This window comes from Ictalurus furcatus, chromosome 12, assembly GCF_023375685.1.
Source record: "Ictalurus furcatus strain D&B chromosome 12, Billie_1.0, whole genome shotgun sequence".
NCBI lineage: Eukaryota > Metazoa > Chordata > Actinopteri > Siluriformes > Ictaluridae > Ictalurus > Ictalurus furcatus.
Window position 1 is genome coordinate 29180287 of NC_071266.1, and position 144179 is coordinate 29324465.

General features: G+C 40.1%; 7 protein-coding genes and 2 non-coding genes across 12 annotated transcripts; 2 read left to right on the plus strand and 7 right to left on the minus strand.

The window, feature by feature from the left end:
- Positions 1 to 5437: 5437 nt before the first annotated feature.
- On the minus strand, positions 5438 to 19158 carry LOC128615563 (zinc finger protein 850-like). The gene is made up of 2 exons (XM_053637759.1): positions 18939 to 19158; positions 5438 to 8080 (listed from the first exon to the last, which is right to left on the minus strand). The coding sequence occupies exons 1-2, from the start codon at positions 19005 to 19007 to the stop codon at positions 6311 to 6313; spliced, it is 1839 nt and encodes a 612-aa protein (XP_053493734.1). The 5' UTR covers positions 19008 to 19158; the 3' UTR covers positions 5438 to 6310.
- A 127-nt stretch (positions 19159 to 19285) lies between these two features.
- Positions 19286 to 31654, plus strand: LOC128615595 (zinc finger protein 239-like). The gene is made up of 3 exons (XM_053637813.1): positions 19286 to 19458; positions 19549 to 19643; positions 29276 to 31654. Exons 2-3 carry the CDS (start codon positions 19575 to 19577, stop codon positions 30212 to 30214), a joined length of 1008 nt encoding a protein of 335 aa, XP_053493788.1. The 5' UTR covers positions 19286 to 19458; positions 19549 to 19574; the 3' UTR covers positions 30215 to 31654.
- Positions 31655 to 35614: 3960 nt separating this feature from the next.
- Positions 35615 to 84230, minus strand: LOC128615629 (zinc finger protein 850-like). The gene is made up of 13 exons (XM_053637856.1): positions 84068 to 84230; positions 79111 to 79177; positions 77952 to 78099; positions 77311 to 77418; positions 77101 to 77211; positions 75777 to 76048; positions 75063 to 75130; positions 74744 to 74934; positions 71746 to 72819; positions 63747 to 63751; positions 52766 to 53363; positions 45299 to 45954; positions 35615 to 38085 (listed from the first exon to the last, which is right to left on the minus strand). Exons 2-13 carry the CDS (start codon positions 79165 to 79167, stop codon positions 37120 to 37122), a joined length of 4254 nt encoding a protein of 1417 aa, XP_053493831.1. The 5' UTR covers positions 79168 to 79177; positions 84068 to 84230; the 3' UTR covers positions 35615 to 37119.
- LOC128615587 (zinc finger protein 664-like) lies at positions 58066 to 63017 on the plus strand. 2 transcript variants are annotated; one of them, XM_053637799.1, is made up of 5 exons: positions 58066 to 58370; positions 58750 to 58844; positions 59159 to 59285; positions 60138 to 60400; positions 62013 to 63017. In XM_053637799.1, exons 2-5 carry the CDS (start codon positions 58776 to 58778, stop codon positions 62742 to 62744), a joined length of 1191 nt encoding a protein of 396 aa, XP_053493774.1. In that variant the 5' UTR covers positions 58066 to 58370; positions 58750 to 58775; the 3' UTR covers positions 62745 to 63017. The 2 variants fall into 2 exon arrangements, with proteins under 2 accessions (XP_053493774.1, XP_053493773.1); XM_053637798.1 differs by having other exon boundaries at positions 58069 to 58370; positions 60138 to 60403.
- Positions 84231 to 84314: 84 nt separating the features above from the next.
- Positions 84315 to 117779, minus strand: LOC128616295 (uncharacterized). Its single transcript, XM_053638870.1, is given in 21 exon segments — positions 84315 to 88192; positions 91502 to 91692; positions 91821 to 91888; positions 92539 to 92810; positions 94200 to 94310; positions 94410 to 94517; positions 94622 to 94769; positions 98491 to 98557; positions 99100 to 99165; positions 100150 to 100157; positions 101353 to 102944; positions 105760 to 105950; positions 106079 to 106146; positions 108608 to 108879; positions 109435 to 109545; positions 109660 to 109767; positions 109893 to 110000; positions 110128 to 110235; positions 110895 to 111042; positions 113289 to 113355; positions 115905 to 117779. Coding segments are annotated over 20 exon segments (5247 nt in total). The 5' UTR covers positions 113346 to 113355; positions 115905 to 117779; the 3' UTR covers positions 84315 to 86747.
- Positions 117780 to 120832: 3053 nt separating this feature from the next.
- On the minus strand, positions 120833 to 120914 carry trnas-uga (transfer RNA serine (anticodon UGA)). Its single transcript has one exon. It is a non-coding gene; the product is annotated as a tRNA-Ser (tRNA).
- Positions 120915 to 123750: 2836 nt separating this feature from the next.
- LOC128615577 (uncharacterized) lies at positions 123751 to 132402 on the minus strand. 3 transcript variants are annotated; one of them, XM_053637777.1, is made up of 8 exons: positions 131811 to 132402; positions 130676 to 130742; positions 130511 to 130552; positions 128477 to 128606; positions 127980 to 128099; positions 127496 to 127864; positions 125639 to 125795; positions 123751 to 125370 (listed from the first exon to the last, which is right to left on the minus strand). In XM_053637777.1, exons 2-8 carry the CDS (start codon positions 130730 to 130732, stop codon positions 124866 to 124868), a joined length of 1380 nt encoding a protein of 459 aa, XP_053493752.1. In that variant the 5' UTR covers positions 130733 to 130742; positions 131811 to 132402; the 3' UTR covers positions 123751 to 124865. The 3 variants fall into 3 exon arrangements, with proteins under 3 accessions (XP_053493752.1, XP_053493753.1, XP_053493754.1); XM_053637778.1 differs by having other exon boundaries at positions 127992 to 128099; positions 131811 to 132397; XM_053637779.1 differs by lacking the exon at positions 130511 to 130552 and having other exon boundaries at positions 131811 to 132401.
- A 2330-nt stretch (positions 132403 to 134732) lies between these two features.
- Positions 134733 to 134814, minus strand: trnas-cga (transfer RNA serine (anticodon CGA)). Its single transcript has one exon. It is a non-coding gene; the product is annotated as a tRNA-Ser (tRNA).
- A 4486-nt stretch (positions 134815 to 139300) lies between these two features.
- Positions 139301 to 144003, minus strand: ddx47 (DEAD (Asp-Glu-Ala-Asp) box polypeptide 47). Its single transcript, XM_053637776.1, has 12 exons — positions 143826 to 144003; positions 143645 to 143738; positions 142346 to 142534; positions 142052 to 142123; positions 141846 to 141964; positions 141681 to 141752; positions 141374 to 141490; positions 140940 to 141086; positions 140540 to 140677; positions 140330 to 140400; positions 139738 to 139867; positions 139301 to 139537 (listed from the first exon to the last, which is right to left on the minus strand). Exons 1-12 carry the CDS (start codon positions 143940 to 143942, stop codon positions 139394 to 139396), a joined length of 1410 nt encoding a protein of 469 aa, XP_053493751.1. The 5' UTR covers positions 143943 to 144003; the 3' UTR covers positions 139301 to 139393.
- Between the last annotated feature and the right edge of the window lie 176 nt (positions 144004 to 144179).

Below are 144179 nucleotides of genomic sequence, written 5' to 3' on the forward strand. Positions count from 1 at the left end.
TTCTGACTTCTGAGGCCTTAGCAGCCTTTGTAGGTATTAAAAATGCTGTAATGACCACGCCCGCATTAGTGAACCCAGATTACAGCAACCCTTTTCATCTTTATGTCTCCGAAAGAAAGGGATATGTGTCGGCTGTCTTCACCCAACACCAACAGGGCATGGGTAAACAAGCAATAGCGTATTACAGTACGGCGCTCGATAATGTAGAAAATGGGACATCCGGTTATACTGTACACTAAGCACGCTGTGAATGTGCTTTTGACAAACCAAACGTTCGTGATAACTAACTCTCGTCGTACGGGGTATGATTCTATTCTATCGGCCACAGAACTAACTGTTGAACGCCGTACAATGGCTGTATAAAACGGGGGGCAAAGAAAAAACAGGAACAGGGCGTAGTATAGCTGGGTTGTGCGTGACCCCAGCAAGCTTTCTCCGGCAGTTAATAAATGAAGCCCATGGTTTAGATCATACTAACAGAACAGAAACAATCTGAAAGATCCATAAAGAGTAGTGGTCGCTGTATCTGGCCAGTGCGGTGGACCACGCTCTCAGTAACTGTGAAACGTGCATTGGGAATAATGTCCGGGAAAGACATTAGAATGTCTTGCGGTGGCCCTCAGTGGTCTCATTCTCATCTTGGCCCTTCTTGTGGTGAGGCGTCACCGCCTCATGGGGGGAGGAGGATGCCAGTGATCACGGGTACGAAGAAATAACCAGAGCCACCTCCGGGATAAGAGGAACTGATGCACAGTGTTCTGAAACAGTATTTGAATTGTTTTATTGGTTTGGTTATTTTATTTATTGTTTTTGATTTATCGGAAGTGTGTTATTGTTATTGATTTGTCATCCTTAGGCCCTGAAATGCAAGGTAGTGGTCTGTATGACCTATTCGAGAATAAGACAGGGCCGACAAAGGGATATCAGTGTTAAACATGGCAATATACAGTGAGGGAAAAAAGTATTTGATCCCCTGCTGATTTTGTATGTTTACCCACTGACAAAGAAATGATCAGTCTATAACTTTAATGGTAGATTTATTTGAACAGTGAGAGACAGAATAACAACAAAAAAATCCAGAAAAACGCACATCAAAAATGTTATAAATTGATTTGCATTTTAATGAGGGAAATAAGTATTTGACCCCTCTGCAAAACATGACTTAGTACTTGGTTTAAAAACCCTTGTTGGCAATCACAGAGGTCAGACGTTTCTTGTAGTTGGCCACCAGGTTTGCACACATCTCAGGAGGGATTTTGTCCCACTCCTCTTTGCAGATCTTCTCCAAATCATTAAGGTTTCGAGGCTGACGTTTGGCAACTCGAACCTTCAGCTCTCTCCACAGATTTTCTATGGGATTAAGGTCTGGAGACTGGCTAGGCCACTCCAGGACCTTAATGTGCTTCTTCTTGAGCCACTCCTTTGTTGCCTTGGCCATGTGTTTTGGGTCATTGTCATGCTGGAATATCCATCCACGACCCATTTTCAATGCCCTGTCTGAGGGAAGGAGGTTTTCACCCAAGATTTGACGGTACATGGCCCTGTCCATCGTCCCTTTGATGCGGTGAAGTTGTCCTGTCCCCTTAGCAGAAAAAAAACCCCAAAGCATAATGTTTCCACCTCCATGTTTGACGGTGGGGATGGTGTTCCAGGGGTCATAGGCAGCATTCCTCCTCCTCCAAACACGGCGAGTTGAGTTGATGCCAAAGAGCTCCATTTTGGTCTCATCTGACCTCAATGCTTTCACCCAGTTGTCCTCAGAATCATTCAGATGTTCATTGGCAAACTTCAGACGGGGATGTATATGTGTTTTCTTGAGCAGCGGACCTTGCGCGCGCTGCAGGATTTCAGTCCTTCACGGCGTAGTGTGTTACCAATTGTTTTCTTGGTGACTATGGTCCCAGCTGCCTTGAGATCACTGACAAGATCCTCCCGTGTAGTTCTGGGCTGATTCCTCACTGTTCTCATGATCAATGCAACTCCACGAGGTGAGATCTTGCATGGAGCCCCAGGCCGAGGGAGATTGACAGTTCTTTTGTGCTTCTTCCATTTGCGAATAATCGCACCAACTGTTGTCCCCTTCTCACCAAGCTGCTTGGCAATGGTCTTGTAGCCCATTCCAGACTTGTGTAGGTCTACAGTCTTGTCCCTGACATCCTTGGAGAGCTCTTTGGTCTTGGCCATGGTGGAGAGTTTGGAATATGACTGATTGATTGCTTCTGTGGACAGGTGTCTTTTATACAGGTAACAAACTGATATTAGGAGCACTCCCTTTAAGAGTGTGCTCCTAATCTCAGCTCGTTACCTGTATAAAAGACACCTGGGAGCCAGAAATCTTTCTGATTGAGAGGGGGTCAAATACTTTTTTCCCTCATTAAAATGCAAATTAATTTATAAAATTTTTGACATGCGTTTTTCTGGATTTTTTTGTTGTTATTCTGTCTCTCACTGTTCAAATACAACTACCATTAAAATTATAGACTGATCATTTCTTTGTCAGTGGGCAAACGTACAAAATCAGCAGAGGATCAAATACTTTTTTCCCTCACTGTACAGGTATGTGAGTTGAGTGCAGCCAGATAACAGATCTTTATGTCCAGCCTGCTGTAACTAAATATAAGTAATCCAATCAACATGTATCGATATGAGTAAGGGTGGGAGTTAGTGAAGCCAGGTTTTGATTCAGCTATGATTACCATGTCATGTGGGTTATGCTTAGTGTTTGCTTGAATGCGCATGTGTGTTCAAGAAAGTGAAGAAGAAGTGATGAGCCATGCCCTGGGTGTTTTGCTAGCGTAACATCTCCCCAAGGGCAGCCCTCTACGGTATGTAAAGTGCCTGGGCCAAAGACAACCAGCATACTGAAGGACACTGCCGAATGGAGGAGAATGGACTTTGATTTGTTGAAACATAAACCGTTTAATTGAGTTGTTATGAACTGTTTATGACGATACATGCAACGTGTAAAGAATTGTAAATGCAAACAGGCACAGGAAAAGGTAAAGGGGTGCTGTCGAGCAAAGGGTGCTGGCAGGGTGGGAATTTTTCCTCAGAGAGGTTTTATCGCCCACCCCTGGGTGCGTAAAGTACAAATTGTGAAAAGCATTCACGGTCAAATTTTTTTAAAAATGCACCTGTATGTGAACCTCTAGGATTATCAGTTATTTTGAAGGTGAAATTAGAGCTCATCAGGCTGGAAAAAGGTTACAAAACCATCTCGAAAGAGTTTGCACTCCACAAATCCACAGTCAGACAGATTGTGTACAAATGGAGGAAATTCAAGACCATTATTACCCTCCCCAAGAGTGGAGACCAATAAAGATCACTCTTTATGGTTTAAATTAGAAGCGTTATGTTTGGAGAAAGGAAAACATTGCATTTCAGCATAAGAACCTTACCCCATCTGTGAAGCATACCACATCATCTGTCAAACGTGGAGGAGGTGTTATGGCATTGGCATGCATGGCTCCCAATGGAACTGGGTAACTGGTGTTTTTTGATAATGTGACTTCTGATAGAAGTGGCGGGATGAATTCTGAAGTGTATAGAGCTCTATTTTCTACTCAGATTCAGTCAAACTCTGCAAAACTGATAAGACTGCACTTCACAGTACTGATAGATTTAGACCTAAAACATACTGTGAACCCAAGGACGTAAGACAAGGAAGTTAAATGTCCAATGTCCTCAAACCAACTGAGCTGCTTTTCTCTTACTGAACACAAAATTAAAGGAAGGAAGACCCACAAACAATCAACAATAGAAAGCAGCTGCAGTAAAGGCCTGACGAAGCATCTCAATGGAGGAAACTCAGCATTTGGTGATGCCTATGGCTTCCAGACTTCAGACAGTCATCGACTGCAAAGGATTTGCATCTGAGTATTAAAAACAATCCTAATATTTATGATTGTTACTTTGTGCAATTAGTTTTGAGCCTGTGAAAATGGAAGCACTTTGTTAAAATAAAAAGCTGTAATTCTAAAATGGTTAATGCAATATTTTTTTTAAACCTCTTGAATTAAAGCTGCAATTTTACAATACACTTCATTTAAAATCCATTAGAATACTTATGGACCTGATTGGATATGTACAGTTCAGAAATACATTTCACTATAATACACGTTTATTGTAAGCAAACAACCAGGAACTTTTTGCCCCATTTGGAACCCAACTTGATCTACACACTACATCCCCATCTCTACACTGTATGTGGTGCATTGCCTCTCTGAAATTTAGTTCATTACCCAGGTCTAAGGATAAGAATGACTATGGTGAAATTCTGGGTAAGATACCCACCTCATCGAAATTCCACACACCAAATCCCAATCTCACCATGTATTACAGAACAGCCAGTCAGTATACTGACGAATTAACTCTGTTGGTTGCCAACCCATTAACCATCTTTGGCGGTATTCACTGGTCACAGCAGCTTTTCTGTCACTGATGCGGCTAATGGTTTCTGGTCTGTTCAACTACACGCTGAAAGACAACCTTGACTTGCATTCACAGTGGGGGATGTGCAGTTTCAGTGGATTAAATTACCAGGTTTCTTAACAGCCCGAACATTTAATCAGCAGACAGTTACAAAACATCAGATCATTCGATTCATTCTATGTACATCTATTTAGTGAGGATTAGAAGACACACGAGAAAGACTGAAAGGCATGGTTAAATTTCTTGGTGAGTAAAGATCACAAAAGCTCAACAATGTTTCAGGACTCTGGACCATTTGCATGTATTAAATTTAACATTCTTTATGACAGTTTTATATCTAGAGCTGTCTCTGAGTATGTTCTATATTTTATTCATTGCCTTTTTTTTTCGGAACAGTGGGTCTTTTTCACTGAACAAACCAAGGTCAGAGATAATAACATTCCCTGGCTCAGACTTCCTTCTTATCTATTTCCCCTCCCTTCTCTTTTATGTCCTCTCTACAATAAGCAAGGCCTTCCCACTCTGTAGAACAGACTGGTGTAGACATTTTGTTATTTCTGTTGGTGCTGTAAAGACACTCAAAGTGAACAATAAAGAGATTGTATGAAGATCAATCCAATCTCCCGATCATCTTTGCTGAACATCTAACATGGCAACACAGAATCAGTGTTTTGCAGTGGTTTATCTCTGTCTCCATATTTAAATACTATCAAAATACTTTGGTCTGAATTAAACCTAAGAATATGGCAATGCTATGAGGAAGTGTGTCAGATTTATTCTGCGATATCTGAAATATTTAACCTGTAATACTAGAGTACCTTTGGTGGACTTTTGTCCACCATCTAATAGCATCATTACAGATCTATTGATGATTAAAGTGGTAGTAATGTAATTTGACTAACTCATTAAAAATCCCACAGGTAAACTTGAATCAAGTTTGATGAAGTATGATTAATATGATGAGCTTACCCGTGAATGTCAAAGCAAAACATCTGAAGATTTATACATGTAATATTTCAGATTTTTAAAAAGATATTACACAACTATGAGAAAACCTGTTTATGATTTGCATTATGGAGAATTTTTGTTGATTAATAAGGAAAGTATAAATTTGGTGCATTATTAAACGTGTGATTTATCAAAGTGAAGCGGTCATCAAACACAGACCCCTGGTAATGTACTCTCTCAATGCTCCATTCACTGTATATCCACAATTGTGATAGTGATCCTGCATAAAAGACTTGCAGGTCATACAAACATCATCTTACTTCTTAAAATGAACATGTATACAACAAAAATCCATTCATTGACCTTACTGCATAACTGTTATCCTGGTCAGGGTTGTAGTAAATCTGAAAACTTTATCAGGAACACTGGGTTCAAGGGACCATGGATTGGACGCAGTTCCATCAGAGGATGTTCAAAAGGCATATATGGGTGTGGTGGTCTGGCATCCCCATACTTTTGGCCAGACAGGGTAATTAGCTATAGTTAAACCAACGCTGCAAAGCCAGAGCAACTGGAAATTATCTCTTCAAATTGCCTGTAAACACATTCATCTTCTTTTGGCTTGGAAAGGTGTCCAGTTCGATAGTATGCACAATGTGACATTTAAGAAACAAAATTCTAGCTCACATTAAAAAAAATTAAAAATCATTGGTCGATTAAAGTAGGGACAGCCATTGGTTAAATATGTATTGTTGTATTGCATTCTTGGTGCATAGCATTCAGGTGAAACCAGGAAAATGACATGAATTCTACTACAAAGTGGACAGTAAGCAATAAAGTCCCTTGCAAGAAAAGTTTTATGCCAGAATTTCCCTTAACCTCCCATAAAAAAAAGAGGAAAATTAAAAAGATGTATCTAAATTTAAGAAATTCACATATCAAGAGCTGGTGGCTTTATGTTAGAGCACTTGTGTGTCCTTAACGAACTTGAATGAGTATAGCTCCGTCCACAGTGTCTGCAGAGGTACGGCTTCTGTCCTGTATGACTCTGCTGGTGGCTGTGGAAGGTACTCTGTTCACGAAAACTTTTCCCACACTGCAAGCAATGATATGGCCTCTCTCCTGTGTGAATGTGCTGGTGTTGTTTGAGATGGCTTTCTTGCATAAAACTCTTCCCACACTGTCCACAGTGATATGGCCTTACACTTGTGTGAATGCGCTCATGTCGTTGGACACTACTCTGACAAGTAAAACTCTTCCCACACTGTCCACAGTGATACGGCCTCTCTCCTGTGTGAATGCGCTGGTGTTGTTGAAGATAACTCTGGTAAATAAAACTCTTCCCACACTGTCCACAGTGATACGGCCTCTCTCCCGTGTGGATGCGCTGGTGTTGTTGAAGAGAACTCTGGTAAATAAAACTCTTCCCACACTGTCCACAGAGATATGGCTTCTCTCCTGTGTGAATGCGCTCATGTTCCTGAAGATTACCCTCTCGACTAAAACTCTTCCCACACTGTCCACAGTGATACGGCCTTACACCTGTGTGAATGCGCTCATGTCGTTGGACACTACTCTGACAAGTAAAACTCTTCCCACACTGTCCACAGTGATATGGCCTTACACCTGTGTGAATACGCTCATGTCGTTGGAGATGACTCTGGTAAGTAAAACTCTTCTCGCACTGTCCACAGTGATACTTCTCTCCTGTGTGAATGCGCTGGTGTCGTTGGAGAGCACTCTGGTAAGTAAAACTCTTCCCACACTGTCCACAGTGATACTTCTCTCCTGTGTGAATGCGCTGGTGTCGTTGGAGAGCACTCTGGTAAATAAAACTCTTCCCACACTGTCCACAGTGATACGGCTTCTGTCCTGTGTGAATGCGCTCATGTTCCCGAAGATTACCCTCTCGACTAAAACTCTTCCCACACTGTCCACAGTGATACGGCCTTACACCTGTGTGAATGCGCTCATGTCGTTGGAGAGCATTCTGGTAAGTAAAACTCTTCCCACACTGTCCACAGTGATACTTCTCTCCTGTGTGAATGCGCTGGTGTTGTTGAAGAGAACTCTGGTAAATAAAACTCTTCCCACACTGTCCACAGAGATACGGCTTCTGTCCTGTGTGAATGCACTGGTGTGTCCGAAGATGACCCTTTTGACTAAAACTGTTCCCGCACTGTCTACAGTCATACGGCCGCTCTCCTGTGTGAATGCGCTTGTGTGTCCGAAGATGACCCTTTTGACTAAAACTGTTCCCGCACTGTCTACAGTCATACGGCCGCTCTCCTGTGTGAATGCGCTTGTGTGTCCGAAGATGACCCTTTTGACTAAAACTCTTCCCACACTGTCCACAGTGATATGGCTTCTGTCCTGTGTGGATGCGCTCATGTCGTTGGAGATAACTCTGACAAGTAAAACTCTTTCCACACTGTGAGCAGTGATACGGCTTCTCTCCTGTGTGAATGCACTCGTGTTCCCTAAGATTACCCTCTCGACTAAAACTCTTCCCACACTGTCCACAGAGATACGGCTTCTCTGCTGTGTGAATGCGCTCATGGCGGTGGAGATAACTCTGACAAGAAAAACTCTTCCCACACTGGGAACAATCATACGGCTTCTCTCCTGTGTGGACACGCTCATGATTTTTGAGATGATGACTTTTAGTAAAACTCTTTCCACAATCTGAGCAGTGGTACATCTGAAAAAAAAACATAATGAGGCTATTCACATGAAATTTTCACCAGACATCAGTATTCACTCAAGAAATCTACACATTTAAAGAAATCGGAATACTCCACATGTCTTAATTCGATTTGTGTTTACTTCGAGTATGACTTTAGCCGGATTAAGGTGATCAATAATCGCTGTTTACATGGTAGTTTCTTAATCAGAATATTTTCTTAATATCGAAATATTGTTGTCCATGTAAACGTACTGTCTGACAGGTATTCCAATGCACCAATTCACCTGTCACCAATCGTTGTATGTCCAGAGAGGTATAATCTCTCTTTTATTAATTTATTAATTTAATAGTTATGGTTTACTAAATTACTGTTATGTTAGCTGTTAGCATAACGTTATCTCCCTTAATAGCAAATATAGCTAATTTTATTATTTACCAAAAAATTCTTACCTTTTTATTGTGTGTTTGAAATAGACCTGCAGGATATAATTCCTGTATATATGATTATATTATATATATATATATTACACACACACGCACACACACACACACACAATCTCACAAAAGTGAGTACACCCTTCACATTTTTGTAAATATTTGATTATATCTTTTCATGTGACAACACTGAAGAAATGACACTTTGCTACAATGTAAAGTAGTGAGTGTACAGCTTGTGTAACAGTGTAAATTTGTCGTCCCCTCAAAATATCTCAACACACAGCCATTAATGTCTAAACCCCTGGTAACAAAAGTGAGTACACCCCTAAGTGAAAATGTCCAAATTGTGCCCAAAGTCTCAATATTTTGTGTGGCCACCATTATTTTCCAGCACTGCCTTAACCGTCTTGGGCATGGAGTTCACCAGAGCTTCACCGGTTGCCACTGGAGTCCTCTTCCAATCCTTCATGACGACATCACGGTGCTGGTGGATGTTAGAGACCTTGTGCTCCTCCACCTTCTATTTGAGGATGCCCCACAGATGCTCAATAGGGTTCAGGTCTGGAGACATGCTTGGCCAGTCAATCACCTTCACCTTCAGCTTCTTTAGCAAGGCAGCGGTCGTCTTGGAGGTGTGTTTGGGGTCGTTATCATGCTCTGCTTCAGTATGTCACAGTACATGTTGGCATTCATGGTTCCCTCAATGAACTGTAGCTCCCCAGTGCCGGCAGCACTCATGCAGCCCCAGACCATGACACTCCCACCCCCATGCTTGACTGTAGGCAAGACACACTTGTCTTGTTACTCCTCACCTGGTTGCCGCCACACACCCTTGACACCATCTGAACCAAATACGTTTATCTTGGTCTCATCAGACCACAGGACATGGTTCCAGTAATCCATGTCCATAGTCTGCTTGTCTTCAGCAAACTGTTTGCGGGCTTTCTTGTGCATCATCTTTAGAAGAGGCTTCCTTCTGGGACGACAGCCATGCAGACCAATTTGATGCAGTGTGCGGCGTATGGTCTGAGCACTGACAGGCTGACCGCCCACCCCTTCAACCTCTGCAGCAATACTGGCAGCACTCACACGTCTATTTCCCAAAGACAACCTCTGGATATGACGCTGACCACGTGCACTCAACTTCTTTGGTCGACCATGGTGAGGCCTGTTCTGAGTGGAACCTGTCCTGTTAAACCGCTGTATGGTCTTGGCCACCATGCTGCAGCTCAGTGTCAGGGTCTAGGCTAGCTTCTTATAGCCTAGGGCAGTGGTTTTCAAAGTGTGGGCTGCCAGGGGGCAAAATTTGGTGTGAAAAATAAATAAATACATGATTTTTTCATATATATATATATATATATATATATATATATATATATATATATATATATATATGCGCACGGTGGCTTAGTGGTTAGCATGTTCGCCTGTTCGCCTCACACCGCCAGGGTCGGGGTTCAATTCCCACGGCTCCCCCATGTATGGTAGGCTGATTGGCGTGTCTAAAGTGTCCGTAGTGTATGAATGGGTGTGTGAATGTGTGTGTGATTGTGTGCCCTGCGATAGATTGGCACCCTGTCCAGGGTGTACCCCGCCTTGTGCCCGATGCTCTCTGGGATAGGCTCCAGGTTCCCCTGCGACCCTAAAAAGGAGTAAGCGGTTGAAGATGGATGGATGTATGGATGGATATATATGTGTACACACATATATCATACATATATATATATATATACACACACTACCAGCTACCTCAAAAGAAATGGACAAGTTTTTAAAAAGAAAAAGCCCTGAAGACAAGACCAACAGCCCAGCTGACCCAAGCTCAGCTGCACAAAAAAGGAAGACCTCATGGCCATATAAAACTCGCAAGTATGAGGCTGCATAAATAAAGTATGGATTTACCGTAGCACATAAGAATGGCAATGAGTGCCCGAAATGCGTTCTCTGCCTGGAGATTCTCTCCAACGAATGTTTAAAGCCTTCTAAACTTCAGCGTTATGTGAAACAAAGCACCCAACAGAGGCTGAAAAGACAGTGGACTTTTTCAAACGAAAATAAGAGAATTTGTCTAGACAGTCCACCATATTCGTGCAGCAAGCTACTGTCCCCAAAAGGGCATTGAAGGCATCGTTTTTGGCGTCATACCACATAGCTCGTGCCAAGAAGCCACACACAATTGGAGTAGATCTGATTTTAACAGCTACCAAAGACATTGTAAGAGAACTGCTTGGTGATGATGCTGCTCAGAAAATCGATGCAGTACCACTTTCTGATAATTCCGTAAGCCGACGGATTGGTGAAATGGCTGAAGATGTGTCCGCTCAACTTTTGGAGCAGGTGAGAACCAGCGAATATTTCGCTCTTCAGCTGGATGAGAGCACGGATGTATCTAATGCTCCTCAACTGCTTGTGCACACCAGGTTCATTTCCCAGGAATGTTTTGTTGAAGAAATACTATTTTGCAAAGCCATTGAAGGTAGAACCACTGGGAGAGATATTTTTCAAGTTTTGGATGAATACATAGAATCTAATGGACTTGACTGGTCTCGTTGTGTGGGGGTGTGTTCGGACGGGGCTGCAGCTATGACTAGGAAGAGCAGTGGAGTGACCGCTCATATCAAACTGGAAGCCCCGAATGCAGTTGCCACACACTGTATGCTACACCGTGAGGCTCTCGTCACGAAGCCGACGACGAGCTTAACTAGGTATTACAAGACGTTATACAAGTTGTGAATTACATCAAAGCCCGCCCCATGAAACAAAGACTGTTCACTCTGCTTTGCAACGAGATGGGCGCCTGTTTTGACAGATTGCTGCTTCATTCCAGTATGCGTTGGTTATCATGGTTTTGAACCACGTATATGAACTTAGGGGGGAGATTGCGGAGTTCCTCTCATGTGAAAAGCATCAGCTGGCAGACTGTTTTACAAATACAGACTGGACTCGTAAACTTGCATATATGTCAGATATTTTCCGCCATCTAAACGTACTGAATCAAAGCATGCAAGGGCGTTGTAATGATCGGCTATGATGATGTCATGTGGGGTCAGGGGGCGTGGTCGCCGCCCTGCTCTCTCTCTCTGTGACCTCCACATCGTGTGCTGACACGCGGTCTCATGCAAGGTACCATTTAGGTACCGCTTACTTACCATTTTTGGGATGTTTTACTCGGTTAATCGTCTTCTAATGACCTACCTGTAACCATGCGTAAGCCTATGGTATCCTTCGTGCAATAAACGGAGAACAGCACTTTCACTCTGTGTCCGGCTGAGTTATATTAACTTTCCTGAGAAACCCGTGAGGATCTAGCTGGATCCTTACAATTGGCGGCCGAACTGTGAATGAACATCCTCAGAAAGAAAAGTTTGGACACCAGATAGTGAGTGAACTTTTAATGTGGCTTTCGTACTCGATGCTCATAAGGCAAGTGAACTGTAAGCGAAGTTTCATTCGTACTGGACCTTTAGTTAGCTGGCACGCATGCTAGCAACCACCGAAGTCTCACTACTGCGTGGGAGGAGAAAACCTACCGTGGGATAATTTTTTATTTTATTTTTTTGCCACTATAGGTTTTCTAACTGTTACCATCTACGTTTTTCAAAGGGAATTTCACTCGCTGTTTTTCTGCGTGTTTCCGAGTTCTTACATTAAAAAAAAAAAGGACCATTTTGTGACTTTTGTTTGTGTGGATTTGCTGTGAGAAATTGTGTGTAGTGGCATCGTCAGAGACCCGTGCATACAAGGCAGGACTTTGGAAAAGGAAAGGCATGTTTTTGATTGACTGATTTGACAACACACCTCAGCGAGCTCCGGACAATACTGGCCTGCGTAGTGGAGGAGAGGACAAGGCAGGACTTTTGTGTCTGGATTCTATGGACAAGCGAGCTAAGTAGAACTTCGTGAGCAGGGAAAAAACGCACTGTGTGTTTAATACTTATGTGATCGGGTGATTTAAAATAAAAAACCAAACAAACAAACAAAAAAAAGCATTCATTTAAACTGTTACTGTTGGATTTAAGGTTATCTGTTGCTATTGGGAGTACATGCAGTGACTGGGTATTTTAGGATACATGTATATATACATGCATATATTTTTTCTTCTATATATGTGTCTTGGGATCATCACTGCTGTCCGTTGAGATACGCTGTCTGACTAATGTTAAGCATTTTTTTCCCCCTTCTCATTTAATTATTGATAGGGTGTTCGGCAATAGTATAACCATATATAACCCTAGATTCTTATTCAACGTTTGCAATGGCTAAGCGTTTTGATATATTCACATTTGGGGGTGGTAATGATGTGGGTAGTTTGGTTTCGCCTGAAATTTTGGATGGTGGGTCTTTCATAGTTCAGCGTCTTGCTGCTCAGGTAGATAAGCTGCAACAACAGGTAGGCACGCTGACCTCAGCATTTAGTATGTCTGTTGACTTGCAAAGCAGCTTGCTGCAGCAGTTAGAAGATCTGACTTCTCAGCATTCACATAGACAGGACACAAAGGCACACCCTATACTTACCTCAACCCCTGCAACGTGCACACTCACTAGCCACACCAACCAAGATCATCAGACTTCTCAACAGACACAGGGACAAGCCTCTAATGCCTACCCTGTATGTAACTCAACCGCGGTTACACACACTCTCACTAGCCACACTGAGCTGCTACATGCTCAGACATCTGCTGTTCATTCAGCCCATCTCCCTGGACTTATGCCACCCATGTTTGATGGGGGTAAATCTCTTGATCCAGAAGAATGGCTTCAGTCTGTTTCTTTGTACAAGACAACGCTTGGTTTATCTGACACTCAGTTCTTCCTCGAGTTGACAAGGTTATTTGGAAAGGAGCCTCGGAAGTGGTATTCTGCCATGCAGCCACACCTACTCTCATGGGAGCATTTCTCAGCTCTCTTTCGACAGGCCTTCCTGCCTGCAGACAATGTAGAGAAAATATGGAGAGGGATTTTGGACAGAGTTCAGACTTCAAATGAGCCACTCCCCACTTTTGTAGCTCACCTAGTGACCGAGTTCAAGCAACTAAAGGAACCGCCCTCTGAGCAAGAACAGATTGAAGTAATCTGCCGGAATGTCTCTGATCAGTATAGATCAGCCCTTCATGCTACCGCACCTACAACTTTAACAGAGCTACTTCTGACCGCCCATGAACTACATGCTGCATTAGGGCCTGTTTCTTCTAGTAGAGCCCCCAATGCCCCGACACCTCCTCACCAGGACCTGCACTGCTACAAATGTTTGACTCCGGGGGTCACCACACGCAACTGTGGGAACTGTAGGAAAAATAGGGAGAGTGGTAGTGCTGAACCTACCGGAGGGGTAGCTGTAGTTTCTAAGATAGGCCAGGAGACCCCAGGTACTTCTGAGGTCACTAGAGGTGGGACTGGTGCTTGGCCTCGTAGGTTTCAAAGGGCTCGTGAGGGTAAGCAGAGAACGGAGTCAGGGAACAGTGCACAACAGACAGAGAGTTCACACAGAGTTAGTTTGGTGCGAAACAGCCCAAAGAGGTCAAAGAATACTCGACTGACGGCAGTGGTGGTCGTCAATCAGGTTTCACTGAAGGCGACCCCGGGATACAGGTGCATCCATTTCAGCAGACCATCCATTCACCCTTCTTAAATGTGGGATAGAAGGAGATGTCGTTCTTCCTTGGAATTTTTCCCCGCTGGGGTTGGCGGACTCAAAACAATGCACCCCATCTGGTGTTGTATGGCTACCTGTTCAACTACTGGAGCAACCGATTTACTCACCGCTTTGCCGTGATTCCAGACCTGTCTTGTCCCATTCTCTTAAGGACAGATTTTATGATTCAGGCTGATGTCCACATCCACCCAGCCACAGGAATTAAATTGGGAAATAATGCCACCTCAGCGCCAGACCTATGCTTGCTAGGGTTTGATGATTTGGAGGGCCACGTAGCTAGCCTCACCTTTAAGGATGTCCAGACTGATTTTGGTCCAGTGGTGGAACAAGCAGCCCTGCCTTCAGTGGACAAGAAAAAAACTGGCACACCTATTGGGAGACTTTGTTCATCTTTTTGGGGCAAAGCTGGGACGTACTTCATTGGTTGAGCACACAATAGACACTAGGACTGCAAAGCCAGTGTGTCTTCCCCCCTACTGTGCTTCACCTGCAAAAAGAAAGATTACTGAGAAGCAGATTTCCAGAATGTTGGAGGATGGCATTATTGAGCCCGCTTCAGGGCTCTGGGTCTCTCCAATTGTGATAGTCGAAAAGCCAGGCGCAGATCCAAGATTTTGTGTAGACTTTAGGAAAGTGAACAAATTGTGAAGGACTCCTACCTACTTCCAAGATCGGATGACTCTCTAGATTTTTTGGCACGTGGTAGATTTATTTCCACACTAGACCTTGCATGGGGTTACTGGCAAGTGTCAGTGGCCCCAGACACAAAACCAAAGACAGCTTTCGTGTCACACAAAGGGCTCCATCAGTTTAAAGTTATGCCTTTCGGGTTATCAAATGCACCTGCAACATTTCAAAGATTGATGAATACTGTATTGGCAGGGTTCACCCACAACTGCTGTATGGTGTATCTGGATGACATTGTGGTCGCCTCACCAACCTTCGACCAGCACCTGGAAGTCCTCGCCAGTGTGTTAGGGCATTTGGCAGATGCAGGCCTTTCCTTGAAGCTGGCTAAGTGCCATTTTTGTACACCAAAGTTACGCTACTTGGGTTACCTGGTGACACCAGAAGGCCTTGGCCCTGATGAGGGTAAGGTGGCTGCGATTAAACAGTTTCCCACACTGAAGACAGTTAAAAATGTGCGACAATTCATAGGAATGACAAGTTACTACCGTAGGTTCATCTTAGGGTACGCCCGTATTGCCGAGCCGATGATTGCCCTCACGAGGGAGGATGCCCCATTTGTGTGGTTCTCTGACTGCCAGGTGTCTTTTGATTATTTAAAACAGCAGCTAATCAGTGCCCCAGTACTAAGTTTTCCTGACTTTGAGAAGCCTTTTGCAGTACACACAGATGCCTGTGATGTGGGCCTTGGTGCTGCATTGACCCAGACTGGTGAGGATGGCTTGGAGAGGGCTGTCGCCTTTGCGAGCCGTACCTTGCACAAGTTGGAACGCCCATATTCCACTTCAGAGAAGGAGTGCCTGGGGGTAATTTGGGCTCTGGAACATTTTCGTCCATACATTGAGGGCTCTAGTATCACAGTGATGACAGACCACAATAGCTTTAGGTGGCTTATGACAAGGCCCTCCCCCTCAGGATGGCTGGCTAGATGGTGCTTGCAGCTGCAGGACTTTGACTTTGAGGTTGTCCACAGACCCGGCTCAGCCAATCTAGTTCTGGATGCACTCTCGTGAAACCCTACCAGTGACCCTTTGGGACCTATAGACCTGTTACCACCTTACGCCACAGTTGGCTCATTAAACCTAAGGTGCTAGCCACTAATGGTGTGGGAAGTCAAGGAACAGCTTCAGTCACTCCAGCAGGCTGACAAAGTCATCTCATCAATATATACTGACTTGGAGAGCGGCTCCTGTGTGGATTCGCCAGACTTCTGGCTTCAGGATGGGCGGGTTTACTTTATGGACAAGAGGACTTCCTGCTGGCTTCACCCACACAAGGATCTACACTTCTATGTGCCAGAAGCTCTGAGGGGGACTCTGCTGAAATACTTCCATGATCACCCCATGGCTAGCCACTTGGGTGTAACCAAGACACTTGGGCGCTTACAGAAGCGGGTCTACTGGCCAGGTATGCGGGGTGATGTTAAGAAGTATTTACTGTCCTGTGTAACCTGCCAGCTGTCCAAACCGACCAACCAGAAGCCAGCGGGCTACCTAAAGCCAGTGGTGGCACAGGCTCCCTCGGACAATACACCTGTGTCCACACACCCTGACTTTGTCTTACCTCACACTGATGTGCGCCTCACTCACCCACAGACTGTGCACACATAAACACACTCATACGACCTTGGCCCAAGGCATGTAGAGGCTCCTTACCTCAAACATATGCATACACAGCCCACTCACACAGGAACGCACTCATACACCCTTCGCCCTAGGCACACACCAAGGGTTACCTGTAACTGGGAGGTTAACAGGTGGACAAATCCTTATTTTGCTCCTCTAATTGAATATTGAAGTGATTTGTTTTCAGTTTTTCTCATTCTCTGGTCTTATTCTGCTTTATTTTTTTTTAAATGCTATGTCTGTGAAGTCCTTATATTGGTTTGGCAGTCTATTGTCTTACAGAAGTATACATTTCTTAATTGGGTACTGTGACATACTGCTTTGTTTTTGAAATACTGTTAATGCCTATGTGCCTTGAGGTTTTGATGTTACATTATTATTTCAAACAATGTGAAGATCTGAAAATGTTAATTGGAAAAAAAAAGAAATGCTGTTCTTGTTGAAGAATGTTGGACTATAGTTATGTGGAACAGGCAAAGGTGTGATTAATGGTGCTGCTTTCTGTAGCCCTACTTATGTCAGCTGTCACACAGGCACCTAGGCACTGTTAAGTTTCCCTTATGTTACGGCCTGAGGACAGCCCTTGTTTTAAGTGGGGGGGATATGTAATGATCGGCTATGATGATGTCATGTGGGGTTCATGGGGCGTGGTCGCCGCCCAGCTCTCTCTCTCTCTCTCTCTGTGACCTCCACATCGTGTGCTGACAGGCGGTCTCATGCAAGGTACCATTTTTGGGATGTTTTACTCTGTTAATCCTCTTCTAATGACCTACCTGTAACCATGCGTAAGCCTATGGTATCCTTCGTGTAATAAACGGAGAACAGCACTTTCACTCTGTGTCCCGCTGAGTTATATTAACTTTCCTGAGAAACCTGTGAGGATCTAGCTGGATCCCAGTGTGACACCTACATATTGCATGTGCAAGACAAAGTGCGTGCTTTTTCGAAGAAGATAGTGCTATGGTCAAACAAGCTCCAAGAGGGAATTACAGAAATGTTTCTATTACTTCACCAAGAGCTCCTATCATCTGGTGAGTTGGGCACCATCTCTCCACTGATCCAGTCCCACCTTCAGCACCTACAGGGATATTTCAGAGACAGGGATATTTCCCTGACCTTGAAAACACACATCTAAACTGGGTTAGGAACCCCTTTGCTTCTGGTGTAGGTGCAAGTCTCGATTTAAAGGCACAGGAGGAACTGATTAACATGACAAATTCATGTGATTTAAAAATGAAATTTGAGTCTGTTTCCCTTTCTAACTACTGGCTGCGTGTAAGAAAAGACTATCCTGCCCTGGCTGAGAGGGCTCTGAAATGCCTTCTTCCTTTTGCAACAACTTACTTGTGTGAGTCTGGCTTTTCCACTTTAAAAATACTTAAAACAAAACACAGAGCATGTCTACATGTGGACAATGACATGCGTATGGCACTGACAGAAATAAAACCCAGGCTTGACAAACTGTGTTGGAGCCACCAAGCCCATCCCTCCCACTAGTATGTTTTCTCTTTCTCACTCTCAGACAACCACACACACAGAGAATCAATTCCTAATGTAATGTAAATATGTAATTATTAATAAATAAATTTTAAAAAGCGGGATATATTCAGAAGTCTGTATTTTTAATGTGTTTTAAAGACTTCTTGCAAAAGGGGGCCTCGGTCAAATGTTAATACCATTTGTCGGGCCTTGCCCTGGAAAAGTTTGGGAACCACTGGCCTAGGCCATCTTTATGTAGAGCAACAATTATTTTTTTCAGATCCTCAGAGAGTTCTGTTCTGAGTGGAACCTGTCCTGTTAAACCGCTGTATGGTCTTGGCCACCGTGCTGCAGCTCGGTGTCAGGGTCTTGGCAATCTTCTTATAGCCTAGGCCATCTTTATGTAGAGCAACAATTTTTTTTTTTCAGATCCTCAGAGAGTTCTTTGCCATGAGGTGCCATGTTGAACTTCCAGTGACCAGTATGAGGGAGTGTGAGAGCGATGACACCAAATTTAACACACCTGCTCCCCATTCACACTTGAGACCTTGTAACACTAACAAGTCACATGACACCGGGGAGGGGAAATGGCTAATAGGGCCCAATTTGGACATTTTCACTTAGGGGTGTACTCACTTTTGTTGCCAGCGGTTTAGACATTAATGGCTGTGTGTTGAGTTATTTTGAGGGGACAGCAAATTTACACTGTTACACAAGCTGTACACTCACTACTTTACATTGTAGCAAAGTGTCATTTCTTCAGTGTTGTCACATGAAAAGATATAATCAAATATTTACAAAAATGTGAGGGGTGTACTCACTTTTGTGAGATACTGTGTGTGTGTGTGTGTATATATATATATATATATATATATATATATATATATATATATATATATATATATATATATATATCCTTCATAGAATTCCTGCAGGTGTTTCTCAGAGATTAAAAACTAAAAGAGAAATCAGACACATGACTAGACTTTACCTTTGAGCCAGTAGCAGCAGGAGTCTGTGGAGATTTTCCTAAAGAGCGGCGTCTGGACTCTGATTTCATTATAAGAGGTGTAAAGAATCAGGACACTGGAAGAAAAATACAGAGATTCATGACTCCAGAATCTCCACTAACCTGTTAACCGAGCAGCTCAGATGGTAAGTTTCAGATGAGCTCACCTTTAGTGATGTTACGCAGAGTATCAGAGATCCGAAGGGCGTGCGGAGAAGGAAGCACTCTTTCATGTGAAGATCTGCGTCCAAGCGCTGTTTTCTAGACTCCTTTCGGTGTTCCACACTCCTGTCCAGTAGGTGGCGGTAATTCGCCAAAACTAGTATACCAATAAACCTCCGAAGAAGAAGAAGAATACGACGGTGACGAAGAAGAAGAAGAAAAAAAAAGTACAACAACAACAACAACAACAACAGCCTTGGACGCAGATCTTCATGTGAAAGAGCGCTTCCTTCTCCACACGGGCTTCGGATCTCTGATACTCTGCGTAACATCACTAAAGGTGAGTTCATCTGAAACTTACCACCTGAGCTGCTCGGTTAACAGGTTAGTGGAGATTCTGGAGTCATGAATCTCTGTATTTTTCTTCCAGTGTCCTGATTCTTTACACCTCTTATAATGAAATCAGAGTCCAGACGCCGCTCTTTAGGAAAATCTCCACAGACTCCTGCTGCTACAGGCTCAAAGGTAAAGTTTACTCATGTGTCTGATATCTCTCTTAGTTTTTAAACTCTGAGAACTTATTTATGATTAAGTAACCATTACAACACTATATACAACAAGCAGAAGACTTCAGGTCAGGACTCACACTTTATGTGGTCTTCAGATTATTAATAAAGGAACTGATTTCATTGCATGTTTCTGTTGTAAATTCTGAAACAATTAGCAGATTAGCAAACCAAAAGACAAGCCTGCTAACTGTTAGCTAGATAAATACAGTTCATTAGATGGAAATGTGTAACACTTGTTAGATAGTGTCATGGAATCTTCTTCAGCAAAAAGCTCTCTAAGAGTCTCGGGGGTCTTGATGTGAAAAGATAGACTTTATTATTTATAGCGCTGGTCTGCAGATGAATTCCCTTACTTATCCTCGATACATGCTTTTATACAATTCTAAAACATTCATCTCATCAGGTGGGGTTTTTCCTCTTTTGTTATTTATTCAGACCTTGGCTGTGCACTACCATTAACTCTAAGACTTCGTCCTCCATCCTTACATTGTTTTTAATGGTGGCATGGTACAGCCAGCTCTCTTTTTAAATAAAGATTACATTCTAAAAAGATTACATACGTTCCTAGCATGAACAGGTACCAGTATACTGATTAACATTTGGTTATACTCTTTAAGCATACGTTTTAGTGGATTAACTCATTTCTTTGATTATAACTTGTTGATAATATTTCACACCTTATACTTTGGTTATACATGAGTGAATTATACTCTGATTTATTAAAATATTCCATAGTAGATGTGGATGAAAATGAGGTCTTATTATGGTTTTATTCAGAAGACTTTGTTGTTGTTTTTTTTGCAGAAGATTTATGCAGATGTCCATAGTTTCATAGCAATTCACAAAAATATACATTATCGTTCAGATGTTTGCTTCATTGTTGTTTCAGAAACATCTATAAATGATTGTAATACAATTCTAGTGTTATAGATGTAGGTTTCTGAATAATTATTCACAACAGTGTGAGGTGATACGACAACATTTCACTGTGATGAGCAGAAGTTTGTATTCTGTTCTCTGAGAGCTCCAGAGCCACAGTGCTGTAAACTTTCTGCCACTTTTGGGTAATATCCATATTTTCAGGTCTTTTCTCTTCATGAAGATGAGCCAGAAAAGAATGCTGCTTAATGGGTGCCATTTATTCCAGTCCATTTTACTTCCACAGACAAAAACTAAAGAATAACGTTTGAGCCAGCAGATTAAAAAAAAGCAAATTCTCTGTGGCCCCTCACACACTTACAGCCCTAACCCCCACCCAAATTACAATATCACATTCACACATACAATGTGTGTTGATTACAATAATGCTGTAACAAATTGTATTTGGAAACACAAAAAGTTTATTGTTGATTTTCCATCGGCTAAAGAAATTCAGTAGATCAGCTTGAATAACCATTGATGCGCAGAGCAAGGTCTCCTTTGTATGGCTAGTCTCTGAATTTTATAAACATACAGTATCTCACAAAAGTGAATACACCCCTCACATTTTTGTAAATATTTGATTATATCTTTTCATGTGACAACACTGTAGAAATGACATTTTGCTACAATGTAAAGTAGTGAGTGTACAGCTTGTGTAAGAGTGTAAATTTGCTGTCCCCTCAAAATAACTCAACACATAGCCATTAATGTCTAAACCGCTGGCAACAAAAGTGAGTACACCTGTAACCCGCTTGTCGAGGGTGGGTCACTTATTGGGGTATTACAGCGTGTGATTACCGTAATGAGTAGTCGAGATACCTTGATGGTTGGAATTGGGCCAGAGCAAAAGACAATAGATTCACTCGCTGGAGCCACGAGTTGGATGACGACAGTGAAGTAATACGCCAGACACATAAATTAAATTAACTTTGTATATTGTATAAAATAACCAATAGAAACAAATATAACAGTAAGGGAAGAAAATAAATGAAATAAATAAAACTTAGAATCCCAAACTTATACACTAAACAAATATCAAGTTAACAAAACATCGTTCAAACAAAGTGGTACTCAAATCAGATCACATTGAACTACTAACTTAACTAAACTCGGGTCTTGGTGAGACAGAGTTCACAGTCCCTCGGTTTACCGAGTAAAGAGTCAGTGCAGTCTGAGTGTTCTCCTCCAAAGGAAACTAGTGTCAATGTGTACACAGTTCTACCTGATCCCTTGGGCCAAGGGAAAAATAAGTCAAAGTTCTGAGAAGCAGTGTACTGAAATTGCAACCTCCTAGCTGCAATCAGGTTCTAGATTGAGTGAGGTTGGCTCGCAATCCATTACTGGAACAGTTTCTCCGAGGTTACCCAGAAGCTTCGCCGATGGGTTGGACTCCACCGTATCCGCGGTCAATCAACATCTGTACTTAACATTAAAACCTGACCTACATGAGACAGGTCACATAAAATTACTTAACAGCTAACTATTAACATGGTCAGCATAACTGGAGTTAATATCAGTAACTCAGTAACCACATTCATAATACACTTAATAATTTAACTGTGTGAATGTAGGGCATGAAAACTAGCTATCCGCTAATATTCACTAACATCAGTGTTTCAACAGTTACTAGGCATCAAGGCATAACAGTTAGTACACTCAATAACATTCGACATAAAATATAATTACAAACATACATCTCAACTGAGCTACTCCACTTACCAGTGGTAGCAGTCCTACATACAGAATACCATGAAATATCCTGTTTTTATCAGTTAATATATACACAATTTATCAACAAAGATAAGGCACCGTAGCCATTAGCTTACAGCTCACAGCTAGCATACAGCAACACGAGGTGTGGCGGCTAGCGCCGTTTATACACGAGGCACCGCGGCTGGCGCCATTTATACACGATACAGCTATACCAACGTCAATAATCTAAAATGGCGGATGTCGCATATAAGTTGACGGATATAAACTCACCAGTGCAAGAGAACGGCACATTACTCCAGCATGCCTTCCAACTTAGACTCTTTCGTGGCACTCTACACTGTTGGTAATTTACACCCGTATCAGCAGCATCAACATACCGCTACGATGGCTCAGTTACTAATGACATCTCTTCCTATCTCCCTCGCTAGCTGAGAGGCGGGCTCAGCCATCCCATTGGTTGGAATGTAGCAACTCTCACTCCTACAGGCTGATGTCCTAACAGCACCCAGACCTCGTATTCTATGATACTAATAGTCACTCAGGACTTATTTATTTATTTAATCTATTTATATCCAAGTTTTACCCCTGGGTTACACCCTGCCCCCTTGACTCCATGCACGTCCCTGTGTATCGGTGCGACTGCTTGAAAACAACATTGGAAGAATGAAGGGGTCCCAAGTAGGGTTCAGTAACGCTAGTCTCTTGTAGCGCATCAGAGAAAGCTAAACTCAAGCCCTGAACAGAGACTGCACAATAGCTAACAAAGGCCCTCCTGGCTGAGTGTACTGTAGTCTCTCAGGGGGAACTCGGTGTCTTTCTGATCGCCGGAGAACATCTACTCCGTCAGGTTCAACCTGCTCTGCTTCTCTAGCATCAGTGCAATGCTCTGACACATGCCCGGACACCTTTTCCAGTACAAGCTCACTCTCAGCCACAAGTAAGTCACCTCCAGACCTAGAGATAGGGTCCAAATCCGGCAATTCATCCACTCCGCTCACCGGAACATCAGCACTGTGACTCTCATCATTCACTGGAGTAAGCTCAAACAGGGTACCCCCAACTGGTGAACTTTCAGGCAGGTCAGTTGTATCTGCTGGTAAATCAGTATCACTCACTCACAACAGGCACGTCAACTTCACCCACTAACTCATCCACATGTGGGTGATCGTTAGTGTCATGCCTATGGCTTGGAACGTCATACAGCTTAGTTACTGTGATTGTCTCTCGTATAGATGGGTCTGGGGACCAACTAACAGAGTTATCATTCTCTGCATCAGAGTAGGCAAAAGTATCCTCCTCAGGATCAGGATCTACCGACTGTCTGGTCCTGGGTTTACGTGGTGTTGGCTGCACCCGCAGGTCCACCTCTGCAGAGACCAGAAGAAAACCACACGGTAGCAGGAGGTCATGATGGACTGTTCTCCAAGGGCCTTCCTTAGTTTCTAGCCGTATAGTGTACACAGGGAGACTACCAACTTGCTTCGCTACTACATGGATATCCGTCTCCTATTTATCAGCAAGTTTGTGTTTACCTCTGAGGCGAACTGCTCTAACTAACACTCGTTCCGCAACCTCAAGAATAGAAGGAGTAACACGTCTGTCAAACCTAGCTTTGTTCCTATCCGCCATCTTCCAGGTGAGACTTCAATTTCTGAACATACTGCGAGTGCATCTTGCTGTCACTCCTCTTCACTGGTAAGCCAAATTCTAAGTCGACCGGTAGTCACATTTGACAGCCAAACATTAGCTCATAGCGCGAAAACCCTGTCACATCATTCCTCGTGCAGTTACATGCATGCACCAAAGGTTTGACAGATTTATGCCACTGTGTCTTGTCTTCTGCTGTTAACGTCCCGAGCATGCTCAGACGGGTTCGGTTGAAACGTTCTATCGGGTTTCCACTGGGATGGTAAGGTGTGGTACGAACTTTGCGGATACCCATCATCTTACACAACTCTTTGATGACATGTGATTCGAAGTCAGGGCCTTGATCAATGTGCAATCATTCTGGAATACCATAATGCACTAGGAAGTTGTCCCATAGACACTTTGCAACAGTTTGGGCTTTGACGTTGGCACAGCAATAGCATACTTAGTGAAATGATCGGTCAAGACAAGCACATCTTTGGTGTTACTTTTATCCGGTTCAATGGACCAGAAGTCCATGCACACAAATTCAAGCAGACTGGTAGTCTTGATATTCACCAATGGAGCCGCTCGCTCCGGAGCTCTTTTTCTCCTAACACACCTATGACAAGTCTTTATGTGTCTCTCCACATCTGCAGCCATTCTCGGCCAATAGAACAGAGTTCTGATAAGATCAAGCGTACGCTCAGTACCAAGATGATCCATGTCATCATGCAGACTTAGCAAAACGACAGGCCTAGCCATCTCGGGAAGAACGAGTTGGCAAGTCTTTTGGGCACCTTCATGACGGGTTCTGTAGAGAATCCGATCGTGTATTTCTAGGTGACTCAATTCTCTGAGTAGTAAATGGATGTCAGGAATCTCTGTTCGGACAGTAGAAGGTAACCTCTTACCAGTTTCAAGCTGAGCTATTACTCCTCTTATACTAGGGTCTAAAAGCTGTTGATCTCTAATTTGCTCTGTGGACATGAAGGGAACTATCGGTAAACCACCACCCTGATCTTCATTCACAAACGCAGTTGGTAAAGCTTCTGCAGACATTGCTAATGACTGCAAAAGTGTCAAAACATCCTCGCTACCGGAGTCAGTATCTGCTGGTTTACGAACTAGATGTTTCTCACAGATGGCACTCACGACATCTGGGTCAAGGCGGGGTAATGACTCACTCAAGTGAGTTTGTGCAAATTGACGGATACGATCTTGCTCCTTCTGGGATATGGTATCTGTGCTCAGCCCTCCATGTGGTCGCCAAGAAAGACCATCCACATCAAAGTTTAACTTCCCGGCTCGATATTGAAATCGGAAGTTGAAAGTGGATAGGGCCGCCAGCCACCGGTAACTCGCAGCATCCATTTTTGCTGTGGTCAAGATGTATGTCAGGGGGTTACTATCAGTGATGACGGTGAACTGAATCCAGTACAAGTAGTCACTGAATTTCTCAGTCACGGCCCACTTCAAGGCAAAGAACTCTAGTTTGTGGGCTGGGTACCGTGATTCACTCCTAGATAACCCTCTACTAGCATAAGCAAGTACTCGCATTTGACCTTGCTGTTCCTGATATAGCGCTGCCCCTATCCCTGTTGTACTGGCATCAGTATGCAGAGTGTACGACAACTTGGGGTCAGCAAAGCCCAGTATGGGAGCAGTAGTGAGCTTCTCTATGATTGCCTTAAAAGCGCGCTCACATGCAGGTGTCCAACGCTCACCAAAGGGTTTCTTGGGATCATGGTAGTTCTGAGGTTTTGTCTTAGGGTTATTACTCTTGCGCAGAGGCGGATACTCTGCGGTAAGGTCAGTAAGAGGTTTCACAATGCTAGAATAGTCTTTGATAAAACGTCTATAGTATCCAGACATACCAAGGAAAATCTTCAGTGATTTTAGGTCACAAGGTACTGGCCAAGTTTTTAGAGCTTCCACTTTGTCAGGGTCTGTCTCTACCCCATTCTTCGATACTATATGGCCTAAGTACTTCACTGAAGTTTGGAAAAATACACATTTCTCTGATGAAAGTTTTGGTCCGTACTCTTTCAAACGGTTCAAGACCTTCAGTAGCCTAGCTTCATGCTCTTCGAGCATCTTGGAGAACACGATAATATCGTCAGGGAACACAATGACCTCCTTAAGATTCATGTCCCCATGCACTTTACCATTAGCTGCTGGAAGGTGCTCAGAGCATTTGTAATACCTTGTGGCATATGGTTAAACTCCCAGAAGCCCATGGGGAAGGCGAAAGCGGTCTTTAGTTTATCTGATTCGTCAACCTCAATCTGGTAATATCCGGACTATAGATCAAGGACTGAAAACATTTGGATCCATTCAAAGTGGAAAATGTCTCTTCCAGATTTAGGAGCGCATAAGCATCCTTAATAGTCTGGAGGTTAAGTTTCCTGTAATCAATGCAGAGATGAACATCCCCATTCCTCTACCTCACTACCATAATAGGTGAAGAAAAGGGTGAAGACGACTCATGAATGACTCCTGCTTGTTGCAGCTCTAGCAGGTGCTTACGGGCTGCGTCCAGGTCATTAGGATGGATAGGTCTAGCTCTGTGTTTGAAAGGTGTCTCATCTGAAAGTTTAATCTGGTGTTTCACTTTATCAGTTCTCCCAAAGTCGAGGTCATTCTGTGCAAGGACCTGTGGCATGCTATGGAACTGTTGCACAATTCTTTCCTTCAACTCCAAATCAATTTGAGAACCATCGAAGTTGAAGTTCAGGGTAGACTTAAAACTGGTGCTGGGTTTCTGTGTATTCACACTGTTTTTGTGAGAGAACTCTCTGGAAGGTACTGACTTCCCCGATGACACATTTCTGAGGAATCGTGATGTCGTGATTGGTTTCATTGGTCGGTACTACTGGAATCTTACGGAATGCTTTAGCTGGTACATCAATGAAACAGGTCTTCACAAGTAATCCGCTTGGCAAAGATGATGTGGACGGATGTTCAAGCACAGCAGTTTTCTCTGATAGCAGTCCAGGTGCAGAAACTGAACCATCTACTACCACCGTCTGATCAGCCGGAACAAGGCGGGAATTCTTTTCATGCATGATAACCCATCCAGTTCTACCATATCTATTTTGATGATGTCTCAGTTCAAGAACTTTCAGTACTGCTTTGTAGCCATGTGATGTCGACGTCCACACCTCAGCAGTGATTTCAGCATAGGTTTCATACAATACATCCAGGGTGTTGGTTCCAATTAACATCAGGAGCTGCGAAGCTGCACTCATATCTGGAACTACTAGAGCAAGGGTTGGCACTTCAGCTTGTACCCCCAGGAACTCCCTAGGAAAATTGACACTGAGCTCAATGTACCCAAGGTAAGGCACGTATTGCCCATTTGCTCCATCAACTTCTAGCAGCTTGAAGAGTGGTTTAATCTCATGCTTCGCCAAATGACTCTGTTAAAATTATTGGGGCACTGTAGTGACTTGGGAGCCTGTATCTAATAAACAATGGACATTCTCCCCTCCTATTTTGATACGAGCGGTACTCTTTGCACCTCCAAATCCCCTTGGTAATCTAAAGGAATTTACTTGAGTATGAGTCTTAAGTAAGGCTTGTCTCTTGGCCGTTAACTTAAACTTAGGTTCAGCGGAACATTTACAACTCACTACAGTTCCTGTCAGCCCCTCGACAGGAACTGATTTCAGTTTAAATGCGTTATACTACTGTTTTGCCTTTCCCCTATACACACCCCTAAGTGAAAATGTCCAAATTGGGCCCAAAGTGTCAATATTTTGTGTGGCCACCATTATTTTCCAGCACTGCCTTAACCCTCTTGGGCATGGAGTTTACCAGAGCTTCACAGGTTGCCACTGGAGTCCTCTTCCACTCTTCCATGATGACATCATGGAGCTGGTGGATTCTAGAGACCTTGTGCTCCTCCACTTTCCATTTGAGGATGCCCCACAGATGCTCAATAGGGTTTAGGTCTGGACACATGCTTGGCCAGTCCATCACCTTCACCCTTAGCTTCTCCAGCAAGGCAGTGGTCGTCTTAGAGGTGTGTTTGGGGTAGTTATCATGCTGGAATACTGCCCTGCGGCCCAGTCTCCGAAGGGAGGGCATCATGCTCTGCTTCAGTATGTCACAGTACATGTTGGCATTCATGGTTCCCTCAATGAACTGTAGCTCCCCAGTGCCGGCAGCACTCATGCAGCCCCAGACCATGACACTCCCACCACCATGCTTGACTGTAGGCAAGACACACTTGTCTTTGTACTCCTCACCTGGTTGCCGCCACACACGCTTGATACCATCTGAACCAAACAAGTTTATCTTGGTCTCATCAGACCACAGGACATGGTTCCAGTAATCCATGTCCTTAGTTTGCTTGTCTTCAGCAAACTGTTTGCGGGCTTTCTTGTGCATCATCTTTAGAAGAGGCTTCCTTCTGGGACGACAGCCATGCAGACCAATTTGATGCAGTGTGTGGCGTATGGTCTGAGCACTGACAGGCTGACCCCCCCACCCCTTCAACCTCTGCAACAATGCTGGCATCACTCATACATCTATTTCCCAAAGACAGCCTCTGGATATGATGCTGAGCATGTGCACTCAACATCTTTGGTCGACCATGGTGAGGCCTGTTCTGAGTGGAACCTGTCCTGTTAAACCGCTGTATGCTCTTGGCCACCGTGCTGCAGCTCAGTGTCAGGGTCTTGGCAATCTTCTTATAGCCTAGGCCATCTTTATGTAGAGCAACAATTCTTTTTTTCAGATCCTCAGAGAGTTCTTTGCCATGAGGTGCCATGTTGAACTTCCAGTGACCAGTATGAGGGAGTGTGAGAGCGATGACACCAAATTTAACACACCTGCTCCCCATTCACACTTGAGACCTTGTAACACTAACAAGTCACATGACACCGGGGAGGGGAAATGGCTAATAGGGCCCAATTTGGACATTTTCACTTAGGGGTGTACTCACTTTTGTTGCCAGCGGTTTAGACATTAATGGCTGTGTGTTGAGTTATTTTGAGGGGACAGCAAATTTACACTGTTATACAAGCTGTACACTCACGACTTTACATTGTAGCAAAGTGTCATTTCTTCAGTGTTGTCACATGAAAAGATATAATCAAATATTTACAAAAATGTGAGGGGTGTACTCACTTTTGTGAGATACTGTATATAAAGATCTACATTAACTATTTTTTTGTGGTTAGTGATGATAAATGATGTGTAAATTTGGTCTTGTTCATCTTGGCTCATGTAGGAGACGTTTCCCATTACAATTCCATATACACATGGGGACAAAATCTAAAATTATTTAAGCATCTAGAATAATTTTCTTGTGTTTTCCAGATGTATCACTGCTCACAGTGTGGGAAGAGTTTTACTTACCAGAGTAATCTCCACCGTCACCAGCGCATTCACACAGGAGAGAGGCCATATGATTGCTGCCAGTGTGGGAAGAGTTTTACACGTCAGAGTATTCTCCAACAGCACCAGCGCATTCACACAGGAGAGAAGCCGTATTACTGTTCACAGTGTGGGAAGAGTTTTACTCGTCAGAGTTATCTCCAACGACATGAGCGCATCCACACAGGAGAGAGGCCATATGACTGCTCCCAGTGTGGGAAGAGTTTTACTCGTCAGAGTAATCTCCAAATACACGAGCGCATTCACACAGGAGAGAGGCCATATGACTGCTGCCAGTGTGGGAAGAGTTTTACTTGCCAGCGTAATCTCCAAATACACGAGCGCATTCACACAGGAGAGAAGCCGTATCACTGTGGACAGTGTGAGATGAGTTTTACCCAACTATGTACTCTCCAGCGACACGAGCGCTTTCACACAGGAGAGAAGCCATATTACTGCTCACATTGTTGGAAGAGTTTTACACGTCAGAGTACTCTCCAACGTCACCAGCGCATTCACACGGGAGAGAAGCCGTATGACTGCTCACAGTGTGGGAAGACTTTTACTCGTCAGAGTCATCTCCAACAGCATGAGCGCATTCACACTGGAGAGAGGCCGTATCACTGTGGACAGTGTGAGAAGAGTTTTACTTGCCCGAGTCATCTCAAAAGACACCAGCGCATTCACACAGGAGAGAAGCCATATCACTGCTCGCAGTGTGGGAAAAGTTATCGTGATCAGAGGGCCTTCCACAGCCACCAGCAGAGTCATACAGGACAGAAGCCGTACCTCTGTGGACAATGTGGATGGAGCTATACTCATTCAAGTTCATTAAGGACACACAAGTGCTCTAACATAAAGCCATCAGCTCTTGATACGTGAATTTGTCAAATTAAGATGTTTTTAATTTTAATTTTTAAAGGGAGGTAAGGTGACATTCTGGCATAAAACTATATGATATTTTTTGTCATGGACTATAGTATTCTGTTACGTGGGACTTAATTGCTTACTCTCTGGTTTTAGCAGCAATTAATCATTATGTTGTTTTCCTGTTTTACTCCAAACTCTTCGATGCAACACATGGAATACCCACTTTAGTCAACTAATCCAGACCTCTGAGTTAGACATGTGACTCTAACAAAAGACATTTCCCTCCAACAAAAGTAAACATCTAGAAATTGTTTTCGAAAATGTCGTGTTGTGCATACATGCAATCTGGACACCTGTCCAAGCCAACAGAAGATGGTTCTGTTTACAGGCAATTTGAAGAGATAATTCTGGTCAAAGTTGCTCTGTCTTTGCAGGGTCCATTTAAGTACTTCTAACTACACAGTATGGCCAAAAGTATGGGGATGCCTAACCACCACACCCATATATGCCTTTTGAACATCCACTGATGGAACGGCGTCCAATCTAGGGATGAAACGTTTACCGGTTTCACGATAAACCCTGATGAAATTCCCAGACAGTTAGTATTACCGTGTCACATTTAATTATCATTAAAACCGTGTGCGATTATCGTGATTTGTAAAACTCGCGGTAAATGCTGTCCACACATGAGTCTGACGCAGGCGCAGCATGCAACATTTTTTTTTTTGAGTATGAAAACGGACGTTACAATTAAAAACCAAATGCGTCTGCTCAATTCAGCATGAGCTGAGTGAGTCAGATCAACAGCACAGATCAACAGTAGTCAGATTTCATTTATGACGTGATGAAAGTGAGGCGAGGCGACTGACATGATGATGGCTGAAGATTTGGTTTAATATAAGCAAGTTTGTCATTGTACTGTTTTGTTGTGTTTTTCATTAAGAACAATAATGAACCCACCATTAAAGCACTTGTCTCCCCCGAATTGCCGCTAATTTGAAAGCAAAAGTGAAATGCGTACAGCCACAAGGGCATTCATAAGCGATTTAAAAGCAAGGGGGGAAAGACTGGCATAAAATTGGTTTGAGGTTTGACGTTTGTTATTCGCTAATTAAGGGGCTGTATATAAAGTTACATACAACATTGGTATACACGTTTCTAACTTCAATAGCATTTGAAGAGAGTGACTTACAGTAACAAAAGTTCTTGTAAGGTTAGAAATTCTCCCAAGTACTGTCACTGTATTCTGTCAATCAGTATGCTGTAAATGAACTACATCATTTTTATTACTATAAAAAAGCTAAATGAGTATGGGGCGATGCTGTGATGCGCAAGTGATGTAATCGGTGTGTGGCCGAATACCGTGTAACACCGGGAACACCGACTATCGCAGCAAGCCCAGTGACAACCATCCATCACTTTATCGTCAAATATAAAACCTGTTTAAATGATTTCAGTGTGTGTATCAGTACTTTTTTGTACATTTTCAGCACATTTTAACAATACTGATAACCGTGATAGTTTTAGTCACGATAATCATGTTATGAAATTTTCTCTAATCCACTCCATGGTGCTTTGAGCCCAGTGTTCCTGATATATTTTTCGGATTTACTGAAACCCTGACCAGGACAACAGTTACACAGTAAGATCAAGGAATGGATTTTTGTTGTATATATGTTCCTTTAAGTAGTAAGAAAATATTTGTATGCCCTGTAAATCTTAGAATTTTTAATGCAGGACCTCTATCACAATTGTGGGTATACAGTAAATGGAGGGTCTGGGTTTGATGACCCCTTCACTTTGGTAAATCACGTTTAATCATGCATCAATTTTATACTTTACTTATTAATCAACAAAAATTCTCCATGATGCGATTTCTCAACAGGTTTTAAAAACATAAAATATTACATTTATAAATCTTCAGATGTTTTGCCTCGACACTCACAGGTAAGCTCATGCATATTAATCATCCTTTATGTTTCTCCGACTTGAATAAAGTTTACCTGTGGAATATTTTGAGTTGATTAGTCAAATTACATTACTATCAGTTTATCCCTTACTAGATCTGTGATGATGCTATTATACTGAACGTTGGGCCAAAATCCATCAAAAGGATTCTAGTAGAACAGGCTAAACATTTCTGATATTTCAGAATAAATCTGACACTTCCTCACACCATTGTCATATTCTTAGGTTTAATTCAGACCAAAGTATTTTGATAGTATTTAAATAAGGAGACAGAGATAAACCACTGCAGAACATCGATTCTGTGTTGCCATGTTAGACGTTCAGCAAAGATGGTCAAGAGACTGGATTGATCTTCACACAATCTCTTTATTAATCTCTTTGAGTGTCTTTATATCGCCAACAGAAATCATCTAAATGTTTACACCAGTCTGTTCTACAGAGTGGGAAGGCCTTGCTTATTGTAGAGAGGACAGAAAAGAGAAGGGAGGGGAACTAGATAAGAAGGAAGGCTAAGCCAGGGAATGTTATTATCTCTGACCTTGGTGTGTTCAGTCAAAAAGACCCACTGTACCAAAAAAAAACACAAGGCAAGGAATAAAATATAGAACATACTCAGACAGCTCTAGATATAAAACTGTCATAAAGTTAAATATAATATATAATATTATTATAATAATATAATAATAATATTATATAATATAAATGTTAAATATAATAAATATAAATGTATCTATAGATCTTTACTCACCATGAAATCTAACCATGCCCTTCAGTCTTCTAATCCTCAATGAATAGAAGCATGTTATGTATGATTGGAATGATACGAGAGATGTTTTGTAACTGTCTGCTGATTAAATGTTCGGGCTGTTAAGAAACCTGGTACTTTAATCCACTGAAGCTGCACATCCCCCACTGTGAATGCAGGTCAAGGTGGTCTTTCAGTGTGTAGTGGAACAGACCAGAAACCATTGCCATGGAAAACAATCTTTCCAGCCTAATTCAAAAACTTCAGAGACAGAGGGTTAGTAGATGTCAAAAAGTAAATAAACTTTATTGAAACAATAAAGTGAGACAGTCTGCAGAAAGTCTGAATTATACATACACAAACTTTGTTAAATGTGCTTTATGTTCCTCACATACCATCTGTTAGCTTGATGATTATACAGTTAGATTAAAGATTCCAGAACACTCGTATGTATTGTATTTATGATTATGACATAGTTTTATATGTAGAGCTGTCTCGGAGTATGTTGTATATATTATTTGTTGCCTTGTGTTTTTTGGTACAGTGGGTCTTTATGGCTCAGACTTCCTTCTTATCTATTTCCCCTCCCTTCTCTTTTCTGTCATCTCTACATAAGTAAGGCCTTTCAACTTTGTAGAATAGACTGGTGTAGACATTTAGATGATTTCTGTTGGGGAAATGAGTATTCAAAATTATTCAAGATGCTTAAACCATTTTAGATTGTCCACATGTGGTTATGGAATTATTACTGGAAATGTCTCCTACAATACTATAATACGGCTTCACCACCCTATCACCCACCTTTAATGGCTGTAACACCCTGAATTTTATGTATGCAAATGCAGACAGTCTGTGCTGTGATTTGTGCTTTCCGGTTTCTCATTATCATGATAAGCATTATTATGTCTCATTCATTTCGAGAGACAAGTGAGGATGGTCAGGGAACAACTGCTATTTACAGCTGCTATAACGTAATTGATAACAGGAACTCACTCCAGTGTCAGGAAACTTACTTTCTACCAAGCGTTAACACTCCTTCCATAAAAGTTAAATAATGTTATTGGGCTTAGATGATGTGGAGCCTTTGCCAATGAAATCTCTGTAAATGAGCAGTTATAGGAATAATAACATAATAGAAATGTCCAAAATATTCAGATCTGTGAGGTTATTGGAAAATTGATCAACACCTTCTGCATTTAACTGAACTCTGGTATAATTATACTGCGATGCACTGTACTCAGAACTCCCAACTGTCCACACAGAAAAGTGCAAAGGAACAGTCATTTATCTCAGGATTCTCCTTCAGGAACACAGGGAACATCCACTGAGCCCAATTTATATGACCTAAACATATCACACCAATATATTCATTACATACACATCATTCGCTACATGCTCAAATATAATTAATATGCAATTCTTATGTAATTACATTGTTTTCAGCCCAAGTTTACTAATGTCAAAACCACTGTGACTGATCATTTTAAAGAGCCAAGATAAAGACAGTTGATTTAACTCACACATCATTTCTCATCACTAATCACACAGAAATAGTCAATGTAGTGTACAGTCAGGACCATAAGTATTTGGACAGTGACAACTTTCATTGAAATCCTGCAGCCCACACTGACCAACTGTGCAGGAGATAAGTTTTAGAGCGGAGCCTTCAGTAGAACAGAAAGATGCAGGAATGTCCAACACCTCCTGCAGAATTAAAATAAAGTTCCCAATTACATAATCTATCCTGAAGGACAACTTATTATGTCCTGTAAATGAAAAAAGAATACTGCAGGCTATATAGTTGGCAAAATTAAGTAAAAAAAAAAACAAAAAACAAAAAGGTATATATGTTTTGAGTGGAAAAAGACACGGCTTAAACACGCTTTCTGAAGTCTTTTAGTAGATATGTATGCATGTTCATTTTAGGATAATCAGACATGTTTTAAGTTGTGAACGATGCAGTGTTTTAACGAATTAGGTGATTAAATGATACAGTGAGTCAAGCTCAAAAAAAGACACTCACTTTTCACACGTACTGGTGTAATGATCTTTCTTTGAGAAAACTTTTTTTTTTTTTAATGCCAACCCTTTGGGACTGCAATCTCACAGGTATTAGTGATGGGAAGATCGGGTCATTTTACTGATTCAGATCTTTGAATCTCGGTCAGCAAAATGAACGAATCTTTATGCAAGTCATTTTGTTCATTTGAGCAGAATTAAATTAAAATGTTACATTTTCAATAGCCAAATCCCCCCCCCCCAACACATCTACTTACCCAAACTTTGATCATATTCCGAAATAAGGAAACGATTATGTAGCCAAGGAATAATTAATTCACCACTCAGCTGGATCTTCCAGTCCGAGTCGTTCATTCTTTTGTCACGTGACAGTTCAGGTCAGCGCCTTGGTTAAGTAGGTCATGAAGCAGTATATGGTATACACGAGTTGGGGCACTGGTAAGGACCCTGGCTCACTACACATTGGGACACTGATAACTCCATTTCTGGCGACATGACTACTTACGCGCATTGTAAAACATCACCAAAAATAAAAACAATTAAAACTACTTACATTCTATGTGTCATAAATGGGTTAGCTTAGTCACACGCATTTCTATCATGATACACCAAACAAGTTCGTAAACAAGTTAGTGCATTCAAAAAAAAAAAATCATTCAACACTTAAAAATTTTAATTGTTAATGTAAGTAATCATTTGAGAGCTACAACAAAGATTACAAGTTCCTTACATTTGTAGTCAGCAGTTGGCTGAGGGTTCATTCGCCCTTGTTTTCAAGCTGAGAGGCTTCAGAAAGCATGACATCCTTTCCAATAAGGGAACATAGTGAAGATCAATGCACCCTGGTTTGTGTAGCGTGTTGTGGGATTTTCGTTTTATGGATTTTGCACTTGAGACAGCCCATAAAATGGCCGATACCCTGATCAGTGCCCTGCACTACTGAACTATGGAGCTGGTGTTGTGAATAAAATCAACCTTTTTAGCCTAAGTCAAAAACTTCAGAGGCAGAGAGTTTAGTAGATGTCAAAAAGTAAATAAATTTTAGTGAAAACCAATAAAGTGAGACAGTCTGCAGAAAGTCCGAATTATACATACACAAGCATGTCTTTATATACCTCCCTGAAGCAGTAAAATTATCCCTAGGTGTGGCATTTACCTTTTCTTTTTAGAACAGACCAATCTCCATTGCCTTAACTAATTATTCACATTCATGTGATACCTTATATTTGTGGCGCATGCATAGCCAGTTGCATGTTCTTTAAAAGTTTTTTACCAGACCCGGGTTAATACTATGTCACATAATTCATTCCATAGCCTCATCTTGGTACCCTTTCTTTGAACTCTTGTCTCTTCTTATGTTACTGATTTGCAAGCCCAGGGGGCCCAATTCAGAAACCCAGTTCTGGAATGTGTCTAATTTACTGCCACAAAGTGAAGCTGTGTTTAGACAAACACAGGTTCTTACTTTAAGTAGTAATTCTAAATGTAGGTTACATATTGAGTGCACTTCATTAACATATCCAAAAGTTAGTTGTACATCTTGATTACAATTCATAAATATTTTCTATACTGGTTCCAGACATCACACCCTGCAACAACTCATTTCAGGGAGGTAGCTCCACCACTCTTGCAACCCTAGGTCCCCCATATCCATCCATCCATCCAACTTCTACCGCTTACTCCTTTTCAGGGTCACGGGGAACCTGGAGCCTACCCCAGGAAGCATCGGGCACAAGGCGGGGTACACCCTGGACAGGGTGCCAGTCCATCGCAGGGCACAATCACATACACACTCACACACCCATTCATACATTACGGACACTTTAGACACGCCAATCAGCCTACCATGCATGTCTTTGTACTGGGGGAGGAAACCGGAGTACCCGGAGGAAACCCCCGCAGCACGAGGAGAACATGCAAACTCCGCACACACATGGCCCTGGCAGTAATCGAACCCCGGACCCTGGAGGCCCCCCATATACACTCGTTTTTAATTATTTTTGACAGTCTCAATGCTAATAGCTAAAAGCTAAATGTGACATTACAATGTGTACTTAATATGTACCATTATATTATGTTATTCAACTCATTTAGTGTTTTTATTCCATTACAACTTTAAGCAAGTCTACAGAGAGAGTAATACGGCTGTGAAGGTGGTCAGTAGGACCTGCTCCATATGATATTTTTACCTTACAGATTCTACATTCTGCCTTTGTGTTTTGTGATCTGATGGATTTATGTTAGAGCACTTGTGTCTCCTTAATGAATTTGCATATCTATAGCTTTGTCCACAGTGTCCGCAGAGGTACGCGTTCTGTCCTGTATGACTCTGCTGGTGGCTGTGGAAGGCCCTCTGGTCACGAAAACGTTTCCCACACTGTTCACAGTGATACGGCTTCTCTCCCGTGTGAATGAGCTGGTGTTGTTGGAGAGTACTCTCTTGACTAAAACTCGTCTCACACTGTCCACAGTGATATGGCCTCTGTCCTGTGTGAATGAGTACGTGTCGTTTGAGATGGCTCTCTCGTGTAAAAGTCTTCTCACACTGTCCACAGTGATACGGTCTCTCTCCTGTGTGAATGCGCTCGTGTCGTTGGAGATGACTCTGATGAGTAAAACTATTTCCACACTGGGAGCAGTAATATGGCCTCTCTCCTGTGTGAATGCGCTTGTGTTGTCGCAGGGTACTGTGGCAAGCAAAACTCTTCTCACACTGTCCACAGTGATACGGCTTCTCTCCTGAGTGAAGGCGCTCATGTTGTTGGAGAGCACTCTGGTAAGCAAAACTCTTCCCACACTGTTCACAGTGATACGGCTTCTCTCCTGTGTGAATGCGCTCATGTTGTTTGAGATGACTCTGACGAGTAAAACTCTTCCCACACTGTGAGCAGTGATACGGTTTCTCTCCTGTGTGAATGAGCTCGTGTCGTTGGAGATGACGCTGCTGACTAAAACTCTTCCCACACTGTCCACAGTAATACGGCTTCTCTCCTGTGTGAACACGTTTGTGCCGTTGGAGATTACCCTGACTAGTAAAACACTTCCCACACTGTCCACAGTGATACGGCTTCTCTCCTGTGTGAACACGTTCATGTCGTTGGAGATTACCCTGACTAGTAAAACACTTCCCACACTGTGAGCACTGGTACATCTGGAAAACACAAAATTATTCAAGATGCTTAAACCATTTTAGATTGTCCACATGTGGTTATGGAATTATTACTGGAAATGTCTCCTACAATACTGTAATACAGCTTTCACCATCCAATCACCCAACTTTAATGTCTGTAACACCCTGAATTTTATGGATGCAAATGCAGACAGAGCTGCTAAATTAATAAAAATATCTAGATAAACATAAAATAGTTAGAAATTAAATTTTAACTGTTCATAGTTATATTTAAAGTAACAGAACATTCTTAATTCTTGTGTCTTCAAGAGGGAAAACTCTTGTGTCTCATTCATTTCAAGAGGGAAAACAAGTGAGGATGGTCAGGGAACAACTGTTATTTACAGCTGCTATAACGTAATTGATAACAGGAACTCACTCCAGTGTCTGGAAACTTACTTTCTACCAAGCGTTAACGCTCCTTCCATAAACACTAAATAATGTTATCAGGCTTCGATTATGTGGAGCCTTTGCCAATGAAATCTCTGTAAATGAGCTGTTATAGGAATAATAACATTAGAATGTCCAAAATATTCAGAACTTATACTATGGTATAATTATTCTCTGAGAGAGAGAGAGAGAGAGAAAGAGAGATGGACTGTAAATGTGATTGGTGTAGTTAGCAGAAAGAGAGACCAACAGAATCTGTCTCTCTCTCTCTCTCTAAAAATAAAAAAAAAAAAACAGCCAAAAACCATTTCTGGTATAAAATTTGCAAGCCACGGGGAGCCGCTATACAGGAGACTCCTGGAACTTCGGGAAGAGGTGGGATGTCTCATACACAGCGGTTGGCAAAGCTTTGTTTGCTAGTAAGGGAGCTAATTTTATTCTTCCACATAAAAAAAAAAAAAATAGCTCACCCTTTTTATTATATATGTTTCTTTAGGTGTGAATGCACTCCGGCTTGGAAACTTTACAGACTGCAGTCACTATGTGACATAATTTCATTAATTAATTTTTAAAAATCAAGAAAATAATCAAGAAAATATTTTGCTTTTGTTGTGAAGTTATTTCCCCTTCAGGTTCCTGCAGGACACAAACACTCACCATGTCCTGCAGAACTTCATCTCTATCCTGCACAACAGTTCTGCAGAGTGTAATTCAAGCTCTTTTTATTGAGCCAGACCATTTGGCTCAGCAATAATAGCCAGCTCTTTTGGCTCCCAAACGGCTCTTCATTTAGGACCACTTCTGGTTTCAGCCAAATTTAGCAATATTTTGACCTATGATTAGTATGTGTGCACATATCACTTAAATTATTTAATATAATTATACTAAACCTTTAATTATACATAAATTTGAATTATGTTTAGCTTAAAAACATCAAACATTATTACACATGCACATTGAATGTTTTATTAATATTGAACTATCCAAAACACAATCCGTTCCAAACAGATCACACTCACTGCGCTGTTGGACGTACAAGTTAATACGGCTGTGAAGGATGTCAGTAGGACCTGCTCCATATCATATTTTTACCTTACAGATTCTATGTTCTGCCTTTGTATTTTTACAGGAAAATGAGCTGAAAATCCTGTAGAATAACACCATAATATTCCTGTATGTTTTTTGCAGTATTGTAATGGTTATTTAATTATAAATACGTTCTCAGAGTTTAAAAACTAAAAGAGAAATCAGACACATGACTAAACTTTACCTTTGAGCCAGTAGCAGCAGGAGTCTGTGGAGATTTTCCTAAAGAGCGGCGTCTGGACTCTGATTTCATTATAAGAGGTGTAAAGAATCAGGACACTGGAAGAAAAAATACAGAGATTCATGACTCCAGAATCTCCACTAACCTGTTAACCGAGCAGCTCAGGTGGTAAGTTTCAGATGAACTAACCTTTAGTGATGTTACGCAGATCCGAAGCGCTCTTTCACATGAAAATGTGAGTCCAAGCGTGTGTTGTTCTTGTTCTTCTTCTTCTGCTTCTGCTTCTTCTTCTTCTTCTTCTTCAGAGGTTTATTGGTGGTTAGCAAACCGGCATTGGTGAATTATCGCCACCAACTGGACAGGAGAGTGGAGCACCGAAAGGAGGTTAAACATTTGTACAATTCCTGGCAAAAATGATGGAATCACCACACTTAGAGGATGCTCACCCAGATTTTTTACTTCGTAGCAAATAAACAAATCACAGATATGACACAAAATTATATTTTGTTTAATAGCTTAAACATACCTAAAACAAATTAAATGTAATTATATTTATAAATAGCATACATTTTCCAGATAAAGTAGAGGGGACAAAATATGGAATCATCAACATAAAACAAATCACAATTCCTACTTTGTTACTCCTGTTCAGGATTTTATGATGACTTGAATTCTTTGAGGCATGGACTTCACTAATGAAAAACCATATTCTCCACCAAGCTGGTTCCAATTTTCTCGAATAGTGCTTGACAGATCAGATTTGCAGGATGGGACCTTGTCGTAGACCAGTTCTTTACTTTCCACCATAACATTTCAATTGGATTGAGATCCAGACTATTTGCCGGCCATGTCATTTTGTCGATGTGTCTTTCCTGAAGAAAAGCTTTAACACTTTTTGCTCTGTGGCAAGAGGCATTATCATCCTGAAAAATGACTTCACTGTCACCAAATCTATTTTCTATCAATGGAATGAGAAGTGTCCAAAATTTAATTGTACATCTGTGCATTGACTGTTGGTCTCCCCTGGTACTTTAACTGACATGCTAACCCATATCATAAATGAGTGGGTGTATGTGATTGTTATGAGATATTACAGACTGCCTCTAAATAGATTCCACTCCAGATTCAAGTTGTAGGAAAAAGCTCTGTCCTGGTGCTCTGCTTCTTGGGTTTCTCATCCCTCGGGGGCCAGTCACAGTCACTGAGGATGGCTCCATATGGACAGCATGCGGGACACACTTGGAGGCCATGGGGATGGCATTGGACTGCAATTGATGCGAGCAGCTTTGATGCAGTGTCTTGGGACTGCAGGTGCACAAAGAGACTTTGAGCTCCGGCCTCTATCAGTGGACAGTTTGTGACTTCGTCAGAACAGATTTCATGTTGAGACTGTGGTGAATTTCCTGATGTGTGCACAGTGGCACTCTTTGTTTTCTCATGTGGCGTACAGTTGTATAGGGGAGTTGTTTGTGGTTGCACTGTCCGGTGTCACCCAGATTAGGACGGGTTCCCTTTTGAGTCTGGTTCCTCTCCAGGTTTCTTCCTCTTATTGTCTCAGGGAGTTTTGCGTTGCCACCGTCGCCATTGGCTGCTCGTTAGGGATAAATTGATCAATTTAAAATTTAGATCTGAAATGTATATATTTCTATAAAGCTGCTTTGTGACAATGTCTATTGTGAAAAGCAATATATAAATAAAACTGAATTGAATAGAATTGAATACGCTTTTTTACCCCATACCCGTGTTTTTTCATTAAAGTTTGAAAATGTTAAAAAAAAAAAAAAAAACTCCTTCCATTTGTCAGTTTGTAGTTTTTTTTGGGAACTCTATATTAGTTTAGAATGGACTCAAAAGCTTTAGTTACCTCAGGCATATTTGGATAAAATATCTATACACATCATAAATTTCACATTATCATTACTCTCTGACAACAAAATCAGCTTACCATTGTTCATCGATGTTCTTTACAAAAACCTTGTTTCTTTTAAACTTTGTAGATGCTGGTCTGCTAACCAGTTTTTATTTCAGCATCATTAACTCTCATCTATTTGTTTCCACAACAGCTCTCTACAAACTCTCAGCGCCACCATACAACCCAGGGTCTAACGGCGTATAATATATATTGTTCATCAATCGTTCAGTCATTTTGGAGTGTTAAGACAAGAATGATGAAACTCAGGTATAGAATGATTAACATCTTTATGTGCCTAATTGATTTTTTATTGCCATAGAGTGAAGCTGTTTTAGACAAACACAAAGCACTTAATGTACACATTTCGAATTATCCCTGCTGTGCAGAGGTACGGACTGACACAGAAAACAATTAGGGCAACTGTTTAGTAAGACACAGATTTCTTCTAATTCAATACACACTTATAACTTGATCAACACGTGTACTATGGATTTAGATAATGCTTCCCACAAGTAAGTCTAAACTGTTGTGTATACATTGGGTGTACACACCAGATTAGACCTGATTTACATATCCAAACATTAGTAAACTTTGTAGTTACACAGATTGATTACATTTTTATATCCTATACCAACATTTTCCTTTCTAAGCAACTTTACAATACGTATATGGTTACACAGTTTAAAATGCTTATACACGAGTAGTTTTGCATTCAAAGGGTTCAGCAAACATGAGAGAAAAAACGTATTGATAAAAAAATCCCAATTTATGGTAAAATTTGCACGTTGTTCATAAATATTTATAGTCAATAAACATCTATATCAACAGGAAGATAATTAGTCAAAATACTTTGATCGTTGACTCTCAGTTCATCAACTTTTTGGAGAGCAGAGGTAAACTCAGTCTTCAGGCTTTTCTTGCAGTGAGAATAGACATTTCCCATGTATGTGGCTGTTCAGCGGGTTCCAGAGATGAGTGAACGGTCCAGTAGTCCATCGTGTCTTCATACACCTGGTCACTGCAAATTTCTCATGTTTTTGTCTTCGACATCATTCAGAACAATTTTGATGTGAGGCTCATCTCACCATTCACAGATGATGGCTTCAGGGATACCTTGAATTTTTTCCAGGGATGGACTGTGTTTGATAGCACACGATTTCAGACCTCCAGCCAACGTGTATTTCAACTGTGTGTGTTGGAGTTGACTCGGTGATCAATCACACAGCCGTAGCAGTTGTATTTCAGATCTTGATCAATAATTCTGTCCAACAGTTCTCCCGACACTACACAGATGATGGCTAGCACGGTGATGGTTATGCACCTGTCACTTTCATCATGTGTTGACAGATAGGTTAAATTTCTTTTTCCGAGGGCTTAGCTGATGTTTTTGCAGTCTTCAAACCCGAACTGGTCACATCATTATCCAAGGTAGCAATCGAGCTGTAAAAATTGGTTCTGAATTCATGGGCCATAATGATTTTTTGATGCTCAGAAGGCTTTTGACTCAATATGTAGGCAAACTTTTTTTATATATACATCATGTGGAAGGAGTCTTGGGAGGAAGTGGGGTTTCTGGTCAGTCTTAAAAGAGTAGTAACATGATGGCCTCAGAAGAGTCTATTGTTACTTTTATTTCTACCCTTTATTTTTTCTTCCTAATTTAAAAAAAAAAAAAAATTCGTCTAGTTGTTTGAAGTAGTTTTGTAACTGTAACAGTCCTATCATTTAGATAAGTTTTTTAACATCTATAGGTTGTGGGAAAACTCCTAAGAACATTAACATTTGACCTACACCTGCAAAATTAAGATTGATGGTGAGTACATACGTATGTATGTACAGTTCCCTCCACTAATATTGGCACCCTTGGTAAATAAGAGCAAAAGAATGCAGTAAATTGCAATGCCTTCTTTCTATACGGCCTATCTGTTGCTTAGAGAGTGAAGTCCCATGGGAGAGATTACAGACATATAGATCTTAACCCAGTCCCATCTGGGGTGCCAAATGCTGGCCCAAATTTAGCCTATTACCCAAGACACTTCAAATTCAACATAGAAGCAAATACTCACATCTGTGAACCCAGTTGGAGATAGAAAAAAAGACACCAGCCGTGAGTGAGAAGAAGCAAGGGTCCAGATTTTATTTCCACCTCACGAGATCCACACCAATGAGAATTCTCAGAAGTGATCTGACACCTGGAGCTCAAGCTCCAGTATTTATACTGTATTTACACAGTAGATAACCAATATATTTTAGAAAGACTATGATTTCAATACCAATAGGGTTAAAAAGAGCTCAACTACATTACCATGATGTTTAAGAAAAGGCTTATCAAATTTACCATGATGTTTTGAAAGAGGACTTTCTGACTACCATTAGGATTGAAAGTGGGAGAGAGAGAAAACAATTATAGAGAGACCTTAGTCTCATGTTGTTATCTCATAATGTCATGTGTGTGCGTTGGGGCCTTTGTGTGTGTTATGTCTGCACGCCCGCCCTTGACTGTACGAGAGTGTGTGTGTTTCTCAGCCTGCCCTCCTCAGCTCTTATATTTCTCTGTGACTAACAAACCATAGTGTGTAACTCTTAAAGATCTTAAAGTGTGAATCCAACCAGTCCTGTGAATTTTCAATCAAATTACATATTACTCATACTAGGTCTCCCTCGTGTTTATTTCATGTCATTTTATCCACAACAAAATCTTAATTGTTCTTAATTAAGATTAAGGTCTTAATTGTTTAACCTTTTCATCTTTTGTTTTTTTTAAAAAAAATAAAAAAAATCACAAAAATTCTCTGCTCTCATGGATATCAAACAATTGCAAACAAAACAGGTTTATCGAACAAAATAGTATTTACTGAATATAGATGTGCAACAATTATTGGCACTTTTTAGTGAATAATTTGTGCTACCTTCCTTTGCTGATATAACAGCTCTGAGTAATGCCTGATGAGGTTGGAGAATATATGCCAAGGGATCTGACCGTTCCTCCATACAGAATCTATCCAGATCCTTCAAATTTTGAGGTCCACGCTGGTGGACGCTCCTCTTCAGTTCAATCCACAGGTGGGCTATGGGACTGGGATGGTCATGGCAGTAAATCTGAAAACTATATCAGTAACACTGGGCTCAAGGGATCATGGATTGGACACCGTTCCATCAGAGCATGTTCAAAAGGTATATATATGGGTGTGGTGGTTAGGCATCCCCAGACTTTTGGCCATATAGTGGAGTTAAATGGACGCTGCAAAGAGTAACTTGGACCAGAATTATCTCTTCAAATTGCCTGTAAACACAACCATCTTCTGTTGGCTTGAAAAGGTGTCCAATTCGATAGTATGCACAACACATTTTACACAACAAATTCTAGCTCGCATTTAAAGATCAATTAAAGTAGGGATCCCCATTGGTTAAATAAATGTATTGGTGTACTGCATTCTTGGTATTGTCGCATTCAGGTGAAACCAGGAAAATGACCTATGCCAGAATTTATCTGAGAAAATTAAAAACGTATCTTAATTTAACGAATTCACGTGTCAAGATCTGATGGCTTTATGTTAGGAGCACTTGTGTCGCCTTAATGATTTTGCATAAGTATAGCTCCGTCCACATTGTCCGCAGAGGTACGCCTTCTGTCCTGTATGACTCTGCTGGTGGCTGTGGAAGGCCCTCTGGTCACGAAAACATTTCCCACACTGTGAGCAGTGATAGGGCTTCTCTCCTGTGTGAATGAGCTGGTGTTGTTGGAGATGACTCTCTTGACTAAAATTCTTCTCACACTGTCCACAGTGATATGGCCTCTGTCCAGTGTGAATCAGTTCGTGTTGTTTGAGATGGCTCTCTCGCGTAAAAGTCTTCTCACACTGTCCACAGTGATACGGTCTCTCTCCTGTGTGAATGCGCTCGTGTCGTTGGAGATGACTCTGACGAGTAAAATTATTTCCACACTGGGAGCAATAATATGGCTTCTCTCCTGTATGAATGCGCTCGTGTTGTCGCAGAGTACTCTGGTAAGCAAAAGTCTTCCCACATTGTCCACAGTGATACGGCTTCTCTCCTGTGTGAAGGCGTTCGTGTTGTTGGAGAGTACTCCGGTAAGCAAAAGTCTTCCCACATTGTCCACAGTTATACGGCTTCTCTCCTGTGTGGATGCGATTGTGCCGTTGGAGAGTATATATTTGGGTAAAACTCTTCCCACACTGTGAGCAGTCATATGGCCTCTCTCCTGTGTGAATGCGCTGGTGTTGTCGGAGAACACTCTGATGAGTAAAACTCTTCCCACAATCTGAGCACTGGTACATCTGGAAAACAAACAAAAAACATTCGAGATCATCTCCTTCATTTTAAAAGAGGGAAAACAAGTGAGGATGGTCAGGGAACAACTGTTATTTACAGCTGCTATAATGTAATTGAGAACAGGAACTCACTCCAGTGTCTGGAAACTTACTTTCTACCAAGTGTTAACACTCCTTCCATAAATGTTAAATAGTGCTATTAGGCTTCGATTATGTGGAGCCTTTGAGAATGAAATCTCTGTAAATGAGCTGTTATGGGAATAATAACATAATAGAATGTCCAAAATATTCAGATCTGTGATGTTATTGGAAAGTTGATCAACACCTTCTGAATTTAACTGTACTATGGTATAATTATTCTGCAATGCACTGTACTCAGAACGCCCAACTGTCCACACAGAAAAGTGCAAAGGGACAGTCATTTATCTCAGAATTCTCCTTCGGGAACGCAGGGAACATCCACCGAGCCCAATTTCTGTGACCTAAACAAATCACACCAATATATTCATTACATACACATCATTCTCTACATGCTCAAATATAATTAATATGCACTTGTGAAAAGGTGTTTTAACAGCTTTGTACTTAACGTAATTCCATTTATTTCAGCCCAAGTTTACTAATGTCAAAACCACTGTGAATGTTCATTTTAATCTGTCCTGTTAAACCGCTGTATGGTCTTGGCCACCGTGCTGCAGCTCAGTGTCAGGGTCTTGGCAATCTTCTTATAGCCTAGGCCATCTTTATGTAGAGCAACAATTCTTTTTTTTTTTTTCCAGATCCTCAGAGAGTTCTTTGCCATGAGGTGCCATGTTGAACTTCCAGTGACCAGTATGAGGGAGTGTGAGAGCGATGACACCAAATTTAACACACTTGCTCCCCATTCACACCTGAGACCTTGTAACACTAACAAGTCACATGACACCGGGGAGGGAAAATGGCTAATTGGGCCCAATTTGGACATTTTCACTTAGGGGTGTACTCACTTTTGTTGCCAAAAAAAAGTGAAAAGTCCAGTGAAATCTTAAACCCTAAAGACAGCTGGTTTTTGACACTAGACAGTGTGGTAGTTGTGTAAGCGCACACCAGCACGAGAATACAGAAGTTCTGATAGATGGACTGTTGTTACCCAGGCGCAGGTGAAAAGTGATCTATTTATTTTTCCTTCATAGAATTCCTGCGGGTGTTTCTCAGAGTTTAAAAACTAAAAGAGAAATCAGACACATGACTAAACTTTACCTTTGAGCCAGTAGCAGCAGGAATCTGTGGAGATTTTCCTAAAGAGCGGCGTCTGGACTCTGATTTCATTATAAGAGGTGTAAAGAATCAGGACACTGGAAGAAAAATACAGAGATTCATGACTCCAGAATCTCCACTAACCTTTTAACCGAGCAGCTCAGGTGGTAAGTTTCAGATGAACTCACCTTTAGTGATGTTACGCAGATCCGAAGCGCTCTTTCACATGAAGATGTGAGTCCAAGCGTGTGTTGTGCTTGTTCTTCTTCTTCTTCTGCTTCAGAGGTTTATTGGTGGTTAGCAAACCGGCATTGGTGAATTATCGCCACCAACTGGACAGGAGAGTGGAGCACCGAAAGGAGGTTAAACATTTGTACAATTCCTGGCAAAAATGATGGAATCACCACACTTAGAGGATGCTCACCCAGATTTTTTACTTCGTAGCAAATAAACAAATCACAGATATGACACAAAATTATATTTTGTTTAATAGCTTAAACATACCTAAAACAAATTAAATGTAATTATATTTATAAATAGCATACATTTTCCAGATAAAGTAGAGGGAAAGAAATATGGAATCATCAACATAAAACAAATCACAATTCCTACTTTGTTACTCCTGTTCAGGATTTTATGATGACTTGAATTCTTTGAGGCATGGACTTCACTAATGAAAAACCATATTCTCCACCAAGCTGGTTCCAATTTTCTCGAATAGCGCTTGACAGATCAGATTTGCAGGATGGGACCATGTCGTAGACCAGTTCTTTACTTTCCACCATAAAATTTCAATTGGATTGAGATCCAGACTATTTGCCGGCCATGTCATTTTGTCGATGTGTCTTTCCTGAAGAAAAGCTTTAACACTTTTTGCTCTGTGGCAAGAGGCATTATCATCCTGAAAAATGACTTCACTGTCACCAAATCTATTTTCTATCAATGGAATGAGAAGTGTCCAAAATTTAATTGTACATCTGTGCATTGACTGTTGGTCTCCCCTGGTACTTTAACTGACATGCTAACCCATATCATAAATGAGTGGGTGTATGTGATTGTTATGAGAAATTACAGACTGCCTCTAAATAGATTCCACTCCAGATTCAAGTTGTAGGAAAAAGCTCTGTCCTGGTGCTCTGTTTCTTGGGTTCTCATCCCTCGGGGGCCAGTCACAGTTGCTGAGGATGGCTCCATATGGACAGCATGCGGGACACACTTGGAGGCCATGGGGATGGCATTGGACTGCAATTGATGCGAGCAGCTTTGATGCAGTGTCTTGGGACTGCAGGTGCACAAAGAGACTTTGAGCTCCGGCCTCTATCAGTGGACAGTTTGTGACTTCGTCAGAACAGATTTCATGTTGAGACTGTGGTGAATTTCCTGATGTGTGCACAGTGGCACTCTTTGTTTTCTCATGTGGCGCACAGTTGTATAGGGGAGTTGTTTGTGGTTGCACTGTCCGGTGTCACCCAGATGAGGACGGGTTCCCTTTTGAGTCTGGTTCCTCTCCAGGTTTCTTCCTCTTATCGTCTCAGGGAGTTTTACGTTGCCACCGTTGCCATTGGCTGCTCGTTAGGGATAAATTGATCAATTTAAAATTTAGATCTGAAATGTATATATTTCTATAAAGCTGCTTTGTGACAATGTCTGTTGTGAAAAGCACTATATAAATAAAACTGAATTGAATAGAATTGAATACGCTTTTTTACCCCATACCCGTGTTTTTTCATTAAAGTTTGAAAATGTTAAAAAACTCCTTCCATTTGTCAGTTTGTAGTTTTTTGGGGAACTCTATATTAGTTTAGAATAGAATCAAAAGCTTTAGTTACCTCAGGCATATTTGGATAAAACATCTATACACATCATAAATTTCACATTATCATAACTCTCTGACAACAAAATCAGCTTACCATTGTTCATCGATGTTCTTTACAAAAACCTTGTTTCTTTTAAACTTTGTAGATGCTGGACTGCTAACCAGTTTTTATTTCAGCATCATTAACTCTCATCTATTTGTTTCCACAACAGCTCTCTACAAACTCTCAGCGCCACCATACAACCCAGGGTCTAACGGCATATAATATATATTGTTCATCAATCGTTCAGTCATTTTGGAGTGTTAAGACAAGAATGATGAAACTCAGGTATAGAATGATTAACATCTTTATGTGTCTAATTGATTTTTTATTGCCATAGAGTGAAGCTGTTTTAGACAAACACAAAGCACTTAATGTACACATTTCAAATTATCCCTGCTGTGCAGAGGTACGGACTGACACAGAAAACAATTAGGGCAACTGTTTAGTAAGACACAGATTTCTTCTAATTCAATACACACTTATAACTTGATCAACACGTGTACTATGGATTTAGATAATGCTTCCCACAAGTAAGTCTAAACTGTTGGGTACACATTGGGTGTACACACCAGATTAGACCTGATTTACATATCCAAACATTAGTAAACTTTGTAGTTACACAGATTGATTACATTTTTATATCCTATACCAACATTTTCCTTTCTAAGCAATTTTACAATACGTATATGGTTACACAGTTTAAAATGCTTATACACGAGTAGTTTTGCATTCAAAGGGTTCAGCAAACATGAGAGATAAAACGTATTGATAAAAAAAAATCCCAATTTTTGGTAAAATTTGCACGTTGTTCATAAATATTTATAGTCAATAAACATCTATATCAACAGGAAGATAATTAGTCAAAATACTTTGATCGTTGACTCTCAGTTCATCAACTTTTTGGAGAGCAGAGGTAAACTCAGTCTTCAGGCTTTTCTTGCAGTGAGAATAGACATTTCCCATGTATGTGGCTGTTCAGCGGGTTCCAGAGATGAGTGAACGGTCCAGTAGTCCATCGTGTCTTCATACACCTGGTCACTGCAAATTTCTCATGTTTTTGTCTTCGACGTCATTCAGACAATTTTGATGTGAGGCTCATCTCACCATTCACAGATGATTGCTTCAGGGATACCATGAATTTTTTCCAGGGATGGACTGTGTTTGATAGCACACAATTTCAGACCTCCAGCCAACGTGTATTTCAACCGTGTGTGTTGGAGTTGACTCGGTGATCAATCACGCAGCCGTAGCAGTTGTATTTCAGATCTTGATCAATAATTCTGTCCAACAGTTCTCCCGACACTACACAGATGATGGCTAGCACGGTGATGGTTATGCACCTGTCACTTTCATCATGTGTTGACAGATAGGTTAAATTTCTTTTTCCGAGGGCTTAGCTGATGTTTTTGCAGTCTTCAAACCCGAACTGGTCACATCATTATCGAAGGTAGCAATCGAGCTGTAAAAATTGGTTCTGAATTCATGGGCCATAATGATTTTTTGATGCTCAGAAGGCTTTTGACTCAATATGTAGGCAAACTTTTTTTTATATACATCATGTGGAAGGAGTCTTGGGAGGAAGTGGGGTTTCTGGTCAGTCTTAAAAGAATAGTAACATGATGGCCTCAGAAGAGTCTATTGTTACTTTTATTTCTACCCTTTATTTTTTCTTCCTAATTTAAAAAAAATAAAAATTCATCTAGTTGTTTGAAGTAGTTTTGTAACTGTAACAGTCCTATCATTTAGATAAGTTTTTTAACATCTATAGGTTGTGGGAAAACTCCTAAGAACATTAACATTTGACCTACACCTGCAAAATTAAGATTGATGGTGAGTACATATGTATGTATGTACAGTTCCCTCCACTAATATTGGCACCCTTGGTAAATAAGAGCAAAAGAATGCAGTAAATTGCAATGCCTTCTTTCTATACGGCCTATCTGTTGCTTAGAGAGTGAAGTCCCACGGGAGAGATTACAGACATATAGATCTTAACCCAGTCCCATCTGGGGTGCCAAATGCTGGCCCAAATTTAGCCTATTACCCAAGACACTTCAAATTCAACATAGAAGCAAATACTCACATCTGTGAACCCAGTTGGAGATAGAACAAAAGACACCAGCCGTGAGTGAGAAGAAGCAAGGGTCCAGATTTTATTTCCACCTCACGAGATCCACACCAATGAGAATTCTCAGAAGTGATCTGACACCTGGAGCTCAAGCTCCAGTATTTATACTGTATTTACACAGTAGATAACCAATATATTTTAGAAAGACTATGATTTCAATACCAATAGGGTTAAAAAGAGCTCAACTACATTACCATGATGTTTAAGAAAAGGCTTATCAAATTTACCATGATGTTTTGAAAGAGGACTTTCTGACTACCATTAGGATTGAAAGTGGGAGAGAGAGAAAACAATTATAGAGAGACCTTAGTCTCATGTTGTTATCTCATAATGTCATGTGTGTGCGTTGGGGCCTTTGTGTGTGTTATGTCTGCACGCCCGCCCTTGACTGTACGAGAGTGTGTGTGTTTCTCAGCCTGCCCTCCTCAGCTCTTATATTTCTCTGTGACTAACAAACCATAGTGTGTTACTCTTAAAGATCTTAAAGTGTGAATCCAACCAGTCCTGTGAATTTTCAATCAAATTACATATTACTCATACTAGGTCTCCCTCGTGTTTATTTCATGTCATTTTATCCACAACAAAATCTTAATTGTTCTTAATTAAGATTAAGGTCTTAATTGTTTAACCTTTTCATCTTTTGTTTTTTAAAAAAAAAAAATCACAAAAATTCTCTGCTCTCATGGATATCAAACAATTGCAAACAAAACAGGTTTATCGAACAAAATAGTATTTACTGAATATAGATGTGCAACAATTATTGGCACTTTTTAGTGAATAATTTGTGCTACCTTCCTTTGCTGATATAACAGCTCTGAGTAATGCCTGATGAGGTTGGAGAATATATGCCAAGGGATCTGACCGTTCCTCCATACAGAATCTATCCAGATCCTTCAAATTTTGAGGTCCACGCTGGTGGACGCTCCTCTTCAGTTCAATCCACAGGTGGGCTATGGGACTGGGATGGTCATGGCAGTAAATCTGAAAACTATATCAGTAACACTGGGCTCAAGGGATCATGGATTGGACACCGTTCCATCAGAGCATGTTCAAAAGGTATATATATGGGTGTGGTGGTCAGGCATCCCCAGACTTTTGGCCATATAGTGGAGTTAAATGGACGCTGCAAAGACAGTAACTTGGACCAGAATTATCTCTTCAAATTGCCTGTAAACACAACCATCTTCTGTTGGCTTGAAAAGGTGTCCAATTCGATAGTATGCACAACACAACATTTTAGACAACAAATTCTAGCTCGCATTTAAAGATCAATTAAAGTAGGGATCCCCATTGGTTAAATAAATGTATTGGTGTACTGCATTCTTGGTATTGTCGCATTCAGGTGAAACCAGGAAAATGACCTATGCCAGAATTTATCTGAGAAAATTAAAAACGTATCTTAATTTAACGAATTCACGTGTCAAGATCTGATGGCTTTATGTTAGGAGCACTTGTGTCGCCTTAATGATTTTGCATAAGTATAGCTCCGTCCACATTGTCCGCAGAGGTACGCCTTCTGTCCTGTATGACTCTGCTGGTGGCTGTGGAAGGCCCTCTGGTCACGAAAACATTTCCCACACTGTGAGCAATGATACGGCTTCTCTCCTGTGTGAATGAGCTGGTGTTGTTGGAGATGACTCTCTTGACTAAAATTCTTCTCACACTGTCCACAGTGATATGGCCTCTGTCCTGTGTGAATGAGTATGTGTCGTTTGAGATGGCTCTCTCGCGTAAAAGTCTTCTCACACTGTCCACAGTGATACGGTCTCTCTCCTGTGTGAATGCGCTCGTGTCGTTGGAGATGACTCTGACAAGTAAAATTATTTCCACACTGGGAGCAGTAATATGGCTTCTCTCCTGTATGAATGCGCTCGTGTTGTCGCAGAGTACTCTGGTAAGCAAAACTCTTCTCACACTGTCCACAGTGATACGGCTTCTCTCCTGTGTGAAGGCGTTCGTGTTGTTGGAGAGTACTCCGGTAAGCAAAAGTCTTCCCACATTGTCCACAGTTATACGGCTTCTCTCCTGTGTGGATGCGATTGTGCCGTTGGAGAGTATATATTTGGGTAAAACTCTTCCCACACTGTGAGCAGTCATATGGCCTCTCTCCTGTGTGAATGCGCTGGTGTTGTCGGAGAACACTCTGATGAGTAAAACTCTTCCCACAATCTGAGCACTGGTACATCTGGAAAACAAACAAAAAACATTCAAGATCATCTCCTTCATTTTAAAAGAGGGAAAACAAGTGAGGATGGTCAGGGAACAACTGTTATTTACAGCTGCTATAATGTAATTGAGAACAGGAACTCACTCCAGTGTCTGGAAACTTACTTTCTACCAAGTGTTAACACTCCTTCCATAAATGTTAAATAGTGCTATTAGGCTTCGATTATGTGGAGCCTTTGAGAATGAAATCTCTGTAAATGAGCTGTTATGGGAATAATAACATAATAGAATGTCCAAAATATTCAGATCTGTGATGTTATTGGAAAGTTGATCAACACCTTCTGAATTTAACTGTACTATGGTATAATTATTCTGCAATGCACTGTACTCAGAACGCCCAACTGTCCACACAGAAAAGTGCAAAGGGACAGTCATTTATCTCAGAATTCTCCTTCGGGAACGCAGGGAACATCCACCGAGCCCAATTTCTGTGACCTAAACATATCACGCCAATATATTCATTACATACACATCATTCTCTACATGCTCAAATATAATTAATATGCACCTGTGAAAAGGTGTTTTAACAGCTTTGTACTTAACGTAATTCCATTTATTTCAGCCCAAGTTTACTAATGTCAAAACCACTGTGAATGTTCATTTTAATCGGTCCTTTTAAACCGCTGTATGGTCTTGGCCACCGTGCTGCAGCTCAGTGTCAGGGTCTTGGCAATCTTCTTATAGCCTAGGCCATCTTTATGTAGAGCAACAATTCTTTTTTTCAGATCCTCAGAGAGTTCTTTGCCATGAGGTGCCATGTTGAACTTCCAGTGACCAGTATGAGGGAGTGTGAGAGCGATGACACCAAATTTAACACACCTACTCCCCATTCACACCTGAGACCTTTTAACACTAACAAGTCACATGACACCGGGAAGGGAAAATGGCTAATTGGGCCCAATTTGGACATTTTCATTTAGGGGTGTACTCACTTTTGTTGCCAAAAAAAAAAAGTGAAAAGTCAAGTGAAATCTTAAAACCTAAAGACAGCTGGTTTTTGACACTAGACAGTGTGGTAGTTGTGTAAGCGCACACCAGCACGAGAATACAGAAGTTCTGACAGATGGACTGTTGTTACCCAGGCGCAGGTGAAAAGTGATCTATTTATTTTTCCTTCATAGAATTCCTGCGGGTGTTTCTCAGAGTTTAAAAACTAAAAGAGAAATCAGACACATGACTAAACTTTACCTTTGAGCCAGGAGCAGCAGGAGTCTGTGGAGATTTTCCTAAAGAGCGGCGTCTGGACTCTGATTTCATTATAAGAGGTGTAAAGAATCAGGACACTGGAAGAAAAATACAGAGATTCATGACTCCAGAATCTCCACTAACCTGTTAACCGAGTAGCTCAGGTGGTAACTTTCAGATGAACTCACCTTTAGTGACGTTACGCAGATCCGAAGCGCTCTTTCACATGAAGATGCGAGTCCAAGCGTGTGTTGTTCTTGTTCTTCTTCTTCTTCTTCTTCAGAGGTTTATTGGTGGTTAGCAAACCGGCATTGGTGAATTATCGCCACCAACTGGACAGGAGAGTGGAGCACCGAAAGGAGGTTAAACATTTGTACAATTCCTGGCAAAAATGATGGAATCACCACACTTAGAGGATGCTCATCCAGATTTTTTACTTCGTAGCAAATAAACAAATCACAGATATGACACAAAATTATATTTTGTTTAATAGCTTAAACATACCTAAAACAAATTAAATGTAATTATATTTATAAATAGCATACATTTTCCAGATAAAGTAGAGGGAAAAAAATATGGAATCATCAACATAAAACAAATCACAATTCGTACTTTGTTACTGCTGTTCAGGCTTTTATGATGACTTGAATTCTTTGAGGCATGGACTTCACTAATGAAAAACCATATTCTCCACCAAGCTGGTTCCAATTTTCTCGAATAGCATTTGACAGATCAGATTTGCAGGATGGGACCTTGTCGTAGACCAGTTCTTTACTTTCTACCATAAAATTTCAGTTGGATTGAGATCCAGACTATTTGCCGGCCATGTCATTTTGTTGATGTGTCTTTCCTGAAGAAAAGCTTTAACACTTTTTGCTCTGTGGCAAGAGGCATTATCATCCTGAAAAATGACTTCACTGTCACCAAATCTATTTTCTATCAATGGAATGAGAAGTGTCCAAAATTTAATTGTACATCTGTGCATTGACTGTTGGTCTCCCCTGGTACTTTAACTGTATCAGAGATCCGAAGCGCGTGTGGAGAAGGAAGAGATCTTTCACATCAACTTCCACAAACAAGCGTGTGTTGGTTTCCTGTAATGATGTCATCGATGACGACCGGAAGCTTTTTTGTTGTTGTTGTTCTGTAAACAAGCGACTTACTCTGTCCCAAATTACATACTATACATATACTTATACTCTGCAGTCTAGTGTGTGGATTTTAGAAGGAAGTTATCGTACAAAATGTCACACTTTCGGTATTGGACTGGAAGTTCATATTATTTTCCGGTCGCGGGAAAATTACGTCATACGTACGTAATGCGATGGTGCTAGCATTAGCAAAATAGCCAAACAGATAACAAATGAATTAGTACAGAGGTTCCCAAACCTTTCCAGGGCAAGGCCCCCTCAAACGGCGTTAAAATTTGACCGAGGCCCCCCCTTTTGCAAGATGTCTTTAAAACACATTAAAAATACTGACTTCTGAATATATTATTTTTTATTAATAATTACATCTTTACATTACATTAGGAATTAATTGTGTGTGTGTCTGAGAGTGAGAAAAAGAAAACATATTTATTTATTTTTCACACCAAATTGTTGAGGCGCCCCCTGGCGGCCCTCACTTTGAAAACCACTGAATTAGTGCATTTAACGGTTTATGTTAATGTTTCCTTTTATACCCAACAAGACCTCAGTCACCGTCAGACGGAGGTGTAATCGTCTCCACAGACGAAGTTTGCTTGCACAACTTAAAAATCAACATAGTGTGTTGTTGCTATGCCTACTGGCAATGTAAACATCAAACCAGTAAACAAAGCAAATCAGCTTTGGTGAATATTCGCCACACACATGGATCCCCTCTTAAAATAGATGCGTTAAAAAAAAAAATCACCTCATCCTGTGTTAATTGTGAACACACCTGCGTGTCTAATTAAGGACAACACATTTTGTGTTGCTTTCAAGACAACCAGTGTATTAGTACATTTCCAATCAAACATGTGTTGCTTATAATTTTTTCCCCCTACAATTATCCTAAAATTCAGTTTGTGTTGTATGCTAAAATGCTCACAAAATAAACAAACAATTGCATGGAATTCAGGTGACATTCATTAAAATCATTAAAACATTTGACAGATGTAAGAATTGGACTTGATGCATCTTCTTACAAATCTCCTTGCCTTGTCCAGAACACTTGCTAATTTAAGTTAACGTTAACCCACTCTCTGTATGACATCATGGTGAATGGCTGTAATGCTAGTTCATCGTTAACCTTCATAAAGGTCATGGGAATGTCTAACATTACTGCATGCTTTATGCTAAAGTAAAGTTATTACCTCAGGTGAGGGTCTAGGTTAGCATCACTCATCCCTAATGTGATTGATGACCGCATCCAGGTAACTAACTCTAACTCAGAGTCTCAGATAAGATACAGACCCAGAGAATTATATAATAATGTCAGTTCATATTTTACAATCAACATAAACACATGACACTATAGTGTTATATAGTAGGCCTATAAGTTACCACTTGGTATTTAATTGAAAAACAAAGAAACAAACATTTCCTGGATTCTGTATACAGATACCAGTATTTGGAGCAATAAATAAATGCAGATACAGAAAGTGTCCTTGCGTTACACTCCTAATACATGTGTTAAACCATGAGAAATGGATCTGGACTGGGCTATATTCTAACTGCCTGTTAAACTTAAAGCCATGAATTAGTTACAGACATAATCATACATGGTTTTTAGGCTTTTATTTATTTAAGCCCTGCCCACAACCTGCCCTTATGAGTATAAAGTCTGGTGTAACTAGAAACCATCAGGAATTACTTTATGCGATTTTATTTACAAACTCAAGAATAAGCAGGCAAGGGAGAAGCAACATATCTATGTGGGTACCAGCACATGTGGGCATCCACGAGAAAGTAGACTGACAGCCATAAGAATAAAAACAAAAGAAAAAAAATGAACACGTTGAGGTCAAAATTAAATTATCAAAAGCAGAAGGGAAGAGTCTAGTGTGGAAGAAAATAATGGGGAAAATGGCAGCAGTAGTGGGATAATGAAATCAAAGGGAGACATTTGTAGCCTACATGATACAAAATATAATATGTATGGAAAGTAAGAAAGGAAATAAAATGAAGGAACAAGTCATAATAAGCAGACTGAGGATTGGACATTGCATGTTAAACAAAACTCTTCATATAGGAAAACACCCGACAGGACTATGTGATGAATGTCAGGAGGAGGAGACAATTAATTAAGCACATCCTTATATCATGTAAGACATTTATACAAGAAGACAAGAGTTGAAGAATCAGCTCTAGAAATAGAGTATAATGTAAAAAAGTATAGTAGATAGTGGAAATAATGACCCAGGACGGAGATTTTTGTTTAATTTCTTAAGGAGGACGAATTTAATTAAGAAGTAGTAAGTTACAGTCAGACAGCAGGTGGCAGTAATGCAACATTATGGATGCCAACTGCCGTAAAACACCAAAGAAGAAGAAGAAGAAGAGGAGGAGGAGGAGGAGGAAGAAGAAGAAAAAGAAGTAAAGAAGGGGTCATTCACTCTACTCCATTTTGTGGCGTGGAGAGTTCGGTATCCTGCACAGCAAATCAGATTTCTATTGAAATTATTCCGAGTTTATAGTATATTATTTTTTTTATGTGGTTCGCTATATTTTGTTTTAAGTTAAAGGAAAGTTAAACGGAACTGAATCCCACGTGAATCTCTACGTCCTTTGTAGCCTAAGTGCAGCAGGTAGGATTAACACAGTCTGTGTAGTGCATTGTATATCAGTCTGATAGAACAAAATATAAAAAGTCTTCTGGGATTCACTTTCAGTGAAATGTTACAGTAACTCGTGTGTGTGTGTGTGTGTGTATATCATTTGTTGTTTTTTTTTTTTGCTGAAAAATGTGTATATAATTGATTTTTGTGTCTTTCTGAACTGAATTTTCCTGAATTGTATTTGAATTTGTTTACATTTCTTGAACAATGGCTTTTCTGGTTATTTATTTATATAGTTGTTAAGTACTTTGTAATTAAGTGTTAGTTATATGCCTGATTATGAGTGTTAATTTACTGACAATTTTGGAGTTGGGTGGTCATGAATGATTGTTTTTTGTTTTATTGCCAGTGTTGCAACCATTTAGACCTCTTATAATGAAATCAGAAGCCAGACAAGACTGTTTAAGAAAATCGTCACAGACTGTCACAGCTGCTTGCTCACAGGTAAAAGTTGGTGAAAAGAAAAGCCAAGGCACTTTTTACATAATGTTTAGAATGGATATGCACATGACCTATCTTTTAGCAGTTTATGTATTCAAGGGAAACTGTAAAAAAAAAAAAAAAAAAAAAGTGTACATGTTTTATATTCCCTAGACCTTAACAACAAAGCTAGCTTGCTAATCCATCATAGTAATGGCCGAGTAGAAAAGTAACTTATAACTGTTTTCAGACTGAGAAGCTAAAACTTATTAACTTTAGATTTATACCTTGTTTTGTTCTAAATGTGTATCAATGCTTTTTTCCCCCCTGGTCATTAGCTTTGGGAAAATGTGCAGGCAAGCACTTCTACCACTTTAGGTGAAGACACATACAGCTCAGTGGATCAACAAAATGGAGGAATGCAGGAGAAACATCTAAAAGAAGAACCTAAACAAGACTCTCTATGTAAGATAATATTGGTGTGGGGGTGTTTCTTTGTTTTTAAACAGATATTCTAGGTGTAATAATAAGACACATCACACCAACCAAAGACCAGCATCAGTCCACACTGTAATCTGTCTTTCATCATCATGCCTTCCTCACACTGACTCCTGACCACTGTAATTTAAAATCAAATTATTATTGACGTAATTCTATGTTCACGTCTTACTGTGAACATTTTTTCAGCCATTGAAACCATAAAATTTGTGTCAGTTTGTGTATTTCATACCTTAAAGGGTATGGGGAAGGAATTATAGAGAATGGAATCGTGACGTCAGCCGAAGTGAGATATGCAATGCATTGTGGGATTTTTAGGTTTAGACCAAGTAGTTGTGGCATTAGATGTTGATGATCCAATTTAAAAACGCGTTGACATGGTAAACACTTTCTGTATTATCAACTGCCATAACCATTCTCACGACCGGCATTGGAAAACGTATCACTGACAGAGTGTGATTTTTCAGCTTTCCAGCTTAGAAGCAACACGGTGTACAACAAAACAAATACAAAATTTTAATTTTAACAAACTTTCACTCCATTCTTTTAGATTAAACAAATGATGTACCTGAGAAACCTAGAAAGTTCTGCCAAATAAGTAACATACAACATGTAATTATATAATTGTAATTATGATATTTAAAAGCATATAATAAAAAGAAAGGAAAAACATTCAAAAATGGGCTAGAAACTTCTTAATTTTCACTGTAGCCACTCTTATAGTTGTGAATTTTTATGTATGTTGTGTGTGTGTGTGTTTTTACTATATATTTTATTTGATGAAGTTAATTTTCTAGATGTCACGTCCTCTCGTTTCAGATAGTCTTGCAGACTATTGCAGCTCCTTCTTCGACAATCGTAAGGTGGTGTCATCTCCAGATGTCTTCATCCCTGACACCCCTGTAGCAATAGGAGTCACCAACCAAGCCGGACAGACCTGTCCACCAGGGGTAGAACTCCAGGACCCTGCTAATCCTGATGCAGTGTTTAATACGGGAGAGACTGTTTCAGCTGCACACTGTGGGCCTAGCCAGGGAGACGCAACTGAACAAGAGGATGCTATGACGAGTCCCTTCTCTTGGGTGGTTGGTTTGTTTTTCAGTTTTTAATAATTGTGCACTTATCAATATAATAATGAATGGTGATCATTAGGGTCCAGGTTGTGTTTTTAAATTGTAAATTATTTTCCTTTGTGAATGGTAAGCCATTTTATCAAAAGCAATGTTATGATGATCAGCCATTTACAGTGGGAAGTATTGCGTACTGATTTTGTCTGTTGCCTACCACATTTGTTGGCATATTCAGCTTTTATTTGAGAAAATGTCGGGCTTAAATAGACAATGCTGAAATATTTACTTAAGTGATGCACAGAAAATGCATGATGTACATGTGACACATGATATGTTGTATCCTATGAAAATACTACTAGTAATACTCTATTACTATTGGCACCCTTGGTAAATATTTAAAAAGAAGGCGTGTATTGTGTAACCTTTTTGATCTTTGATTTAAAAAAATCACAAAAGTACTTTATTCTCATGAATATCAAACAATTGCAAATACAGGTTTATAAAAAAATCATCTTTGTTAAATATAGATGTGCAGTAGTGTATACGTGTCCAAACAACTACAGTAGTGATGTAGGTGACTTCGGATTGTAGTTTTGGAGACTTTCTGTCCCCAAGAGACAACTAACTTCTGCAATTCTCCAGCTGTGATCCTTGGAGATTTTTTTTTATCCACTCGAACCGTCCTCTTCAGTGTGTTGAGACGATATAGAGACACGTCCAATTCCAGGTCGATTCATAACATTTCCAGTTGACTGGAACTTCTTAATTATTGCCCTGATAATGGAAATGAGCATTTTCAATGCTATCTTCTTATAGACATTTCCCATTTTGTGAAGCTCAACATCCTTTTGCCGCACATCACAGCTATATTCCTCGCTCTTACCCATTGTTATTAATGACCAAGTGAATTTGGCCTGTGTGTTACCTCATATTTATACCCCTCATGGTATAGACATGGTTGAACAATTTCCCGTTCCTACTAACCCAGGTGTACGTAATAAAAAATATATATAATATATATAAAATCAAATCTCTCAATGGGAATATACTTAAAATACATTTTTCTCATGAATTCATAGGGGTGCCAATAATTGTTGTGCACCCATATTTAATAAATGAATTTTTTTAAATAAACCTGTGTTGTGTTAGCAATTGTTTGATGTCCACGAGAGCAGAATATTTTGTGTAACTTTTGAACAAAAGGTCAAAAGTTAAACAATAGACAATTTTTAACGGTGTTCTTTGCTAATATTTACCCAGGGTGCCAATATTTCTGGAGGGCGCTGTACATGATATGGGATATTCCATGAAAATACTTTTTAAATTAATTAATGTTAAGAAGTTATTTTTGGTCTGCATGGTACTACTTTAGCTGTTTGGCAAATGTCTTGTGCTTTAGATGAACCACTTAAAAAAAAAAAAAAACGAACATTCAAAATAGCTGACTAGGAAATACAGCAATATTGAAACCAGTGGATACCTTGAATGTGAAATATTACAGTTCTGTAGAGGTTTACTTCTAAATTTTGTGGGAAAAGACCAGTTTCACCTTCATATTTTAAGGTATAATTAAGCAGAACCTTCACATATTAAGGTATAATGTTTTTTTTTTTTTACCCAACAGAGAAAAGTCAAAGTACACCAGCGGCTTAAAAAGGAATACCAATGCTCACACTGTGGGAAGTGTTTTCCCAGTCTGTCTGCATTTAAACCCCATGAACGCATTCATACAGGAGAAAAGCCTTATGAATGCTCGCAGTGTGGGAAGACTTTCAATCGACAGATTGCTCTCAAACTCCACGAGCGCATTCACACAGGAGAGAAGCCATATAAGTGCTCAGAGTGTGGGAAGACTTTTAATCGACTGAATGGTCTCCTACAACACCGGCGTGTTCACACAGGAGAGAAGCCGTATCACTGCGCACAGTGTGGGAAGAGTTTTTCTAACTGGAGTCAAGCTAATGTACATGAACGCATTCACACAGGAGAGAAGCCATATCACTGCTCAGAATGTGGGAAGAGTTTTGCCTATAAGCAAAACTTCGAGTTACATCAACGCACTCACACAGGACATAAACCGTATCACTGCTCAGTTTGTGATAAGTTTTTTACCCAACCAGGTGTTTTCCAAGTACATCAACGTACTCACACAGGAGAGACGCCGTATCACTGCGGAGAGTGCGGGAAGGGTTTTTCCCATTACGGTAATTACAAAAGACACCAGCTCATTCACACAGGACAGAAGCCATATCACTGCTCAGAATGTGGAAAGTGTTTTACCCAACTAACTGGTCTGCAAACACACCAGCGCATTCACACACAGGAGAAGCAGTGTGATCAAGGACAAAACACTTAGGAAAGACAAATTCACTAACACAAAGTCATCAACTTCTGACATACGAGTTTGCTCTGGATCCACTGTGTCCCTGACCAGAATAAAGCAGTTACTAAAGAATGAATGGAAAAAAATATTGATTTAGTTCCCATGGACTTTCCCAGCAGAAATGTGGTCTATATTTGTCAAAGAAATGTTTTTTTTGTTTGTCTTTTTTTGTAAAATCACAATGTATTCATTACACTCCACAATAAACATAGCATAAATTAAAATGACAAATGTCTGTGCATTTTCAAGTTCCAGAGTTAGAACAATTCAGTGTATTAATATGTGTAAATGTAGGTACAACAGGCCTCATTTATACATTTTTAAGTAAAGTTGTATATAAACCAAGTCAGACATACATTTTCCAACTGTTTCCACAGGTTTCAGCACCACTACTTTTCTTCATACTTGTGTGAATATCTTGATAACCCATAAAGTGTAAATCCTATTCCTGATACAGTTCATTTTCATGAAGTGAAACCAACAGAACTCCACAAACGGTAAAGTGCACAGACCGCTGGGAGTGTGAAATGAACAATGAGGGTAAATTCTAAAAGACAAGTAGACGTTATTTTGACTCAAAATGAAGCATGAGAGGAAAGGCAGTAAAATGTAATATAATATTAATAAGCGAGCACTAAATCTTCAGCTTACGGTTCTGCGTACACAGACGGTTCCTTGTCTATAATTGGATGTCCTATTTTATTTGTTTTTATTTATGGATTTGTGTTGGCTTTCTTTCATGGATCACATTTCTGGATCACATACATTCCTGACACAAACGTTACCATACATGGTATGGCCATGTGTATTCCAGACACCACACACGTTGCACACACATGTTCTTTCTAACACTCTGAGGTAGGTCATAAAAATATATATAGTTATGTTAAATCTGGATCACATACATTCCTGACACAAACGTTACCATACATGGTATGGCCATGTGTATTCCAGACACCCACACACATTGCACACATCATCTTTCTAACACTCCAGGTAGGTCTAGGTCATAATATATATATATATAGTTATGTTAAATCAGGTTCCCATCCATTCCTGACACAAATGTTACTGTACATGGAATGGCCATGTAGGTTCCCATCCGTTACGGATAAACACAGACACACGTTCCACACATGTTCTTTCTAACACTCTGAGGTATTTGCCTGACAAAGCCATACACAAAACATATTTGACATTTGGGGCCTAATTCTGAAATCACCAGATACCAAATGCACAACCGTTTTGTCTTGCTGCCATCACAAAATAAAAATGTTTAAACCTTAAGTAACATAGTCACAGAGGGTGTATATATTTTTCACACTACGTGAAGTTTGGGGATCCTTATAGACTGTGGAACAGAAATGTACTCAGTGTGTTGCCACCGTTTTATTCATATTGGAGTACAACCATTTTTCTTTTTTACCATTAAGGATGAAACACTTGTTTCTTTTAAAACACCATCTTTAAATGTTTTCTACCTCCTAACTAAAACCTCGGACTTAAGACACGATCTTTGGAGTTGTTGACGCCCTGCTCAGGGTTAAACAACAACGTCTTTACATTACCTTCATTAATAAATTGTCAAACTAACCTCTTGGGTTTTTTTTGTTTTTTGTTTTTTTTGGTTTTTTTGGAGCAAAAGTCAGGTCCTCTCTCATTTCAACAGGTCCTCTTGTTGGTGAATACACAGCAATCTTCTAAGGGTATTAGGATTTCTCGGAGCAGACATTGTAACAGATAGTTGCAGAGTTTCTTCTGTGTTTTAACTACAACGTCTTAACCATTATTTTAACACTGAGACACACGACTCCCTTTAATTCCTTAACAAACACATTTGTAAGAATTCTGGTCAGCAAAACCCCCAAAAGAACAGCTGTGTCTCTCTCTCTCTCTCACACACCCACCCCCGCACACCCACATGGTCACCAGAGGTCATAAATGTACTGCTGGGACATGGGATGTAAAAGCATAGACAAAAGCTTATGTATTTAGCGACAGTTCTGTGTAAGTATCCTCGTTGGCGAACCATTTTCTGAAATCTTGTTTATAGTTTAAACAAAATGAACGATTCTTTTAAAACACCGTCTTTAAAAAAGGTTTTTTCACCCTTAAAATAACCTGGTTAGAAGGTAGGATATGTAATACATATTTTCATTTTCTTCAGACATATTGTCATTTCAGTCTTCACAACGAATAACACTGATGGTTTTGACCTTTCTTTCAGTAAAAGAGAACAACGACATCATACAGCCTTGAAGGACTGTATAAATGTTTTACACATCACAATGTTTTTCTCAACAACGTAGCCAATAAATAGTTAAATTATTTCACAAACCTCAGTCTGTTCATTTCTTGACAGAAGGATTACACATAGATCATATACATAGGGAGCTACACATGCATAACATGTCCAAAATTCTAATACATCTACCACATTCAGTCACCAGGTCTAGTATTTTCTGATAGATTAGTTACACAAACTGATAATTACCACAGAAGTAATTTCAGAAACAAAGATTCACTTAAACCACAAATGTACACATTGGTAGGGATCGTAAAACCCTGAAACACACGACTCGTCCCTTAATTCATTAACATAAACACACTGTAAGCATTCTGGTCAGCAAACCCCCAGGAAACACATGACTCTCTCTCTCTCTCTCTCGCTCTCTCTCTCTCTCTCTCGCTCTCTCTCTCTCTCTCTCACTCTCTCTAACACACCCACACACACGCACGCACACCCACACACCCACATACACACACTTCAGACACTGTCACCAGAGCTCATAAATGTAAAATTTACACTATCTACAGAACTGTCACCCCGGGAAAACACATGTGTAGGACAGTGTGTATAGGCCTACAAGACATCACCCGGAAAATGTGTCTTCTAGTTTAAACAAAACTCTCGATTCTTTTAAGCAACACTTTAAACATTTTACATCCTAAAGGGTTAGGTTTAGAAAGCATGTAATACGCGCGTTTCTTATAAAACACCGTCTTTAAAACGTTTACCTCCTAAAGGGACCTATTTAGAAGGTATGTAAAAACTTTTTTTTTTTTTTTTTTTACATTTCTCCGGGTATATCAATGTTTTAGAGTATTTATTTCAGTAAATTTTTATTCAACGTCATGCCATTTTCTCAAAAGTGCAATCAATAAAGTTTCATTTATTTCACAAGCTTACATTCTACTAATTTATGTTCACATTCAACCATCATGTATTTTCTAACAGTGGAGCTATACAAAACAAACCCCCACAATCTAAATTTAATGTGTGGTTGCAAGATCTCTCTGCTTGTGTTACTTCTCTCTGCTTGTGTTACTCGACCTTAGTGCAGCTTTTGATACTATAGATCACACTATTCTCCTTGATAGATTAGAAAATGTTGTTGGTATTAAGGGAACAGTCCTCTCCTGGCTCAGGTCTTATCTGACCGATCGTTATCAGTTCGTAGATGTAAATGGTGAATTCTCCATGCGTACTGAGGTTACTTTTGGAGTTCCACAGGGTTCTGTTTTAGGCCCACTGCTCTTTACTTTATATATGCTACCCCTAGGTCAAATTATTCGTAAACATGGAATTAGCTTCCACTGTTATGCTGATGATACACAGTTGTATGTTTCAGCGAAGCCAGAGGACAGACAGAAGCTTAGTAAAGCTGAGGATTGTGTAAAGGACATTAGACATTGGATGTTAACTAACTTCCTTCTACTTAATTCTGATAAAACAGAAATACTTTTATTAGGCCCACGTGTAGCTAGAAGTAATCTTTCTGATCACATGGTTACTCTGGATGGTCTTTCTGTTTCATCATGTGCAGCAGTTAAAGACCTTGGAGTGATTATTGACTCCAGCCTATCATTTGATGCTCATGTAGATAATATTACTAGGATAGCCTTCTTTCATCTCAGAAATATTTCTAAAATAAGAAACATATTGTCACTACATGATGCGGAAATACTAGTTCATGCATTCATCACCTCTAGATTAGATTACTGTAATGCCTTACTGTCTGGATGTTCCAGTAGGAATATAAATAAGCTCCAGTTAGTCCAGAATGCAGCTGCTAGAGTCCTAACTAGAACTAGAAGGTACGACCATATCACACCGATATTATCAATACTGCATTGGCTCCCAGTAAAATCTCGCATTAACTATAAAATACTTTTATTAACCTATAAAGCACTAAATGGTCTCGCGCCACAATATCTAAGCAACCTTTTGGTTTTATATAATCCGCCACGCCTACTTAGATCAAAAGATGCAGGCTATTTGACGGTACCTCGAATAGTGAAGGCTACAGCAGGGGGAAGAGCTTTCTCTTATAGAGCCCCACAGTTATGGAACAGTCTTCCTATTAGTGTTCGGGACTCAGACACAGTCTCAGTGTTTAAGTCTAGGCTTAAAACGTATTTGTTTACTCAAGCCTACCCTGACTAGATTCTGTTCTACTACTTCGCAGTCATAATTATCTTTTTTCTCCCTCTCTCCTTTCGCCGAGCCCCACACGAATTTATGGAGATACTAGAGATCCAGATCCTTTCTGCCTCTGGATGGAGCTCAAATCTTCTTTAATTCCAGACTGCTGGGACTACGGCTGCTCCTAAGGCCATACAGACTTCATATAAATCCATAATGAACTTTTTCACACTATCTATTGTTACCCAGATGAGGATGGGTTCCCTTCTGAGTCGGGTTCCTCTCAAGGTTTCTTCCTCTTAAAACATCTTAGGGAGTTTTTCCTTGCCACCGTCGCCACTCAGTGGCTTGCTCAGTTGGGATAAATTCGCACCTTTAATATCTGTATACCATGTTGATATTTCTGTAAAGCTGCTTTGAGACAATGTCTATTGTAAAAAGCGCTATACAAATAAAATTGAATTGAATTGAATTGAAGATAAAAATTCTAATTTATTGAATTAATTAAATATTTAAAGTCGTACACATTATTTTGATGAGTTGTGTTGACATAATAATGTTGATAATTACATCAACTTAATATTGTGTGTAATTTCTGCATTAATTGATTTAAAAAAAAATTACGTTGTAGTACATTTACATTTATTCATTTAACAGAGTGTTAGAGGACCTGTAGACTGAACAAATACTAAGGACATTACAATGTGAGTATCATTTCACTTACAATTAAATTCTACTAAAGCAATGAATTTGGGGCATGTTCTCAATAGTGATATGACCAATAGTGGACTCGTGTATAGGCTACACCTGCTAATACATTTGATGGACTATTTTGCACTACTACACGTAGCTAATGCTAGTCATATTTAGCAGTGTAATTTGAATATCTACTCTTTAGTTTACCGTAGCAGTGGATAAGAAGGAAAAAGTTTCATTTGACAAATCTGCTCATCTAGAGAGGGCTTTTCATTTGTGCTATAGGAAAGATAAGCATGATTACATTTCTGCTTATTCATGTAAACCTCAGCTATATTGTGTAATCTAATTTCATGTATTGATACATTTTTTATTTTATTTTTTAAATCATTTGTCATTTGCACACGTAGCCTTCTAGTTCCACAGCCTTTGGACTGTGGATAGTTCTATGAGAGAGATAAAAGTAGTAGACACAGAGTGTTTCTTTTTGTCTATATTGCTCATTTCATTCAGTGCTTTAACGTCTATAAATCCTGCAGAGATGTTACGTATGAGATTTGTAATGTAAATCACACTGGATTTTACTTACTATTGTTATACAACTTAAAGGCAGCCATTTTTCCTGGTTTAAAAGACTGCATTCTACTGCAGACAATATAAATAGAGAAACGTAATTTTAAAAACGATTGTCAACTTAACAACTTGTGTTCATAATTATGGTAATTTAGTACATAACACTTAAATTCCTTTTAAATAATGTGAAAAGAAAGTGTGTTTGTGTGTGTCATATTTTTGTTTGGATGTGTGTGTGTAATAAACATGGCCATACCATGTATGGTAACATTTGTGTCTGGAATGTATGGGAACCCGATTTAACATAACTATATATTTTTTATGATCTACCTCAGAGTGGGAACCTACATGGCCATTCCATGTATAGTAACATTTGTGTCAGGAATGGATGGGAACCCGATTTAACATATATATATATATATATATATATATATATATATATATATATATATATATATATATATATATATAATGACCTACCATAGAGTGTTAGAAAGAACATGTGTGCAACGTGTGTGGGTGTCTGGAATACATATGGCCATACCATGTATGGTAACATTTGTGTCAGGAATAGATGGGAACCCAATTTAACATAACTATATATATATTTTATGACCTAGACTTACCTGGAGTGTTAGAAAGATGACGTGTGCAACGTGTGTGGGTGTCTGGAATACATATGGCCATACCATGTATGGTAACATTTGTGTCAGGAATAGATGGGAACCCGATTTAACATAACTATATATATATTTTATGACCTAGACCTACCTGGAGTGTTAGAAAGATGATGTGTGCAACGTGTGTGGGTGTCTGGAATACACATGGCCATACCATGTATGGTAACGTTTGTGTCAGGAATGGATGTGATCCAGATTTAACATAACTATATATATTTTTATGACCTACCTCAGAGTGTTAGAAAGAACATGTGTGTGCAACGTGTGTGGTGTCTGGAATACATATGGCCGTACCATGTATGGTAACGTTTGTGTCAGGAATGTATGTGATCCAGATTTAACATAACTATATATATTTTTATGACCTACCTCAGAGTGTTAGAAAGAACATGTGTGCAACGTGTGTGGTGTCTGGAATATACATGGCCACACCATGTATGGTAACATTTGTGTCAGGAATGTATGTGATCCTGATTTAACATGACTATAAATATATTTTATGATCATGACCTTTGACCTAGATATAGAGAGTAAGAATATGTATCTTTTTGACCTTTGTTACAGTAATGTTACAATATATACAAACTATTTCTCTCTTTTATATATTATATATTATATATATATATATATATATATATATATATATATATATATATATATATATATATATATATATATATAAGTAGGACCAGGTAACATAGGTAATATAACACCGGTAATATACAACTAAATCATGCAGTAAAACCATTCACGTTATGATATATTAAATTATTATATACTAAAATATAAAATAAGATTTTCTAAAGAACTCCGGCTTCCATAAGTTTCACAGTAAGGATGCTAAAGGGTAAAATGCTAGAAGACTCAGTGAATCAGATTATATCCATTTAATTATAATGGGGGAACCATTATTCCTTTCAAAAGCACAGTACACACACACCACTAAAAAGTAACATTTTTTAAATAAAGAAAGGAAATGTACTGAGGCCGGGTTCCTAATGGCTCTCATGGATACATAGCACAGTACATCGTGTTTAAATGCCATTGTTTCATATACTAAGTAGTGTCTACATAGGATGTAGGCTCTATTTAGGATTGTACCACTATTAGCAGAGCTGCTAAGCTATGAAGTTTCCCTTTAACCTACCTTGTACTTTAAGAGGCTGTAGTTTAAAAATGCAAATGCAGATCCAATCATCATGTGTAGCTTAATTACCTTTGGCAAATAAGGTACTGTAAGTCACTAAGATAATGAATTCCCACCATATTATGTTGAAGAACTGCCATGCGCCCATGGCTGCTGATTAGCCTGGTTCTGTGTGAGGGTTTCTTTTTAAAAGAAACTAATCTGAAAAAGGAGAAATAAATAAACCTTAGTTAGCTAGCTTGGTAATTCCAAAACATAACATTGTTTGTGTAATTTACAATTAAATGGTAAAGATTTATCTTGAATCTATCAGCTAATATTGGCAACATGTTCTACTTCTTATTGTTGGCATAATGAAAGTTTCCCTAGCTAGCAAGGTTAGTCAGTACATTTATTTTTATATTTTGTACCAAACAGGCAAATTAAAATTAATAAGTGTAAGACCTACAAATTCTTCCTTTCCCAGTATTTAAAATCAAAATACAAGATTAAACTGAAACAGATTCACTTTGTTATCTTTGTTGCGAGTGTTTATTTTACACTGTAAGTGTCTCGACAGCATCACAGTATATTTCTTTAGTTTAAAGTTTTCACAATCAGGAGCAGGCATGAAATATAAAACAGTTAGTACTGGTTCAGATGGATTTAAGGCTAAAAAACATTACCAGGTTGAAGTGACACAAATCAGTTTTTTCTATTTAATATGACAGATTTTATTCTTATTTTCCGGACTGTGGAATGAAAAATCATATCTTTTCAAATTGGACCTGAGCCACATTTATATGTGTGTCTTGACTGAATACATATAATAAATGGCAATGTGGGTTTGTGGGCCAGGAGACAGAATCAGTATATGTCACAATGTTACATTTCTTCAATTTCGCAAGGATAATATTTATAAAAAATAATTCAAATATCCACACTATAAATGAATAAATTAGATAAATTTAACAGCGCACACTAAAACATTATAATGACTAAAAAAGTTCAACATTAAGGCACGTGTTCTTGATTAGTTCCCTGTTGAACCAGCAACAAGCCAAACTGTCTTACTATTTGCCTTTAATTACAATTTCATGTTTAATATACAAGAGAAAAAAGGATAACAAGACTAATCAAATGAAATTAGTTTTCTATTCAGTAATCCACACTTGCTGAGAATGAATGCAAATTATTGTAACACACGCACAAAATAAAGTTCTTTTGTTTTTGTACCACAAGCTGACAGCTCTTTACAGTGTCTTAACTTGTATTTGAGTAAGGTATTTGAAATAGCAACACTACGTTTTTTTTTTCCATGGGTGAACACTCTGGTGACGTTGGGGTGACTTCATTGAATAAAACTCTTCCCACACTGTGAGCAGTGCTACTGCTTCTCTTCAGTGTGAATTTGCTGATGTATTTTGAGATTACTCTGTCGTGTAAAACTCTTGCCACACTGTGAGCAGATACACAGCTTCTGTCCAGTGTGAGTGTGCTGGTGCCGTTGGAGAGTACTCTCTCTATTAAAATGTTTTCCACACTGTGAGCACTGATACGGCTTCTCTCCAGTGTGAATGCGTTCATGCCGTTTGAGATTACACTGTCGAGCAAAAGTCTTCCCACACTGTGAGCAGTAGTATGGCCTCTCTCCTGTATGAGTGCGCTGGTGCCGCTGGAGAGTATTTTCTTGATTAAAACTCTTCCCACACTGTCCACAGTGAAATGGCTTCTCTCCTGTGTGGATGCGCTGGTGTATTTGCAGAGTATTCTGTTGAAGAAAAACCTTCCCACACTGTGAGCAGGGATATGGCTTCTCTCCTGTGTGAATGAGCTGATGGATTTGGAGAGAATTTGATTGGCTGAAACTCTTCCCACACTCTGAGCAGATGTATGGTTTTTCTCCAGTATGAACGCGCTGATGCCGTTGGAGTGCATTCCGGTAAGTAAACCTCTTCCCACACTCTAAGCAGGTATAGGGCTTTTCTCCAGTATGAACACGCTGGTGGCGTTGGAGTGCATTCTGGTAAGTGAACCTCTTCCCACAGTCTGAACAGTGATACGGCTTCTCTCCTGTGTGGATGCGTCTGTGCCGTTGGAGAGTACTCTCTCGATTAAAACGTTTCCCACACTGTGAGCATGGATACAGTTTGTCTCCTGTGTGAATGGTTTGATGTGCTTGAAGATGACTCTGTCGAGCGAAACGCTTCCCACACTGTGAGCAGTGAAACGGTTTTTCTCCTGTGTGAATGCGCTGGTGTTGTTTCAGATGAAACCGTCCAGCAAAACGTTTCCCACACTGTGAGCAGTAGTAAGTTTCTTTCAGTCTGTGAGAAGTCTTAACAACGCGAGGACCAGTGCGTGTTTGCTTACATGTAGAGATTCTTGTAGTTTTTGGAGTTTCATGTGTAATTTCTTCTGATTTCAGCATGCTCGTATTTTCCTCATCATGGCATCTCTTAATATGTTCGTGAAGGTCAATTTGTGATGTATAGAAAAGTGAACACAATGAGCAAGAGAAACCTTTCAATGGACAACCGCTCGTTTCTGGAACACAAAATGAATAGAAAAACGCAGTGTTAAACAAAACTAGGTGGTTAGGACCTATCCACAAAGAATTAGTACCGTTATCTGAGGTTATTCATCATACCAGTGAAGCAATACAAACAATAATAAAAGCAAAACCAGTATAAAATAAACAACACACAAAATAATATTTATTAAAATAACACGTTTTAAGAAGCAGAAACCTGTATACAGACTGAGATTATACCAAGTTATGTATGCATGTAACATGTAATATGAATAAAATTTTTCTACAAATACTTTTTTGAACACATTGAACCCATCCTCTAGTAAAGTCATAAGAGTCGTATGCTGAAAACTCAGCAAATGTGAAATAAATTGTCTAATGTCTAAATTAAACCTAAACTTGGCACAAACTTCTATGTTCACCCTGAGAACACCATGCCCACTGTAAAACATGATAATGGTAGCATCATATGTTTGAATTGTGCAGTCAAAACCAAGAATCTGATTGAGAATCTGTGGCATATCCCAGAGCTCATGCATCTGTAATTGCAGCCAAACATGCTTCTAACAAGAACTGGCCCAGGTGGGTGAATACCTATGCAACCAACAACTGCCTTCTTTTTTGTTTAATTAACCTTTAATTTTATAACATTAAAACCACTGACAGGTGAAATGAATAAAATTGATTATATATGGCACCTGTCAAGGGGTGGTATATCAGGAAAAATGGGCAAGCGGACGGATCTGAGAGACTTTGTCAAGGGCCAGATTGTGATGGCAAGACGACTGGGTCAGAGCATCTCCAAAACTGCAGGTCTTGTGGGGTGTTCCCGGTATGCAGTGGTTAGTACCTACCAAACATGGTCCAGGGAAAGACAACCAGTTAACTGGTGACAAGGTCATGTGCATCCAAAGCTCACTGATGCACGTGGGGGTCAAAGGCTAGCCCGTCTGGTCCAATCCCACAGAAGAGGTCCTGTAGCACAAACTGCTGAAAAAGTTCATGCTGGCTCTGATAGAAAGGAATCAGAACACACAGCGCATCACAGTTTGCTGTGCCCATGCTGACCCCCTGTACACCACCGAAACACCTACAATGGAAACGTTGGCATCAGAACTGGACCATGGAGCAATGAAAGAAGGTGGCCTGGTCTAATTAATCACATTTTCTTTTACATCATGTGGACGGCTGGGTGCATGTGAGTCGCTTACCTGGGGAAAAGATGGCACCAGGATGCACTATTGGAAGAAGACAAGCCGGCAGATGCAGTGTGATGCCCTGGGCAAAGTTCTGCTGGGAAACCTTGAGTCCTGGCATTCGAAGTGAATGTTACTTTGACACGTACCACCTACCTAAACATTGTTGCAGACCAAGTACACCCCTTCATGGCAATGGTATTCCCTAATGACAGTGGTCTCATTCAGCAGGATAATGCTCCCAGACACACTGCAAACATTGCTCAGGAACTGTTTGAAGAATATGACGAAGAGTTCAAGGAGCTGACTTGGCCTCCAAATTCGCCAGATCTCAATCCGGTTGAGCGTCTGTGCGATGTTCTGGACAAAGAAGTTCCACCCATGGAGGCCCCACCTCGCAACTTACAGGACTTAAAGGATCTGCTGCTAACATCTTGGTGCCCGATACCCCAGAACACCTTCAGAGGTCTTGTGGAGTCCATGCCTTGACGGGTCAGAGCTATTTTGGTGGCACAAAGGGGATCTACACAATATTAGGCAGGTTGGTTTAATATTATGGCTGATCGGTGTAAGCGTATTAGGAAGTGTACTACACAGTTTACTGATTTACAATGATATCACACACCAAGCTCGATAACTTGGTGGATAAGTTGTAACAGGCAGAAAAAAAGCCATAATACTCTTCGGTTTTAAATGAAAGAAAAGACACAATAAGTGTTAAAAATGTAATGTTTTGCATTACCTCTTACGGAGCACTTTTTGTCCCAGATGGAGTTGAAAGTGACGCCAAGATCCTTAGCGTACTTCTCTTCATACCACACCAAAAGCTCCTGCCTTGGTTTGATGGGTCGACAGCAACGGTAGAAAATCTCCCCTTGATACTGCAATGCCACCAGATTAGTCTCTTCATTATTATGAGCACAATTAACATATCTGGTTAGATGAGGAAAAGAGACAACACAGGAATAAAAATCACAAAAAGGCCACAGTGTGCAGCAACACAAAAGTCAAACCATTCTAAACAAAAACTCAGCCCACAGATTCAGTAATGTAATCCTCACCTCATCCAATTCGCATGGGTCACTCTCTTAGCATCTATATATTTCTCAAAATGCCTGCTCTTGTAAATCTGCAAAAAAAAAAATTTATGTTAACAGCGTCATCAAATTAAGAAAGCAACAATCATGATATTCTAGGCAAATAATATTCACATAATACACACACTATAAAGGCTAAATTGATCTGTTTGCCCAGACTGTTACATAAATTCTGTATAGTATTTAGTTTTCTTTTCTGTGAAAAGGCTGAGTTGGACTAGTAGACAAGTTATAAATAAGTCACTATTAAAACAAAAGAATGTGGATGAGAACAAACTCCAAAATCAGTTCCAATGGCATTACAGGGTTGGAGAATTGATGCATTTATTACCTACACCACTGGGCAAGTAAAAGCTCCAAAGTGCCGCCTAGTCCCATATTCTGGTTGCCCAGAAACTGACTATGCAAAACATGGTAGCTAACATAGTATAATAACATATGGTAGGCTACTTCAGATAACGCAGACTAAGGGAAACAAACAATTTATAATCATTGCCTCTTTTAACATAGTTTACACCATTGAGAAAAACACAACAAGTCACTGTTGAATGTTTAAGCTGAGAGTTGGTGTTCTGTTGTCACATCACATGTAAAAGATCAGATAAGTTCTTCATTTTCTCTCAATATGATTGAATGTTATATATTTACACTTAATTGCTTGTTAGGAAATTAACTCACCACCCAAGAGTAGCTACTCGCCATGGCTTCTTCTCTGTCTACCAGGTCTCCCTGGTAAGGCCCAAAGTGGGCACCAAGTGGAACAGTATCCCCCTTATTAAACACTCCCAGGCCTGCATCAGGAATACCAGATTTCTGAACCTCTAGACCAGGGGGAAGGGTTTGTCTGGCTCGATCTGAAACCCCCATTGGAACAGGGGTATCAGGGAGGAAGAGAGCTGGACCGTGTATTTCACACTTGTTGATGAAGAAAGAACTACAATACTCACAGTCTAGAAGGACAGAACAAAGGAAGTAACCATACAATATCACACAGGTCAAAGAGGAATTTATGATTAACTCTTAATTGACCCATTCTTCTAGGTGTTTATGTCTGAGATGTAAGATTATGTGTATTTAATTGTAAAGTGATTTCCAGTGTGACATTTGTGTTTGGTCACAAATTAGACTCAGTTAAGCCCCATCCACATGTATACAGATATTTCTGAAAACAGTTTTTCTCTGTGCACTGCGAATGGAGATTTTGGATAAAACACGAAAGAACACTTTGTAATTATATTAAACCAGAAGCAGTAGTTCCACCTCACTGTCCATCTGCAAACTATGAATGCTCATATTTGTAATTTTTCCTTTTAGAACTTTTGGCCAACAGCAACCCTGACCAGGATTAGATTAAGCAGTTACTAAATAGAATGAATGAATGACATGGGGTCATGCTGGTGTTTTTCTGCATTTCTCCTTCTATACTGCTCCATATGCAGGTCTTTTCTTTACTCTTGAGGCATTCTCAAGTGAGGGATTTCAGATTGTTCTTGCAGTTTCATGTGAATGGAGATATTTTCAAACACGCTGTGTGGGAAAAAAATATATATATTTTTAAAAAACTATGGATAAAAACTCTAAATAACATTGCTCTCTCCTACTTGTGAAACCTACCCCATCCACACAAACCATACTGTACTCTTAGGTCTTCCACATCTGGCCTCCTTTCTGTGTCCCCTTCCAACCTTCGCAGCTCTGTGATCAAGTGTTATATTTCTGCAACTTAGCTCATTCCGGCTGTATGTTTTGTTTTCTGTTTTCCTCTCCAGGTTTTTTCTTTTGCTTATGTATATCTGTGTATAACTCTGTGTTAACTTTTGTAAGTGTCTTGGGTCAATGAAAAAGTGTGTTATGAACAAAATGTAGCATTATTATTGTTATTATTATTGTTTTTATTATTATTTTCAAAAATATCCTTTTACTTGTAGATGGGGACTCAGACTGAAAGTCTAGGCAGAATTTTAGACCGAAGCTGAACATCTAGTAAGTCCTGTTGTCGTACAGAGATAGTCATCTTCAGTAGTTTCTTCTTCTTTTAAAGATTGTTCTTGGAATCCTTCCATCTGTTGGTCCACAATGGTCAGGTGAACCACACAGCTTGATGTGTCACCACCTAAAGTTTCATTATTTGAAAAGATGTGAGAAGGTGAACCACAAATAAAAACTAGTTAGACTAAAAGGTTAGATAGAACAGTGTGACCTGTTGCCTTACACAAGTAATCTCTATCTTCAGGTTCATCTTTTACAAGCTTTATATGAAATCCTTCATTCTGTTGGTCCACAGAGGTGACACGTCCCACACAGCTTGATGTCTTGCCAGCTGAAGTTTCATCAATTTAATTAATATAAATAGGTTATATTTATAAAATACAAAAATAAGAGGAAAAGTAAATGTTTAGGTTGCCTATAAGGAACTGCATTTGTAAATATGTGATGGACTTACAGTCACAATTGAAGCCTAATTAGACTTTTTTTTTCTTACAAAATGCAGGGACACATCAAGCCAACCATCATCTATAGATTTTCTATTGTGTCCAACAAAAACAAAAGAGCAGCGTTTCTCTTATTCAGGTGATCTGTTGAGAGCTATATTTTTGCAACAAATGTGATGCTTGATGCATCACAGCCTTTAAAAACAGTCTATATTCTAATGTGCACTGTATTATAGATATAATTTTCATATTTCGAGTATTCTTCTTTCAAACACTCCTGATACTTCCTGCTGTTGGTCCACAGGGGTGACCTGTCTTACAGAATTCAATATCGCTCCACCTGTAGTTTCATCATTTAAATTTAAATGTCAATATCTTGAGTAAAAATGTTTACATAGTGTTATTTATCCTCTTTCCTTACAGTGGTAGTCATCATCTTCAGGTTCTTCTTTTATAACCTTCTCCTGAAATCCTCCATTCAGTTGGTCCTCAGGGCTGAAGTGATCCACAGAGCTTGTTGACCCTCCAGCTGAAGTCACAGAAGTTTTTGTCTGTACAGCCTTGCACAGCTAAAGTCAGACCAAAGAACAATAACAAATACACTGTACATAATACACATTTAACCAACAATCTTTATGAAATCGGTGGTAAGGTTTGTAAACTTTTCTGACTCATGCCTTATAAAACAGACTTGTATATATTAATATGAATGGTAGACTAGCAGTATAATTTGCAATCTAGCAGGAAAGTATGTCAATAAAATATAAAAGACTGGTCTGATTTTAGACTTTCAGTATTTACTTTAATTTCTACTCAGTGCATAGGTTCTGTAGCAACAGCATACATTTGCGATTTGTCAGCATTATTTATAAGAGATTGAAATGAGAATGCTGGTTTGTTCTAGATTCTTCAGAGTGGTGGAATGTTGACTAAAATTTTCAAACAGTGTTAGAGATTCTCAGTGGGATTCAGATCTGGACTTTAACTTGGTCACTGAAGAACATTCACCTTTTTGTTCTTAGCCACTCCTGCATTGCTTTGGCCTTGTGTTTGGACCACTGTCCTGCTGAAAATTGAAGTTTCTTCTAAGGTTGGTTTATTTATTTATTTGTTTTAGCAGTCAAAGGTAATCAGTAATAATCGGAATTATCATCAATTATAATGATCTCAATTATCTTAATTATAAAAACCCCTTCATTCCCATACACACATACATACATGTGTAACTTCCTACTTTTTCTTTATAATACTTGCTGACCAATAATTAATTTTGACATTGAAAATTCACTGTAAGAGAACATGAGTTTCCTGACAGAAAAATACATGTTTTACTTGTTAGTCAGACAAATCTGATCAAATTAAAAAGGATTGAATACAAAAAGAACAAATGCCCTAATTGTTGTTTCTTAGAAAGATATATTATGGTGTGAAAGCTTAAATAGTGAGAGGTTACAACGATAGGTGATGAGCTGCGTAAAAAAATTATCCAATTAGTGACAGCACTTCAATCTGTTTTTAACACAAATTGATCTAGTGAACAATTTCCCAGTGTAAATTATTATTACATATACAGACTTTACCTGTGAAGGTGTAACAGCAGGAGTCTCACAGGATGGACTGGCTTCTGCTGATTTCATTATAAGAAGCCTAAAGGGTTGTAATAGCAAATTAATTGGGTAAAATATTAACAATATCAATTTCAGAATGTTTAATAAATTAACACAAAGTTGTGCCAAGCATATGGTTTAATTTAAAAACAAATGAGAGTCTCGAACATGTCAGTTCTTTGAGCCAGCTAATTTTGGTGAATGTTGAACGCATATGTATGGAGTTAAATTTGTGCCAAAGCTAAACAAATAAATATACCACTTCGCAAACAAACACAATCTGCTTTGCAAAGGAAAACTCCTCACAAATGTGTCGGCTTGATTTAATCACAAATGCAGCTAAGCAACTTCCTCTTCCAAACCAACAAATGGCGCTACTGGGCAATTTACACTAGTCTCCCGGGAGAAGCATTACAACATGCATTACATTACATTACAGCACATTAGAGTGCAGTAAATAGTGTTTTGTTTGTTTGTTTGTTTTTTTAATAAATCCTGAAATAAGGTCTGTGATTAACACAAGCTCAAGATATTTTCATGTTTTTATTCTATGACAATAACAAGTTTATTCGCCAATTGTCCCAAGAGAAGTTTTTTTTTGGATCTGTCTCATTGATAGATTAAAAAAAAACTTGGTTGTTCCCATATAAGTATTGCAGACCAAATAAAATCAAGGAAGTTCATTTTAGAATCCTGCAAAAAATCTACCCATGCAACGCACTATTATCAAGATACTGTGATGTAACTGATACATGTACCTTTTTTAACGGTGAGAGTGAAAACCTGAGACATTTGTTCTTTTCATGAAAAGAACTTCTTATTTTTTTTTGAGCGAATTGAATAATTACTGTTTGTCTAAAATTAAGTTATACAGTGAGGGAAAAAAGTATTTGATCCCCTGCTGATTTTGTACGTTTGCCCACTGACAAAGAAATGATCAGTCTATAATTTTAATGGTAGATTTATTTGAACAGTGAGAGACAGAATAACAACAAGAAAATCCAGAAAAACGCATGTCAAAAATGTTATAAATTGATTTGCATTTTAATGAGGGAAATAAGTATTTGACCCCCTCTCAATCAGAAAGATTTCTGGCTCCCAGGTGTCTTTTATACAGGTAACGAGCTGAGATTAGGAGCACAGTCTTAAAGGGAGTGCTCCTAATCTCAGCTTGTTACCTGTATAAAAGACACCTGTCCACAGAAGCAGTCAATCAATCAGATTCCAAACTCTCTACCATGGCCAAGACCAAAGAGCTCTCCAAGGATGTCAGGGACAAGATTGTAGACCTACACAAGTCTGGAATGGGCTTGGACCATTGCCAAGCAGCTTGGTGAGAAGGTGACAACAGTTGGTGCGATTATTCGCAAATGGAAGAAACACAAAAGAACTGTCAATCTCCCTCGGCCTGGGGCTCCATGCAAGATCTCACCTCGTGGAGTTGTAACGATCATGAGAACAGTGAGGAATCAGCCCAGAACTACACGGGAGGATCTTGTCAATGATCTCAAGGCAGCTGGGACCATAGTCACCAAGAAAACAATTGGTAACACACTACGCCGTGAAGGACTGAAATCCTGCAGCGCCCGCAAGGTCCGCTGCTCAAGAAAGCACATATACATGCCCGTCTGAAGTTTGCCAATGAACATCTGAATGATTCAGAGGACAACTGGGTGAAAGTGTTGTGGTCAGATGAGACCAAAATGGAGCTCTTTGGCATCAACTCAACTCGCCGTGTTTGGAGGAGGAGGAATGCTGCCTATGACCCCAAGAACACCATCCCCACCGTCAAACATGGAGGTGGAAACATTATGCTTTGGGGGTGTTTTTCTGCTAAGGGGACAGGACAACTTCACCACATCAAAGGGACGATGGACGGGGCCATGTACCGTCAAATCTTGGGTGAGAACCTCCTTCCCTCAGCCAGGGCATTGAAAATGGGTCGTGGATGGGTATTCCAGCATGACAATGACCCAAAACACACGGCCAAGGCAACAAAGGAGTGGCTCAAGAAGAAGCACATTAAGTTCCTGGAGTGGCCTAGCCAGTCTCCAGACCTTAATCCCATAGAAAATCTGTGGAGGGAGCTGAAGGTTCGAGTTGCCAAACATCAGCCTCGAAACCTTAATGACTTGGAGAAGATCTGCAAAGAGGAGTGAGACAAAATCCCTCCTGAGATGTGTGCAAACCTGGTGGCCAACTACAAGAAACATCTGACCTCTGTGATTGCCAACAAGGGTTTTGCCATCAAGTACTAAGTCATGTTTTGCAGAGGGGTCAAATACTTATTTCCCTCATTAAAATGCAAATCAATTTATAACATTTTTGACATGCGTTTTTCTGGATTTTCTTGTTGTTATTCTGTCTCTCACTGTTCAAATAAATCTACCATTAAAATTATAGACTGATCATTTCTTTGTCAGTGGGCAAACGTACAAAATCAGCAGGGGATCAAATACTTTTTTCCCTCAGTGTAATTTAAGCATAAATTAAAAAAATAAAAATAAAAACAAGGTGCTAGACGATAGGTTGAATCTTTATTCATGTGGCAGAATTTTACAGTCACAAGCAAATGTTTCTTAAAAAATGATCTAGGGTTGTGGAATTCTTTTTTACCTGAAATGGAGTAATTAATTAAATCCTTGAGGTCAGTACTATGCTATGATGAGATCTTTAATGTGCTGTGATTAATAGGCCCAAGTGTTTTTTCTTATCTTTGAGATATATATATATATATATATATATATATATATATATATATATATATATATATATATATATATATATATACACACACACACACACACGTGTGTATTTTTTCCTTTTTTTCTTCTTGTTCTTGGCAGTAGCTACTGTTACTGTTTATGCATATATAACTGCTTCAGATTATAGTTTGTGTGTCGTATGTGTATGATTGAAAGCTGTATATACTATTTGCATAAAAAGTTCGATAAAAAATAAATAAAAAATAATAAAATAAATAAAGTTCAATAAAAAAAACACTATTTACTGCACTCTATTGTGGTGTAATGTAATGCATGTTGTAATGCTTCTCAGACTAGTGTAAATTCACAGATAGCACCATCTGTTGGTTTGGAAGAGGAAGTTGCTTACCTGCATTTCTGAGAAAATCGCGTTCTGTTTGAGAGTCAAGTTCTCCTTTGAAAAGAAGATTGTGTTTGTTTGCGAAATGGTATATTTATTTGTTTAGTTTGGCAAATTTAACTCCATACATATGGCTGCAATTTCAGTGACAAGAAACATGTCAAATGTGACTTTCTTAATTCTATACAAATTAAGTATGACGCTATAAAAAGTAATAAATCCAGACAGTTGGTTTAGTGATTTTCTCATACCAATCTTTTGGCGTATGCGATCTGACATTTATGAGCCCCACACTGGAAGTGCTGCCTATGTAAATAATTTAGAATTCCTTTGGCTCCCATCCACAATCTAAACATGTACATAAATAAATTAAAAGAAAACAAATAAAAATGTTTGAAATATTAAAACATTCGTGTATCATCGGTTCTTTTAATTATTTCATTAATAGGACATCTATTTGTTAAAATGGTAAATGTCACACTTATATAATGCTTTTATCCAAAGCGCTTTACACTGTGTATCATTCACCCATTCACACACACACTCACGGTAACAGAGCTGCCATGCAAGGCGCTAACTTGCCATCGGGAGCAACTTGGGGTTCAGTGTCTTGCCCAAGGACACTTCGGCATGTGGAGTCATGCGGGCTGGGAATCGAACCACCAACCCTACGATTAGTGGACAACCCACTCTACCACCTGATCCACAGCCACTCCATGTTAAGAAAAATTTGTTGAAGAAAACCATTTAACCCATACTGGATTTAATGGTTTTCTTCAACAAATAGATGTCCTATTAATGAAATAATTAAAAGAACCACGGTACTGTTGAATGGTGGATTCTGATTGGTGTCGATCTAAAGAAAATGAATCGCAGCATGGTTGAATGCTTGAATCGGCTTGATCAGAAGTTGTGGATTATTTCCGTGCTAGGACTCGCTGCTGTCTTGAAAGTTTTAATGATGTCATTTCTACCTGACCTAGATGAACACTTTACATTTGGCTTCATGACAGTAGGTCATTCCCTTCAAATGCTATTGAGCTTTAAATTATGGTATATTTTGTGTATGGGCCCATTCTGTAGTGAAATACATGGCAATTTTTATATATGATTTAATAGCTTATTTTGTTAATTATCTAACATCTAAAAGGTATGTGATTCCCTTCAAATGCTACTGAAGTTAGAAAAGTGTTTAACAATGTCGTATGTAACTTTATAGACGGTCCCTTAATTTCCGCATATCTGCGAATATCGAACGTCCAAAACGTCAAGCTGACTTTATTCCAGTGCTTTAAAAGCTATATATAGGTACTAGCCTTTCTCTATGGAACTGAAAAACACCACAAACACTGGGCAGGCCACGCCCACAACCAACACCTTTAACTTCCTGGTGTAACATGGTTAGAAACAGGCAATGAGCCAAAAGAGTCGACTCTTATTGGTGAGCTGAGCCAAATGATCCGACTCACTTGAAAGGGCTGGAATTCCCATCCTACACTATGAATCCGAAACATTCATAATAGCTGTTAGTGCAGATTTAAAAACACATCGACTCGTTAGTAGTCAATATATCCAAATAAGTAAATAAATAAATCAAGAAACATAAACAACCAGTCAGTGTTTATAAATCAGCTAGCTGAACCGACTCCACCTAGGCTGAATCTCACATGGCTCTCCAATGGACATATAGAGCACTAGATAGGGTTTAGAAGCCGTCGTGTTATTACCCTATGTAGTGCACTTACACAGCAAGTAGAAATCAATTTGGTACTTAACCACTACTGTTAGCCGAGCAGCTAATTTAGCAAGCTAAAGTGTAACTCACCGTGGGCTTTAAAGCAGAACGGGATTTAAAGCCGTAAATACAGACACAATGCCGAGGGTTTAATGTTAACCTGATCTAGTCTAATTGCAATACTGTGATATAATTTTAACGCATAAACGAGTAGTTGTGTCAGAAAGCTCAGCTCTCCAGACAAACAGCTTCTTCTTCGTCTATTAAGTCTATAAGGCAGGAGTAGACGGAACACCGCCACCTATTGGAGACTTCTGTAATTACACCACCTGTTGGAAATATAAATATTATGGTTAAAGAGAAACAGAAACTAAATTCATCTCAGTCGCTGAGAGAACTTGTCGGGGCTAAGGCGAAAGTATCCCGCGGAATTTGGCAAATCTTTAAATGAGTTCAGTGTTTGAGCGTCAAGGAATTCTGACTTCACATTAACTAATGCGAGCAACCGGAGAGCTTTCTTCTTATAATCGCTCCACATGATTCTCAACATCAGCTCTATGTTACAGCACAGTTACCCTACCTTGATCTTGGAGAATACTCTCTCCTGCACCTGTTAAATGTGTTTTCTCTGCTTCCTTTCCTAAGTTGAAGTGGGTGTTAGAGCTGGGAAAACAATCAAATGTGCAGGACATGTGGAGCTCCACGACCATTGTTCATGATGTAGTGATAAGATATAATTTATCTGAATGGTAAAACATTTTTTAAAAAATGGTTGCTGGATGAAAGTTTCACCCTCTTATAGGAGCATATTGAATTTGGGTTCTCTACAGCCTTCTCCACCACACAGTCAAATCTGACAGCTGCAAGGCGACCAAACATTCAAGGAGAATTCAATGTGTTCCAAATCACACATTAGACATTAAGAAACATGCCTAAATAGTAATGTCACTCGTTTACTGACGAATTTCCTGCATCAAGTATTGTAGTCTCATTGGGAAGGCAGGAGCATTTGTAGTCCATCACTGGCTTTTTGAAGCATTTCATCAACATGAAGGTCAGGGTCATGACGATCATTCAGGCATGATGGTTTGTTGTTCTGAGGCACAGGGACAACGGCCTGCTTGAAGCATGTGGCAAGATCACAGACTAGGCTAGAGATGTATTAAAGATTGGTAAACACCATGGCTGCCTGGTCAGTGGAGAATTTCAGAATGCAGCTGTAGATACCATTACGGCCAGCAGCCTTCATGCTATTTACCTTCTACAGAACCCTTCTCACATTGTGATCTGAGACGGTGGGCACGAAGAATAAAATGGCTACATGTGTACCTACTATTGCCGACTTATATTTCGAAAAACTCCTCACATTCAGTTTACTTGTGATTACACTTTTCCACCGCTAGACTTTTCTGCATATGAATATTCAGTAATGTACATACATTTGTGCACATCCTCATGGACAAGAAAAGAGTTTAAGCAAATTACTGTGTGCATACAGTTTATAAATGAGTCCCAAATGTTTTTGCCTTTAGCCCTTGATTAGTCTGTCTTTATTTACCATTTAATGTCTTTGTCTAGTTGTGAAGTTTTATCAAGCATTTTGTATTATGTTCTGGACATGGTTAATTCACATTTACATTTATTCACTTAGCAGACGCTTTTATCCAAAGCAGTTAATCTTTTTCTCCATGAGGTCCACTTTACAGGTGCCCTGTGATGGACTGGCACCCTGTCCAGGGTGTATCCCGCCTTGTGCCCGATGCTCCCTGGGATAGGCTCCAGGTTCCCCCGCGACCCTGAAGGAGTAAGCGGTAGAAGACGGATGGATGGATGGTCCACTTTACAGTTCTGATTTGTTTTTTACAGAGAAGTATGCGTACCTCATACAATTTCCTAACAAACTATGTCGAAAGCAATAAAACGCATCCGTAAAGCAATTCGAATGTTACACTCCAAGTCAAACAGACCGAACCAATTACACTATTTTCCTCATCAAAATCAACTTGTACACCAGATCCCTTACCTATACATTTCCTCAAACAGACAATCAACCATCTTAAAAATAAGCAGTTCCTCCCTTAGAGGAAACTAAATCCTTTAAACTCACAGTAATCAAACCCCTGATTAAAAACCCAACCTCGCTTCACCCGTCTAACTGTAGGTCAATATCAAATCTCCCCTTTATCTCCAAGAACCTAGGAAAGGTCAGCAGTTAGGCTCATACTTGCATAGAAATAACACCTTCATGATTTAGGCCTGATCTAGGAGGATTTAGGAGTCTTTCGTTATCACCAGCACCTCTGGCTTCCTTACTGGGAATAAATTTATACATTTATATCTAGAATTGATATATTTATGTAAAGCTGCTATCAAATTACATCTTGAAAATGGTTCACTAGGTCACAGAATACCATCAGTCTACAAAAACTCTTTTGGGGAGGTAATATAATAAGAAAAGCACACAGTCAACACAAGATTATTTAAAAAAAAAAAAAGAATAAATTAAGTGATAATTTAGCCAAACTAATCTTCATATTAATACGGTCCTTTATATCCAATTTTTTGTTTAATATACAAGTCAAGTGTAATTAATGTTTTCTATTTAGTAAACCACAACAAATACAAAAACCATTAAATACAGTTGATGTAACTACTTGATAGTAATAGCTGATATTCAACAAGGTTACAATTGCTAAAAAAATTATGCAAATGATTTGAACACAATTCTTTTTGTTTCTACTTTGTTTTTGTACCACATGCTGACAGCTCTTTACAGTGTCTTAACTTGTATTTGAGTAAGAAAAACTCTTCTCTTCGAGCAGTGACATGGATTTTCTCCTCTGGAAAGGTGAAGATGTGTCTGGAGCCTGAACCAAATTTCAGGAGCAACACGACATTTTCCCTGGGTGAACGCTCTGGTGATGGAGATGACATAATCAAATAAAACTCTTCTCACACTGTGAGCAGATATATGGCTTCTCTGCTGTATGAATGCACTGGTGATATTTTGTAGAGTAATCTGGTGAGTGAAACTCTTCCCACATTGTGAGCAGTGCTACTGCTTCTCTTCAGTGTGAATTTGCTGATGTATTTTGAGATTACTCTGTCGTGTAAAACTCTTGCCACACTGTGAGCAGATACACAGCTTCTGTCCAGTGTGAGTGTGCTGGTGCCGTTGGAGAGTACTCTCTCTATTAAAATGTTTTCCACACTGTGAGCATTGATACGGCTTCTCTCCAGTGTGAATGTGTTCATGCCGTTTGAGATTACACTGTCGAGCAAAAGTCTTCCCACACTGTGAGCAGTAGTATGGCCTCTCTCCTGTATGAGTGCGCTGGTGCCGCTGGAGAGTATTTTCTTGATTAAAACTCTTCCCACACTGTCCACAGTGAAATGGCTTCTCTCCTGTGTGGATGCGCTGGTGTATTTGCAGAGTATTCTGTTGAAGAAAAACCTTCCCACACTGTGAGCAGGGATATGGCTTCTCTCCTGTGTGAATGAGCTGATGGATTTGGAGAGAATTTGATTGGCTAAAACTCTTCCCACACTCTGAGCAGATGTATGGTTTTTCTCCAGTATGAACGCGCTGATGCCGTTGGAGTGCATTCCGGTAAGTAAACCTCTTCCCACACTCTGAGCAGGTATAGGGCTTTTCTCCAGTATGAACACGCTGGTGGCGTTGGAGTGCATTCTGGTAAGTGAACCTCTTCCCGCAGTCTGAACAGTGATACGGCTTCTCTCCTGTGTGAATGCGTCTGTGCTGTTGGAGCGTACTCTTTCGATTAAAACGTTTCCCACACTGTGAGCATGGATACAGTTTGTCTCCTGTGTGAATGGTTTGATGTGCTTGAAGATGACTCTGTCGAGCGAAACGCTTCCCACACTGTGAGCAGTGAAACGGTTTTTCTCCTGTGTGAATGCGCTGGTGTTGTTTCAGATGAAACCGTCCAGCAAAACGTTTCCCACACTGTGGGCAGTAGTAAGTTTCTTTCAGTCTGTGAGAAGTCTTAACAACGCGAGGACCAGTGAGTGTTTGCTTACATGCAGAGATTCTTGTGGTTTTTGGAGTTTCATGTGTAATTTCTTCTGATTTCAGCATGCTCGTATTTTCCTCATTGTGGCATCTCTTAATATGTTCGTGAAGGTCAATTTGTGACTTATAGAAAAGTGAACACAATGAGCAAGAGAAACCTTTCAATGGACAACCGCTCGTTTCTGGAACACAAAATGAATAGAAAAATGCAATGTTAAACAAAACTTGGTTGTTAGGACCTATCCACATGTAAAGAATTATTGCTGTTTGCAATGAACAAATCAAACAAAAGCAGTTGGACTAGTTCAATACAATGAACGCTTCAAGTGGTTTCCCCAAATTCAACTGAAAATGCAACTTATAATGACTTCTCCAGTCTCAAAATTATTCAACACCTGACAAGAAATCACTCACAACAGCACAAATATGCAAAGCAGGTGTTGTCTCAAGCACACCTGATGTAACTAATCAAGGGCTTCATAAGTTGCACCAGGTGTGCTTGAGCTGGAACACATGAAATACCTGAACTGGCTAGGGGCAGAAAATTAATGAAATACCTGGACAGGGCAGAAAAAGGACAGTATCAATGGCTGCAACCAGATTTCTGAGAAGGCAGGTTGTGAAAAACCCTCGAGTGACTGCAAAAGACCTGCAGCATGACTTGGTGGCAACAGGCACTGAGGTTTCAGAGAGCACAGTAAGGAGTGTACTAAACGCAGAAGGTTTCCATGCCAGAACTCCAAGACGTTCACCACTACTGACTCAAAAGCACAAGAAAAATCGCTCAAAATCATATAAATAGTCCACAGAAGTTTTGGGATTCTGTTCTGTGGAGCGATGGAGCTTTTCAGCATGATGGATCAGCGGTATATCTGAGGAAGAACAATGAAGAAAGAACACTCTGTCCACAGTCGAGCATGGTGGTGATGCTCTGGGGCTGCTTTGCATCCTCAGGCACTAGAAACCTGCAGCGTGTGGAAGGCAAGATGGATTCATTGAAGTATCAGGAAATCCTAGGAGAAAACATCATGCCATCTGTGAGGAAGCTGAAGCTTGGGCGTCACTGGACCTTCCAACAGGACAGTGATCCCAAGTATACCTCAAATTCCACCAAGGCTTGGTTGCAGAAGAAGTCCTGGAAGATTCTACAGGGCCATCACAGTCACCTGACTTGAACCCCATAGAAAATCTCTGGTGGGATTTGAAGAAGGCGGTTTCAGCACGCAAACCCAAGAACATTACTGAACCATTGCTCATGAGGAATGGGATAAGATTCCTCAGGAACACTGCCAGAAGCTGGTGTCTAGCTATGCATCTCATTTGCAGCAGGTCATAACAGCAAAAGGGTGCTCTAATAAGTACTAAATATGCTTGCCATGAAGGGGCTCAATGATTTTGAAAGTCATTATAAGTTGCATTTTCAGTTGAATTTGGGGAAATCACTTGAAGTATTCGTTGCGTTGAACTATTTCAATTAATTTTGTTTGATTTGTTCATTGCAAACAGCTGAAAATCTGTAAATTTTGACAATAGGATTTGCAATGGGGGTTGAATAATTTTGATTGCAACTGTATGTATGCATGTAGCATGTATTGAATTATGAATACAATTTTTCTACAAATACTTTTTTTTTTTTTTACATGGATCCAAACCTCTAGTAAAGTCATAAGTTATTTCAGGTCCACTTGTCTAAATTAAACCTAAACTTGGCACAAACTTCAATGTTCACCCTGAGAACACCATGCCCACCGTAAAACATGATAATGGTAACCTCATGTGTTTGAATGGTGCAGTCAAAACCAAGAATCTGATTGAGAATCTCTGGCATATCCCAGAGCATTTGCATCTGTAATTGCAGCCAAAGATGCTTCTAACAAGAACTGGCCCAGGTGGGGGAATACCTATTTAATCAAGAACTGTCTTCTTTTTAGTTTAATTAACCTTTGAACCATCATTCAGCAGGTTCTTCAAGCCTTAAGTTGTACCACTCAGAACCCAAGCTGGCACACCGATCAGTCATAACATTAAAACCACCAACAGGTGAAGTGAATAACATTGATTATATATGGCACCTGTCAAGAGGTGGGACATATTAGGCAGCAAGTGAACAGTCAGTTCTCAAAGTTTATGTGTTAGAATCAGAAAAATGGGCAAGCTTAAGGATCTGAGAGACTTTGACAAGGGCCAGATTGTGATGGCTAGATAACCGGGTCAGCGTATCTCCAAAATGCCAAGTCTTGTGGGCTGTTCATGCTATGCAATAATGGCAACCAAAAATGGCAGAAAGGACAACCAGTGAACTGGCAACATGGTCATGGGCTCCCAAAGCTCATTGATGCACGTGGGGAGTGAAGGAGAACCTGTCTGGACTGATCCCAGAAGTGCTACTGTAGCACAAATTGATGAAAAAATTCATGCTGGCTCTGATAGAAAGGAGTCAGAACCCACAGTGCATCACAGTATGGGGCTGTGTAGCTGCAAACCAGTCAGAGTACCCATGCTGTCCACCACCGAAAGCTCCTACAATGGGCATGTGAGCATCAGAACTGGACCATGGAGCAATGGAATGGATTTTCTTTTACATCATGTGGATGGCCAGGTGCATGTGTGTCGCTTACCTGGGGAAGATACAGTATAGCAGCAAGATGCATTATGGGAAGAAGGTAAGCCAGCGGAGGCAGTGTGACATTCTTGGCAATGTTCTGCTGGAAAACCTTGGGGCCTGGCATTCATGTTGGTGTTACTTTGACATGTACACCTACCTAAACATTGTTGCAGACCACGTACACCTTTTCATGGCAACGGTATTCTCTAATGGCAGTGGCCTCTTTCAGCAGGATAATGCTCCCTGCCATTCTCCAAAAACTGTTCAGGAATGGTTTGAAGAACATGACGAAGAGTTGATTTGGCCTCCAAAGTCCCCAGATCTCAATCCAGTCAAGCATCTGTGCGATGTGCTGGACAAACAAGTCTGATCCACGGAGGCCCCACCTTGCAACTTACATGACTTAAAGGATCTGCTGCGAACGTCTTGCTGCCCGATACCACAGCACACCTTCAGAGGTCTTGTGGAGTCCATGCCTCGAAGGCTCAGACATGTTTTGGTGGCACAAGGGGGATCTAGACAACATTAGGCAGGTGGTTTTAATGTTATGGCTGATCGTTGTAAGTGTGTTAGGAAGTAAGTGACTAGGTTATCAGGCAACCAGCGGCCCTAGAACTTACATATTTGTAAGATTTCCTTTTTTAGGTGCACAAGATGCATGCTGTCCATTTCACACTGCCTCTTGTGATATATTAATTCAGTTATTTTCAGTTTCTATTGGGGAAAACCTTGCACAACAGTTTACTGATTTACAATGATATCACACACCAAGCTCGATAACTTGGTGGATAAGTTGTAACAGGCAGAAAAAAAGCCATAATACTCTTCGGTTTTAAATGAAAGAAAAGACACAATAAGTGTTAAAAATGTAATGTTTTGACATTACCTCTTACGGAGCACTTTTTGTCCCAGATGGAGTTGAAAGTGATGCCAAGATCCTTAGCGTACTTCTCTTCATACCACACCAAAAGCTCCTGCCTTGGTTTGATGGGTCGACAGCAACGGTAGAAAATCTCCCCTTGATACTGGAATGCCACCAGATTAGTCTCTTCATTATTATGAGCACAATTAACATATCTGAGGAGATGAGGAAAAGAGACAACACAGGAATAAAAATCACAAAAAGGCCACAGTGTGCAGCAACACAAAAGTCAAACCATTCTAAACAAAAACTCAGCCCACAGATTCAGTAATGTAATCCTCACCTCATCCAATTCGCATGGGTCACTCTCTTAGCATCTACATATTTCTCAAACTGCCTGCTCTTGCAAATCTGCAAAAAAAAAAATGTATTAATGTTAACAATGTCTTCAAATTAAGAAAGCAACAATCATGATAGTCTAGGCAAATAATATTCACATAATACACACACTATAAAGGCTAAATTGATCTGTTTGGCCAGACTGTTACATAAATTCTGTATAGTATTTAGTTTTCTTTTCTGTGAAAAGGCTGAGTTGGACTAGTAGACAAGTTATAAATAAGTCACTATTAAAACAAAAGAATGTGGATGAGAACAAACTCCAAAATCAGTTCCAATAGCATTACAGGGTTGGAGAATTGATGCATTTATTACCTACACCACTGGGCAAGTAAAAGCTCCAAAGTGCCGCCTAGTCCCATATTCTGGTTGCCCAGAAACTGACTATGCAAAACATGGTAGCTAACATAGTATAATAACATATGGTAGGCTACTTCAGATAACGCAGACTAAGGGAAACAAACAATTTATAATCATTGCCTCTTTTAACATAGTTTACACCATTGAGAAAAACACAACAAGTCACTGTTGAATGTTTAAGCTGAGAGTTGGTGTTCTGTTGTCGCATCACATGTAAAAGATCAGATAAGTTCTTCATTTTCTCTCAATATGATTGAATGTTATATATTTATACTTAATTGCTTGTTAGGAAACTAACTCACCACCCAAGAGTAGCTACTCGCCATGGCTTCTTCTCTGTCTACCAGGTCTCCCTGGTAAGGCCCAAAGTGGGCACCAAGTGGAACAGTATCCCCCTTATTAAACACTCCCAGGCCTGCATCAGGAATACCAGATTTCTGAACCTCTAGACCAGGGGGAAGGGTTTGTCTGGCTCGATCTGTAACCCCCATTGGAACAGGGGTATCAGGGAGGAAGAGAGCTGGACCGTGTATTTCACACTTGTTGATGAAGAAAGAACTACAATACTCACAGTCTAGAAGGACAGAACAAAGGAAGTAAACATACAAAATCACACAGGTCCAAGAGGAATTTATGATTAACTCTTAATTGACCCATTCTTCTAGGTGTTTATGTCTGAGATGTAAGATTATGTGTATTCAATTGTAAAGTGATTTTCAGTGTGAAATTTGTGTTTGGTCACAAATTAGACTCAGTTAAGCCCCATCCACATGTATACAGATATTTCTGAAAACAGTTTTTCTCTGTGCACTGCGAATGGAGATTTTGGATAAAACACGAAAGAACACTTTGTAATTATATTAAACCAGAAGCAGTAGTTCCACCTCACTGTCCATCTGCAAAAATATGAATGCCCGTATTTGTCATTTTTCCTTTTAGAACTTTTGGCCAACAACAACCCTGACCTTATGTAATAGTTGTGTTCGAGTCCCTCAGTTGTCCTTAGTGTGAAAAGATGGATCTCATCATCATATAGCCACTGTTGGAAAGGTGTCAAATATGCAGAAGATACTGGAAAAGCAAAGAATGTGCAGGACTTGGAGAATTTTTCTGAAGAACAGTGGGCAGTTTAACTGCTCAGGACAAACAACAGACTCATGAACCATCACAAAACAGAAAAGCAGTCACTGATCATCCAGGTAATGACACAAAGTATTAAGAATCAGGGGTATGTAAACTTTTGAAACGGGGTAATTTTTTAAAATAAATTTAGCTATTATCTTGTCTTGTGGACTATATGTAAACATCTGTTATGTGAAATAGCTTATACAGGACAGAACTAAATAAAAAACATGGGGTTTTTATGATCCGTCTTTTTTTGTTAACAGTATTAAGATATAACTGTGTAACTGTGACTGTTTAATATTTAAGATTTAACTGTGTGTGTATATATATATATATATATATATATATATATATATATATATATATATATATATATATATATATATATAATATATATATATATATATATTGAAAACCGAGGGTAAAATGCTCTCTACTACTTGTGAAACCTACCCCATCCACACAAACCATCCTCTTAGGTCTTCCACATCTGGCCTCCTTTCTGTGTTCCCTTCCAAGCTTCACAGCTCTGTGATCAAGCATTATATTTCTGCAACTTAGCTCATTCCAGCTGTATGTTTTTTCTTTTCTGTTTTCCTCTCCAGGTTTTTTCTTTTGCTTATATATATCTGTGTATAACTCTGTGTTAACTTTTGTAAGTGTCTTGGGTCAATGAAAAAGTGTGTTATGAACAAAATGTAGCATTAATATTGTTATTATTATTGTTTTTATTATTATTTTCAAAAATATCCTTTTACTTGTAGATGGGGCCTCAGACTGAAAGTCTAGGCAGAATTTTAGACCGAAGCTGAACATCTAATAAGTCCTGTTGTCTTACAGAGACAGTCATCTTCAGTAGTTTCTTCTTCTTTTAAAGGTTGTTCTTGGAATCCTTCCATCTTTTGGTCCACAATGGTCAGGTGAACCACACAGCTTGATGTCTCGCCACCTAAAGTTTCATTATTTGAAAAGATGTGAGAAGATGAACCACAAATAAAAACTAGTTAGACTAAAAGGTTAGATAGAACAGTGTGACCTGTTGCCTTACACAAGTAATCTCCATCTTCAGGTTCATCTTTTACAAGCTTTATATGAAATCCTTCATTATGTTGGTCCACAGAGGTGACACGTCCCACACAGCTTGATGTCTTGCCAGCTGAAGTTTCATCAATTTAATTAATATAAATAGGTTACATTTATAAAATACAACAATTAGAAGAAAAGTAAAATGTTTAAGTTGCCTATAAGGAATTGCATTACAGTGGTAGTTATCATCTTCAGGTTCTTCTTTTATAGCCTTCTTTTGAAATCCTCCATTCAGTTGGTCCTCAGGGCTGAAGTGACCCACAGAGCTTGATGACCCTCCAGCTGAAGTCACAGAAGTTTTTGTCTGTACAGCCTTGCACAGCTAAAGTCAGACCAAAGGACAATAATACCTACATTGTACATAATACACATTTAACAAATAATTTTTATGAAATTGGTGGTAAGGTTTGTAAACTTTTCTGACTCACACCTCAAAACAGACTTGTATATACAGTATCTCACAAAAGTGAGTACACCCCTCACATTTTTGTAAATATTTGATTATATCTTTTCATGTGACAACACTAAAGAAATGACACTTTGCTACAATGTAAAGTAGTGAGTGTACAGCTTGTGTAACAGTGTAAATTTGCTGTCCCCTCAAAATAACCCAACACACAGCCATTAATGTCTAAACCGTTGGCAACAAAAGTGAGTACACCCCTAAGTGAAAATGTACAAATTGGGCCCAAAGTGTCAACATTTTGTGTGGCCACAATTATTTTCTAGCACTGCCTTAACCCTCTTGGGCATGGAGTTCACCAGAGCTTCACAGGGTGCCACTGGAGTCCTCTTCCACTCCTCCATGACAACATCACGGAGCTGGTGGATGTTAGAGACCTTGTTTTCCTCCACCTTCCATTTGAGGATGCCCCACAGATGCTCAATAGGGTTTAGGTCTGGAGACATGCTTGGCCAGTCCATCACCTTCACCCTCAGCTTCTTTAGCAAGGCAGTGGTCGTCTCAGAGGTGTGTTTGGGGTCGTTATCATGCTGGAATACTGCATACTGTTCATACTCTGCTTCAGTATGTCACAGTACATGTTGGCATTCATGGTTCCCTCAATGAACTGTAGCTCCCCAGTGCCGGCAGCACTCATGCAGCCCCAGACCATGACACTCCCACCACCATGCTTGACTGTAGGCAAGACACACTTGTCTTTGTACTCCTCACCTGGTTGCTGCCACACACGCTTGACACCATCTGAACCAAATAAGTTTATCTTGGTCTCATCAGACCACAGGACATGGTTCCAGTAATCCATGTCCTTAGTCTGCTTGTCTTCAGCAAACTGTTTGCAGGCTTTCTTGTGAATCATCTTTAGAAGAGGCTTCCTTCTGGGACGACAGCCATGCAGACCAATTTGATGCAGTGTGTGGCGTATGGTCTGAGCACTGACAGGCTGACCGCCCACCCCTTCAACCTCTGCAGCAATGCTGGCAGCACTCATACGTCTATTTCCCAAAGACAACCTCTGGATATGATGCTGAGCACATGCACTCAACTTCTTTGGTCGACCATGGCGAGGCCTGTTCTGAGGGGAACCTGTCCTGTTAAACCGCTGTATGGTCTTGGGCGCCGTGCTGCAGCTCAGTGTCAGGGTCTTGGCAATCTTCTTATAGCCTAGGCCATCTTTATGTAGAGCAACAATTCTTTTTTTCAGATCCTCAGAGAGTTCTTTGCCATGAGGTGCCATGTTGAACTTCCAGTGACCAGTATGAGGGAGTGTGAGAGCGATGACACCAAATTTAACACACCTGCTCCCCATTCACACCCGAGACCTTGTAACACTAACAAGTCACATGACACTGGGGAGGGAAAATGGCTAATTGGGCCCAATTTGGACATTTTCACTTAGGGGTGTACTCACTTTTGTTGCCAGCAGTTTAGACATTAATGGCTGTGTGTTGAGTTATTTTGAGGGGACAGCAAATTTACACTCTTACACAAGCTGTACTCTCACTACTTTACATTGTAGCAAAGTGTCATTTCTTCAGTGTTGTCACATTAAAAGATATAATCAAATATTTACAAAAATGTGAGGGGTGTACTCACTTTTGTGAGATACTGTATTAATATGAATGGTAGACTAGCAGTATAATTTGCAATCTAGCAGGAAAGTATGTCAATAAAATATATAAGACTGGTCTGATTTTAGAATTTCAATATTTACTTTAATTTCTACTCAGTGCATAGGTTCTGTAGCAACATTTGTGATTTGTCAGCATTATTTATAAGAGGTTGAAATGAGGAATGCTGGTTTGCTCTAGATTCTTCAGAGTGATTGAATGTTGACTGAAATTTTCAAACAGTGTTAGAGATTCTTAGTGGGATTCAGATCTGGACTTTAACTTGGTCACTGAAGAACATTCACCTTTTTGTTCTTAGCCACTCCTGCATTGCTTTGGCCTTGTGTTTGGACGACTGTCCTGCTGAAAATTGAAGTTTCTTCTAAGGTTAGTTTATTTATTTATTTGTTTTAGCGGTCAAAGATAATCAGTAATAATCGGAATTATCATCAATTATAATGATCTCAATTATCATAATTATAAAAACCCCTTCATTCCCATACACACATACATACATGCGTAACTTCCTAAAGTGATAAGCCCCCCAGAGTACCAAGAGTCAGTACCGAGCAGTAAAGCAGGTCTTCTGGTGTGAAGGACGATAACAAGGAAGATCGCAGCAACACGAAGAACAATGCTTGGGCAATCTCTTGCCATGATTAGCAACCATATACCAATCCTTATACAATTTAAGACTAAATTATACAAATACAATTACAAACACATTATACAATTTTTTTAAAAAGGTACTTTCTAACCTGCACTCGTTTCTGTCTCTTCCATTTTTTCTTCAACTACCTTGAGAATCAACAGCCGTGGGTCACTGTTGCCACCTTGTGGTACAACTAAATAGTGCATAAGAATTAAATGCGCATGTGCGACCAGCGCATACAAAGTGTGCGGGGTTAGAGACAGTCCGCACGTACTCCGTTGATGACGAAATTTGTGTCACACGTACGCTGTTCCGAGCATATGTGTAAAAAGTAAAGCATACTTTCTGCTTTAATCACAAGCTTCCTCCTCATAGATCTGTTCCCACAATGACACACTCATACCACACAAATGTAAAGATTATGTTAAATTATGTTTACTTACACACTCATATACACGCAACTCCCACACCCACATACAAATATCCACGTAACTCCCATTCGTCACGAGTTTCCTGCCTAAATATGTCTGTAAAATTATGCAAAATTATGTCCGTCTAAAAGAATCAGTAAACAAATAAAGTATTCTCTTACCAGTTACATTTTTAGCTTACTACACAGTTCTAAGACACAAATTTTAATTACCTAGTAGGTTTCCATTCGTTTGCTATAATTTTCTGGACACTAGAAGGTCACGCTTCAAAGTTGACACATTCAAAATAATGGCATTTCTACTCTGACAGCCCAAAATGTTGGTATGCATGCCTTGTTGCTCATTGGGAACAAAAAAGTCTCCAGAATCCATAAAGTCTGCATGATGGATTTTTCTCTACAATGATCATTTGTGGAAAACGACAAAAATGAACTTAAAATCTGCCATTGATCCAAATACGTTGAAATGTTGTATCTGTGGGATACATTCCTCTACCATGTCAATTTTGAAATGGTCCGCAATCTTGAGGAGGATTTTTTTGTTATTCAGACAAATCTGATCAAATCAAAGGGGGTTGGATGCAAAAAGAACAAATATCCTAATTGTTGTTTCTTAGAAAGATATATTACAGTGTTAAAGCTTAAACAGAGAGAGGTTACAAAAATAGGTGATGAGCTGAGTAAAAAAAATCCAATTAGTGACAGTGTGCAGCACTTCAATCTGTTTTAACAAACAGAAAATGAACACAACAGAAACATGCAATAACAGTTGAACATGTTCTTTAATAAGCAATAACTGTCATTCATATCCCATATAAAAATGTGTATTCTGATCTAGTGAACAATTTCCCAGTGTAAATTATTATATATACACATATACACAGACTTTACCTGTGAAGGTGTAACAGCAGGAGTCTCACAGGATGGACTGGCTTCTGCTGATTTCATTATAAGAAGCCTAAAGGGTTGTAATAGCAAATTAATTGGGTAAAATATTCACAAGATCAATTTCAGAATGTTTAATAAATTAACACAAGTTGTGCCAAGCATATGGTTTAATTTAAAAACAAATGAGAGACTCGAACATGTCAGTTCTTTGAATCAGCTAATTTAGGTGAATGTTGAAAGCATATGTATGCAATTTCAGTGAAAAACAACATGTGAACCAGCAACTTCAGTCCTTACTTGCAGGACATAATTTTCCTTGAGGTACAAAATTGTAAGAAAAATGTATAACCGTGGTTTCAGCTTATCATGAGATTTTTCTTTATTACATTACAAAGAAAAGTAAAGCTTGGAAAGTACTAGCAGAGATCGTTGGTGCCTCTGGTGAGTTTATGCAGCTAGTATACAGTTAGCTTTATTTGCTAATCACAGGACAAAGTTAATACGGAGTCCAGTACATAACATGTAAATCAACAACCAGGTTTTACACTGATTAATGCATTATTTAATTTGTGTTTAACTAGTTGGCTTTAAAAGCTATATATAGGTACTTGCCTTTCTCTATGGAACTGAAAACACCACAAACACTGGACAGGCCACGCCCACAACCAACACCCTTCACTTAGTGGTGTAACACAGGGTTAGAAACAGGCAATGAGCCAAAAGAGTCGACACTTATTGGTGAGCTGAGCCAAATGATCCGATTCACTGAAAAGGGCTGGAATTCCCATCCTACACAATGAGTCCGAAACATTCATAATAGCTGTTAGTGCAGATTTAAAAACACATCGACTCGTTAGTAGTCAATATTTCCAAATAAGTCAATAAATAAATGAAGAAACATAAATAAGCCAGTCAGTGTTTATAAATCAGCTAGCTGAACCGACTCCACCTAGGCTGAATCTCACATGGCTCTCCAATGGACATATAGAGCACTAGATAGGGTTTAGAAGCCGTCGTGTTATTACCCTATGTAGTGCACTTACACAGCAAGTAGAAATCAATTTGGTACTTAACCACTACTGTTAGCCGAGCAGCTAATTTAGCAAGCTAAAGTGTAACTCACCGTGGGCTTTAAAGCAGAACGGGATTTAAAGCCGTAAATACAAACACAATGCCGAGGGTTTAATGTTAACCTGATCTAGTCTAATTGCAATACTGTGATATAATTTTAACGCATAAACGAGTAGTTGTGTCAGAAAGCTCAGCTCTCCAGACAAACAACAGCTTCTTCTTCGTCTATTAAGTCTATAGGGCAGGAGTAGACGGAACACCGCCACCTATTGGAGACTTGTGTAATCACACCACCTATTGGAAATATTATAAATATTATGGTTAAAGAGAAACCGAAACTAAATTGAGCGGCTCATCTCAGTCGCCGAGAGAATTTGTATCCCGCGGAATTTGGCTAATTTTAAAATGAGTTCAGTGTTTGAGCATGGACTGCTTGAAGCATGTGGGAGGATCACAGACTAGGCTAGAGATGTATTAAAGATTGTTAAACACCATGGCTGCCTGGTCAGTAGAGAATTTCAGAATGCAGCCTTAGATACCTTTAGGGCCAGCAGCCTTCATGCTATTTACCTTCTACAGAACCCTTCTCACATTGTGATCTGAGGCGGGCACGAAGTAGAATAAAATGGCTACATGTGGATCTGTTATTGCCAACATACATTTCGAAAAACTCCTCACATTCAGTTTACTTGTGATTACACTTTTCCACCACCAGGGTTTTCTGCATATGAATAATCAGTAATGTACATACATTTGTGCACATCCTCATGGACAAGAAAAGAGTTTAAGCAAAAACCTGTGTGCATATCTCCAAGACCCTAGGAAAGGTCAGCAGACATGCTCATACTTGCATAGAAATAACAATGAAATTTCCAGAATTTAGGCCTGATGTAAATAGTCTCTGGCTTCCTTATTGGGGACAAATTTATACATTTAAAATATCCAGATTTATATATATATATATATATATATATATATATATATATATATATAAAGCCGCTTTGTGATAATGTACATTGTTGAAAGCGCTACACAAATAAAAATGAATTGAGTAACAGTACTAAGATGGGGCTGGTTTATAATATTCTTCTCAATAGTCTAGAAATTGTTGCTGGAGTCAAGGGAACAGCCCTCTCCTTTCTCTATGCATATAAAGTAAAACACCAGATACCGAGTAACTTCTTCCTGTTTCCTAATTAATTTAACGGGTTTAAAAAAAACATTTCTCAGTTGCCAATCTATTTAATTTGGCATCAGACTGAGAATTAGGGAAAATGAGTAAAATTGAAAACAAAATGAAACAGGAAAAAACAATTAAACATTAACATGTTCTTGATTATATTTGTTCCCTGTTCAACCAATAACAAGCACAGACATTTACATTTAAGGCATTTGGCAGACGCCTTTATCCAGAGTGACTTACAGAAGCGCTTTGCAGTCTCTATCAAGAAATTCATCTTAATAATAATTCACTAGGTCACATAACACCATCAGTCTAAAAAAAACCTCTGTTGGGGAGGTAATATAATAAGAAAAGCACACAGTCAATGCAAGATATTTTATTCATTTATTTTTTAAATAAAGTGATAATTTAGCCAAACTAATCTTCATATTAATACGGTCCTTTATATCCAATTTTTTGTTTAATATACAAATCCAAATCAAGTGTAATTAATGTTTTCTATTTAGTAAACCACACCAAATACAAAAAACATTAAATACAGTTGATGTAACTACTTGATAGTAATAGTTGATTTTCAACAAGGTTACAATTGCTAAAAAAAAAAATTATGCAAATGAACACAATTCTTTTTCTTCTTCTTCTTGTTTTGTTTTTGTACCACATGCTGACAGCTCTTTACAGTGTCTTAACTTGTATTTGAGTAAGAAAAACTCTTCTCTTCGAGCAGTGACATGGATTTTCTCCTTGGAAAGGTGAAGATGTGTCTGGAGCCTGAACCAAATTTCAGGAGCAACACGACATTTTCCCTGGGTGAACGCTCTGGTGATGGAGATGACATAATCAAATAAAACTCTTCCCACACTGTGAGCAGATATATGGCTTCTCTGCTGTATGAATGCGCTGGTGATATTTTGTAGAGTAATCTGGTGAGTGAAACTCTTCCCACACTGTGAGCAGTGCTACTGCTTCTCTTCAGTGTGAATTTGCTGATGTATTTCAAGATTACTCTGTCGTGTAAAACTCTTGCCACACTGTGAGCAGATATACAGCTTCTGTCCAGTGTGAGTGTGCTGGTGCCGTTGGAGAGTACTCTCTCTATTAAAATGTTTTCCACACTGTGAGCACTGATACGGCTTCTCTCCAGTGTGAATGTGTTCATGCCTTTTGAGATTACACTGTCGAGCAAAAGTCTTCCCACACTGTGAGCAGTAGTATGGCCTCTCTCCTGTATGAGTGCGCTGGTGCCGTTGGAGAGTAGTTTCTTGATTAAAACGCTTCCCACACTGTCCACAGTGAAATGGCTTCTCTCCTGTGTGGATGCGCTGGTGTATTTGCAGAGTATTCTGTCGAGCGAAACGCTTCCCACACTGTGAGCACTGAAACGGTTTTTCTCCTGTGTGAATGCGCTGGTGTTGTTTCAGATAACAACGTCCAGCAAAACGTTTCCCACACTGTGAGCATGGATACAGTTTCTCTCCTGTGTGACTGTTTTGATGCGCTTGAAGATGACTCTGTCGAGCGAAACACTTCCCACACTGTGTGCAGTGAAACGGTTTTTCTCCCGTGTGAACACGCTGGTGTTGTTTCAGAGGATACCGTCCGGCAAACCGTTTCCCACACTGTGAGCATGGATACAGTTTCTCTCTTGTGTGAATGGTTTGATGTGCTTGAAGATGACTCTGTCGAGAGAAACGCTTCCCACACTGTGTGCAGGCATAGGGCTTTTCTCCAGTATGAATGCGCTGATGGCGTTGGAGCACATTCTGGTAAGTAAAACTCTTCCCACACTCTGAGCAGGTATAGGGCTTTTCTCCAGTATGAACAAGCTGGTGGCGTTGGAGTGTATTCTGGTAAGTGAACCTCTTCCCACATTCTGAACAGTGATACAGCTTCTCTCCTCCGTGAATGCGTCTGTGCCGTTGGAGAGCACTCTCCTGATTAAAACGTTTCCCACATTGTGAGCAGCAGTAAGTTTCTTTCAGTCTGTGAGAAGTCTTAACAACGCGAGGACCAGTGCGTGTTTGCTTACATGTAGAGATTCTTGTGGTTTTTGGAGTTTCATGTGTAATTTCTTCTGATTTCAGCATGCTCGTATTTTCCTCATCGTGGCATCTCTTAATATGTTCGTGAAGGTCAATTTGTGACGTATAGAAAAGTGAACACAATGAGCAAGAGAAACCTTTCAATGGACAACTGCTCGTTTCTGGAACACAAAATGAATAGAAAAACGCAATGTTAAACAAAACTAGGTTGTTAGGACCTATCCACAAAGAATTAGTACCGTTATCTGAGGTTATTCATCCAACCAGTGAAGCAATACAAACAATAATAAAAGCAAAACCAGTATAATGAAATTGCCATTAAATAAACACTACACAAAATAACATTTATTAATATAACATGTTTTAAGAATTCTAGATGAGGCAGAGCAAAGCAGAAACCTGTACACAGACTGACATTATACTAAGTTATATACGTACAGTATCTCACAAAAGTGAGTACACCCCTCACATTTTTGTAAATATTTGATTATATCTTTTCATGTGACAACACTGAAGAAATGACACTTTGCTACAATGTAAAGTAGTGAGTGTACAGCTTGTGTAACAGTGTAAATTTGCTGTCCCCTCAAAATAACACACAGCCATTAATGTCTAAACCTCTGGCAACAAAAGTGAGTACACCCCTACGTGAAAATGTCCAAATTGGGCCCAAAGTGTCAATATTTTGTGTGGCCACCATTATTTTCTAGCACTGCCTTAACCCTCTTGGGCATGGAGTTCACCAGAGCTTCACAGGGTGCCACTGGAGTCCTCTTCCACTCCTCCATGACGACATCACGGAGCTGGTGGATGTTAGAGACCTTGTGCTCGTCCATCTTCCGTTTGAGGATGCCCCACAGATGCTCAATAGGGTTTAGGTCTGGAGACATGCGTGGCCAGTCCATCACCTTCACCCTCAGCTTCTTTAGCAAGGCAGTGGTCATCTTGGAGGTGTGTTTGGGGTCGTTATCATGCTGGAATACTGCATACTGATCATGCTCTGCTTCAGTATGTCACAGTACATGTTGGCATTCATGGTACCCTCAATGAACTGTAGTTCCCCAGTGCCGGCAGCACTCATGCAGCCCCAGACCATGACACTCCCACCACCATGCTTGACTGTAGGCAAGACACACTTGTCTTTGTACTCATCTGGTTGCCGCCGCACACGCTTGACACCATCTGAACCAAATAAGTTTATCTTGGTCTCATCAGACCACAGGACATGTTTCCAGTAATCCATGTCCTTAGTCTGCTTGTCTTCAGCAAACTGTTTGCGGGCTTTCTTGTGCATCATCTTTAGAAGAGGCTTCCTTCTGGGACGACAGCCATGCAGACCAATTTGATGCAGTGTGTGGCGTATGGTCTGAGCACTGACAGGCTGACCCCCCACCCCTTCAACCTCTGCAGCAATGCTGGCAGCACTCATACGTCTATTTCCCAAAGACAACCTCTGGATATGGCGCTGAGCATGTGCACTCAACTTCTTTGGTGGACCATGGCGAGGCCTGTTCTGAGTGGAACCTGTCCTGTTAAACCGCTGTATGGTCTTGGCCACCGTGCTGCCGCTCAGTGTCAGGGTCTTGGAAATCTTCTTATAGCCTAAGCCATCTTTATGTAGAGCAACAATTCTTTTTTTCAGATCCTCAGAGAGTTCTTTGCCATGAGGTGCCATGTTGAACTTCCAGTGACCAGTATGAGGGAGTGTGAGAGCGATGACACCAAATTTAACACACCTGCTCCCCATTCACACCCGAGACCTTGTAACACTAACAAGTCACATGACACCGGGGAGGGAAAATGGCTAATTGGCTATTTGGACATTTTCACTTAGGGGTGTACTCACTTTTGTTGCCAGCGGTTTAGACATTAATGGCTGTGTGTTGAGTTATTTTGAGGGGACAGCAAATTTACACTGTTACACAAGCTGTACACTCACTACTTTACATTGTAGGAAAGTGTCATTTCTTCAGTGTTGTCACATGAAAAGATATAATCAAATATTTACAAAAATGTGAGGGGTGTACTCACTTTTGTGAGATAATGTATTTAACATTTATTGTAATATGAATACAATTTTTCTACAAATATTTTTGTAGTCATATGTTGAAAACAGCATGCCCACTGTGAAACATGATAATGGTAGCGTAGTGTTGTTGGGGATGTTTCTCATCAGCTGGAACTGGTGGCAATCTGGTCAGGGATAATTGTTCTGAACAACCTGTTCCTGTCTGCAAGAGACTTTAAACCAGTGGAAATTCATATTCCAAATGGACGACGACCCTAAACATACCTCCAAAGAACGCTAATGTGTTAGAATGGTGCAAGACTTCAATTAAACTGAGAATCTCTCTCATATCCCAGAGCACTTGTATCTGTGATTGCGGCCAAAGATGGTTCTAACAAGTACTGGTCCAGGTGGGACACTTTTTTGCTAAAAAGCAAAAACTTATAGTCTGCCCTCTCTCAGCTATCTCCTGGTATTTATTAATGGCACCCCTCATTATGTCCTTTCTCCACTGGTTGTACAGACATCTTCCTTCCTTTCCCTTTCTCTTCTCTCTTTGTCCTTTCTTTGCCTGTCCTCCTGCCATACTGTCTGCAATGCAAAATATTTCAAAAGACCGTTAAGATTTTGCATGGATAAATATCTAAGCATATGAACCTATTTTTCACCCCCAAATTTCTGTGTAACTTCTGTGTAAGTGTGTGTGTGGCCCATTTTAGCTAGCTGGTTAAGCTAAAATCGACCACTACCTAAAATTATGGGGTTTTTTTCTTCACAAAAATCAGTTTCTTTTTAAATTTAAACTTTTTTATCTCAAAGAGCCTGTCAAAACATTGTTCATAAACATTTTGCTTCGTTGGTAAGCTTATAATTGCTTTATCACCCTTATTAGTGATGAATGAAATTTACTGTTATGCTCAATGTTTCAAGAGACAATAAGTGTTAAAAATGTAATATTTTGACATTACCTCTTATGGAGCACTTTTTGTCCCAGATGGAGTTGAAAGTGACGCCAAGATCCTTAGCGTACTTCTCTTCATACCACACCAAAAGCTCCTGCCTTGGTTTGATGGGTCGACAGCAACGGTAGAAAATCTCCCCTTGATACTGGAATGCCACCAGATTAGTCTCTTCATTATTATGAGCACAATTAACATATCTGGTTAGATGAGGAAAAGAGACAACACAGGAATTAAAATCACAAAAAGGCCACAGTGTGCAGCAACACAAAAGTCAAACCATTCTAAACAAAAACTCAGCCCACAGATTCAGTAATGTAATCCTCACCTCATCCAATTCGCATGGGTCACTCTCTTAGCATCTATATATTTCTCAAAATGCCTGCTCTTGCAAATCTGCAAAAAAAAAAATGTATTAATGTTAACAATGTCTTCAAATTAAGAAAGCAACAATCATGATAGTCTAGGCAAATAATATTCACATAATACACATACACACTATTACACACAATCAAAAAACAAAAGAATGTAGATGAGAACAAATTCCAAAATCAGTTGCAATGGCAATAAAGGGGTGGACAAACGATACATTTATTAGTTAGGCCAGTAGGCAGGTAAAAAGCTCCAATGTGCTGCCTAGTCCCATATTCTGGTTTCCCATTAACTGACTATGTAAAACATGGTAGCTAACATACAGTTATGTGAAAAAATAAGTACACCCCATGGGTTTTTTTGTGTGTGTGTGTTTTGTTTTTTTTTTGTTTTTTTTTTTACATATTTGGACAAGCAAAAAAACACTTTGAAACAGTGCCTATTATTAAAGGTGATACACTATCAAATGACACATAAAATTGACATTTTGTAGCAATTTTCACAATTTAAATGAACAAAAAATCAAATCAGGTCACATGGAGAAACTAAGTACACCACTACATTTATCAAACCTTCAAATCCATAAGATTAGAATCAGGTGTTGAACACTGGGTGCCAGCGATTAGAACCTGCCTAGGGAGTGCAGGTGAAACCGGTCTTATTTATACCCCTCTCATATCTAGTGTCTGGTGTTCCCTTTCCTAATAAGGTTGTTTGTGGTGTCCTCAAACCAAGATCTAAAGAGTTCTGTAAGGCCTTCAGAAAAAAGGTTACAGATGCCTATGAGTCTGGCAATTGATTGAAATAGATCTCCAAATTCTATGGAAGACATCATTCCACTGTAAGGGACATCATCCACAAGAGGTGCAGATTTCAAACGACTGCCAATTTGTCCAGGACTGACTGTCCCAGCAAGTTCAGCTCAAAAGTAGACCTCCTAATGCAAAAAGAAGTCTCCAAGAACCCCAAAATTTCACCATAGGATCTGCTAGTAAGTCTTGCAACTGTTGGTGTCAAAGTGCATGCTTCTACAATCAGAACGAGATTGCACAAATTTGACCTGCATGGGAGGTGTGCCAGGAAAAATGCATTTGCAAGACTACAGTTTGCCAATGAGCATATAAGCAAAGACCAGGCCTTTTGGAATAATGTCCTCTGGACAGACGAATCAAAGATAGAGTTGCTTGACCACAGTCACATATTTGCCGCTGACCAAAGACAGCTTTTCAGGAGAAGCACCTCATACCAATTGTGAAGCATGGTGGTGGAAATGTTATGGTTTGGGTTTGCTTTGCTGCCTCATGGACTGGACAGCTTGCATTCATTGCTTCAACTATGAATTCTGCATCATATCAAATGAGAAGATAACGCTTGAAGATAATGTGAGGCCACCTGTCCAAAAGTTGAAGTTGAACTGAAAGTGGACCTTTCAACAGGATAATGATCCCAAGCACACTAACAAATCCACCAAGGAATGGCTCAAAAAGAAGAAATGGAGGGTTATGGAATGGCCTAGTCAAAGTCCAGAATCCCATTTAAATGTTATGAAGGGATTTGAACATGCAAGAAAACCCTCAATCATCTTGTAACTGAAAGAACATTGCATGGAAGAGAGGTCAAAAATTCCAGCAAGCCGATGTCAGAGACTGGTGAACAATTATGCAAAACGCCTACAAAAAGTTATTTCTGCTAAAGGGGGCAATACTAGCTTCTGAGACCAAGGGTGTACTTACTTTTTCCCCACAGAAGTATATCATATCTATTGATATTTCTGTTGAATAAATGATTGAAAAAGCTCATTTTCCTTGTGGTTTTATTCAAGTATATCAACTTTATTATTAGGCACTGTTTCAAAGATGATCAAATGTTTGCTGGTCAGATATGTCAAAAAAGCCAACCATTTCCATGGGGTGTAATAACATGGTAGGCTACTTCAGTTAATGAAGACTAAGCTAAACAAAAATGTGTATAATTACTGTCTTCTTCTAACATAGTTTCTAGTTTACAACATTCAGAAAAACACAAGTCATGTAAAATATTTAAACTATGAGATTTGGTGTTCTATTGTCACATCACATGTAAAAGATCATATAAGTGTCTTCATTTTCTCTCAATATGCCAACATCTTATATATATATATATATATATATAAAAACATGTTGGCATACATACACAGTATCTCACAAAAGTGAGTACACCCCTCACATTTTTGTAAATATTTGATTATATCTTTTCATGTGACAACACTGAAGAAATGACACTTTGCTACAATGTAAAGTAGTGAGTGTACAGCTTGTGTAAGAGTTTACACAAATTTACACTCTTACACAAGCTGTACACTCACTACTTTACATTGTAGCAAAGTGTCATTTCTTCAGTGTTGTCACATGAAAAGTTATAATCAAATATTTACAAAAATGTGAGGGGTGTACTCACTTTTGTGAGATACTGTATACGTAAACTAATTGTTAAGAAACGTACTCACCACCCAAGAGTAGCTACTCGCCATGGCTTCTTCTCTATCTACCAGGTCTCCCTGGTAAGGCCCAAAATGGGCACCAACTGGAACAGTATCCCCCTTATTAAACACTCCCAGGCCTGCACCAGGAATACCAGATTTCTGAACCTCTAGACCAGGGGGAAGGGTTTGTCTGGCTCTATCTGAAACCCCCATTGGAACAGGGGTATCAGGGAGGAAGAGAGCTGGACCGTGTATTTCACACTTGTTGAGAAAGAAGGATCTACAGTGCTCACAGTCTAGAAGGACAGAACAAAGGAAGTAAACATACAATATCGCACAGGTCCAAGAGGAATTTATGATTAAATCTTAATTGATCCATTCTTCTAGTTGTTTTCCTGTCCAGGATGTAAGATTTATGTTTATTGAACTGTAAAGTGATTTTCAGTGTGAAAAGTTTGTGATTGGTCACAAATTAGACTCAGTTAAGCCCCATCCACATGTACAGATATTTCTGAAACATAGTTTTTTTCTGTGCACTGTGAATGGAGATTTTGGATAAAACACAGAAAAACACTTTGTTAACCTAAGTTAAACCAGAAGCAGTAGTTCCACCTCACTGTCCATCTGCAAAAAATTTGAATGCCCATATTTGTCATTTTCCAATTAGAACTTTTGGCCAACAACAACCCTGACCAGGATTAGATTAAGCAGTTAATGAACTGAATGAATGAAATGTGATCATGTTGGTGTTTTTCTGCATTTCTCCTTCTATACTGCTCCATATGCAGGTCTTATCTTTACTCTTGAGGCATTCAGATGTGAGAGTAAACTGAGAGTAACTGTTGTCTTACAGAGATAGTCATTTTCATTAGTTTCTTCTTCTTTTAAAGGTTGTTCTTGGAATTCTTCCATCTGTTGGTCCACAATGGTCAGGTGAACCACACAGCTTGATGTCTCACCACCTAAATTTTCATTATTTGAAAAGATGAAAGAAAAGGAGATTAACCACAAATTAAAATCTAGTTCAACTAAAAGGTTAACAGTTCAGACTGGACCCTAATGTTTTGTTGCCATACAAAAGTAATCTCCATCTTCAGGTTCTTCTTTTACAAGATTCTCATGAAATACTTCATTCTGTTGGTCCACAGCGGTGACACGTCCCACACAGCTTGATGTCTCACCACCTGAAGTTTCAATGTTTGAAACAATGCGAGAGGATTAACCACAAATTAAAACTAGTTAAACTAAAAGGTTGAATAGAGTTATCATATTTAGTCAGAGACTGGACCCTAGTGTTTTGTTGCCGTACAGAAGTAATCTCCATCTTCAGGTTCATCTTTTACAAGCTTTATATGAAATCCTTCATTTTGCTGCTCCACAGAGGTGACATATCCCACACAGCTTGATGTCTCACCACCTAAAGTTTCATTATTTGAAAAAATATGAGAAGATTAACCACAAATTAAATCTAGTTAAATTAAAAGGGTGAACAGAATTATCATATTTAGTCAGTGGCTGGATTCTAATGTGACCTGTTGCCTTACAGAAGTAATCTCCGTCGTTAGATTCGTCTTTTACAAGCTTCTCATGAAATACTTCATTCTGTTGGTCCACAGAGGTGACACGTCCCACACAGCTTGATGCCTTGCCAGCTGAAATTGCATCATTTAAATTAATATAAATAGGTAACACTTATTAAATACAAAAATGAGAGGAAAAGTAAATGCCTATAAGGAATTGAATTGATAAATGTCATGAACTTCCAGACACAATTGAAGCCTAATTAAACAAGTAAGCAAATAACGCTTCAAGCAAGACCATAAAAACACAATAGCAGCTCTTTCTTATAACTAAGTACTAATATTTGTAGATCATGTTATTTAGATATCCTGTTTCATAGTCATATGTGATGTAAGTTATGCTGGACTTTCTGATTATGAATACAGACTAAGGCCCCTTTCGCTGTAGTGAGTTATTTCATTTTATTCAGGTCTAGAACATGTCTGCATACCGGCTGTGGGGCAACAGGAGGCAATCATCACTATTATAACTACATTTTCAACATCAGCTTGATCCATCACAGCCTTTAAAATCAGTCTATATTCTAATGTGCACTGCATTATAGATATAGTTTTCATCTTTACAGTATTCTTCTTTTAAAGGCTTCTGATACTTCCTGCTGTTGGTCCACAGGGGTGACCTGTCTTACAGAATTCAACATCGCACCACCTGAAGTTTCAACATTTAAATTTAAATGCAGATATGTTGAGTAAAAAATGTTTATGTAGTGTTATTTATCCTCTTTCCTTACAGTGGTAGTCATCATCTTCAGGTTCTTCTTTTATAACCTTCTTTTGAAATTCTTCCTTCAGTTGGTCCTCAGGACTGAAGTCACCCACAGAGCTTGTTGACCCTCCAGCTGAAGTCACGGAAGTGTTTGTCTGTACAGCCTTGCTCAGCTAAAGTCAGAACAAAGGACAATAATACATACAGTGTACATAATACACATTTAACAAATAATCTTTATGAAATTGTTTGCTAGGTTTGTAATCTTTGGTTTGTCAGAATTTTCTTTTTCACGCCTTATAAAACAGACTTGTTTAATATGTATAAGTGACTAGAAGTACTGCTTGCCAGGAAAGAAAGGCAGTAGAATAGGGTCAAATGTGAGCAACACCTGAGTCTATTGAAAACAAAATCAACTGATTAAACAGCTGGAATCAGGTGTGGCTCCTGCTTGACTGGAATGAAAACCCGCACCCACACAGGCCGTTTGTGGATAAGATTGGACACCATTCAACACTAAAGAGGTTGAAATGAGGAATGCTGGTCTGCTAGTCCTGACCCTTTGTGCATTATCAATAAATGCATTTTATGAGACTGTTAACACAGAATTTGGCAAGCAGATATGTTCTGTTTCACTGTATTAAAGGAAAATTAAGTACATAACAGATCAACTCACAGACCACACAGTACAACTACCTGGGTTCTCCCTTCACTGCATGGACAGGACAAAAAATCCGGGGTGGTAGACTGTGTGTTATGATCAATGACAAAAAAACGGCCACGCACAGAGCGCCCATCGTCTTATGGAATTATGCGCACCAGACCTGGAATACCTCGCCGTCAAATATCGTACCTTTTTTTGAACCAGAGAATTCACCTCTGCCATCATCAAGATTGTTTATAATCCACCTCAGGCCCACACAGACACTGCTTATTGACACTACACAGGGACAGTGGACTGCTACAAACAAAGAATCCAGACACATTGCTGGTGATTATCGGTGACTTTAAATGGTCTGCACTTATATAGCGCTTTTATCCAAAGCGCTTTACACTGTCTCATTCACCCATTCACACACACGCACACACTCACACACCAATGGTAGTAGAGCTGCCATGCAGGGTGCTAACTTGCCATCAGGAGCAACTTGGGGTTCAGTGTCTTGCCCAAGGACACTTCGGCATGTGGAATCATGTGGGCCGGGAATCGAACCACCAACCCCACGATTAGTGGACAACCCGCTCTACCACCTGAGCCACAGCAGCCCCAACAAAGTTAACTTGGAAAAAGTCATGGCAGATTCATCAGCACACAACATGCAGTACACAGGGAGAAAGGACACTGGATCACTGTTATACACAACACAGGGACTGCTATAAGGCAATAAAAACTGCAGAGCTGCAGACCATCAACCACATCCTACGCACTTCCCCTTTCCCACCTGGACCAGAAGAAAGGGAAGCACGTCCGGATGCTGTTTGTGATGTTCCACCTTTAACACCATCATCCCCTCACACCTATGCAAAAAGCTCCAGAACATGGGATGGAACTCCTTCATATGCCATTGGATCCTGGATAACTGGACATCCCCAGGTGGTCAGGATGGGAAACCATACCTCCTCCAGCCAATCTCTCCTTGAATGTCACCAAGACTAAGGAGATGATTATTGATTATATGAGGAAGCAGGTGAGGAACTACAGCCACCTGATTATCAATGGGGCCACAATCAAGAGAGTGAGCAGCTTCAAATACCTAGGGGTCCACCTCACAGAAGACCTCTTCTGGACAACTCACACACAAACAGCTTGGTGACAAGGGCCTGCCAGTGTCTCTAACATCTGCGATGTCTGGCCAGGTTCAGTCCAAGGGTAGTGGTAGCTCAGTGGACTGTTGACTGGAAGGTCATGAGTCACAAAGCTGCCACTGCTGGGCCCTTGAGCAAGGCCCTTAACCCTCAACTGTTCAGTTGTATAAATTAGATGAATGTAAGGCTCTCTGAATAAGGGCTTCTGCAAAATGCCATAAATGTCAGTGTTCAAGGTCTCCCACAGGGTGCTGAGGGCTTTCTTAAAATCTGTAAAATCACACTTAAAATCTGTATCCTGTGTTTATATATTTCTGTAAAGCTGCTTTGAGACAATGTCCATTGTTAAAAGTGCTATACAAATAAAACTGATTTGAACTGAATTGAATTTCTACATTGGGGCTTCTCTTCTCACAGGGAGCATCACCGCCTGGTTCGGAGGCACCAGAGTGGTGAGGACAGCGGAGAACAATGTGTATTCTGATTATTCTAGTGAACAATTTCCCCACTGTAAATAATAATAATAATAATAATAATAATAATAATAATTATTATTATTATTATTATTATTATTATTATTATTATTATAACTTAATGAATACATAGACTTTACCTGTGAAGGTGTAACAGCAGGAGTCTCACAGGATGGACTGGCTTCTGCTGATTTCATTATAAGAAGCCTAAAGGGTTGTAATAGCAAATTAATTGGGTAAAATATTCACAAGATCAATTTCAGAATATTTAATAAATTAACACAAGTTGTGCTAAGCATATGGTTTAGTTTAAAAACAAACGAGAGACTCGAACATGTTGCTTCTTTGAGGCAGCTAATGTAGGTGTATGTTGAAAGCATATGGCAGCAATTTCAATGACAAGCAACGTGTGAAATGTGACTTTCTTAATTCTATACAAATTAAGTACGACGCTATAAAGCAATAAATCCAGGCCGGTGGTCCAAATGAGTTTCTCAGACCAATCATAAGGCAATTAATATTTACCCAGTATTTACACAAAAATGTAAGAAAACTTGTAACCATGGTTTGATCTTATCCTGTCGTCTTACATTTGTGCTTGAAAGTTTGTGAACCCTTTAAAATTTTCTACATTTTTGCATAAATATAATCTAAAACACCAAATTTTCACACGTCCTAAAAGTAGCTAAACAGAACCAAATTAAACAAATGAGACAAAAATATTTATATCATGATCCAATATTACATTGTGTACAACTGTGAGTGGCAAAATTATGTGAACCTGTCAGTATCTGGCGTGAGCCTCTTGTGCAGCAATAACTGCAGATAAACGTTTGGGGTAACTGTTGATCAGTCCTGCACATCGGCTTGGAGGAGTTTTATCCTGTTCCTCAGTACAGAACAGCTTCAACTCTGGGATGTTGGTGGGTTTCCTCACATGAACTGCATTCTTCAGGTTCTTCCACAACATTTCTATTGGATTAAGGTCAGGACTTTGACTTGGCCATTCCAAAACATTAACTTTATTTTTCTTTAACCATTCTTTGGTAGAGTGACTTGTGTTTTTACGGTCGTTGTCTTGCTGCATGACCCACTTTCTCTTCAGATTCAGTTCACATACAGATGTCCTGATATTTTCCTTTAGCATTCGCTGGTATAATTCAGAATTCATTGTTCCATCAATGATGGCAAGTTGTCCAGGCCCAGATGCAGCAAAACAGGTCCAAACCATGACACTACCACCACCATGTTTCACAGATGGGATAAAGGTCCTTATGCTGGAATGCAGTGTTCCCATTCTCCAAACATAACGCTTCTCCTTTAAACCAAAAATTCTATTTTGTTCTCATCAATCCACACAATATTTTTCCATTAGCCTTCTGGCTTGTCCATGTGATCTTTAGCAAGGTGCAGAAGGGCAGAAATGTTCTTTTTGGAGAGCAGGGGCTTTCTCCTTGTAACCGTGCCATGTACACAATTGTTGTTCAGTGTTCTCCTGATGGTGGACTCATGAACATTAGCCAATGTAAGAGAGGTTGTTTTAGTCCTTTAGTTGCTTAGAAGTTACCCTGGGTTCCTTTGTGACCTTGTGGACTATCTCCTTTGTTCATGCCATAATACACTTCCACAAAAATGTGTTGTGAAGATCAGACTTTGATAGATCCCTGTTCTTTAAATAAAACAGGACGCTCACTCAGATCTTATCGTCATCCCACTGATTGAAAACACTTTACTCTAATTTCACCTTCAAATGAACTGCTAATCCTAGAGCTTCATATACTTTTGCCACTCACATATATGTAATATTGGATCATTAACCTCAATTAATAAATAACCAAGTATAATATTTTGTTTAATTGGGTTCTCTTGATCTACTTTTAGGACCTATGTAAAAATCTGATGTTTTAGGTCATATTTATGCAGATATATTTATATATAAAATACACATTTCTAAAGGGTTAAACTTTAGAAATTTAAAACACCACTGTATATTCTATATGTACTGTCATTTCTCTTTATTAAATTACAAAGAAAAGTTAAGCTTGTAAAGTAGTAGCAGAGATCGTTGGTGCCTCTGGTGAGTTTATGCAGCTAGTATACAGTTAGCTTTATTTGCTCATCACAGGACAAAGTTAATACGGAGTCCAGTATGTAACATGTAAATCAACAGCCAGGTTTTACACTGATTAATGCATTATTTAATTTGTGTTTAACTAGTTGGCTTTAAAAGCTATATATAGGTACTAGCCTTTCTCTATGGAACTGAAAACACCACAAACACCGGACAGGCCACGCCCACAAACACCTTTCACTTAGTGGTGTAACACAGGGTAAGAAACAGGCAATGAGCCAAAAGAGTCGACTCTTATTGGTGAGCTGAGCCAAATGATCCGATTCTCTGAAAAGGGCTGGAATTCCCATCCTACACAATGAGTCCGAAACATTCATAATAGCTGTTAGTGCAGATTTAAAAACACATCGACATCGTTAGTAGTCAATATTTCCAAATAAGTAAATAAATAAATCAAGAAACATAAATAACCAGTCAGTGTTTATAAATCAGCTAGCTGAACCGACTCCACCTAGGCTGAATCTCACATGGCTCTCCAATGGACATATAGAGCACTAGATAGGGTTTAGAAGCCGTCGTGTTATTACCCTATGTAGTGCACTTACACAGCAAGAAGAAATCAATTTGGTACTTAACCACTACTGTTAGCCGAGCAGCTAATTTAACAAGCTAAAGTGTAACTCACCGTGGGCTTTAAAGCAGAACGGGATTTAAAGCCGTAAATACAGACACAATGCCGAGGGTTTAATGTTAACCTGATCTAGTCTAATTGCAATACTGTAATATAATTTTAACGCATAAACGATTCGCTGTGTCAGAAATCTCAGCTCTCCAGACAAAAAGCAGCTTCTTCGTCTGAATCTAAAGGGCAGGAGTAGACTGAACACCGCCACCTACTGGAAACTATTGACAAATTGTGTCATTGTAAATACTGTATTATGGCTGAAATTCCCAACATTTTGGTAATAAACTAGTGGAACAGTTTAACTGATCCATGTAGATTTGCCTTTCCTTTGGGGTGATAATTAGAACACAAACCGATCCATGTGCATGTTAAATGGCTTTAATTTAACAGTATTTTATGCTACATATAAAAAAGCATAGAATTACACTGTCACTGGTTTAAAACCATCAGTCATTGAGTGGTATTTGAAGCTGTGCAGGGAGACTCCCAAAGGACACTGTATGAGATGATATAAGATTTTCAGGTGGGAAATTCCAGGGTTACAGCTGCAGAAAAGAGACAATTGAGAGTGTATAATTATACAAAATGGTAGCAGTATAGAGTGATGGGGAAAAAAGTACATGCTCCATCAGTTCTGTGTTTTTATTTATAAAATAACAATTGATGTGAATGGGTGTGCAAATGGGTGTGTGTCTGATTGTGCCCTGCGATGTGTTGGCACCCCGTCCAGAATATCCTCCACCTTAAACAAGTCCCCAGGGATAGGTTCCAGGCTCCCCACGACCCTGTGTAGGATTAACTGTACAGAAAATGGATGGATGGATGGATGGAAATAACAAATGGGTGACCTTTACCAACTTCTATAAACAAACAAAAAACCTCAGGTGACAAAAAAAAAAAAAAAAAAAAGAACAGATATCAATATGTAGTCATTTTCCCCAAAAAGTAAACCAACATTCAGAAACCAGGTGGGGAAAATAAGTACACCCTTCCTACTTCCACTATCTTTAAGAGAGTAAGTAGCAGCCAGGTGTTACTAATGAAATACACAACTATCTCTATAAGGTAGAACTTTTAGCAGAAAGTCTTCATATGGTGTTCTGAGAACTCAGATGTGTGTCTACATCATGCCAAGAGGAAAGGACATCAGTCATGACCCCAGAGAACCAATTGTTACTGCCCATCTATCTCAGAAGGGTTAAAGCCCATCTCCAAACAATTTGAAATTTACCATTCTACAATGTGAAGAATTGTTTACAAATGAACAGTTGCCAGTTGCCAATCTCCCCAGGAGTCCCAGCAAATTCAGTCCATGCTCAGACCTTTAAATGCTCAGAGATATAAAGAAAACCCCCCAGAGCTACCTCATGTGACCTACAGGCCTCTGTAAGCACATTAAATGTTTATGCACATAGCAGCACAATCAGAATCGAGAATGGCTGTCATGGAAGGGTGGCTAAGAAAAAGCCTTGTCTCTCCAAAAAGAATATGGAATATGACTTAGGTTTGCAAAACTGCATCTGAACAAACCACAAACATTCCGGAACAATATCCTTTGGACTGATGAGACCAGGGTGGAGATGTTTGGTCATCATGCCCAGTGCCATGTCTGGTGAAACCCAAACAGAGCGCATCACCATAAACACCCCATACCAGCTGTGAAGGATGGTGGTGGAGGGGTGATGATTTGGGATTGTTTTGCAGCCACACGACCTGGGACTTGCAGTCATTGTGACAATGATGGACATCACTTGATACCAGAATATTCTTGAGACAAAAGTGAGGCAATCTGTCCAGCAGCTTAAGCTGGGTTGAAATTGGGTTGTGCAACAGGACAATGATCCCAAGCACACCAACAAATGAACATCTGGCTACAGAAGAAAAAAATCAAGATGTTGGAATGGCCAAGTAAAATTCCAGACCTCAACCCCATTGAGATGCTCTGGTGGGATCTTTGTGCTGGAGCTGTGCATAAATGAATGCCCTCAAACATCAATGTACTGAATATTGTAAATGAGAGTAGGTCAAATTTTCTCCAAAATGATTGTTGCTAAAGGAGGTGCTACATGAACATTACTGAATTATAGAATATACTTATTTTTCTTACCTTATATGTTTTTTGTTTTTTGTAATCCACCACTATCTCCTTTGTCTTGCAGGTTAAGTTGAAGATGGTTGCTGTGCTGACACCACACCACAGGGCTATTAATCAGGCTCCTGTACTCCTTCTCATTCCCTTCCCTAACACACCCCATAATAGTGGATTTATCTGAGAATGTTTGCATAAGTTTCAGAGTCATACCTGAAATCTGAGGTGTAAATGGTAATAGGAAGGGAGCGAGCCTGTGAAGTACCTATACTGATTAAAGTCTTCTCCAACATGTAGCCACATATATTGGGCCCCGCAGTTCAGTAGTCAATGATCCTAGACACCAGGTCAGTGTCCATGTGTGCTGCAAGCAGAAAGTAGGCTGGTGGTGTTGAAGGCATTTTAAAAGACATAAAACATGACTCTAACAGTGCACCCTATTATCTCTAGGTGAGACTAAGTTCTGTGCAACATGTAGATCACAACATCCTCCACCCCATATGTGAGCGGTAGACAAACTGTGGGGGGTCCAGGGCTGTGCCCACATGTGTCTTGAGGTGAATCTCTTTTGAGGGACTTCATCAGATGTCATGTCAGCACTACAGGTCTGTAGTCATTCTTCTTCTTGGGTACCAGGACTAGACAGGATGACTTCAAAAGTGATGGGACCCTTTTCCAGTTTCAGGCTCAGTTTAAATGTACAAAGCTAATCTGCACAAGCCTTCAGTACTTTAGAGTTGACACCATCAGAGATCACCACTTTTCCTGCACACAGTTATTCCAATCTCTCTATTCCAGTTATCCCCCCCCACCCCCCACATGCTCCAAATGAACCCGAAATAGTCTCAATCGTTTGTGCTTCGTTTGTGCTGGTTTGTGCTGATAAAAGTTTCGTTTGTGCTGCTTTCGTTTTTAAAATATTAGGCATTGAATTATGGTGCGGTGACGTCACCAGCCTCACACATGCTCCAAGTTCATTCAAAATAGTCTCAATCGTTTGTGCTTTGTTTGTGCCAGTTTGTGCTTATAAAAGTTTCGTTTGTGCTGTTTCGGTTCAGGAGATATTAAAAGAATATTTATAGGTCATTCTGGGGTCACTCAGCCCCCCACACGCTCCAAATTCACCCCAAATAGTCTCAATCGTTTGTGCTCCGTTTGTGCTGGTTTGTGCCGTAAAACCTTTGAATATTCTTTTAATATCTCCTGAACCGAAGCAGCACAAACGAAAATTTTTACGGCACAAACAGAGCACAAACGATTGAGACTATCTTGCTGACGTTTTGCGTTGGTGGGGGGGCCAACTTCACACAGGGCACCAGATTCACCACATCAGCCAATTAGTAAAGCCTTCAGTTGAGTCATGTGAGTTGGGAGCAGGGAGTTCTTGAAAGTGGGGAGTATGGTGTCTCTGCAGAACAAAAAAAAGTCGTTTTCTTATTATTGGGCGTTTTCAAACCAGAATAGGCATTTTTCAGCCGCTTTACCTGATTTGTTAAAGTAAAGCCGGGTGCAAACTGTACGATATTTAATAGTCCTTCGTGACTGTTGCTTGTCAGACTGTAAGAACCTGATCCCCGCTGTAAGCCATGTCACACTGTAGTATCTCACTTGTCATTAATGTCAGACTGTACGACAGTCAAGACGTGTAAAACGGACGCACACAAGAAGACTCGTACGGAGTAGGAGAAGCCACACTACCGGTCTGTGCCTCAAATCATCTGACACTGCCAGAATTTAATTGGAGGAAAAAAAAGTTATCACAATGGCCATTAATCAGCTGTCGGGTAAGATGTCAAACTAGCGATCAAAGACTAGAGATTTTGGTTTAGGATTATAAGAATCTTTTAGGATTCTCAGAATTTGTCTCAGACAACCAAATCCTGACCATAATCATACAGTGTTAACCCTAACCTTAACCATAACCATAGTTGATTGGATGGTTGAACCACACCTATCCGATTTGAAGATACCCCCTGATTGGGAAATGCGTATTTATGTTATACAGAGACCTATACTTGAAACTGGGCAGGGTCCACAGGAATGGAAACTGAGAAACACTGGGTTAAAAGAAAATATAATGTAGTGCTGACATCAAGTACATGTTTCTAGGATTCCATTTTTGGTCATCATTAGAAAGGCAAACATTACCCTAACCCTAACCCTAATCTGGCAGACAGAAGCGTAAAAAGCTGTACACAAAATTGTCATGTTTGTTACCCTATCTCTTGTGATTCCCAACTGATGCAATCTGTGCAGTCAGAAAGTCTGTGTAGTGTTTAGTAAAAAAAAGTATCGCCACCTGTCAAACGGAAGCCCAGCGTTTGATTTGCTGACAGGGAGGTTCATTTTCCATTAAACATGGCATTATGAATTCCAAGGTGCACTCAAGTGTAATTTTTTGTAGCTCAAGTAAAAACAGACATTGTTAGCAGAAATTAAGTTTTCAAAGAGTATGCTGTGTATGGTCACCTTGTGCAAAAAGAAGGTTTTTGTAACACATTCACTGACAGCTTATACACTGTGAACAGAGTTTGAACCTCCACATGAAAAACCCAGTGGACTTCAAAGCCAATGCCTTAACCACTCAGCCATCCCAGCATTAGTAAATGTGGGAGGCCTTGTTTGTAATTCTTGGCTCATTTAATTTCTGCTCACTCCAACATGCCAATCATCTTAACAATTTCTGGTTCTTATTATGCTTTGCATGTCCAATTTAATTATTTGTAGCTCAAGTAAAAACAAACATTGTTAGCAGAAATTAAGCTTTCAAAGAATATGCTGTGTATGGTCACCTTGTGCAAAAATAAGGTTTTCACAACATATTCACAAACAGCTGACACGCTGCAAGCAGGGTTTGAACCTGCATGGGGAAACCCCATTGGATTTCAAGTCCAACACCTTAACCTCTCGGCCATTGCAGTAGTGCTTAGAGGCCTTGTCTGCAATTCCTTGTTTCATTTATTTCTGATCACACCAACATTCCAATCTTTACAATTTCCAGTAAGTCACCCTTATAACAGTTTGTTTGTGGTGCTTTGTGAGTGGAAAAAGCTGAACCACCACCTTAAATGCAGCTTGTGCAACTTAAAACATTGACTAGGACACTGCACAACTGCAGTTGATGCATAAAGCATGGTTTGAACACAGAGCAATTACAATAGCCTTCAAACACAATGTTTTAACCACTCAGCCATCTTAACACAACCACAGTATAGAGTTATCATGTTCAATTCCTTGCTTCCTATGATTCTCAACTTCCTTAGGGTTCAGAAAATCAATGTGTCTTAGACCATACTGTGTATTCTTTGTTAGTATAGTGACCAATATCTCTATCTGTCACATCCAAGACTGGGGCTCAGTTCCCTGACAGCGAGGCTCTTTTTCTATTACACATGGCAGTGTGAATTCCAAGGTGTTTTCTTGCTCAGCCCAGCATAATTCCTTCTACCTCAAGTTCAAACGAGGCCACACAAGGGGCAAAATGTATATGTCTACCTGTACATCCATTGATGGTAAAAGGTGTTTTATATGTAATTATTGTTATTGTTTGCCCCTTTGCTGTAATAATGCCTCATGGTCCCTAGACTGGCTAACTCTTCAATGCTTGCGATAAGTTTATCGCAACACCAACTCTAGTTTCTATCTTTCTTATCTGTTGCATTTTACCCCTGGTTTGCTCTGTTCTGGTCTATGGTCATTTGGCTCTTTTAAATATTCGAACGGAGGTGACTGACTGTTTGATACATGATCCCAGTGTCAACTGGTCTCTCCCTTCCTATGCTGTGCCAGTGATGTTGACGCAAGTCTGTAACCTGCCTGGGTGTTTGTGTTTGTGGAGGAAACGCAGAAGGAAGTGTAGAAAGTGAGCTGGATGCTTAGTGAGGTCAAAGAAGACTCTGAGGAATACTCTCTCCTGCTCTGTGGTCTCAGTGCGAGATGGTGTTGAAGTGCTGCCGACTTTGAGCGGTTCTTACCAGGTACCTGTAAGTCTTTCATCTGGATCAGGGTGGCGACCATTGCGGAGAGTCGATTTGAGATGGCGGCATGAAGTCAGTGGCTTAGTGGTTAGCTTTACACCCCCAGAGTCCGGGGTTCAGTTCCCGCCAGGGCCCTGTGCATGTGGAGTTGGCATGTTCTCATGGTGCTGTGGGGGGACTCTGGTTTCCTCTCTCTCTCCCAGTCCAAAGACATGCATAGTAGGTTGATTGGTGTGTGTATGTGATTGTGTCCTGCAATGGACTAGCACCCTGTCCAGGGTGTATGCTGCCTTGTGCCCAATGCTCCCTGGGATTGGCTCCAGGTTTCCCAGTGACCCCGAAAAAGGAGTAAGTGGTAGAAGATGGATGGATGTTCCCTGGGTTGGGAAATAGGTATGGTACTTCTCAACTTTTGTCTGACTCTATTTAAAGTTAGATCTCTTTCTAACAAATCCTTTATTTTGAACAATCTTTTTCTCTCATGAATTGGATTTTCTATTTGTTATGGAGACTTGGCTCCTCTTTCCGAACTTTCACCTCCTGACTAACAACAACAACATACTTGATAAATTTCAGTCAGGTTTTGGAGCTGGTCATAGTAATGAGTTAGCTCTGTTGAGGGTTTTAAATGATTGAGGGTGTGGATTCTAGTAGTCGTGTTGCTCTTAAGCTGCTTGACCTTAGTGCCGCTTTCGATACGGTCGATCATGATATTCTCATCAATCGCCTAAGAGACCAGGTTGGTATTCAGGGATTAGGCTTGGGATGGGTCTCCTCATATCTTAAGGGTAGAACAATTTCACTTTGTCTAGAGAACTGTTCTTCATCAGTTGTTCCATGAATGTGTGGGGTTCCTCAGGGCTCCATCTTGGGAGCTGTTTTGTTATCCTTTTACATGCTTCCATTAGGAAAGATCTTTGATAAGCATGGCATACACTACCATCTGAACGCTGATGATTCTCAACTTTACTTTCCTATTAAACATGAGAAGCAACCCTCTATTGAATCTCTGTATAAACGTGTGGCCAATGTGAAGTGTTGGTTGGCAAACAACTTTCTCCAATTAAATGAGGATAAATCTGAGTTTATTCTTTTTGTTCCAAGGGGATGTGGGGTGGATGTAAACAACAACTTGGCATTGCTTCCAGGGAAAAAACTCTCCTGTGTCAAAAACCTGGGTGTTCTTTTTGACACTGAGCTTTTTTCCATCTCAGATCTATAGCAAAGTTGAAGTCCATCCTCTGTTTTGATGATTTGGAGAAGGTTGTGCATGCTTTTGTGTCTTCTCGTTTGGACTACTGTAATGCTTTGTATCTGGGTGTGAGTCAGGAGTCTCTCTCTCTCTCTCTCTCACCTGCAGCTGGTCCAAAATTCAGCTGCTAGGCTTTTAACTGGCACCAGGAAGAGAGACCATATTACCTCACTATTGATTTCAATACATTGGTTGCCGATTCCATAGAGAATCCAGTGTAAAGTGTTGCTATACGTATTTAAGGCTCTTCATGGTCTAGCACCAGAGTGTATCTCAGACTTAATAAGTCTGTATCAACCTTCAAGGTCTCTTCACTCTGGAGATCAGCTGCGTCTGTCGGTTCCTCGATCTTGCCTTAAATCTCAAGGTGATCGAGCTTTTGTGGTGGTGGCCCCTAGAATTTGGAACAAGCTTCCGTTGGCCATAAAATCATCTCCATCACTAGTGTCTTTTCAGGGGGCCTTAAAAACTTTTTTATTTTCTCTTGCTTTTAATTAATGCATTATAAATTATACTGTGTTAATTTCTTTTATTTTTTCTTTGTCTGTTTTAAAATGCTTGTTGTTTTCTTGGCTGTATGTGTGTGATCATTTGCAAATTGAGTTATAATGTCTATGCATGAAAAGCAGCCTGAATGTTATGATCAATTCCATTTGAGCAATGAATCCAAACAACTGCCTTTATGTTTTGGTAACCATATTCTTTATTCAGATTTCGTGTATTCATAATTTACACTGATGATCATCATCATAATAATACTACAGTTCTATATTCTTATGTTTTAAGGTATACCATTCACAGATGTGGATTAGATTGCAGACCACAGTGGCATTATCACTGCATCCACTGTCAGTCAATATCTGCTACGTAAACCGGACTTCATGAAGCACCTGTCTTTTTACAAAGTTAAGCACCCTGCCATAACCACCACCACCACCATCCCAGCTTAAAAAAACTTCCACCGTTTGGTGGTACTTTGACAATAATCACATTTTTCATCATTAGACTACCTCACAGTAAAGATTCAACCAGGGCTTTGGTTAGAAATATCATCAACTATGCAGCCCATTTATTGTATCTTTATCTTAAATGCACTTTATGTCTGTATTTAATGTAACTGACATTTAAAGCTAGTATATTCAAAGGTATTCGAGAAGAATTTGTGTTAGACTTTTAGATTCACTTTAAATTGTTACAGCAATCAATAAATCAAGTGCTCTGACAATGAAAAGAAAAAATTCCGTTATCTATGGCAGTCACAGGCCAATAAAAACCCTGTCCATGATTGGTCCTCCACCTGTCTCTCTAAATATATATCTGCCTACCTGCACACATACTGCCCATGCACTCATTGATCTTCCCTGGTGTCTTGATGCAGCAGTACTCAGACAGCGCAATGTTCATTTGTTTTGGAGTTTTGGCTTGGAAAGAAGCCCTAAAGGTAGGGGGTGGAATATTTTCAGTTGTTTGTTTTCAAAAATCTAGCTTAGTCTTAATCTTAGCTCGTTTCTCCAATTCTGCATATTCTAGCTTTAACGTCAGTTGTTCTTTGACCAACAGCTACCACACAATACACTTAAAAATCCTATTACCACAAAATAATTGTGATAAATGTGGCAAAATAATTTGCCCATAGGGTGTACTCAATGAGAAGCCTTCAAAGTGGTTTCATCAGAAGTCCTGATTCTAAAGTTGTAGCGCTCATAGCTTGTAGAGGTCTGTGGGGTGACTTGATGGGTGGACACAGGCGATTTGTGAGAAAACTGAGAAAAAGAGGACTGACCAAACTCAGTATCGTGCAATAACTGTTGTATTTGGAGTTTGACCGAAGACAGCTTGGATGGGGACAATCTCTTTAGCGCAGGTACCAAACCATGAACAAAAAAGTAAATATCATCTTTCTTTAGCTCTCTCTTTTGCTCTCTTCGTTGCTCTCTGCGCTCCTCTTTCTCTCTTTTCCTGGCATCTTTGGACAACAGGTAATTCTCTAAGAAGTCCAACATGTCTGACCGCTTTCTCTTCCTCGCACTGGACTTCATCACTGCTGGGCTGGTGATGGATGCTCCTGAAGAACTGCTTGCTGGTTCACTTTCACTTGCATCATTTTGGTCATCCACTTTAGTGTTTTCAGAAATGTTCCTGTGAACACTGTAAAGAAAAAAATCAGCATCATTCACAGTGTGGGGCATGCCACACTTCATAACCATCTTGAACTGATACTCCTGAGGTCAATGTTTGAACACCAAAAATATAGTAATTGTAATGTACAATTCATCTGGCAACCCAAATTCAGCAGATGTTACCTATACACAGAATAGAACAAACTAATATACTGAACTAGAAGCGTGATGATGTCAATCCACTACATACTGTATAGCTCACACAGCTATAAATTGTAATGTTTTAATGTTAATACCTTTGAAATTCAGTTGATGTTGTGAGGAACTCCATCACCTTCATATACTTCCACTGCTTCTTTTTTTTAGCAGCCTGTCCACTCCGGCAATCATTCTCACGCTTTTTCCTTGTGTATGTATCGCGTAAGCTTTTCCACTTCACTTTAACCTCCTCCACTACACAGCACACAAACGGTGAAGATGGTTAAAAGTTTGCGAACAAAAAGTTACAAGCCTATGTACAGTGCATCCGGAAAGTATTCACAGCGCTTCAATTTTCCACATTTTATTCCAAAATGGATTAAATTCATTATTTTCCTCAAAATTCTACAAACAATACCCCATAATGACAACATGAAAGAAGTTTATTTGAAATCTTTGCAAATTTATCAAAAATAAAAAACAAAAAAAGCACATGTACATAAGTATTCACAGCCTTTGCTATGCCACTCAAAATTGAGCTCAGGTGCATCCTGTTTCTGCTGATCATCCTTCAGATGTTTCTACAACTTGATTGGAGTCCACCTGTGGTAAATTCAGTTGATTGGACATGATTTGGAAAGGCACACACCTGTCTACATAAGGTTCCACAGTTAACAATGCATGTCAGAGCACAAACCAAGCCATGAAGTCCAAGAAATTGTCTGGAGACCTCCGAGACAGGAGTGTATCGAGGCACAGATCTGGGGAAGGGTACAGAAACATTTCTGCAGCAGTGAAGGTCCCAATGAGCACAGTGGCCTCCATCATCCGTAAATGGAAGAAGTTTGGAACCACCAGGACTCTTCCTAAAGCTGGGCGCCTGGCCAAACAGAGAAGGCCTTAGTCAGGGAGGTGACCAAAAACCAGATGGTCACTCTGACAGAGCTCCAGCGTGTCTCTGTGGAGAGAAGAGAAACTTCCAGAAGAACAACCATCTCTGCAGCACTCCACCAATCTGGCCTGTATGGTAGAGTGGCCAGATGGAAGCCACTCCTCAGTAAAAGGCACATGACAGCACACCTGGAGTTTGCCAAAAGGCACCTGAAGGACTGTCAGACCATGAGAAACAAAATTCTCTGGTTTGATGAAACAAAGATTGAACTCTTTGGCCTGAATGGCAAGCGTCATGTGTGGAGGAAACCAGGCCAATACCAATTACCTGGCCAATACCATCCCTACAGTGAAGCATGGTGGTGGCAGCATCACGCTGTGGGGATGTTTTTCACCGGCAGGAACTTGGAGACTAGTCAGGATTGAGGGAAAGATGAATGCAGCAATGTACAGAGACATCCTTGATGAAAACCAGAGCACTCTGGACCTCAGACTGGGGCGAAGGTTCATCTTCCAAGAGGACAACGACCCTAAGCACACAGCCAAGATAACAAAAGAGTGGCTACAGGACAACTCTGTGAATGTCCTTGAGTGGCCCAGCCAGAGCCCAGACTTGAACCCGATTGAACATCTCTGAAGAGATCTGAAAATGGCTGTGCACCAACGCTCCCCATACAACCTGATGGAGCTTGAGAGGTCCTGCAAAGAAGAATGGGAGAAACTGCCCAAAAATAGGTGTGCCAAGCTTGTAGCATCATTCTCAAAAAGACTTGAGGCTGTAATTGGTGCCAAAGGTGCTTCAACAAAGTATTGAGCAAAGGCTGTGAATACTTATGTACATGTGCTTTTTTTTTGTTTTTTATTTTTAATAAATTTGCAAAGATTTCAAACAAACTTCTTTCACGTTGTCATTATGGGGTATTGTTTGTAGAATTTTGAGGAAAATAATGAATTTAATCCATTTTAGAATAAGGCTGTAACATAACAAAATGTGGGAAAAGTGAAGCTCTGAATAGTTTCCGGATGCACTGTACATGAAAAAAAAAAAGTAAAATGAAACTCACCATCGAATCCTATTTGATCGGCAATTCCTTGCCACAACAACTCCCTTTTATCAACATTTTTGTAGTCACTGTGGCGTTTATCATAAAGTTCTCTGTGTTTAGACACCAATGACACCAGCAGCTCAACATTAAACTTGCTTCTTCCCCGCACCTTACAGAGATAGTCATCTTCATTAGGTTCTTCTTTTTTTAAAGGTTGTTCTTGGAATCCTTCCATCTGTTGGTCTATAAGGGTCAGGTGGACCACACAGCTTGATGTCCTAGCGTGTTTTGTTGCAGTACAGAGGTAACCTCCATCTTCAGGTTCGTCTTTTACAAGCTTCTCTTGAAATCCTTCATTCTTTCCCACACAGCTTGATGTCTCACCACCTAAAGTTTCATTATTTGAAAAAATATGAGAAGATTAACCACAAATTAAATCTAGTTAAATTAAAAGGTTGAACAGAATTATCATATTTAGTCAGTGGCTGGATTCTAATGTGACCTGTTGCCTTACAGAAGTAATCTCCGTCGTTAGATTCGTCTTTTACAAGCTTCTCATGAAATACTTCATTCTGTTGGTCCACAGAGGTGACACGTCCCACACAGCTTGATGCCTTGCCAGCTAAAGTTTAAAATTTAAATTGACATAAATGAGTAACATTTATAAAATACAAAAATGAGAAGAAACATAAATGTCTATAATGAACTGAATACAACTGATAAATGTCATGAACTTCCAGACACAATTGAACCCTAATTAAACAAGAAAGCAAACAGCGTTTCAAACAAGCACATAAAAACACAATAGCAGCTCTTTCCTATAACCAAGTACTAATATTTGTACAACCCCAATTCCAAAAAAAGTTGGGAATAAAAACATAATGCAAATGATTAGCAAATCTCATAAACCCATATGTTATTCACAATAGAAACATAGAAAACATATCAAATGCAGATAACTTGAGTCAAAATTTATGTAGTGTTATCCTCTTTCCTTACAGTGGTAGTCATCAACTTCAGGTTCTTCTTTTATAACCTTCTTTTGAAATTCTTCCTTCAGTTGGTCCTCAGGGCTGAAGTGACCCACAGAGCTTGTTGACCCTCCAGCTGAAGTCACGGAAGTTTTTGTCTGTACAACATTGCACAGCTAAAGTCAGAACAAAGGACAATAATACATACAGTGTACATAATACACAATTAACAAATAATCTTTATGAAACTGGTTGCTAGGTTTGTAATCTCTGGTTTGTCAGAAGCCCACAACCACACCGACCCTTTGTGGATAAGATTGGACACCATTCAACACTAAAGAGGTTGAAATGAGGAATGCTGGTCTGCTAGTCCTGACCCTTTGTGCATTATCAATAAATGCATTTTAGGAGACTGTTAACACAGAATTTGGCAAGCAGATATGTTCTGTTTCACTGTATTAAAGGAAAATTAAGTACATAACAGATCAACTCACAGACCACACAGTACAACTACTTGGGTTCTCCCTTCACTGCATGGACAGGACGGAGAACTCAGGAAAAATCCGGGGTGGTAGAGTGTGTGTTATGATCAATGACAAAAAAACAACCACGCACAGAGGGCCCATTGTCTTATGGAATTATGCACACCAGACCTGGAATACCTCGCAGTCAATGTCGCACCTTTTTTTGAACCAGAGAATTCACCTCTGCCATCATCAAGATTGTTTATAATCCACCTCAGGCCCACACAGACACTGCTTATTGACACTACACAGGGACAGTGGACTGCTACAAACAAAGAATCCAGACACAGCACTGGTGATTATCGGTGACTCTAACAAGGTTAACTTGGAAAAAGTCATGGCGGATTTCATCAGCACATAACCTGCAGTACACGGTGAGAAAGGACACTGGATCACTGTTATACACAACACAGGGACTGTTATAAGGCAATAAAAACACCACCACTCAGTAAGTCAGACCACGCCACCATTTTACTACTCCCAAAATATATACAACCCAAACCCTAAACCAAGGAAGAAGAGGGAAGATCCGTTGACGAGGGAACTGTGGTGCTGGAATGACCAACCACAAGCCACGCTAGAACATCCGCTATAGGATGCAGACTGGGAGATGTTGCAGCATGTCAGCAAATTTGCATCAGCAGTTTCTGATTGGAGAGACTATTCACACATGCTCTGTAAAGGTTTTTCCCCAATCAGAATCCATGGGTAGCTAACCATAGCTGGCTAGAATGCAGGGCTGGAGACCATCAACCACATCCTACACACTTCCCCTTTCCCACCTGGACCAGAAGAAAGGGAACTACATACAGATGCCGTTTGTGGATTACAGCTCCGCCTTTAACACCATCGTCCCCTCACACCTCTGCAAAAAGCTCAAGAACCTGGGGCTGAACTCTTCCATATGCCACTAGATCCTGTACTTCCTGACTGGACACCCCCAGGGGGTCAGGATGGGAAAGCACACCTCCTCCATATTCACCCTCAGCACTGGAGCACTAGTGACTGCACAGCTAAACACAGTTCCAACAAGTTGGTGAAGTTTGCCAATGGTTGTTAGCCTCATCACTAACAATGAAAGGAAGTGGATATCCTCCCCACATTATGCCGCAATAACAATCTCTCCTTGAACGTCACCAAGCCTAAGGAGATGATTATTGATTATATGAGGAAGCAGGTGAGGAACTACAGCCACCTGATTATCAATGGGGCCACAATCGAGAGCGTGAGCAGCTTCAAATACCTAGGGGTCCACCTCACAGAAGACCTCTTCTGGACAACACACACACAAACAGCTTGGTGACAAGGGCCTGCCAGTGTCTCTAACATCTGCGATGTCTGGCCAGGTTCAGTCCAAGGGTAGTGGTAGCTCAGTGGACTGCTGACTGGAAGGTCATGAGTCACAAAGCTGCCACTGCTGGGCCCTTGAGCAAGGCCCTTAACCCTCAACTGTTCAGTTGTATAAATTAGACGAATGTAAGTCGATCTGAATAAGTGTGTCTGCAAAATGCCATAAATGTCAGTGTTCAAGGTCTCACCCAGTGGGCTGGGGCTTCTCTTCTCACAGGGAGCATCACTGCCTGGTTTGGAGGCACCAGAGTGGTGAGGACGGCGGAGAACAATGTGTATTCTGATTATTCTACTGAATAATTTCCCCACTGTAAATAATTATTATTAAAATTTAATGAATACATAGACTTTACCTGTGAAGATGTAACAGCAGGAGGCTCACAGGATGGACTGGCGTCTGCTGATTTCATTATAAGAAGCCTAAAGGGTTGCAATAACAAATGAATTGGGTAAGATAATATTGGGTAAAATAATGTACCCAATAAATAATGATATAAATAATGATATATATATATATATATTTTAAGCGTACTGATATTTTAAATATTATTATGGGTTTCAATAGATAATAGAAGGATCTTAGTAAACATTTAAGAATTGAATACTTAAAGGCTTTTTAAATGTGTATTTTGGTTGTGGGACAGCAGTTTGCGCAAATTCTGTAGAATGGCCCATATATAGAAAATTCAAAAGGGTTCAACTTTAAAGCACCACTGTATATTCTATATGTACTGTCATTTCTCTTTATTAAATTACAAAGAAAAGTAAAGCTTGGAAAGTAGTAGCAGAGATCGTTGGTGCCTCTGGTGAGTTTATGCAGCTAGTATACAGTTAGCTTTATTTGCTAATCACAGGACAAAGTTAATACGGAGTCCAGCACATAACATGTAAATCAGACAACCAGGTTTTACACTGATTAATGCATTATTTAATTTGTGTTTAACTAGTTGCCTTTAAAAGCTATATATAGGTACTAGCCCTCTCTATGGAACTGAAAACACCACAAACACTGGATAGGCCACGCCCACAAACATCATCTTTCACTTAGTGGTGTAACACAGGGTAAGAAACAGGCAATTAGCCAAAAGAGTCGACTCTTATTGGTGAGCTGAGCCAAATGATCCGATTCACTCAAAAGGGCTGGAATTCCCATCATACACAATGAGTCCGAAACATTCATAATAGCTGTTAGTGCAGATTTAAAAACACATCGACTCGTTAGTAGTCAATATTTCCAAATAAGTCAATAAATAAATGAAGAAACATAAATAAGCCAGTCAGTGTTTATAAATCAGCTAGCTGAACCGACTCCACCTAGGCTGAATCTCACATGGCTCTCCAATGGACATATAGAGCACTAGATAGGGTTTAGAAGCCGGCGTGTTATTACCCTATGTAGTGCACTTACACAGCAAGTAGAAATCAATTTCGTACTTAACCACTACTGTTAGCCGAGCAGCTACTTTAGCAAGCTAAAGTGTAACTCACCGTGGGCTTTAAAGCAGAACAGGATTTAAAGCCGTAAATACAAACACAATGCCGAGGGTTTAATGTTAACCTGATCTAGTCTAATTGCAATACTGTGATATAATTTTAACGCATAAACGATTCGCTGTGTCAGAAATCTACAACCAAACAAACAGCAACTGCAGTTTTGCCAACCGCCATAAAACAATAGAAGAAGAAGTAAGGCACATTACCGCCACCTACAGGGATGGAGTGTGAAGTTCAGATGGTGGTAAAAACAAACAAAACAAAAAACACTTAAATCCTTCTAATCAAACCTATGTCCCCCAAGAATTAATGAAAATGCTATATACTCTCACCTCTCTCAATGCACTATGAAATATATTTTGAATGTTATTATATCTATTCTAAGATCTCTTAATTTCCCCACAAACAGAATTCTTTCTATATTGTATGCCTCACACTGCAACATCACGTGCTCAGCTGTTTCTGCCATTTCACAATATATACATCGATCTGACTCACTTTTTCCTATAGTGTATAGGGAATAATTTAACATACCATACTATCCTAGCCCGGATATTACAGCATATTTCCAACATGCCAATCGTCTTTAAAATTTCACTTGGCAGGGCAGGGATTGTAACGTGGACACGTGCATCATGAAGGACGCTAATATGGCATTTCAGCTCATAGCATTCTTGAATTTGCTTCCCACATTTTGGGTTATCCTGGACCTTGGGGGCAGCTGTTATGGACTGAAGCCTGCTAGAGGATAGGTCTATTATCCATTCCTTCCATCACAAGTAGCCCCAGGCCCGACTATGACACCAGGTGTTCTTTAGCTCCATTCGGTCACGCAAACCTTACATTATGCCTTACCTCCTACCCCTCTGTACCCAAGAGTAGCTTCCACGACTCAAGCCACATCTCTGATCGGGAGGTCTGACAATCAGGATGGGCTATCGAGGTCGACGGCAACCGTGCTGTGCGCCACTTTTGCGTCCATTACTCAATCCAATGGTCCAGCGAGCATACCCCATACATGGGAAGAAATTCCTACCCTTCCGGCTGGGGGCAGGTGGTCTATGCCACATGACCATAAGAGGGGTTCAATGTATACGTCTACCTGTAAGTACAGTGAGGGAAAAAAGTATTTGATCCCCTGCTGATTTTGTACGTTTGCCCACTGACAAAGAAATGATCAGTCTATAATTTTAATGGTAGATTTATTTGAACAGTGAGAGACAGAATAACAACAAGAAAATCCAGAAAAACGCATGTCAAAAATGTTATAAATTGATTTGCATTTTAATGAGGGAAATAAGTATTTGACCCCCTCTCAATCAGAAAGATTTCTGGCTCCCAGGTGTCTTTTATACAGGTAACGAGCTGAGATTAGGAGCACAGTCTTAAAGGGAGTGCTCCTAATCTCAGCTTGTTACCTGTATAAAAGACACCTGTCCACAGAAGCAGTCAATCAATCAGATTCCAAACTCTCTACCATGGCCAAGACCAAAGAGCTCTCCAAGGATGTCAGGGACAAGATTGTAGACCTACACAAGTCTGGAATGGGCTTGGACCATTGCCAAGCAGCTTGGTGAGAAGGTGACAACAGTTGGTGCGATTATTTGCAAATGGAAGAAACACAAAAGAACTGTCAATCTCCCTCGGCCTGGGGCTCCATGCAAGATCTCACCTCGTGGAGTTGTAACGATCATGAGAACAGTGAGGAATCAGCCCAGAACTACACGGGAGGATCTTGTCAATGATCTCAAGGCAGCTGGGACCATAGTCACCAAGAAAACAATTGGTAACACACTACGCCGTGAAGGACTGAAATCCTGCAGCGCCCGCAAGGCCCCCTGCTCAAGAAAGCACATATACATGCCCGTCTGAAGTTTGCCAATGAACATCTGAATGATTCAGAGGACAACTGGGTGAAAGTGTTGTGGTCAGATGAGACCAAAATGGAGCTCTTTGGCATCAACTCAACTCGCCGTGTTTGGAGGAGGAGGAATGCTGCCTATGACCCCAAGAACACCATCCCCACCGTCAAACATGGAGGTGGAAACATTATGCTTTGGGGGTGTTTTTCTGCTAAGGGGACAGGACAACTTCACCGCATCAAAGGGACGATGGACGGGGCCATGTACCGTCAAATCTTGGGTGTGAACCTCCTTCCCTCAGCCAGGGCATTGAAAATGGGTCGTGGATGGGTATTCCAGCATGACGATGACCCAAAACACACGGCCAAGGCAACAAAGGAGTGGCTCAAGAAGAAGCACATTAAGGTCCTGGAGTGGCCTAGACAGTCTCCAGACCTTAATCCCATAGAAAATCTGTGGAGGGAGCTGAAGGTTCGAGTTGCCAAACATCAGCCTCGAAACCTTAATGACTTGGAGAAGATCTGCAAAGAGGAGTGGGACAAAATCCCTCCTGAGATGTGTGCAAACCTGGTGGCCAACTACAAGAAACATCTGACCTCTGTGATTGCCAACAAGGGTTTTGCCATCAAGTACTAAGTCATGTTTTGCAGAGGGGTCAAATACTTATTTCCCTCATTAAAATGCAAATCAATTTATAACATTTTTGACATGCGGTTTTCTGGATTTTCTTGTTGTTATTCTGTCTCTCACTGTTCAAATAAATCTACCATTAAAATTATAGACTGATCATTTCTTTGTCAGTGGGCAAACGTACAAAATCAGCAGGGGATCAAATACTTTTTTCCCTCACTGTAGATGTGTAGTGTTTAGTTACACAGTGTTGCCACCTATCACATTGAAGATCAGGTTTCGATTCCCTGACAGGTAGGTTCAGTTTTCATTAAATGTGGCAGAATGAATTCCAAGGTGCTCTTTTGCTCAATCCTGTGTAATTCTTTCTACCTCAAGTAAAATCAGACAATGTCAATAAAAATAGGTGCATTAATTGCTGTCACGCTGCGAGCAGGGCTCGAACCTGCGTGGGGAAACCCCATTGGATTTCGAGTCCAACGCCTTAACCTCTCGGCCATCACAGCAGAGGTGCTGAAAATAGGCTTTGTATGCAACCCCTTGGCTCATTTTATTTCTGATAATTCCAACATGCCAATCGTCTTTAAAATTTCACTTGGCAGGGCAGGGATTGTAACGTGGACACGTGCATCATGAAGGATGCTAATATGGCATTTCAGCTCAAACATTCTTGAATTTGCTTCCCACCTTTTGGGTTATCCTGGACCTTGGGGGCAGCTGTTATGGACTGTAGACAGCTAGAGGATAAGTCTATTATCCATTCCTTCCATCACAAGTAGCCCCAGGCCCGACTGTGACACCAGGTGTTCTTTTGCTCCATTCGGTCACGTAAACCTTACATTATTCCTTATCTCCTACCCCTCTGTACCCAAGAGTAGCTTCCACGACTGAAGCCACTTCTCCAATCATGAGGTCTGACAATCAGGATTGGCTATTGAGGTCAACGGTGACCGTGCTGTGCGCTACTTTTGCGTCCATTACTCAAGGGTTCAGCGAGCATACCCCATTCATGGGAAGAAATTCCTACCCTTCTGGCTGGGGCAAGGGAGTCTATGTCACATGGTAATAAAAGTGGTACAATGTATACATCTACCTGTAAGGGCTAGAAAGTCTATGTAGTGTTTAGTTACACAGTGTTCCCACCTATCACATTGAAGATCAGGTTTTGATTCCCTGACAGGTAGGTTCAGTTTTTATTAAATGTGGCAGAATGAATTCCAAGGTGCTCTTTTGCTCAATGGAGTGTAATTCTTTCTACCGGAAGTAAAAGAGGATAGGTCTATTATCCATTCCTTCCACCTCAAGTAGCCCCAGGCCTGACTACAAGAACAAATGTTCTTTTGCTCCATTTGGTCACATGAACCTTTAAAATGCCTTGCCTCCTACCTCTCTGTACCCGAGAGTAGCTTCCACGACTCAAGGCGCTTCTCCATTCGGGAGGTCTGACAATCAGGATGGGCTATCGAGATCGATGATGACCGGGCCAGATGCACTTGTGTATCCATTACTCAACCCAAGGTTTCAGCGAGCATACACCATACATGGGAAGAAATCCAGCAAGCACAGCTTAGGACCCTACCATAACTCACCAGCAATCCAGAAATCAACCCCATAAAGAGAAAGACCAACGGATTATTTTTTAGGACCACCAGGGGGTTTTATACCACCAAGTTCCCTTGAAGGATAAAGAAGAGAAACATCAGTTTTTAATACCACAATCATTAATACAAACATCTCTACATTATCTGCACAACAATCCTTGAGGGGGACATTTAGGCAGAGGGAAGACCCTGTTGAGGGTGCTGGAGGTGGCCTGGTGGCCTCACTGTCCAGAAACATGTCTGGGATAATGTTAAGGGATGCCGTGTCTGCCAGTATAACACCCCAGAACTCATGGATGATTCCTTCCTGTCCTGCTGGTGTAGAGATTAGTACACAGTGACACCAGCTATCACATGGAAGACCAGGATTTGATTCTCTGAAAGATTTTCCTTTTCCAAATATGGCAAGAATTAATTTCAAGGTGCTGTCTTGCTCAGTACAGGGTAATTCTTCTTACCACACCTGAAACAATGTCAGCAGGAATAATATTTTCCAAGTTGCATGTCTGGGTCACCATGTACAGAAAGGAGGTATTTAAGAAATATTAATCTACAGTTGACATGCTGCAAGCAGGGTTTGAACCTGCATGAGGAAACCCCAATGGATTTTAAATCCAACACCTTAACCACTCAGCCACTCTTTGTGAGTGGTAAGCTGTACCATCGTTTCAAATCATTCATTAGGAAACTGCACACCAGCAACACTTGCAGTTGATGCACTGAGCAAGGTTTGAACACAAAGTAACTTCAATAGCCTTCAAGGCCAACAATGTAACCATTCAGCCATCTTAGTACACTCACAGTAGAGAGTTGTCATGTACAATTCCTTGCCTGCTATGATTCTCAATTTTCACAATTATCCACAGGGTTTAGAATGTCCATGTTTGTTTGACTGTATTGTGTGTTCTTTGCTAGTATAGCGAACAGTATCTCTGCCTATCATGTGCAAGACAGGGACTCAATTTCTTTACATAGAGACCCTTTTTTCCATTACACATGGCACTATAACTCCGTCTACCTCAAATTGTAGTGGGGCCACATAAGGGGCACAATGTACAGTATCTCACAAAAGTAAGTACACCCCTCACATTTTTGTAAATATTTGATTATATCTTTTCATGTGACAACACTGAAGAAATGACACTTTGCTACAATGTAAAGTAGTGAGTGTACAGTTTGTGTAACAGTGTAAATTTGCTGTCCCCTCAAAATAACTCAACACACAGCCATTAATGTCTAAACCACTGGCAACAAAAGTGAGTACACCCCTAAGTGAAAATGTCCAAATTGGGCCCAATTAGCCATTTTACCTCCCCGGTGTCATGTGACTAGTTAGTGTTACAAGGTCTCAGGTGTGAATGGGGAGCAGGTGTGTTAAATTTGGTGTCATCGCACTCACACTCCCTCATACTGGTCACTGGAAGCTCAACATGGCACCTCATGGCAAAGAACTCTCTGAGGATCTGAAAAAAAGAATTGCTGCTCTACATAAAGATAGCCTAGTGAGATACTTTTGTGAGATACTGTATATGTATATACTGTATATGTCTGCCTGTACCTCCATTGATGTTATAAGGTGTTTTAAAGGTAATTATTGTTACTGCTTCCCCTTTGCTGTAATAATGCCTCATGGTAGCTAGACTGTCTACTGTAGCTCTGCAAGGCTTGTGACAAGTAGGAAGATTTTCCATCATGTGACCAGGCAGAAGCACGAAGTTCATGAACTTTTTTTTACTGTAAAAGGGAGCTAGTATGCCGACTTGGGGAGTCTTCTTTTTTTTCTTCTATTCTGTCTATTTCACTGCTTTCACGATTGCTTTCAGAGTCGGACTGGTTCGTCGGTCAATTTGTGGTTTCCCCTCATGCTCTGTACTGTCGGCGTTTGTGAAGGACCAAATGATCTCATGGAATTAAACTCCAAGAAGGACATGTCAAGCCGAGCTCAGACTTTCAGCTGGAATAATGCAGCTGAAGACGTGCCATGTGGTGAGAGTGCTCCAGTAATTTCTAGCGAAATTACCCCACGAACCTGGGGGTTCGTGTAAGCTCAATGGTATTCCTGTGAATAAGATTAAGACTTCGTGAGTTTAAATCCCAGCACTGCCAAGCTCAGTTGTACAAATGAGATACTTGTAAATCACTCTGGATTTAAATGTAAATGTTAACTTCCCAACATGACAATTTTCTTTACAATTGCCTGCCTGTTATTCTTCTCAGAATAGTGGACAGTATTGCCACCTGTTTAAAGGAAGACAGGAGTTTGATTTCCAGATAGAGAGGCTACTTTACCATTAATTGTGACAACGAATTCCAAGCTGCTTTCTTGCTCAGTCAAATGCAGTTCTCTCTATATTATGGTACAGGTTCCTGACCCAGGTGCCAGAGAGCCCCTGCGCAGTTTATTGTTTTCTCCCAACACAGCTGATTTAATTAATCCACTGATGGGTGAAAGAAGGCATTACAATCCTAGAAGAAATTTTACTGTCCATTTCCGAGCTCTAAATGACATGGAATGGTCAGAGGTTAAGAAAAGATATACTGGGCAGTAAATACATTTCCGTACTCCAATGATGAACTTATGGACCGAAAGTAAGGCGTTTTTCATCCACATTTTTTTTTGTAGCTTTCAGTTCCTGCAGAAAGAGCTCAACAGGTGGGCTCACAACTACAGGAGGAGCAATAAAAAAATCCATGCTAGCATTGGCTCACTGCAAGCAGGACTCAAACCTGCACAGGGAAACCCCATAGGCTTCAAGGCTTTTTTAAATTATTATTATTACAGCACAGCCTCTGTAAAGAATCTGCATAATAGATTCTTTGCCTCCTGCAATTAACCGGCTTCCCAAATCCTCCCAAGTGTGGGAACGCTTGCTTGTTGGCCCATGCTGTGTGTTCTTCATTAGTATAGTGGACAGTATCTCAGCCTATTACACAGAAGATCAAGGTGGTTTCTTCCTCAGCCCAACACACCTGTTTAATGAAAGACTGGATTTAGAGTTCCTAACTGGTAAACTCCTTTCTCTAAAGCATATAGATGAGGATGAAAACTTATGGATATTTTGGGAGGTGCCAACTTTCATAGATATACATGAATCCCATAACTGCATGATTCTCTCTCTTAAAAAGGTTCCATATTAGATCATTTGTCCAAACAGGAACACAAAAGACTTAAATTTGGATTATTTCCATATGTTTTAATGATATAAACAAACACAGCTGAAATACAACAGTAAAGAATTGCTGATTGTGTGAATGCATGAGGTGGTAAGTTGTTTAACAACCATTTTATGCTCCAAACTAGAAAGAAGCTGCATAATTTGATCATCTCAAGGTATATTCCATAATCTAGCTGTTAAGTGATTAACAAGTAAATGAACTGACTGCACAGATGTTTGAAGAAACAACATTTATTTAATGAGAAACAGACAGAGATGTATCATTAATGTATTATATACAAGGAAGTTTCATTTGAGGAAGTGTGCATTTAGCGTCCTCTTCTGGAGACACCACTCTTTCCTCTTGCAAATTTTCCTCCCCTCACTTTTTTCCGCACACCGCTTGAGTGTTCAGCATCATCGCCTTCGTCTCTTCCCCTCCTTTTCCTATTTTCTCCCTGCTCCTTCATCTCCTGTGAAGAGAGAAAGATGGAGGAAGAGAAAAGGGAAAGAGACAGATGAAGAGAGGATAGTATCACTGAGCAGGCAGTTATCTAGAATTCCGTGTTTGAGACAAATAACACACACACTTATTCAATTTTTAATCTGAATAGGTTAATTTGCATGCGAATACAGACAATTTTCAGTGTTAATCATAAAAAAAAAGACATACAAGTCGAGCGAATCTCTGTGCCTCGCTCACTCGCTCCACTAGCATCATCACTTCCTCTTCCTGTGTGGGGAAAGCAGGGAGTTTCTTCCCAATCAGAGTTTCAATTCGCTGGAAAAGTTCCACATCATACCTAAAGACAAAACACACAACATTCAGCAATGAGAAAGCTGCACCTGTATCTACTGACTGTATTTATTGACAGTTAATGATTTACACAATGTGGTGTTTTTTTATTGATGGTTATGATTTTTTCCCCCAGTGCTGTATGGTTTATTTACAGCGTTAAATGTGACTTATTGAATGTGTTGATTTAATTTGATCAGTTGCTTCTCTAATCTAATCGAATTTATTTTATCTGTGTTAAATGTAATGCTTTCACAGGGATGAGAGTAATTTCCTGTTTAGATTTATTGTGGTTTATTTAGAGTATTAAAAAGCATAATTTATTTTTAGACTGTGTAAAGTGTGATTTATTAGCAGGGTGAGATTTATGACTGATTGAGCCACCGTTCATACACTGTGTGGTTTATTTATTTACAGTGCGTCAAATGCGGTTTATGAACAGTGTGTTGAGCGTGCTTTATTGGATTACTGTGTAACGAATGTGATGGATTTTCCAGATCGTCCTGCTCGGGCCGTTCTGCCCACACGGTGGATGTAGTCCTGAAACACACACATATACAAAATTTACAACCAGCCCACATATACTGATGGAATATATAATAATTCCTGTCTTTTTATTAACTTTAGTGGTCTGTGGGGTGTATCTATATGTCTGTGTTGACTAACGTTTTTGTTTTACCTTGGAATGTGTGGGGATGTCGAAGTTGATGACACAGTCCACATGTGGAATGTCTAACCCACGAGAGGCCACGTCTGTCGCCAGCAGCACAGATCGAGACTTTGACTTAAACTTATTCAGAGCACCTAGACGTTTATTCTACACATAAGAGAAACAACACAAAGCAGTGAGTCCCAGGTTTCTTTGAAGCAGCACCCCATTCCTAGGTGTGTAATAGTGGATGTGTTTATATTTTCTCAAACAGGCAACAACACATTTACATAAGTCTAGAATATGTACATCTGAGGGGCAGGCAGCAGTCCCAGTCCTCACAAGAGGGCACGCAGCAGTCCTGGTCCCCACTAGATGGCACAAAGTACAACAATAGAAGTACGAGTGTATCAAGTGTGTATGTGTGTACCTGACTCATTTGACCATGGAGTGGGATGGCAGTGATTCCCAGGTTCCTCAGTAACAGCGTCACCCGTTGTGTGTTGTTACAAGTACCGCAGAAAACCATGAATGAATTCCCAGCTAATTCATTCAGTATGGAGACTAGGTAACAGTCCTGAAACACACACATGCAGTAAGTGAGTGGGTATGCAATCTTATGTTTAAATTAATGTTGTGATCATTAGTTACAAAGTATGAGCACCACCTGACTTTCTCAAAACATCAGGTAAATACATTCCCATCTATTAACATCTACCCATTCATTTCCCCCTATCATTAGTCGGTTAAAATCGTGAAACCAGGATATTTTATACTAGATTATCTTTCCGTGCAATTTTCAAACAGGAACACCCCGATTCTAAATATTTATAATGTTTTTGCTATTTCCTTGTTGTAAGTTACCTTATATTTAGCCGGGATAAATATGTAATACTGCTGAAGCTTTTCCACTGTGGCGTATTTGGTAGAAACGGTGCATTTCACCGGATCCTTTAAGGCAGCTCTCTGTAATTTCTGGACCTATATATATATATATATATATACACACACACACACACACACACACACACAACCACACACACACACACACACACACACACACACAACACACACGTTTTGAAATGGATAGTGCACATTCATCAGTATTTATCAGCAGTAACTAAGCGTCTCACTAGAATTGTAATATGAATGAGAAATGAAGTATGTGTACCTTTTTCGTCATGGTGGCAGAAAACAGGAATGTGTGTCTCTCTCTGGGAATCACCTTCAGAATATTATCCACCTGAGAGACAGAGAGAGAAAGATACAGACAGAAGGGTTGAAGCTCAGGATTTGAGAAACAGCTTCATCAGTATCGTGTGTAATCATGATTTACCTCAGACTCAAAGTCCATGTTGAGGATCCGATCTGCTTCGTCCATCACCAAGAACTTCAGAGCTCGAAGGTTAAATCCCTTTGTGTTCTCTAGATGGTCAATTAATCTACCAGGAGTAGCTGATACACACACACAAACACAAACAGTTTAAATTCTTTAGTGTTCTCAAGGTGAAATGGGAGTAACTGACTGACACACACACTCACCAATCACAACATGGGGTTTCTTAGCCAGCACCATCGACTGTGACATGATGTCAATTCCACCAACGATGACGGCTGTAAGAAACATACACGGTAATTGTTAAAAATTCTCTCTCATGAAAAGAGAACACATGAAATGCAATGTGCATTATCCCACAGCGCTGTTGAATTCTGGATTGTGATTGGTCAGAAGGTTTTCTACAACAGCTCTGACAGTAGCACAGGTTTATATTAACGCGCTCAGTCGAATACATTATCGTTTCTATAGTAACGTGTAGAGGGGACGCTGTAACGGACCTGTCTTGACCCCGATGCTGGAACCCAGGGCCTCAAACTGTTCTGAGATCTGGAAGGCGAGCTCTCTGGTGGGCGTCAGGACGAGCGTGTGGAGACGCTGAGGAGACGAGAGCAGAGACTGCAGGATGGGCAGAGCGAACGCACCCGTCTTCCCCGAACCGGTCTCGGCCAGACCGATCACATCTCTCCCTTAAAGAGAGACAGACACCCAGAGAGTGAGACACAGAGACAGACACACAGAGAGCGAGACACACAGAGCGAACCAGACACGCACAGAGCGAGCCAGACAGAGCCAGACACGCACAGAGCGAGCCAGATAGAGCCGGACACGCACAGAGCGAGCCAGATAGAGCGGGACACGCACAGAGCGAGCCAGACAGAGCCAGACACGCACAGAGCGAGACAGATAGAGAAACAGACTGAGACAGATAGAGAGACATGCACAGAGCAAGACAGATAGAGACAGACACACAGAGAGTGAGACAGATAGAGAGACACGCATACAGAGTGAGCCAGAGACAGACACACATAGAGACACAGAGTGAGACAGAGAGAGACAGAGAGAGACACACATAGAGACACAGAGTGAGACAGAGAGAGACACACAGAGTGAGACAGATAGAGAGACACAGAGTGAGACAGGGAGAGACACACATAGAGACAGATAGAGAGACACACATAGAGACAGACAGAGAGACACAGAGTGATACAGATAAACACAGAGTGAGACAGATAGACACAGACACGCACAGAGCGAGACAGATAGAGAAACAGACTGAGACAGATAGAGAGACATGCACAGAGCAAGACAGATAGAGACAGACACACAGAGAGTGAGACAGATAGAGAGACACACATACAGAGTGAGCCAGAGACAGACACACATAGAGACACAGAGTGAGACAGAGAGAGACACACATAGAGACACAGAGTGAGACAGATAGAGAGACACAGAGTGAGACAGGGAGAGACACACATAGAGACAGATAGAGAGACACACATAGAGACAGACAGAGAGACACAGAGTGATACAGATAAACACAGAGTGAGACAGATAGACACAGAGTGAGACAGAGAGAGACACACACAGAGACAGATAGAGAGACAGAGTGAGACAGATAGAGAGACACAGAGTGAGACAGATAGAGAGACACTAGAGACAGAGAGAGACACAGAGTGAGACAGATAGAGAGACACAGAGTGAGACAGATAGAGAAAGACAGAGTGAGACAGATAGAGAGACACACAGAGACAGACAGAGAGAGACACAGGTTTTTGGAGATAACACACGAGTCTCACCTTGAAGAGCGACAGGAATCGCCTCTATCTGAATCTTGGTAGGACTTTTCCATCCCAACTGATCACAGGCCTCACACAGAACCTCTGTTACTCCCTACAACACACACACACCAGTAATGTTACATCGCTCGGTATCTCTAACTCATTTCCTGTGTGTATAAATGTTAATAATCCTCTTTACCAGGTCTTTAAAGCTCTTTGTCGGCTCCTCCGCGTTTATAACATTAACGTCATCCTCATTTGATTCCGCAGAAATTTCTGTATTGCAGGTTTCAGCTCTGTCCGGTGACTCCGCCATGTTTCAGGACCAACGTGTTGTGAAGACGAACTGCGCAAGAGCGGAAGTGACGGAAGCGTGGCCGCGATGGCTTATGGGCAATGACGTTCCCAGGGGAGCGCGTGGCAAAAATAAATAAATAAATAAATAAATAAATAAATAACCGTTGAAACGCCGTGACATAAAACGTTTTCTTATTCTTTTTTTTACAAATATAAAAATGTTTTATTTATTTATTAAAACTTTATTAGCTGCACA

Coding starts and splice junctions, on each gene's coding strand:
- LOC128615587 (XM_053637798.1), top strand. CDS start 58,776: ATGAAATCAGAAGCCAGACAAGACTGTTTAAGAAAATCGTCACAGACT. Junction 58,845..59,158: donor TCACAGCTGCTTGCTCACAG/GTAAAAGTTGGT, acceptor CCTGGTCATTAG/CTTTGGGAAAATGTGCAGGC. Junction 60,404..62,012: donor CGAGTCCCTTCTCTTGGGTG/GTTGGTTTGTTT, acceptor TTTACCCAACAG/AGAAAAGTCAAAGTACACCA.
- LOC128615563 (XM_053637759.1), bottom strand. CDS start 19,007: ATGAAATCAGAGTCCAGACGCCGCTCTTTAGGAAAATCTCCACAGACT. Junction 8,081..18,938: donor CTGCTGCTACTGGCTCAAAG/GTAAAGTCTAGT, acceptor TTTTTTTTTCAG/ATGTACCACTGCTCAGATTG.
- LOC128615629 (XM_053637856.1), bottom strand. CDS start 79,167: ATGAAATCAGCAGAAGCCAGTCCATCCTGTGAGACTCCTGCTGTTACA. Junction 75,131..75,776: donor CGAGTAGCTACTCTTGGGTG/GTGAGTTAATTT, acceptor TTTTTTTTGCAG/ATTTACAAGAGCAGGCATTT. Junction 38,086..45,298: donor AGAGTCATACAGGACAGAAG/GCGTACCTCTGC, acceptor TGTGTTTTCCAG/ATGTACCAGTGCTCACAGTG.
- LOC128615595 (XM_053637813.1), top strand. CDS start 19,575: ATGAAATCAGAGTCCAGACGCCGCTCTTTAGGAAAATCTCCACAGACT. Junction 19,644..29,275: donor CTGCTGCTACAGGCTCAAAG/GTAAAGTTTACT, acceptor TGTGTTTTCCAG/ATGTATCACTGCTCACAGTG.
- ddx47 (XM_053637776.1), bottom strand. CDS start 143,942: ATGGCGGAGTCACCGGACAGAGCTGAAACCTGCAATACAGAAATTTCT. Junction 141,753..141,845: donor ACATGGACTTTGAGTCTGAG/GTAAATCATGAT, acceptor TCTGTCTCTCAG/GTGGATAATATTCTGAAGGT. Junction 140,678..140,939: donor TCCATGGTCAAATGAGTCAG/GTACACACATAC, acceptor TCTTATGTGTAG/AATAAACGTCTAGGTGCTCT.
- LOC128615577 (XM_053637777.1), bottom strand. CDS start 130,732: ATGAAATCAGCAGACGCCAGTCCATCCTGTGAGCCTCCTGCTGTTACA. Junction 128,100..128,476: donor TGAAGTTGATGACTACCACT/GTAAGGAAAGAG, acceptor TTTAAACTTTAG/CTGGCAAGGCATCAAGCTGT. Junction 125,796..127,495: donor CGATCAAATAGGATTCGATG/GTGAGTTTCATT, acceptor TGTGCTGTGTAG/TGGAGGAGGTTAAAGTGAAG.